The following is a 144179-nucleotide window of genomic DNA, read 5'->3' on the forward strand; positions in this document are numbered from 1 at the left end:
ATGGGGGCTCTCGAGAGACTGAGTGAGTGTCTGGGCTTGTGAGGATCCTGGATAAAAACCAAGATCCAGGCCTTTAATGACCTCTTGGGCACGGCCATCAGCAGTGTGTCTGTCTGCGGAGAGAGTGTCGACCTTGTCGAGAGGTTTACTTACCTTGGCAGTGACATTCACATCTCTGGTGACTCTTCCTATGAAGTCAGTAGATGGATTGGGAGAGCACGGGGGGGTCATGAGGTCGCTGGAAAGGGGTGTGTGACGCTCCAAGTATCTCTACAAAAGGACGAAGGTCCAAGTCTTTAGAGTCCTGGTGCTTCCTGTCTTGCTTTATGGTTGGGAAACATGGATGCCATCCAGTGACCTGAGACGAAGACTGGACTCCTTCATGTGTGTCTCTTCCTTTGGGTGCCGCTGGTCTGACTTTGTGTTGCTCATGGAGTCCCGAATGAGGCACATGACCTGCATTGTGAAGGAGTGTCAGTTACGGCACTGTGACCATGTGGCGCGATTTCCCAAGGGTGATGCGGCTTGTAAGATCCTCATTGTTGAGGATCTGAGTGGCTGGACCAGGCCAAGGGGATGCCCACGTTACACTTGCCTGCAGCAGATACAGGGTCATTTCCAGAGGGTGGGACTGGACCGTGTGTCTGCCTGGGGGGGGTTGCCATCCAGGATCCCGAACTGTTTCGTCGCTGTACAAGTGTGTGCTCCCCATCCTGACCTGACCTGATCCCTGCTGCAGCCAGGAGATGGACAGGAATGGATATGCTGGCATCCCAGAGGGATTTGATTAAGGATCCATAACCATCCGGGACCCCAGTACAACGGAAGGACAGGGGAAGACAACTTACTCAGGCTATTTACTCTCCTGAAATGTTAGGTGGCAGCGTCCCTGGGTTACAGTACCTCAACAGATACCCACAGGGCATGCTGGGAACTGTAGTCCAATGGAGAAGCCCTAATGGGTTCTGTGGGTGTCACCAGGGGGCGGTGAAAGAATTAACGGTCCTTTACTTAATGGTACTTCCGTCTAACCCAGATGTCCTTCCAAGGGACAGGATTGGGACACCAGAAGCCCTCCTGGGTCCTGGATAAAGGCAGCGGCTCTGCTTCAGTAGAGGCGAGTCGGAGTTGGCAGAGGAGTTGGACAAGGAAGGGAGAAAAGGAAGAATTGTGCTGTGCTTGTGCTTATGAATGACCTGGGAAGGTATTTACACAATAAATCGTTTGTTTAAACATGAGACTTGTGTTTGTGAGATTGTGTTATGGGTTTGGGGTCCATCAACGCCCCCTACTGGTCACACTAGGTGAATGGTTTTCCAGCATGTTAATGTAAGCCGAGGTTTGGGGATTGAGTTGTCCCATTTCTGAGTTTCAAGCAAATTACGTGAGCACCAGCTCACTTCACACACTGGTTTTCGAGTGTGTTAACATACAACGACTGACATCCAATCCACCGCTGACGTCACCTCCCTCGTTGTCCGCCCTTTCCTGCCCAGTCACCACATAAACCCAGCACCGGCTATCTTGCGCCAGTTCAATTCTGCGCTCCTGTCTGAAAACACAAACACAGGTCTTCCTCTCCACCGCACTTCCCTCCTCCAGTCGAGTGTTGCCTCTCTACCTCCCAGCTCCAACTCGCCTGGATAAGGGAGTACTGCCCCTTTTATTAGACCTGGGAGTACTTCCGGTGCCAGGGCGATTGCCCGATGAAAGCACTTCTGGGTCGCATAGAAGTCCATTACAAAAGGGAGCTTATCTCCCTGCAGCGCCCTCTCGTGGCACCCAGTGACCTCAGCTGGGCTGCTCTGCCGGACTACATCTTCCGGCTTGCCCTGCTGGTTTCCTACTGTGCATCGACATCCGTGGCTGCTGCCATCTAGCGTGCTGGGGGAATAACAAACCTCCAGCGACAGCTTTCTTTTCCAATGGGCTGTCCGTCCATCCCTTTTGGTTTTTCCTTCTGGGTCTGATCCCTTCTTCCTCCCCGGACAGGATGCTCATATGCCTGTTGGGAGCCTCCTGTCCAGGTAAGGAACCATCCCCTCTTCTAGCCGGGATGCCCATCCAGCCCATGTGGCATCTACACTATCTAATTCGAAATGGAAATAATAATAAACCATAAAATTCAAATTTTATTTTTTGAAATTAAACAAAACTTACAGTAAGATGGAAAATAGTTTGTTTTACGCCATATGGTCCGTTGGTAGATCCGGCAATGGAAACTTTCTGTGGTGCCCCCCAGGGCTGTCTTAACAGCATTATAGGCCCTGGGGCAAAGCAGTGTCACAGCATACAAAGATTAGGTGGGCCAGTATGCTCATGGGGCCCCCGGGGAATTGCCCAGTCGTTAAGACGGTCCTGGTGCCCCCCTTCCCTTGATCCCCTAACCATGTGTTTATTTTGCTTAATGGTTAATCCAGCTCTGTAATCTCTCCTTGTGATCGATTCGTAGCAATAACGTGAAGGGGGGGAGGTCCCCCCAATCACACCTCACTTGGCACCACCTCTTTGCACGTCAAATAATTTGCATAAAGGTTTCAACTTGTGTTGTTTGGTGGCCCAGAGTTAACATCGTACTGGAACTCAGTGGTTCTGGAAAAACAAAGTTCCTGCGGTGGGATGTTCAATGTTTGATATCTGAACCCCTACATACTCGGCCGCCGCCCCCGTCTCCAACTTTCAATGTATGGCTCTGGCAGTGAGGAGTCCATTCACAACTTCACCTAGGGCAGCAAACAAATGCCATGAGTCGACTCTGCCAGCCATGACAACGCATAAAAAGGGTGCCCAAAAGAACGATTTATTGAAAAGCTTCACTTTAAAGAAATGATTAAGTGAAAGCGGTCAATTCCGATTTATTAAAAGGTTCCTCTTATTGGCTAACTAGAAAGATTACAATATGCAAGCTTTCGAGGCAACTCAGGCCCCTTCTTCAGGCTTGCATATTGTAATCTTTCTAGTTAGCCAATAAAAGGTGTCATTTTGCTTGGCTTTTCTCTACATTCATAATGGCTAACACGGTACAACACCCTAGTACTAAAGGTTCCTCTTAAAGTGCGGCACGGTGGCGCAGTGGGTAGCGCTGCTGCCTCGCTGATAGGAGACCCGGGTTTGCTTCCCGGGTTCTCCCTGCATGGAGTTTGCATGTTCTCCCCGCTTCTGCGTGGGTTGGCACAGGTGGCGCAGTGGTAGTGCTGCTGCTTTGCAGTAAGGAGACTGTGGAAGATTGTGGGTTTGCTTCCCAGTTCCTCCCTGTGTGGATAGTGCTTTGAGTACTGAGAAAAGCGCTATATAAATGTAATCTATTATTATTATTATTATTGGCGATTCTAAATTGGCCCTAGTGTGTGTGTGTGTGCCCTACGGTGGGCTGGCGCCCTGCCTGGGGTTTGTTACCTGCCATGCGCCCTGTGGTGGCTGGGATTGGCTCCAGCAGACCTCCATGACGCTGTAGTTAGGATATAGCGGGTTGAATAATGGATGGATGGTTCCTCTTAAAGTAAAATTTCAAAGAAAGCCGGCAATTCCCATATAACGAGTGATCGGCTCTATATGAAGTAAAGCTTGACAGAAAGATGCCATCCAGAATAAAAATCAAAATGATCTGTAAAGAATGTCATTTACAAAACAATGGGCTTTTTCAGAGCCAAGGTCGCCCAAGCCACCCCGGTCTTCCCAAACTGGTTTCTTCAGGTCGAGTCCGCGCCCGTAGCGCAGGCTGCGCTTATTTATCTGTCAGAAGGCGCGCAAAGCGCACGTGGAGAAACCGCGACGGCTACGCCAGCAAAAAGTAAAGAGCTCGGCGTTGTGAAAGCGCTTCACGGCTACCTCTGTCGGCTCCTCCTCGCAATCACGGTAGCTGGGTGTGTGGAGGTGTGCGCTGGAAAACAAGCCCGTCCCCCCTCGACGAAGATATCCCGGAAAGAAGAGCGCAGGGGTGTGGTGTGGAAGGTGGCGTGTCATCGAGGAGAGCGGGGCAGGGCGACAGAGGTTGTACGCCCGGGCTGGGAAAGCAGGAAACATCGAGGCATTCGAGGGAAAAGTGCGGAGAGGAGAACGCGTCCGGATTATACAGTTTCAAAAAAACCAAAAAGGAATCGAACAGGCTTTTGTCTGCTGCGGACTCGAATTGCAAGCGGGTGCCCCGTTGTGCCGGACGCCAGGCAGCCAGCGAGTCAAAGAAGAAACGGCCGCCACTCAGGTGAGTTTCGCTAGGCCCCTCGGTGGGGTGGTAAGCGAGTCTGGAAGTGGGTTGGGCGGGCAGGCGAATGAGTTCAGTCCCGCCAGCCGTGGGCAGAGATGAAGGCGTCCGGTGTTGGTGTGAACGAGGAGAGCTGGTGGGGTCGGTGCTGGGGAGGTCGGCGTCTCATCTTGCAGGCTGAGCAGAGACGGGAGCGCAGATAGATAGACCGGTGGATGCCCGGTTGCGTGAGAGCGAGCAGCTGTCTCGGTTAATGTTTAACTCAACGGTTTAAGGGGGGGGGGGGGGGGGTGTTGGGGGGGGCAGCACTTGATTGACTGACTGAGTCGGTCGGCCTGCCAGCCCGCAGATGTTGTCGCTTTTTACGATGTGGAGCGCCGGTGGGCGCAGAGCGGAAGTGCCCGGATGTGCGCCAGGTGCCGCCCGCCTAGTACAGGTGCAGCGAAAGAGGGCGGCGGCGACGACGACGATCAACGACGACTCGCGCACTGCAGCTTGGGTGACCTTCGGCCGGAGTGGACGCGGGCATCCCTGCCTTTCGATGTGGGGCTCTGTCAATCATCAGCCACGGGGCAGGACGAAAAGTGAAGCATCTGACGAAACTCGAGACCCCGCGGTGGCAAAACCGGGGGACCCTGGAGGGTCGCAGTGTGCTGCAGTTTTTTTTTTTTTTTTTTTTTTTACTCCAACCCGCTTTAGAAGCTAAACAACGCTTATATAATTTCAATGTGCGAGGCTTTCATTCTGCCACTTCAGGACATTTTTATATTTAAGCTTTTTCCATTTGGGGACATGAGCCTAATGATTTTGTGGCCTGGGGCAGGCTAGTGAATCCTTCTCTTGGTTTTCCCTCTTCGATTAGATTAGATTAGATATACTTTATCTGTCCTCCAAGGGGAAATTAGAAACTTTTTACAGAAGCATGAGAGTAGAAAAACGTGTATGTGTTTATATATGTGCATCTATACACTTACTCTTCCAAAGTTTTAGAACACCTCGGGTTTTCTTCAAATTTAAATCCGTTGAAATGAAAAGGTAAGCAGTAAACTGCTAAGAGGTTTAGGTTAGTAGTACTAGAGTGTTGTGCTGTGTTAGCCATTATGGACGTGGTGAGAAGTTAAGCAAAATGACCCCTTTATTGGCTAACTTCTTCAGGCCAGATGGAATCCTGAGCTGCCTCGAAAGCCTGCATATTGTAATCTTTTTTGAGTTAGGACACCTTTTATTGACTGTGAATGTGAATTTCCCCTTGGGATTAATAAAGTATCTCTCTATCTATCTATTGCTTAAGTTTAGGTTAGCAAACTGTCCACTCTGCAGTAGTCCACAGCCGGTATTTCAAGGCCCTGTTTTGTCCTTTAAGGAATGGCTTTGTTCCTGCCACCCGCCCCGTCAAACCTACAGCACATACTGCCACTTGCTTTAGTCGACCTGCTCTGTGAAGGTGTTGTTCTGTGAGGCGCCTATGATCACGCAAGCTGGTGACCCTCAGAAACTCGTCTTCTGATTGGCTTGTGACTTTTTGCTCTGCCAGATTTCCTCCTATCAGAGTTTCTTCCCGTGTCCAATTTAATTTAGATTGTGTAGAACAGGGGGTCGTCAACTCCGGTCCTGGAGGACCACCTTGGCTGCAGGTTTTCATTCTAACCCCTTTTTTTTAATGAGTGCCCTGTTTGTGCTGCTAATTAACTTCTTGTGAATTCATTTTAATTGAATTTCTTTTTTTAAGATTTATTCCCCTGAATTGCTTCATTTCTTTCCTTAAATGGCACCCAAAACAGAAATGAAATGTGAAGTGAGGGAGCCAAGAGAAGACCACCTAAATCAGGGCCTCAAACTCCAACCAGCTGCCTAATGAGGTGCCGATTCTTGTCGTTAATTAAACCCGTTGTTTAATTCCATGGCTTGTTGCTGCTCTGGTGGTGCATTAGCAGACATTTCTAAAATCGTTGATTTTTCTCTTTTCTAAGAGCACTAGTCAAAAATGTTTTGTGGACCTGAGCAGATCAACATTCCTGAGACCTTCATCTTTCTTTATTTTCAGATATTGTGTGATGGACACCAGTTGTTTTGGCCCATTTTGTATCTCATTGTTTGGCTGCTAATTAAGGAAAAAGAAACCATCAAGGGGTCTGAGTCTTCAAGAACAAGTCAATTAAAATTAGTTCAAAAGAAGTTAATTAGCAGCAAAAACAGGTCACTCATTAAGAAAAGGGTTAGAATGAAAACCTGCAGCCATGGTGGTCCTCCAGTACCAGACTTGGCGACTCCTGGTATAGAACGGGTGAGCAATGTCGGTCCTGGAGAAGCCACAGTGGCTACAGGTTTTCATTTCAATCCATTTGCTTAATTAGAAACCAGTCCTTGTTAATCTCAGGCATTATTTCATTTTATGGCTTGCTGCTCTGCAATGGGGCGGCACGGTGGTGCAGTGGGTAGCGCTGCTGCCTCGCAGTTGGGAGACCGGGGGACCTGGATTCGCTTCCCGGGTCCTCCCTGCGTGAAGTTTGCATGTTCTCCCCGTGTCTGCGTGGGTTTCCTCCGGGCGCTCCGGTTTCCTCCCACAGTCCAAAGACATGCAGGTTAGGTGGATTGGCGATTCTAAATTGGCCCTAGTGTGTGCTTGGTGTGTTTGTGTGTGTCCTGTTGTGGGTTGGCACCCTGCCCGGGATTGGTTCTTGCCTTGTGCCCTGTGTTGGCTGGGATTGGCTCCAGCAGCCCCCCGTGACCCTGTGTTCGGATTCAGCGGGTTGGATAATGGAAGGTTGGATGCTCTGCAATGTAAGGTCTTCTATTGTAGGATATCATCCAAATAATTTGAAGCCTAAAAGGATAATTTTCAGTCTCACATTTTCTATTAAGTGTTTTATTAAATCAAACAGCGTATGATGAACACACACAGAGAAGTAAATGGAAACAAGCTAAATGGAGAACTGCTGGCTGCTTTGTCATTTAAATCTTATTGTTAATAAGGAGCCATTAAAACACTGAATTCAGCTGTTTAAGATTAAAATAAGCAATTAAGGGTGAGGAACCTTAACAAGCGAGACCACTAAAATGAAGCCTCAAAATGTCACTTAAGCAATAAGGGCGTCCTCAGCAATAATTGACATCGCATTAAGGATCTGTGCTGGTATCCAGAAGAATCCCTGTCACTGCCAAAAGAGATCCTACTCTGCTGGGCCCTTGAGCAAGACCCTTAACCTGTAATTGCTCCAGGGGCGCTCGCTGTACAATGGCTGACCCTGCGCTCTGACCCCAAGGGGTATGCGAAAACTAACAAATTCTTAATACAAGAAATTGTATAAGGTGAAATAAAGAACAAAAAAAAAAAAAAAACAACAACCTGCAGCCACTGTGGCTCTCTCTCCAGGACTGGAGTTGGTGACCCCTGGTATAGAACATCACTGGAATCGGACATTCGTTTTTTTTTTTTTTATATATTGCATTTTCTCTAAAAGAAAGGCCCACACTTCTAAGGGTAATATTGCACTGACTCATTTGTTAGTTGCCGTTGTTTTGCTGTTATCGCTGGAATATTGTCCAAGCAGGACTTAAGAAGGTGTAGTAACACAGTCTGTTCCAACTCTGCTTGAAGACAGATTGAGGGTTTTGAAGTAATCGACAGAAGTTGGGACACCTGTGCAAATTGTTTGCTTCATTTACTTGCTCCGTAACATCTGTCGGTTGTAACCTATTAGTTATTCACTGACGAAGGCCCGTTTGTAATATTCTGAAGTGTCCTTTTTTTTTTTTTTTTGTTTTTGCTGCGCTAAACTTTAAATTTTAAACCTCCGCATTGCATTTCAGCTCATTAAATGTGAAGATAAACGGAGGTGTTCTAAAACGTTTGACTGGCAGTGTATGTCTGCATGTATGTGCTCCCATATGTGTGTGTGTATGCGTATATATTATAAAATAAGCCTTTTCTCTCTGTAGATGATTTTCAAAAATTAATTTGTGCTTTTGTCTCTTCTCGGCTTGGCTATTGCAACTTGCTCTACACCAGAGTTAACCAGTAGTGTGTTGTCCGTCGTCTTCAAGTCCAGAATGCTGCTCCTAACAGGCACACGGAAACGGAATCCCATCACACGGACTTTAGCTTCTCTTCATCGGCTTCCTGTTTCACTGTAGGGCTGAGTTTAACATTTTACTGTTTGTTTTTTAAGTCTTTGAGTAGTTATCTTGCTGACCTCTTACACCCATACTTTTCCTCGTGATCACTTAGGACCTCTGACCAGAATTTATCAAGGTATACAGTTAAGCTCAGAGGGGACAGTTTGTAGTATCTGCCCTACTAGGGTGTTGTACCGTGTTAGCCATTATGAATGTAGAGAAAAGCCAAGCAAAATGACACCTTTTATTGGCTAACTAGAAAGATTACAATATGCAAGCTTTCGAGGCAACTCAGGCCCCTTCAGGCCTGAAGAAGGGGCCTGAGTTGCCTTGAAAGCTTGCATATTGTAATCTTTTTAGTTAGCCAATAAAAGGTGTCATTTTGCTTGGCTTTTCTCTAGTATCTGCCCCTAAGCGTTGGTGTAGTCTGCTATTTTATATTGGGGCAGCACCAACTTTGGTCACTTTTAAAATCCAGTCTGAAAGTCAATCTTTTTGCCTTAACCTTTTAAACTTTCACAAGAGTGCTTTTTTATTTATAAGTTTTTGGCATATTTTATTTGTGTATTTGTGGAAACTGTACGGAAGTTTGGGCAACTGCAGTTGTTTTAAATGTGCTCTGTAAATTAAATTGACTAATTAGACATAAGTATATAAACAAAAGACGTGTGTGTGGAGTAGTCTGCTCTGCTCACACTCAACCACAGCCACTATGTGGCGCATGCCAGCACTTTTACATTTTTTCGCTGTTTGCTACGAAAGACCTGCGTGCAGCAAACGCCGCCGCTGTTGTTGTGCTAACGACACTGATGAAGAGAGACAATGTTGAAAGAAAGAAATCGCCATGGCTCAACAACGTGCAGGTGAAACACATCAGCAACAGGGGGCAAGGCTTGAAGTTTTTACTTAAACACATTGTCTTTCTGGAGGTATTTTCTCGAGACTAAGATTAATAGGACTCGGATGCCAGCGATCCAGCTAAGATGTGGTATCACCAGTGGGTTCTAATGAAAGCCAGTTGGGGAGCGAACACAGGTGGGTCCACTGCACTGGCTAATTCTTAAGAGTTAGGTGACGCCTCTCCAAGTTCACCAATACAATAAAACTGCTAGGGAGTCTGCGGGTTGTTTTTTTTTTTTTTTTTTTTAGTCCCGAAGATCACACTCGGCGAGTGTTATAATAAACAAACACACATGAGAACTTCTGGCTTGGAGAAAGAAGAGCTGGTGCTGTGAATAACTGGCATTTAGGTGGCAGTAAGCTGGTGAGCCCTGTCCAGATGTACTACAGGTTTACATTTAAAGGCATTAATGTTTGAATACAGCGGGTCCAGCTTGCTGTGTCCATAAAAGGAGCCCGCCGTTAGAAGTTTGTTCCATCCAACCTTGCCTGGCTGAAGATGCCAGCGTTCAGAATGACTCATCTTTAGAGTGCTCACAATGGAGTGAATCATTTCTGTTGCAGAGTTTTAAAAATAAGCACCTACAAGTATTCTGTTACTTTGCTAATATTTTATTAGAACTAATACTTGTGTGTGTCCTGCGGTGGGTTGGCGACCTGCCTGGGATTGGTTCCTGCCTTGTGCCCTGTGTTTGCTTGGATTGACTCCAGCAGATCCCCGTGACCCTGTGTTCGGATTCAGCGGGTTGGAAAATGGATGGATAATATTTCACAATAAACACACACGGGTATAAGTGGGGCTGGGTTAAATGGTGAGTGCCTGGTTGTCATTTGTATGTCGTCATGGACTAGCAGGCGGAGTGGTGGCACTGAGGTTAGGGATCTGCACTGGCAATCGGAAGGTTGCCAGTTCGAATCCCGTAAAATGCCAATAGGGACTCTGCTGTGTTGGGCCCTTAAGCAAGGAAGGCCCTTAACCTGCAATTGCTGAGCGCTTTGAGTAGAAAGAAGAAATTATTATTATTATAGCAGTGCCCTGTCCAGGTGGTGTTTCTGCCTTGTGCCCAATGATTGTAAGAGTAGGCTCCAGCTTCCCTGTGACTCTGCCGTATAATTGGGCTAAGAAAATGGCGGCAGTGTGGTGTAGTGTCCCCAACTAGCAGGACAATGCAGTCAGTTATGCCGGGGCTCTCTGGGAATGTACACTTTTGGAGTTGTAGCTCATATTTGGACCCCACATAACCTTTCACAGTAACCGTAATGGAAATATTAAGACGAGAGAAACTTGGTGAAAAGAGAGTATATATTTAACTTGCTTTAAAATGCAGGTTTTACTACTAGCATACATTGCATTATCTACTAGGTCTTAAAATGTTCAGCTGTGTGTGTGTTCAGTTCCTTCAAGCAATCTGATTGGTCAGTTTGGCTTTGTTGACACGATTGAAAGTGGAAGCGTGATTTTTGAGAGTGACACACATGAGGAGGAGGAGTAAAGGCATAGGAGTAATGGCGAGCATTGCCTTCAAAGCTGGGAAGTTTAAAAGCGGATGGGAGTTGAACAAGGCGCCTCAATGTGCCAGAGTCTGAGAAGCGGGCTTTATGGGAAGAGGCTCAGGAGAGTGAGTGATGGGCAGTAGCGGTTCAGACGCACGAGGATATCAAGGAAAGGCCTTTTAAGGTATGCGTAGGGTAACGGGTAACATGGCTAGTACCTGTATAAACAAAGTCAAGAATGTCTGTCTTTATGTATGGGCATCACTTGAACAGCTCAACCAATTTAAATGAAATTTGGTGTGTACAGTACATCTATATGGGGTAAGTAACTTATAAAAAATATATGTATCATTATTGGGTGGAGTTTTCCTTTGAGGTTAAGGGTACAGATGAGGTATTTCTTTCTCAGACAGTAAAAATAAAAAAAAAATCATGTCACAGGAAGTAGTTAACATGAACAATTTGCTATACTAGAGGCGATCATTCAGTCCATTAGGTTCTTTGTCACTACTAGCTCAGCTGTCCCCATATCTCATCCAGATCCTTCCTGAAGGTTGTCAGGGTTTCTGCTTCAACTCCATGTCTCAGTAGTTTGTTCCCACAAATCTTTGCATCAAGAAGTGCTTCCTGGCTTCGGTCCTAAATGCACTTCCCTTTAATTTTCACCGGTATCTTTGAGTAACAGCTGAAATAATTTCCAATTAGCAATACCTCCAAGGATTTGGAAGACCTGGGTTGGGTCCCCACGCAGTCTGCCAAGCTTGAGATTAACCGGTCCGCCGGAGAAGGAAACGTTCCATGATGCACTTGATTGTTCTCCTCTATGCGGCTTCAAGTGCTGCTTTGTCTTTCTTGTAGTGTGGTGACCAGATGTGGTCTCACTAGTGCATTATATAGTCGGAGCATAACATCCCTTGATTTATATTCAACAATTTTTGCAATATAACCTACCATTTTATCATTTTCAGTGCTTCTGTACATTTCTTAGTTAGTGAAAATGTTGTCAATGTGAACCCCAAAAATCCTTTTCTGAGGTTGCTTCCTGTAGCTCAGTGTCTCATTTTTATTTATAGTTGACATTCCTTTTGGCCATGTGTAGCACTTCTTGACCTTAAACTGTATTCTCGAAGTGTTCATCCAGTTCTGAAGCTTGTCCAAGCCTTTGTGGCTTTTTAATTTTCTCTACAAGTCTATTTTGGAAAGTCTTTTGATGTTCGCCGGTGCTATATGGTGAAGTCTTATGAAGCAACTAAGGAGAGTCATGCACACTGCTTCCTAAAATTACAGGGTGCCAAGGTCCTGTGTGGGTTTTCAAGACTGAAAGCCTTAAAGACCTAATCAGCAGCCCTCCTTTCCTCCGTCCATTGTCTTTTGTGTATGTCTTGGGTGTTTAGGACTCTGGTTTTCATAACGGTGCTAATCTGCAAGCTGTGGGTGGGATTCACAGAGACATTTGCACAAACTTCGCGTATCTCTTGTTAAACAGGCGGTTCTGTGGTTTGCCGAGGAGCAGTTATTCCTGTTGTGTTTGTTGGATGTTTGTATTAGAAGTGAGCTCAACCAGGAAGATTTGGTGGGAGCTCAGCACAGGATGATTTATTGTCTGGGGGCAGCACATTGATAAACTGGATACCAGTTGTTTCTGTCCAATGTATGTATGGCCAATTAGTGTGACAGTCCCCCCCTTCAACAGCTTGATGGCTGTGTGGTCAGCATATTTCAAGTAAGGGTGTGTCAATGCGTTACTGACTGTGTGACCGGTTGTGGGTGGTGGGTCGCCTTTCAGCAGTTTTAAAAATGTAAATGTAAAGCAGAAAGATGAGAAATGTTAAGGGGGCAAGATGGATGGCTGTGGCAGAGCATCCATAAGCAAAATGTTACAAATTATATTACTTTTTTTTTTTTTTTTTTTTCTATTAATTTTCCTTTTAAAAATGGACACCCTTTGTCTATCCATCCATTTTCCAAACCCACTTATTCTTAGCGGGGTCTCAGAAAGCTGCAGCGTATACCAGCCAGCCTTAAGCGTCAGTCAGGAACCATCCCTGGACAGGGCGCCAGTCCTTCACAGGGTATACACACTCCTACTAGAGCAGGTTTGCCAACAGCAATTCACCTAAAGCCAATGTCACATTAGGTGACTTGTAGTCATAGGATATGCCAGCTGCTGATCTTGTCACCGGAACAAATGACTGATAATACAAAACTGTGTGACGTCTTTCCCGCACAGTTGTGCTCGCTCCTTTTTTTTGTGGCATTGAGTAGAGTACTACCTGATGGTGCCAGTGCTGTATGAAGGGTTAACTGGTATGGCGGGTTTAGCTGTAATCTCAGCCCCTTTATTTATTTTTTTTCCTCTGTTCTGTTGTGGCATTTAAAACCTGAGACATCAGACATAGGGGCTGTTTGTGTTCCAAAATGCCAAGTTCCTTATTCCCTGTCACTGCTTTACATGTATTGTACTCCCAGATGAGCATTCATTGGTTATCGACTCCCATGCACACAGAGCCCACCCCAACAACTGAAGGGGGGGGGGGGGGTCTTAGACTAGCTGGAGTGAATCACTGGGTATATCACACGAAGAGTGCAATGCTGTCCGCCTCCGACTTGCTAAGATGATGTGCAGCACTAGCACCTGTGCCACTGAGCGAGATATTTATTGCTATTGCCATCTTTTTAACCCACTTGTTCAGGGCAGGGCCACAGAGCAGCTGGGTCCTATCCCTGCAGCCATTGCTTGCAAGGCAGGGAAGGACACCTGGACAGGGCGGCAGCCCATTGCAGTATTGATTTATCAACAAATGCAAAGCTCTCCAGTGTTTGAATTTTGTACTTTCGATGAGCTTCACTAAATTGATTGCTATGAAGTGGGTACTCCAATAGTATATTCAGGGGGATTTACAGCATAGGGATGAAGTGGGCAGCATGACCTCCTCCAAGTGCCTTTGGCATGCCATACCTGAAGCATTTTCATTTAAAAACAACAAGTGCACAGGTGTCTATCTTTAATAAGTACATTTTATACTGTTTGTATAATTCATAATTAAAAAAAAAAAAAAAATCTAAACTTTGCGTGTTGCACAACAAGCTTAACACCCGTGACAGTTCAGATAATAATAGAGTACTGGCACACAGATGTGTGGAATTGTCATGTGCTGTCTGGCATAATGAAGAAGCACATGCTCTGCTAGTTGATTCCAGAATGAAAGCCTGGCACTCGGAGGGCACAGCTCAGTATTTAACCTCGATGACCTCTGTGGTATATACTCTTCTTCTTGCCCTTCAACGTGAGATGCATCCTCTGTGTGTTCTTCCTGCAGACTGCCTGCAAAGGATGCCATAAACTGCCAGTCTGAACACAATGACAGATAATACAGTAGATTGTCCAGTTGGTTGCCTTTTTGATGCACGGTATTCAGAGTTTGATTTATTACTGACTACTTCAAAGTTGGCATGGCAGCATTGCCCCATCACAGTATACCATCCCTAGGGTCTCGGTAAATACATGAATGTGTATTGTTTTGTTGGGATTTAATGTGTCTGAAAACTTAAAAGTAGTAACATTTTTAAAAGGGACATTAACATTTTGGAGGTTGAATGCTTGGATAGATTAAGGAAAACATTTGTGCTTAGACTAATGTTCACATTACCAGGTTGAAGTGACTCAAATTGATTTTTGACACAACTCTGATGTTTTCAGGGCTGTGTCGACCCAGATATTCAATCTTTTCAAATCAGATTTGAGTCACTCTCATATCTGGTTCTAAATTGGATACATGTGACTCGCGGTTATGTGACATGAATGAGAACAGTAACATTGGAATTCATCCTTTTTTTTTTTTTTTTTTTGCCTATATGCATAGGCTGAGCACTGATGTGCCAGCTTTTGCTACACTGCTGGTGCTGACTGGATGACAAGGAGAGCTATAGCTGTGAGAACAGGCATTGCCTCGCCATTGCTGGCTCCTTTCTCGTACCCACACGTCTTTTGGTGCAACAGTGACGGTAATAGCTGTGAAATCGGCAAAAGCAAGCCGTGTGGCTTTTTTCTCGCCATTTTGACCTAATCACTTATAACTGGGTGACACTGGTCACCATCGTCCAGAGCAAAACGCAGCACATATTCTAGCTACTCGCACATCCAATTTGGTGTCTCACAAATATGACATTTTTTTACTGCTGGTGATGCAACTGACTTGTGCACAAAGATATCATTGTGTGCGTACGTGCCATTTCAGAGGACAGGTGTGCTCATTTACAGTTGATACAGCAGGTCACTTGTGCTTATGAATGTGATCCATCAAGAGAAGCAAATCTAATCTGAGCCAAAAATCAGAATTGAGCAATAAGACTTGCAATCTGAACGCAGCGTTGAGGTTCTAATGAATGGCATAAAGCCATCCATAAATCCTTAAATCTTTTGACAGGAACACTAAACTGTGAGTTATCATCCAGACCTGCATTTTTCCAAGTGTTATTAGCTCAGCTTTGAGATTTGTAACTTGACATCTTCAGACCCACTTAGGCACAAGTCAGAAAACAGCCTTGGACTTGGCAGCCATTCCATTACAGGGCCTGCTGGACGCTTGTACACTCACACAGGGCTAGTTTAGAATTGGCAGGCCATCTGTGGCACATATTATTGAGCTATGGATTAAAAACTGGAGAAATGGCCACATGGTCAATGGGATGAATTTGCTGCCTGCACGGTGACATAGAGGCTTGATGTGAAGTTGAAACCTTTACATTTTATCAACTTACATAAAAGTTCTAAATTACTTCTAAAGGCAACATGTACATTTCTCTCTCTCTCTCTCTCTGTGTATATATGTATGTGTATATGAATTATTTAGGACTGCGTTGTGTGGAAGGTGGAGCCTATCCCATTGGGTGCAGAACAGGAACAATCAATCCCTGGACAGGTCAGCAGTCCAACACAGGATGAACGAACACACACACACACACTGCATTAATGTATAACAACAATAACCTCTACTGGTGAAAATTGGGGACCAATGGTGCTAAAATAAAATGCCACAAAGGCTAAATACAAACTGCAGTATACACTCTGGCCATTGTTTACAAACATAATAACTTGATTATAAGTTCTGTACACACATGCACCATGTCCTGGGGGATTATCAGTAGATATACTTGCAGGGACCATGCTTTAATTACAATAAACTTTTCTGCCCACCAGGCTGCTTCTATATATATATATATATATATATATATATATAAATACGTACTAGACATTAAGCCCGATACAATAACGGGCGCTAGAATAGTAGTGCATAAACATTAGTAGGAACAGTCTATATTAAATGGCAAAGGACCGTCTATTTTCTGTTACAATAATACTGGCTTGTATGTGGCTGTAATATGCGTCACTGTATTGTGTGCCTTTAATTTTCTCTCACAGTAATACGTCTCTCCAGCAAGTATTTTAATCTGTGCTGGCGTGCAGCTGATTATTGTATGTATGGCGTCTCCCCAGCAACGGATTTTATGTGCGCAAAAATAAATCTACTTTTAAAAGTCATCCTATTATAATATCACTAGGGGGCTCTGCCCCCTGCTCGCTTCGCTCGCCAATCCCTGGCGTTGGGACATGACAAAGAGTGAGATGTATGAATTAGATATAGAATAGTGTGCAGCGGCTCCTCAGCCGACTCTCGCGGACTCTTTTTGCGCCTGCGCAGTACGTCTTTTTGCAGCTACGGCCCATTGCCGGATGTGCCTGCGTCCATCATCCGGTTTAGCATTCTCGGTTAGTAATATGGATATATAATATAATATCTACAGTATATATAGATAAAATTATATCTCAGTAACAGCACACTGCATGATAATGTGCAGTGAATACACTTGACTTGAGCATTCATGGTATTCATCTTCTTTCTCTGTACGTTTATCATTCGTTTGTTCAGAGGTTGATGTGCTTGGTGCTTCCTGAGCAGCTCTTATTTTCTCCACAGTAGCGGCCCGCTGCTTCTCTCTTCGCATTAAAACTGATTAATTAGTTTTGTGTTGCAATTACTTAGTACGTTTTCTTTAATTTTTCACTTAATCTGGCACTTAAGTCTTCAATCTGCCTCAAGAATGATTAGCAAAGGTGGTAGAGAATGAGAACGGCGCCCGTACGCATGCGTTGCACGGCCGCCCTGCTGCGCGCTGCCAAGAGTTGATTCTACAATAAAAATAAAAAGAGTAATAAAATCATCACCATGAAAGCGGATAGTAGATGTCACGTAGTATCTGTGTACCAAATTTCAAGTCAATAGGTGAAACGGTTTGCGAGCTACAGGTGATTTAAAATCCTGGACAGACAAACGAACAGCCACGGTAGCGTATTATAGAAGAAGAAAAAATATATATATATATATATATATATATATATATATAATGGGGAGCAGTAGAGTGTGTACACCTGATGAGCCCAAATGAGGGAGAAACACGTGTCACATACTCTTTGCATTATTTGACAGTAAACTATGCAACATTCCATGATCTGCTTCTCGCAACTGAAAGAGGGCACCGTGGCGGATGTTTGCAGAATGGCAGACCAACCACAAGCGTTACCTGGTAGGTAACCACCCACACAATTCAGGTCGTCGAGACTACGAATATATAATTATATATATGAGGCAAAGCCCCTTTATGTTGCGCCACGGCGTGTGGTTCGTTTATTTGACAGCCTGGAGATCGGAGTAAATACATTCATAGCATTCGTAGTCTGAACGTATGTGGTTGGTCTGCAAGTCAGCAAACATCCGCCACGGTGGCCCCCTCAGTTGCGAGAAGCAGATCATAGAATGTTACATAGTTAACTGTCAAATAATGCAAAGAGCGGCTAAACGACTTTATCTTTCTTCTGAGGTTTCGTTTTGCTGACGTGCTGGCCTTGCTTGTGTTATTAGTGGCTAAGTGAATTTTCTGTTTCCTCAGAGGCGGAGCCTTTACCCTGACTCCACCTCTCACTTCCAGGCCGGACAGACACACCCACTTCCACGCGTAGATGTGTGTGTGTATGTATGTAATATATAACACATTAGGTTGTATATTTTGTTCTCCTTTGTTTGACTGAGTTTTATTGTAATGTTTTGTTTCCAAATTTAAGGAAAGAAATGAGTTCAGAGTGAATTCACACAACCTGGTGAGCTATGAGTAAGGTTTCAGCATTAAAATTCACTTTTACACGTGCAATATTTGACTTTGTTATTCATTATATTTGTTTCCTTCTGTGCTGCCGTCTTTCTGAAGTTAATCATTAATTTCTCAGGCTTAATTGACCTGTTTTATAGAAGAGTGAGTCATAAAAGTAAGCAGAATGAATCAACTGGGTGGCCATCAGTGCTGCAGGTTCTCTCCCTTCTCTGTGATCATAAGGGAGTTGGCCTTTCTGTTGTTCTGAATCCCTGGTCAGATTCCAGGTCTGGTACCACAGATCATTGCCACCACCATTTCAAAGCATATGACTTGGTGATTGTTGTGGTCTGTTTGAAACATGGGGGACACGCATGAAACCTGCCAGCAAATCCATTTAAAAATGTTATTGGGCTGGCCAAGGCCTCCTCCATTTAAAAATGTTATTGGGCTGGCCAAGGCCTCCTTTTCCAACTGCCCAGAAGATGCCACCTGGCTACCCTCACTCTGAGCGAAACTGTGGGGTCCTGACACTCTAAATGTTCAATAGAAAATACAAATATTTTTGCTTCCTTTAGTTCTAGAAAGTGTTAACTTGTAGAAAGTGGACATTTTTAGCAGCCAACTTTGAAAACTCGTGATTAATTGTTTTAATCCATTAGAATTTCTAGGTAATGAAATACTCAAAATTAATGCTGTTTCTTTGTGCAGAGTTTTTGTAAATTTGTTAAAGCTGGTAGGTTACATATTTCTTTTAAGACCAACATTACATCATACTTCTCAAAGCCCGAGTTGCTTTTGTTACTTTTTCCTTTGTATTATTGATGAATAAGCTTGTACTTGGAGGTCCTCCAGAGCTGTAAATCTTTTATGACTAAGATTGTAATCTGCATTTTATTTGACTCTAGCTTGGAATTTTCTTGTTGAATTTTATTCCCATTTTTTTCTAGCCTTACTTTAAATAAAATAAAAAAAAGTCGTCAAACATCCGCCACATCCTCTGAGTTGCGAGAAGCAGATCACAGATATGTGACACAGTACCTTCCAAATAATACAAAGAGTACATGATGCGCGTTTCACCCTAACTGGGGCCTATCAGGTGTACGCACCTTTGATTACGGGGATCGAACCTCGGACATCGGTGCCTGAGGTGAAGCCTCTGACGTTATACCACGGCGGCTGGTTCACTTACTTGACAGGGTGAAGATTGGAGGTCCGATTCCTGTAAGGGTAAATGAAGTTATTTATACCCAAGAGCCCCAGTTAGGGTGAAACACGTGTGGTGTACTCTCTTTATTATTTGGCAGGTTCTCTATCACATAATATCTTGTTTGACAACTAGTTCAGTTATGCAATTTTAGAATCAAATCATTAAATTGACTGAAAGGGTTGGGGCGGATGACCCAGGAGCCTCTGTGACATTTCGTATTGAAATTTTCTCACCCTGACTCTACAAGCTGCTTTCTTGAATGAGGGCATTTGCTGCAAGTTTTTGTTCAAGTCAGGTTCTTAGCTGGAGCCATTAATTAAAGATTGACAGATTGACTGACATTCTCCATGTATTAAAATGCATCACAGTAGCCATGAAAATGGATGTGTAGGATCAGCAGTTAAGCCTACCCTTGGGTTCTGGGAAGAAAAGCATGGCGTCCAGAGAAAAATTCAACGGACTCCTTACAGACAGGGATTTCAACTGGGGACGCTGAATCTGCGAGCCTGTAGTGCGTTTATTTATGAATGGATGGCAGTACGGTGAGAAGACGAGCAAAGAATGCATGCGTATTGAGCAACTCGAGACTGAATGTTGTTGTTTGATCTTTTATAAGAGGGAAGGTTGGCAGTTTATTAAAAGATTAAACTCTTACTTGGAAGTAAATTATTAAATTTGACTGGCATAAAAATCGATAACCTGTATGAACTGCATTATTTTTATCGTTTATGCATTTTTGTTTTTTTTTTGTTTTTTTTAAACCCCTAATTCCCAATTGTGCTTTACTCACTCAGAATATGGAACCAACTTAGAAAGCATTTTAAGATGGAAAATCTTTTATCTGTGGCACCTCTGCAAGAGAACCACCTCTTTCAACCCTCACAAACATATCCAGTTTTTAATACCTGGAAAAGTTTTGGGATTAAAATGCTCAGAGATCTTTATATAGACAACATATTTGCATCTTTTGAACAATTACGTTCAAAATTCAACCTCCCAGCTACACATTTCTTTCACTATCTTCAAATTAGAAATTTTGTTAAACAGAAATTGCCCGATTTCCCCCACCTCGCACCCTCCACGATGCCGGAAAAAATACTGCTCAATTTCGAGGAATTAAACACCATTTCCGCATTATATAAAATCCTATTAGAGTCCCTACCTTTCAAAGATCCAAGAGGACATTGGGAAGAAGATCTCTTAATATATCAGAAAAGGAGTGGAAGGTAGCAAAGCAGAGAATTCACTCGAGCTCCATATGCGCAAAGCATAGAATTATTCAACTAAAAATTATATATCGCGCTCATTTTGTTTCGCTTAAAACTGTCCAAAGTGTTTCCAAGGCAAGATCCAACCTGCGAACGCTGCAATCAAGCTCCTGCCTCACTGGGTCACATGTTTCTGGGACTGCACCAAACTAACATCATTTTGGAACAAAATTTTTAAGTGCCTTTAAGACAGTCTTGGGGACTACAATCCCTCCTAACCCATTAACAGCTGTGTTCGGTGTTCTTCCAGACGGACTTGAATTGGAGAAGGACAAACAAACGATGATTGCATTCACTACACTCTTGGCACTCAGACTTATTCTGTTAAATTGGAAGAATCCTAATTCTCTTCTGATAAGTCAGTGGGAAACCGATGTTTTATATTATTTGAAATTGGAAAAAATCAAATTCTCAGAGGATCTGTACAAAATATTTTCAAAACCTGGCAGGATCTAATCAATATTATTTTAGAATAAGAGAAATAACTTACCGCATTTACTTCCCTTCTCCATCTCTTATTTACCTATATATTTATTTCTCCCTTTCTTTTATTTATTGTTGCCTTATTAAAAAGCCCTAAGCAATTCTCCTTTGGCTAAGCTCTCCTTCTCAGGGGTGGGGTTTGATTTGTCTTCAATTTTGTTTGGTTATAAATTGATCTATTTGTATGGAATGATTACAATAAAAATTAATAAACAGAAAAAAAAAAAAAAAAACCCTAATTCCAATACAAGGCTCTGACATCTCACGGCGTATCGGACACAAGGTTAGGACTCTGGCATGGATGAGAGACCAGCCCATTACTGGGTACACTCGCCAACACCCTCCATGCAGTGTCACTCTATAGTCCGCGTTTAGCCTAATTACTCTCCCAAGATATGCGGCTCCAGATGTGGACCCTGAGCCCCCTCAGGTTTCATACCTTGTTGTCATGTGACTGCTAAGATTCTTTATATCTTTGGGAAGTGGCAGGAACCCAATGTACCTGAAGAAAAGGTGGGCTGATGGAGGGGGGTGTGGGGGCGGGAGAGATGCTGTCCTTCACAAGGGCAGCAGGGCGGCTGGGATTTCAAACCACAACACAGCAACAATGGCCTGCCTTTTGTAATCGGATGCCATTTATTTTATATAGATGGTGTTATCATGTGGTGCGTTTTACAACCAAATTCAATTGTAAATTTATAATATTACAAGTTTAGGTGAAAGGTAAGTGAAAAAAGATACATTGATTAAACCAAGCAGATGCAACCCACATAATCCGTACTTGTGAGGCATTTTTCAAGTGTTAAGTTATTTCTTCTCAGACGTGATTTATATGCATTTTCCACACACGACTCTGTTCCAGAGTCCAGCATTTTTTTATATATTGTTAAGGATATTTTGGCTGCACTGGCATTTTACATTGAAGTTAACTGGGCACGGGTGAAGCCGGAAAACAAAAAGCGTTAAAACTTACCATAATACTTTGAAAAATAAACTTTTTGGTGGGGACATTTTTTCTATTCCAGTGGTTCTCAGACTCGATCCTGTGGACCCCCTGTGGCTGCAGGTTTTTGTTGCAACCTGATTCATAATCGGTGATAATAATTGAAAGCAACTGATCTCATTTAATTAGCTGCTCTTTTTTACTCTTATTCTGCATTCAGAAAAGCACAACAGTATGTTTTTTACATTTATAAAGACATTTAGAAATCTATTCTAAAGCTATAAATGCTTAACTTTCTTTTGTTGTTTTTCCTGTTATTTTCCCTCCCCTTTTCCTGTGTAGTTTGCTCCCTTCATTTAACCCTAATAGTGACAATTAACAACCAGCACAGCAGACACCCGGGATGATGAAAGCAGCGACGACTTCAGTGTCAGACCCGCTAATTTAGTAAATAATCAAATAACCAGAACACCTGGAAAAGCAGAAGGACAATTAGGTTGAAAACACTGTGAACGACTTAAACGACATATTCCCCATATAACAGCTAATTACATTTGAATAAAAACCTGCCAAACTTGCATCGACTCCAAAACACAGAAACTGGGAAGTAACGACTCGCTTAATTAGGCTGAGAGTCCAATGAAAAATGGAAGTTGATTGGAACAAAAACCTGCAGCCACAGGGGGTCCCCAGGACCGAGTTTGGGAACCGCTGTTGTGTTCTATTTCATCTAAAGCAGAAGATTAGTCTCCTAGCTTGTGACTTTTGTTAGCCGTACCTTTCACTTTATTTTATCATTTTGTAAACTCCCATTTTTCTTTTTTTGTAATTCTACCTCTGGAAAACCTGTGCAAATGAAGAATGGAAATTGTGACTGAGTGACTTGTGCCCGTTGGTCATGTAGTTGTAACTTCCTTTTACGTGATATTTTTAGGCCCTAATGCCATTCCTTCTTCAAAAACATTTCTCTGTGTGTTCTACTGGACGTAAATTGAGGCAAACACACACACACATAGACCACGGCATTGAGGATGACACAGTTTTACTGTTCAGGTTTGAAGCTGGACTGTTATGTTCAAGGGGTCATTTCTGAATTTGTTTTTTTCCTGTATTTTCATGTTTCTGGATGCATCAGGTTTGTACAATCTGCCAGTGTCTGTGTGTCTGTCTTTGTATTCATCCAGTTGCCATGTCTCTGTCATTCCAACAGTTGGCAAATCCCAAACATTTGTTGTAATAAAATGCATTGCATTTATCATTCCAACAGATGGCGCATCACAAACCTTAACACTCCTTTTACGAATCCCATACCAAATGGCATATAAAGGAGACGCATGCATTGCAATCTGCACTGCAGACATTAAAGCTTCTCTGTTGTGGCCGCTGAGCCCCAGACGCAATGGCATAGACAAGTCCCAGGTTCACAAAGTGTCTCTCCAGGGGCTTCTTTTCCAATTGCTCAGCACAAACAAATTCTTTCCTTTTTCTTTGTTCTCCTTAAACTCTTTACTCCTCCCAGATGTGTGTTGGCCATCTCTGCCCCCTGACTCCAATTCACCGAGACAAGTGGCAGACACTTTTTATCTCCCCACCTGGTGCTCAGTCTGTTGCGTCTGGGAGGCACTTCTGGATTAGGCAGGACCACCCTGGACTCTAAGTAATTAATTTGTGATAGTTCCCCTTTGTGGCCACCACAGAACCTGACATGGCAGCCGTATGGGACCACAACGTCCATGCTGCCCTGTGCACTGTCATACCCGGGCCTGCCAGCTGGGATGCTGCTATGCAGCATATAGGAGAACAATCTGCCCAGACCAGGCATTCTCCTACTATCCCATATTTCTGGCTGCCCGACTGAGAAAGAGCCTGCCAACCACTTGGGCTAAGTTGCTCCACCAGCCAATATGCCCATCTGCGCCTGCTAGGACACCAGCTGTGGTGTACCTGCTGCTGTTCGTCCCTCCACTTTCACTTCCTAGGCACAGAGAAGGAAGATTGCTGCTCCCTTCATGACCATCCCTTGTTTTGACTCTAAGGCCAGGTAAGGGAGCAGGGTCCGGTCTTTCCATCACCCCGTTATTTGCCTCGGTACTGGTGCTGTGGTCTGAAAGCTGGTATTGACACCAAAGTCAAACATTTAGTACTGATCCAGCACACACACACAGACAGACATGGAAGCATACAAGTTATTTAGCCCTTTCCTCATCCTCCTTTTGTGCAAACAGCTGTAAAGCACTGTGCCCCTCCCCCCCCCACCCCTCGTCCAATATGACGGCTTTCTTTGCACCGATGAGAGGCCGTTCTGTTACAGCTTGTCTTTATTATGCGCTCCATAAGCATGAACTATTTGATTTGTCCGCGTTTATAATGTCACAGTTGAAGTAAATCGGCAGAAGGCAGAACAATCAAACTCCATGGCACCCTTCATTATACTAAATGAAGTCGTGTTGTATGTTTGCTTGCCACATTTTTCTCTTTTTTTTGGTTTCATAGATTAATATCTGGGCTACTAACTTGTGTGTGTGTGTGTGTGTATTAATTGGAAAGAATTCGAATCGCATTCAGAGGACATTTTCTGCTACAGTAAAATGAGTTGGCACATCCATAGAATTCTCACATTTGCTTCTGACATTTTTCTGTGATGAGCATTCGTCATTAAAGCCATCTTCAGAACTGAGGACAAAAAGCCTGATGAGCAGTTGTGTGTGTGTGTGTGTGTGTGTGTGCTGTTAATATTTAACATGTCAGGTTTTATGTTTACTTTGTAACTGTAAGACATTTTGAGTAACTGTTATGCATTGTACACAAAGACATTCTAATAACGGGTTTTAAATATTGCTGTGGGCTATAAGAGGAGTGAGGATGCACTCTGTAATGTCGGGTAGTTTTGAGAGAAAATAATCAAAAACGTTCCCACTGCTAATGGCAGCACTCTGTAAACATTAGGGTTTATATTAACGGTGAATAAGATCACATCTGCAACAGTCTGATGTTTATAGCGCCCATAAAAAGAATTCACACTTTTTTTTTTTTGTTCTTGTTATGCGTCTTTTGAAATCCAGTGAATCTAATTGGATGTTTTGGACGCTGAGCCACAGATAAGGACCCTTTAATGTCAAAAGTGAAAACAGATATTTGTAAAATGGTCTAAATTCATTTTAAAACACAATTTCTGGACCTCCTTCAATTCCGAATCTAGAAGATGACAGCCTCGGGTCTGCGTGCTCAGGTCTCCCTCCATCGCCGCTGCCCTTCTTCTTCCTCCTTCTTCTTCTTTGCCCCACTGCTCGAGCTCTGCCAGGTGTCCTGGTCTTTGTCAGTGAGCAGCCTTTGTCAAGTCCAACCACACATTCTCTCTTGTCCTGAGATCTGGACTCTCTGCTTTTGAGAGTTTCATCAAGTGGGTTTACTCAGCTGAGTAGCTGCACACAAGCCTAAGATCCCCATTTGCAATGCCAAGCATCGGCACCGCCACTGGAGTGATGAATCGCACTTCACTATATGGCAGTTTGGTGGATGGCAGGCTGACTGATACCTTCCTGGTTGTAAAGTCTGGCAGAGTTTGGGTTAGGCCCCTGTTAATGCTACAGCAGACAATTGTGGCTTACAGTCACATGACAACAGTTTGTGGAGGTCCTTCTGTGTTCCCTGTGGTCCATAAAGAACGGAGGAGCTCAAGTGGCCTGCACAGAGCCCTGACCTCAAGCCTGTTGAACACCTTTGGGATGAATTGGAGCGCCGATTGCCAGCCAGGTCTTCTCCTCCAATGTCATCACCTGACCTCACAAATGATTTTTTGGGTGACTGGGGCACAAATTCCCACTCCAAAAACCTTCTGGAATGAAGAGTGGTGGCTAGGGGCAACTTCTTATTAGTCAATACGATGCCCAACAAGCTCATACACTCTACGGCCAAACGCTGGTCTACACCTGTATCGGACCATTTCATTTGTGCCGACTCTGGGACACTGACTGCATTAAGTGTGCTTTGGTAATCTTGAATCCCCCACAACAACAAACAGAAGGGGTGCCCTGTGGCCAAAGCGGCCTAAGTGCTTATCTTTGTTTTAGAGGTGGGCCTGGTTTTCTTAGCAGGTATTGTATACAAACACAACTAAATGTGTGTGGCATTGTCACCTGTTTACTGTAGCGTGACCCACTTTTACACTTTTTATGTTGTTCCTTTGACTGTTTTAAGTTTCAGTAGTGGCGATTGAATTACTTAACAGGAGGAAATCTTTTAAAAGTATACGACGTTAATCACGTTGTGTGTGTTACGTGCAAACCTGGCATTAGACGAATGGATTGGATTAAGGAGAGGAGGAAATGGAGGAGCAGGAAAACCTTTAGAAGTTCAGCTGTGTTTTGATAGACCAGAAATCCTCATAATAATTCATTACGTTTATATAACGCTTTTCTCGCTACTCAAAGCGCTCTCCACACAGGGAGGACCTGGGAAGCGAACCCACAATCTCCTTATTGCAAAGCAGCAGCACTACCACTGCACCACCTGTGAGGATAAATGGGCCTGGGCGTGAACCACAATGCAAGTCGTCTTGAAAGTTTCTTAAATTTTGATCCTTAATTTACAGAGCTGACATTATATTAATCCCAGTTTGAATGTTAAGCTTCTAGAAGTTCTTGATGACAGGAAGGTGACCCACCCACCATTCATAATACTAATTTTTTTTTTTTAATATACATAAAGTCTACACCAGCATTTCCCAACCTGTGGGCCGTGGCTGACCCCGGATAAAACCCTGCATCCTCCTCACCGCTCCGATGATCGCAGCAGCGTCACAGGTGATCCGCAGTGGACCCCACCGTGACGATCGTACTCCACTCACCGAGGAGGAAAAGCATCCTTGATGGAGGGCAATTCATCTAACACTCTGAGGCCCCTGTGACTGCACCGGTCCAAACCCCTGCTTTGATGTCTGAAACGGACAATCCCACTCCCTACTCTCGAACGGTTGTGATAAATTCACGGAAGGGGGGACAGTGTGGTTCAGGAACACAGTGGGATGTGAAAAACTGGGTCACAACGCCACAAATGTTGGGAAACACTGATCTGCACTTTATCAGGTTGTTTATTGTGCTATATGTCAACCCTAGACCTGGGGACCTGGGTTTGCTTCCCGGGTCCTCCCTGCGTGGAGTTTGCATGTTCTCCCCGTGTCTGCGTGGGTTTCCTCCGGGCGCTCCGGTTTCCTCCCACAGTCCAAAGACATGCAGGTTAGGTGGATTGGCGATTCTAAAATTGGCCTTAGTGTGTGCTTGGTGTGTTTGTGTGTGTCCTGCGGTGGGTTGGCACCCTGCCCGGGATTGGTTCCTGCCTTGGGCCCTGTGTTGGCTGGGATTGGCTCCAGCAGACCCCTGTGACCCTGTGTTCGGATTCAGCGGGTTGGAAAATGGATGGATGGATGTCAACCCTATATGTTAATGGGTGGCACAATGGTAGAGCTGTTGGGGCGCAGTAGGGAGACCTGGGTTCTCCATGCATGGAGTTTGCATGTCCTCCCCTGTCCATTTCCTCCCATTGTCCAGCGTTCTGCAGGTTAGGTGTTTGATGACACTAAATTGTCCCATGTGTGGTCACCCTGCCCTGTAGTAGACTGGCGCCATGTTTCTGCCTAGTGCCCTATGCTAGCTATCTCCCTACCCCACCGTGACCCCGGTCTGGAGTAAGTGGGTTAGTAAATGGCTTGACCTCCTTATTTTATCTAATATGGGATTATTGTTGTCCTGTTAGTTTTAATTTTCCAAACGGTGCGGTTAAATGTCATTCAGAGGAATGAAAAAAAGAAAAACGCATGCAAAGATGAAACCAGTCCTTCCAGTTTCTAAAGTTGCTTTTGTTTATTTAGGCTCAGCATTTTAATGCTTTGGCAGGAGTGTTTTATTCATGCGGTTAGCTGTTGGTATTTATGTAAAAACACATTTTATTTTGTCAACAGAACTCTTAAAATGCATAGCAGTAGAAGTTGTAAATACATTTTAAGTATCCTTTTTCTTAGGATTCCCAATGATCCTCCCCACATGCTGTAGAGTGGGGGCAATCCAATGAAATGGGTGACAAACACGGTGGTGAAATGAATGAACGCTCACATGTGTCCCGTCTCCTCAGTTTTCTTGTAGGAGGCTGGTGGGGGTGAAATGAAGAGATTTCGCCGTCAAGGGCAGGAATCCTTGAAAGATCGGCATAAGCAGGACCTCTTTCAGTTTAACAAGGTAAGCTGCTCTTGACTGTGTCCTCTACTGAATGTTTCACACTTGAGTTTGCTCGCACATTTGTGTTGCGTTGGCATCAAATCTCAATCCAGACCTTTAGTCTGGATTTACGGTAAGGGCCGTGTTGTACTTAATGCTCAGAACACTCACATGCATGCATCATGGCTGCCACGCGTTCCCAGGGCTTTTTTTGACATGTCATCTTAAATTAATGTGACATGTGAGCAAGTTGCAGTACCAGGAAAACTCTTGGGCGGTGTGTGTTCAAATTTTGGTACGTGACATCCACATTGTTTACTATCGGCATCTCCATAGTGACACACATGCCTGTCAGAATAGCTGGCACTAAATCGCCAGTTCTTTGGGCGTGGATGTGGAAACACAGGCAAGAGGGAATGGAAGCAAATTCGAGGCAGATATGTCCATGCAAAGCAGAAAACATCCGAAATGAGAATTGGGGATTAACACAGTGTGATGACAAGCCGCACTGCAGCTCCAATAGGATCAATGATGGTGCTGCGATATTTGATGAATGGTTCAATGCCGTGAAGCCAATCTTCAGTGCTGAAGGTTTTCATGGTGGTTTTCTTCATGCACTTCTCGCATATTCCCCATCGTAATGACGCGGTACATTTAAAGGTCTCACATCTCACCTTTTGTGCTGCTGTTGTCTTTAGCAAATTCACAACCGCATATCACACTGCCACCTGCTGGCATCCTCCACATTTACGTAGAGTACGTACACATGTATAGTCGGTACAATACTTGTGTAGCAACAACATCTGCAAGCGTACGTGTCGTATAGCGTCAAGTATATCCGGCCCTAACAAGAACAACTTTTGAGTTTAGCACCTTTGCACACTGCACGCTGCCCCAGAGCTGTGGATGAGCAGCAGACTAAGACTGAGACTAAATGCCATTGCAGTGGGCTTCTGGAGTTGGAGTAGTGGAACAAAGTTGCATACTAACTTAGACCACCTCGTGGCGGGACATTACAAAATGAATTCCACGTGCATCAGACACACTGCTATGGACATGAGAGAGCACAAATATGCCATTTGAATATATGGAAACCGTATTTTATGTTTGGACTGATGTATAGCGTAATACTGAATCAAATATATTTAACTCTGTGCCACAGAAAAAGACCAAGTGATGCACTGAAATATTAGAACAATAGGGACGAACATCTATTTAACCATTAAGCTTCATCCAAAAAAAAAAAAAAAGCATTAAGTCTTTGTGTCCCTAATTAAGAAATCCCCTTGGCTGCCAGTTTCATTCCTTTGGGAATGCCATGGAAGTCTCTGGATTATATAGGACTGTTTCTTATGTGGATGTAAGCAACACTGGAGCACCACAGGGGGCAGTCCGGCCTCCTTTTGTCTTCACTCTGTACTTCACCGTCCAGAAATATAACAGCAGGTCGTGTCACTTGCAGAAATTCTCAGATGATTCTGCACTTTAGGGGGGTATTGATAAGGGGGATGAGACAGAGGAGAGGAGTCGGGGGGAGAACTTTTGAGAATTGTCTGCGACTTATCATCGGCAAAACCAAGGAACTGCTTATTGACTTTCATCACACCAAACAGCCTCCATGTCTGGTCACTAATCAGCGAGTGGATGTAGAGGCGGTGTGTTGTAATCCTCGTTATAATGTGCATGTGACTACAGGGCTTAGTGGCTTCCACTGTTCCAGTGACACGAACGTTGACAGTTGCTGCATTGTGAGCACTGCTTAGGGGGCTAACATCTTGCTTGTCCTTGCACTTGATCACAATAATGTTGTCAGGCCATTACTGTTGGACCACAGTGAAGCTTTAAGTGTCTGAATTTGCTTGGCATATCTCGATGGTTCTGTCCTACTGTGCCGTATGCGTCACTTTCACTTTTCGTGTCAACGTCTGGTGACCAGTTCACATCGTCATCACCGTCTCTCTATTCAAGCACTTGTTCTGTTTTGATTTATCCGAAAACTGCCTTTACGCTTTTTTTGTTGGATGCTCCGCCCTACTCATTAATATTTATGAGTTACCTTAGACTAGCAAAAACACATAAATATGCATTTTTGTTTGCAGCAAGTTATTTCATCCACTTGATGGCTACAGAACACTGTCTCGAGAGTTCTTCAGGCTTATCGCTACCATTATACGTCACCCCGAGTCTGACTCGGGTTTAACCAAAATTAGATAGAATTCCCAGCCCGAGTTACGCTCGTAGTTAACACCAAGATGGTTAAAAAGTGTGTCTGCAGAGATGCATGATCCTCTTTTTCTGATTAATGGATATTCGTTTTAATCTACAGGCTCCACAAGGTATCAGCTTTGTTTGTTTGTTCAGTTTTAAATTTGTATTTTGTTTTTGTCTGTTTTAAGACAGTGGAACATGGATTCCCTCACCAGCCTAGTGCCCTTGGATTCAGCCCCAGACTCGGACTTCTGGCCATTGGGACCCGCTCTGGAGCAATCAAACTGTATCCTTAAAAGTGACTGCCACTAGAATGCCTTGTAGAGAGGAAATGTGGCCTTATGGGTAAAGGCTTTGCAACATAGAGTTTAACCCAATTCCCACTTCTTACTCGCTATGTAACCCAATTCTCTTAACCAGCTGGACTCTACCTCTATGCTTATAAAATACAATGGGAATGGCGTTGACACAATGTAAAGGCGTTGCAAAAGAAAGATAGGCCAGCCATGCAGCGCAAATATTGATATACAATTCTGATACTTTCGATGGTTTTATTTGAGATCCTGTTATCTGTCACCAAATACAAGCTCCATGGCTGCCCTTCTGACCCCTCTAATCCAGTTCATGCTTGTGTTTTGTTCAATGGGCTGTACAGAAGTAACAAATCTTTAAAATGTCAATAATTGCTTTTCTTTTTCCTTAACACACTTTGTATTTTAGCTACGGCACACCAGGAGTTGAGTTTATGGGTCTACATGAAGCAAATGCTGCAGTCCTGCAGATACACTTCCTAGCAGAACAGGTACTTTGTTCCTAAGTAAACTAATTATGGCCTGTAACTAAAGCTTAAACTGTCAGCGGCGTTCGTCACAGATTTATAACAGCCGTCGCCCTACAAACTGTCTCTTTGTTTCTGATGCTTTAAGTTTTCATTCAAGAAACAGAAATCTTTAGTTGCCATTGTACTTGGTATGCCATCTCCCGTTAAAGCGGCAAGTTCATGGAGTATTCAGAATACAAGGAATGATTAACTTAAAGAAATGCATCACCCCAAAAATTCTAGATTTTTTTTTTTTTTTATGTACCTACCCCATGTAGGAGAAAAATGTTTGCTTGCTTTTGTAAAGCTTTGGTCACTATTGGTTGCTGTAATATCAATGTGAAAAACGGAACAAAGGAAAAAAAAAATCTCATGTTACTCACGTTACATAATTCACGTCTGTTATCCAGTTGTATGTTCAAAATGTGTAAAATGCATGCTTTTTTGTTAAAATATTGCTAAGTAATTACGGAATAAACGGAACAGAATAAATTGAACACCACACTGGCTACTCCTGGAAATGTTCTATGAGTCCATAGTAGCCAGTGTGCTGTTCTATGCTGTGGTCCCCTCAGGAACCTGATCTCAGAAAGAAGCCCAATGCCTGAATAAGCTTATCCGGAAAGCCTGCTCCATCACCGGCCGAACCCTGGACACACTGGAAGCTGTTGTAGTAAAGAGGATGTTGGCAAAATTGGATTCCATCATGAAAAATCTCCTCCAGGGGGTGCTCTCTCTTAGAGCACTGTTAGCCACAGGTTCATTCCTCCACCGCGCTGTGCTAAGAAGTGCCTCTGGGGGTCTTTTCTGCCCACTGCTATCAGGCAAATCAATGCTTCTTCCTGGGGCATTCGTTAAGTTTATTTTGAAAATATCATTTAGAAATATCTTAACAATATTTATTAATTTATATTATTTTTATTCATATATTGACTGATTGGCTGTATTATTTGTCCTGTCATTCTGTCACGCTGCTGTATGCGTGATGAATTTCCCCTTGAGATTAATAAAATTTTGTCTAATCATAAACAGGAAAGTAAAGTCTTACAGGGATGACTGTTTGAATTGAAGACCCGCCTCTCCTCCTCATCCATTGGTCAAGAGTCCTGTCTTCAATTCAATATGACTGTGGCTTAACTCGCAGTACCATGTAAAGCCATTGCATGGGCACAGACTCCAACAGGTGGCATGGTATTGGCTGTCAGAAAAAAGGAGGGGCTTGCAATGCTTTGGAAATATATATATAATTTGACACATCCTGGGATGTCTAGTCATATAATAATATGACATGCTCAGCAGCTCCAGTCATCAGGTATGACTTCCCCGAATAGAGCTCGTGTAATGTGACATCAGCTTTAGGTTTAGTGGATTCATGTGCTTTAAACGTTTCTCGTAGTTCATCCCCTAGATATCAGGGTGTCCCAACCGCTGTTTGAGCCTGTAGTATATATCTTTGCCGGTCTATGAAAATCCTGAAATCCCCAGGTCCTGTTGGTTTTTTTTAGCTGATGTTAACACTTTTCAGATAACATTTCAAACTAAAAATGACATCATGTTCTAAATGGACACTTGGAACTCCAAGGGGAGGGTATCTGCGATCAAATCGTGACATATCTGGACACTTGAAACTCCAAGGGGGACTCCAAGGCCTCCGATCTAATGGTTGTAAATCTTGGCATTCAAAACTCTAAGAGGAACACCTCTGGATCTTAGAATGGCATCGTGTTAAGCATTGCTGGATTGATTTTTTTATTTCATACATCTGCATTTTGACAAATGTGTCTCTAGTAGCAATCCAGTAAATGTTCAGAACCCAGGGTTGTTTTTTTTTTTTTATTTCTTAAATTGGCATTAAGTAACGGTGGAGCATTTTTGTTCTTTATTTTGTTAAGGTCACCCCATCAACTCGAACTTTTAAGACCCTGATGTTATCGTATAAAACCATTTAAATATTCCTTTACCCTTGTAAACACAAGGGGGCGCCACTTTTCCCCAAACCTCAGAGACCATAATGCCCAACACACTTTTAGCTTTAAATAAAATAAATTTATCAAACCACAGCACCTCCCGAAATAAACGCCCATACAAAGATCAATCGCAGTGCCAATAGAGCAGCCTGTCTCCCTCCTTCCTTCCTTCCTTTCTCCAATTGAGTGTTTCCTCCAGACTCTGATTCTCTAATGTGAGTTGGCAGGCTTCTTTTCAAGCTGGACCCGTGCGTGCTTCCTGTGCCACACTGTGTCTTCCCGGAAGCATTTCCAGGTCATATAGAAAGTAGGGAGCTCCTCCCCAGACAGCGCCCTCTATCAGCACCCAAGGACCCTGACAGGGTTGCACTTCTGGACTCCAACTCCCAAGCTCTCCTGCGGATGTCCCAACTGGGCTGCCAAAAGGGCACCTCTGCCATACGAGAGGTTGAAACCGTTCCCCGCTTCCAGCTCCTGCTGGTCCAAACATTATTGTATTCTGGCCGGGCGCAAAGTCGTTTCTTTATCCAGCCGGCCAACTCGTCTGTCCTGTCGTTCTTTTATGTTTGACCTGATGTATCTCTCCTGGGTCTAGCTTGAAAAGAAAGCCTGCCAATTCACATCGGAGAGTCAGAGTCCGGAGGCAACTGTTCTGTTCTGGCCTCCCGTCTGGGTAAGAAACTGACCTCCTTCCTGACTGGGATGCTGTTCTCCTTCTACACTGTTCATATGCAAGTTCTCCAGCCTCACTTGAGCTACGAGAGTTGGTCTCTAACCTGTAAAGATTTTCCAAAATGTTTTATTGAGTACCACCTGATTGGTAGTTGATCTTATTTTTCTGAATTTATCATTTGAAATGTCATGTTGAATTATTCTGCCTTTGTATACTTGTAGAGTATCCAGTAAGCCACTGCTAGATGGCAACGCCGACACTAAATGATAGCCATGCTGTCCCTTTTGGGGGGCCCTAATGCTTGTGCTGTGTTCCTTTTTAGGGCAAACTTGTCACACTTCTCGAGGACAACAGCCTTCACCTGTGGAAGCTGCAAGCTCGTAATGACGTGTCCGAGTTGGCAGAGAAGACAAGTTTCACGTTACAAGGGAAGCCAGGGTGCGACTCGTTTTCATTTCGATTGATAAATGCCAATGTAGAATTTCATCTCAGCTAGTAAAGTAAATGTTGCTTGTTAGTGTCTGCTCTGTGCAGCCTTTTCATTTTTCTAAATCGATGGTAAAATGCTGCGCCTTAAGAAAGTCTTCAGATTTATTTATTTATTTTCACATCATCTTCTGTTGCAGTCACTTAATTTTGTTTTTTTTACCTCCTCACGCAACCCTCAACACCCCCAGAATGACAAAGCACAAATGGGGTTTTAGGAATTTTTGCATATTATATTAAAAAGAAAAAACAGAAATATCAGCTTGACCCAAATATTCAGACCCTTCACTCAGGGCTTTGTTGGGGGGTGCAGTGCCAGCCTGGAGTCGTCTTGGCTCTGACATGTCAAACAAACTTCACACACCTGGGTGTGGGGGTTCTCTGCAGATCCTCTCAAGCTTAGGTGGCATGGAGCTCGCCGGTTGATCGTCTCCAGAGGTGAGCCGGGCCTCGGTTGGGCCACTCAAGAACGTTTCCGGAGTTGACCTTAAGTCCCTCCTGTGTGGTCTTTGTTTTGTCCTATTGGAACATCGACTGCCACTCTACCCAGTATCCCTTAACTTTCACAAACTCTGGCACCTCTGCTTTATATCTTGCTTCCTGTATTTAGTGTCTAGGGTGGCCTCAAAAGTCCATGTTCTCGGGTCTGTCGTCGCATTGATTCATTCTTTTACCTTGAAAAAATAAGTGGCACAGATGCAGACAAACCCGTACAAAGACCCACACATATAGGGCACCCTGTTTTAATGTGGGTATATTTTACTGCCCAGTGTAGTTTTATTTACACCCTGCTCACCCTGCTTCAGTCCATTCTGAGCTCCAGGTTTTCATTATGGATTTCACTGTAGTTTGTTCCACTCAGTGTTCCCTCAGCCCAGTCTAGTCTCCCAGTCCACTGTTCTGCCGCCATCGTTCCTCACCATTGGACTGGTGTTATGCATGTGATGAGAGGTGCCTGGTTTCTTCCAGAGTTCTATCTTGGCTTCATCAGACCAGAGAATCTCGTTTCTCATAGTCTGAAAGTCCTTGTGGTGCCTTCCGGCAAATTCCAAGCAGGCTTTGCTGCTGACATAAAGCCCAGATTAGTGGAGTGTTGCAGTGGTGGTTGTCCTTCTGGAAGTTTCTCTCATCTCTACACAGGTTCTCCAGGGTGATGGCCAGACTGACCGTCTGTTTCTTGGTCACCTTTCTTACTTCCATCCTTCTCTCCTGATTGCTCACTGTGTCCGAGAGGCCAGCTCTAGGAAAAGTTGTGGTTGTTCCAAACGTCTTGTATTTGATTTAAGTATTGTGGAGACCACTGTGCTCTGGAGATCCTTCAATGCAGCAGAATTATGGTAGTTTCTGGTCTTCCTCAGATCTGTGCCTTCGACCCAATCCTGTCTCTTAAGTCATTCCTAGAGAGAACTGTGTGCCAGTCAGTTGAATTGACCAAACATGTCAATGGTGGGCAATACAATGGGATGCTCCGAGCCAAATGTCAGATTACTTGTCAATGCAATTTTTTAGCTTTTTGTGTAATAAACTTCCAAAAACGTCTAAAATCTTGGCTTTGATTTGTCATGCTGGGGTATTGAGTGTTCTGAGAGTTTAACTGCCCGGACCCAATTTTAGCATAAGGCTGCAACATAACAAAATGTGTAAAAGTAAAGGGGTCTGAGGACTTTGTGAAGGTGATGTATGTACAGCATTGTATACCCCAGTACTGGTGTGGGGTCCTACTTGGTGTTGGTTTCTGCCTCGAGTCTAATATTGCTGGTGTAAGTGCTGACCACTCCACAACTCTCAGTTGGCTTAAGAAAATAAAAATCATTGAGATGACACCAGTGCTGAGTCAACTGCAGTTCGAGCTGGCAGAGGGTCATAACTGTGATGACAGTGGCTTGGCACTGCTTGAAGTATTTCAACGCCTTGCAGACATAATGCAGCAGTAATAATAAATCTGGATACTAACACCCACGCATCCCCCCCATGCCCCCTTTGCCTTTCAGAGCCCTGCCCAGTACTACGCACGTAACAGCCGTGCTGGCCCACTCCTCCCGAGATCTCTTGTATCTGGGCACAGAGGGAGGCCATGTGTTTGTTGTTAAGACACCTGACTTTGAAGAGCTGGAGGAGCACTACATCAGTGTTGAAAATGTTCAGCAGAGGTAAGCCATTGTTCAGAAGCGCATTACATTTTAGATCTCATTTCTTAATCTGTTTTGTCCCCTCCAATATGCTGCTGTTCTTTTACAGTAAATATTTGTAAAGATCATTCCTTATTATTTGTCATATGCCTTACATGGACTCCACACTCCTGCATTCTTTGCTGCTCTCTGTTTAAATTCTCATTTGGCAGGAAATTCTTTGCTTGTCTTCTCTGTTGCTGCCTTTATATTTACACAGGTAGGAGCAAAGATATTTTATTAACATTATGTGTGCATATCCAGATTTGATCTTGTAAACTGTTTTATCAGTTAAAACTCCACTGTTATGGCATGAATAACAGACAGGTAAAAAGTCCCAAGTGTGAATGCAGAAAATGACTCTTTAGTGACGTGTTGCACTTTAACCAAAATTGAAAAGTAACTACCTGATAATTGTGATTTGTGACACAGGGGCACTTCTTTCAGGCAGGGAACCTCGAGTGATAAAAGCAGGCCTGACCCGTGAGTGATCAGAGCAGGTGTACTGTGTGCAGGTCGGGAAAGAGGTGCCATATCGGGGACTCAGGGAGCCCAGTCACATGTGGTATTGATCACAAAGAGCTGACTGAATGTGCAAAATATGTGGAGGTTTATGACATGTCAGGGAACGTCAAGCCAGAAGCCAAAAGAACGAATACATATTTTATGTATATATATATATATATATATATATATATAATCTTCATTTGGATCTTGATCTTTGTTTGTCCACGAATTCATGTTCCCCTGACACTGCCTTGGTTGTTACTTTTGTTTACAAACACTGTCGATACCACTCTTTGTGTTTAGATCTGGCGTCGAGACTGTGGTTTTTTGTGTTTCTATCGACTGTCGTTGGCAGCACTTCGTCCAAATCGAATGTTCACCCACTTCTTGGAGTCGGCAGTCAGAGTATATAAGTTGGACACACTTCTGTGATTTTCCATCAGTCGGCGTTTGGAGTTCAAGAAAGAAGCATTGGTTCTTCCTTACTCTTTGGATTGCCAGAAAGCAACCTGCGAGATTGGAGAAAGGTTGAGAAGAGATCGTGAGAGGAAACAACAGCGTCATGAAAACGAGACGGACTGTGAACAGAGAGAAGCAGAAATGCTCCTCCACCACCACATAATTACTATTCGGACAGTGATTCTGAGTAGGTCGTTCCTATCAAATCAATGTCCAAGGGTTTTGTTTTGTAATTTTGTTTCCTTTATAAAAAATCATAATGCTGTGCGATGAAGGGCCCAGTTCACAACTGGCAGCCGCGTTTAAACAGGGAGTCCTTCACAGACAACTTTAACACGCGCAAGGTAGTTGGGCGTGCATTGCTAGTATAGTATAATATAATATATTAGTGTGAGTGTGTGGGTGTCCTTTTGTCTCAACATTTCCGCCATGGTTACTGAAAGGATGCATGTGTAAGTGTATGTTGACCCCATATAACCGGATTTGCAAAAAGCAAGGAAGATGGATAATAAATGCGGAGCAGTCTTTTCAGACTGGAGTTCTGGATAGGAAGTGAAACAAGATGGCCGGTTTTCTGGGTCAGGAGTTCAAGTGGCAGGAAGGGGCGGGTCCAGTCAGACAAACAGGAAGTGACATCAGTGACAGAGTGACTGTTGATGTTCTGTTCTGCAGAGGGAGTAGAAGAGAAGGCATTAGTACACTGTGCCCACCCCTGGACTGGCAGGTAATTGCCATCACTAAAGCCCCTAAGCGGTCCCCCATGCACATGTCCGTGACACTATATACTTATAAGAGGAAATCACAAAAATAGGCAATTGCAATAAAATCATACACAATAGTCAAATTTAAAGGTGACATTTGTGAATATCAGGCCAAATTCCATAAGATGCACCCAAAAGTGTTCTGTAAGCAAAATCTTGTTGTTCAGGGATTTTTTAAAATTATTTTCATATGTCAACTGTAATTGTGCTCACCAAGTGTGTATGAAAGGTTTCTGATTTCCAAGCACCTGCTACCATTAGCTTGGCTTCTGAACCAATTTGAACTCACTTTAGGATTCCAGGTGAATATGCAGGAAGGCGGAACCTTGACTACGTTGAGACTTTGACCGAGAATCCTCAAAATCCAAATCAAATCCTTATCGGCTATAGCCGAGGACTCATGGTACAGTGGGATGTTAAGAGCAAGAAAGCTACTCACTACTTCCTTGGAAACAAGGTATGTTCTTGTTTTTCACCATCGAGTGGTCTTGTCTTAGCTGCAGCACACCTGAACAGAGTCCGAGTTCTGCAGGCTGCTTTAGCCATTCCTGCGTATTTATTCTTTACATAACAAGAATCAGCTTTTTAAGGTGCTTAGTTGGTTACTGACATTGCATTACAGCAATATAAAATACATTTCTTACAGTGCGAGTTCTTTAAGATTACTGTAACACACAGCTGCTATTTTTGTGGATTTTTAACTAAACTGGACATAGAATATAAAGCTGACAGGGTGCAAATATGTGGTAACATGAAATGATTCTGAACGTCTGTTTAAATGAAAAAATAAGTGATTGCCTTTCAGGGACATGGAACTTTGGTACTAATGTTCTGCTGCATCTGTTTTCCATTTCAGAAGCTAGAAAGTGTATGGTGGTGTCACGATGGAGACCAAGTCATCAGCTCCCACAGCGATGGCACATACTGTCACTGGTCCGTTTCCAAAGGCCACTCTCAGACAGCACCCGTCAAAAATGAAATGCCTTACGGTAGGACACGGGAGAAATTTGTTCTGTGATTTTTAACATTAAACGTCTGATGCCATTAATTTGAGATGTTCTGCTTTATATGACCATCTACAATGAAGGACCCGTGTTAAACGATGGTCAATCCAAGTGATTATATTTGATCAAAACTTTTATTGTGTTCTTTTTTTTTTTTTAGAAGAGTTACAATGTCCATTTATGAACTGCTTCTTGCACTTAAGCTCATGTGTGCAGGCCAGTGTAGACGTCTTAAAAGATGCACACTCCATATTAGTGCTTTGCTTTACTTTAAGTGTTCAGATGTTTTTATAATTGTGTTCATCTAAAAGTATGCTGGAAAAATAAAACAGTGACAGTTTTTAATTACAATATCTGAAATACAGTTTACTGTATGTGTTGGGTCAAACATTTATGTATTCCAGCAAAATCCATCGATATTTACAACTTTAGTCTTCCATGGAAGTGAAATCTTTCCTAGCCAGATGTGAAGGTTTCAGGTCCGAGGTGCACCATATAAATATTTTTAGTTCGCTTCATTGGCAGCACCCTTACTCTTATGAGGGGCAGTCAAAAATCTCCCAGAATTGTGATATAGCGGGAGAGATCAGATTACGCACACATCGTTGTGGAGGGGGGTGCAGCATGTCTGCAGGGCCGCTAGCGTATCCGAAGCTGACTTCCCCAATTTGCACGTGAACTTGATGTTAGTACGTTGTCTGAACTGCGACATTGCGCTGAATGACTATGCACACATCTAACTCAAACGGTAATTAAAACAAGACTACATGCCGAAACCAATCCAGACCTGTTGTAACTGGTCAGCAGTCGTGCTGCGCTCCCCTCCACAGCGACGTGTGTGTAATCTGATCTCTCGCTCTCCCGCTAGATCACAATTCTGGGAACTTTTTGACTGCCCCTCGTATATTGCATACAGTATGTATAGAGTTAGAAAGGAAAGAGAAATAAGTTAGAACTTTTAATAAAAGAGGAGTTAGTGTTGTATGATAGGGTTATTTATTATTAATATTCATTTAGCCCAGTTCTACTAATAGGCGGGGTGAAAACAAGTGTGCTTCAGATTATGTAAAAACCTTAAATGCACTTATTATAGTAGACTGAGTGAGTCCATGTCTCCTTCATATATGACTTGTCTAAAACATTCAGCTATCATTGAAACACTTCAGAACAATTATGAATGTAAGTAAGAGCAAGGAAGGTTTACTTGTTTTAATTTCCATCCATTTTCAGTATGCTTCTTGTAGTATAAGTTTGTGGATTCCATCACTAATTTTGACAGCATTGGCAGTGCCAACCTGGAACCCCGGTCCTTCACAAGTCTTATCCACACACACACACACACAGAGTCATATCATACTAAACCAGCTTCCAGTCCTCTGTCAGCCCAGCTGCATCGTCTCTGGGCTGTTTAAGGAAATGGAGTGACTGGAACTGGATAGACGCCCATTGGGGCCCCAATCAGAGTGAGGCAGCAGTTCTCTCTGCTGTGCTACTCGGTCACTTACTTTAGGTTTTAAAGTATAATTCATCTGCACTACAGCATGTCTAGCTGTTCACATCATTTTGTTTTATAGTCTTGTTAAAAATGATGAACTATACCCGTATTTTCTTTCCCGTAGGTTCTTTTCCCTGTAAAGCGATTTCTAAAATTGTAACGCTTACCACAAAGAAGGGGTAAGTATCTCAACGTCACAATTCGCATCATGTGTGTGTTCGTGTGTATGTGAGAAAGACGTTCTTGTTAAACAAGCCTAGGGATGAAGCAGACCAGTCTATAAGCGACTCGGAGTCTCGCCCTATCCAGCCTTCTTCCAGTTCTTATGGCCTGTTTCAAAGTTTCATACCGATGCTAAAACGCTTTACTAAATGGTGAGTCTGTAGGCCGACATCCTTCAGTTTGTCACTCAATTCTCCCCACCAAGTACCACTTGAGTAGTTTCACAAGAAAGAGCAGAATACAGCATTTTCATCTAGTGTAGCTTATAACACAAGATGCATGAAGAACCATGGCGCTCAAACAGAATTCCACAAAATGCTAAATTATGTGAACGTCAGATTGGACTTTATTTGTCCCCAGGTGGAAATTTATATTTGTACATAAGCTTAATTAATAAATAAATGTGCACAACACTATGTGCTCCAGAATGACTAAAAAGAGAAAACGTCTGACTTGGCAGTCCCAGTGAGGTGCTATACAGGCGTGTGGTGCTGTCGGTATAAGGAGCCCCCATAGTGTTTAATGACACACTCCTGCTGAATAATCCTTTGGCTGAAAGTCCCCAATGTGTCACAGAGTGGATGTGTGGCATTGTTCATTCTCTCTCCTCCAGTTCTACCTCCAGGGGGTCCAGAGGGCATCCCATAACTGAGCCTGTCCTTTCAATTAGTTTGTTGTGGTGGGCCTCTCATGAAGTGATGTTACATGTTCAGCACACCATAACACAGAAAACTGAATTGGCTATCACAGAGTTGTAGAAGATGTGAAGGATGTTAAAGGACTGCAGTCTCTTAAGGAAACAGTCTGCTCTGCCCATTCTGATACAATTCCAAGACCAGTCCAACCTGTCACTAATGTGGACCCCCAAGTACTTGCTGCAGCGCACCACCCTTACATCCTATCCCTGAACAGTGACTGGACATAGAGGCTGTTTGGTTCCACCATCACAGAGTTGTAGAAGACATGAACAACATCACTTCACACATTCAAGGGACACACAATAAGGAGCCTGCTCTGCCCTGTCTTTTCTAGTTCATCTGTATTATGAGACTGTCATTGATGAGGACCCCCAAGTCCCCAAGCCTCCAAGTCCGTTGGAGTGCACCACCTCTACATCCACCCCCTAACACCAACTGGACATAGAGGCTGTTTGGTGCGCTGGAGGTCAATAAGCAGTTTCTTGCTTTTGCTGATGTTCCGTTACAGACAACTCTTCTCCACCCGAGTCCTCTCCTCTGTCTCATAAATAAAGATAAAGTCGAGTTGGCCATCGAGTCAGCTCTGATTTTTACTAGCATTTTGTAACATTGGGGGCTGCCAATGTCCCCCTTTTCAAATGGCATGGTTTAGTCCAGGGCAGGGGGACCTGCTAGCTCAAGGGTCTCTGAGCAGCCTGCAGCAGTGTCTCCTTATCACTGGATAATCTCGAAGAGAACATCACAGCTACAGCTTTTATTTACAAAGCAGATGAAGTAGCTTAGGAAAAGCCTCCTAGGTCTCTATGTGCAAGTGGTCCTTACTTTCTTAAAATCGCACAAACACACTGTACTGTATTATGTTCCATTTTCCATATGTCACAAAATAAATGGGGTGGCTGTCTCAGCATTTCATTCTTCGAATGGCCGAGCTGGTAATGGTGAAAATTCTGTTTTGTGGTAGGCAGGATGGGGCGGCAGCCCTGAAAAGCCCAAACCCCTGTAAATTCCTCCGAGTCGCTGCCTTCTTGGCTCTGAAGGTTATGACTTCAGTGTCATTTCTCTGTCCCTTCAGTCTCGTCTCCTGGGGTACCCTGGCCCGGGTATTGAGGTGCTGCAATAGTTCAGTTTAATGTTGAATGCACCAAACCATACACGCACATTAAATCGTGTCAATTTTCTTTCTTGAACATCTTGCAGCTCATCCTTTGTCATCTTCAGTGGTGGAATGCCACGGGCAAGCTATGGAGACCGGCACTGCATCTCGGTAATTCATGGCAAAAACCACGTAGCTTTTGACTTCACATCAAGAATCATTGACTTTGCTGTCATTTGTGGAGAAAATTCAGAATCCCGTAAGTGTTGGAGTATTGGTGGGGTTCTTCATTCATAATGTCCAAGTCCAGACTGAATGCTGCCGTTGGAGTCTTCGTTTTGGGCACTGCTAGGCTTATGTGTGGCTCTGAATATGTAGAATTCAATTTAATGAGGTGCTTTATGGCCAAATACTCAAGATGCTGAAAAGTGCAAGGTTTTGTTTAAAGTAGAGAAATGCAGCAACCAGGGTGACAGTGCATGAATATTTATTTATTTTTTAGAACATAATGACCCAGTTGCCTTACTGGTACTGGCAGAAGAAGAACTGGTGGCGATTGACTTGAAGTCGGAAAGCTGGCCAGTAATTCAGACGCCCTATCTGGCCCCCCTACACTGTTCGGCCATCACCTGCTCCCACCACGTTTCAAACATCCCCCTCAAGCTCTGGGAACGCATCCGAAGTGCAGGGGAGAAGCAGAACATGCACTACTCGGACATGGTAAAGCTTTGTTATTTTGTTCATTTAATTTATACTATGCCTGTAAATACAGTAGGTACTCAATGTGCCATAACAGAACTCCTGACTGTATCTATATTTTATTTTTGATACTTATAATAATATGGTCATCAATGATTAAACCTTTTGAATTGGGGGAACTGCTCTTTATGTGCAGTGGTCTACTGAAGTGCCCGGTGGAGAACTGGCTACTTTGAACTTCCAGTTTGCCAACAAGGTTCACTTCAGTTCACTCCTTTACCATTTTCTTTCTCTCTCACACACACACACACACACACACCTGGGATGTATTTCCTGGTTTCCTCCAAAACCTAAATGTAGTGACTTTCTTAAATTAAATGACAAACATAACACAAGGCAACCCGCAATTTGTATAAAAGACAGTATTCTGTTTTCTTATTTGGTTGGCGCCTTTTTATTTTTCTATTTTCCCTCCAAAGGCTTTCACAAATGTCTTTGTTTATGTGCCTGGATTGTCTGTATGCTGACAAATTTACTTTACTGGTAAACGTCCTCGGGTTAACTTGCTTTAGCTGATCATTTTTGTCATAGCATCATGCAGCTCTTTAACCTGCCATTGTTTCTGTCTGCAGCAGTGGCCTGTGAACGGGGGGCTGAATGTTGCGCCTGATCCGCCTCAGAGAGATTTGCTGCTAACAGGGTGAGTCTGCGAGTCCTTTTGAAATGGAACATAACCTACTTAATGGGGATTCGATCAGTCAGACCACCAAGACACCGACTTGCCCAAGAGTCCAGGCATTTGTTTGGTTATTGGGTGATTCAAAGCTGAGCGGGTCCAATGCACAGAAAAGTTCTGCCAGTGGGAGATCCAGCAACACTGCTACACAATCCCAGCTCCGTCTTTCTACTGCACATCACTTACATTTCCTCGGGAGATGCAGAGAATCACCGCACATCTCAAACCTGCGGAAATGAGTTCTGTGGTAGCTTGGCTTTTATGGTTAAGACCATTTTTTTTAATTTCCTTTTTACGTCTTTATAATAAAAATAAATACAGCAAATATAGCAGAAATGTCCATTCTGACTCCACAATCTCAAAGGGCCCCCACACACACATACACACAAATAAATGTACGATTTCTGAAACCAATTTATCAATGCTGTCCCTGTGACTTGATTGAATTGGCATCCTAAATGTCCTCTTTGTGTTTTATACAAATAACAGACATGAAGATGGCACTGTCCGATTCTGGGATGCTTCCGGCGTGTGTCTCTATCCTATCTACAAGCTGTCCTCCGCAGGGGTGTTCCTCACGGACTCCGACCCCAATGACAACATGAACTCTGCTGGTGAAGGAGAATGGCCGCCGTTTCGAAAGGTAAACTTTATGGGGGGGGTGTTGTAATTTTTCAAAAAAAAAAACAAAAACTTTTTCATTAATTTAATACGACATTTTCAAAGAATCAGTTAGCTCCTGCTTATCATAAGTAACAGATGACTACCTGATTCTTCTCAAAATGTTATTTCTTTTCTCGGTTGACATTTTGTAGGATGGTAGCAGACAGCTTATCTCTTGCCAAGTTCAAACAGGGCTTTACTTGGAAGCTGGGTTGTCTGTACCCTTAAACAAAAGCGGACAGAAATAATCTTCACAGTATAACAGGAGTCTCTAACGTCCAAGGTTTGCCTGTTAAGAATTGCACCCTTGCTGGTAGCTGCTTATGAGCCCCTTCTAGATTTGCATTTAGCAACTCCCTGGGGGGGGGGGAAGCCGCTCCGTTTGCATTGCGGCGTTTATGGTGGTCCTCTGTTTGCATTTCCTAGTGCAGTGCCGTGACCAGAATTGCAAATAACTCCAAGTGTGGTCCCCTTTTGTACTTTAGAGAGTGAACTCGCCATACAATAAGCTGTAAAACAAAAATGTGTCATTTGCATTACAGCCTTCAGTTAGACTCGTTGTGTTGAAGAGACGTTTATGCCTACCCTGCTTCTTTTATTCAGGTTGGCTGCTTTGACCCCTACAGTGATGATCCACGGCTTGGCATCCAGAAGATCCACTTGTGTAAATATAGTGGCTACCTGGCAATAGCTGGGACGGCAGGGCAGGTCAGATATCTCTCTGTAATAAATCTGTGAGAGTTGTAACTGTTGATATAAAAATGAAACTTGTCTTTTTTTAATGATATCATATTCTTATTTATAAGTTTTAAGAACTTAATTTATCTGTATATTTAAAAATCAAAACTCTAATTTGTCAGATACAAACTTTATGTATGGTACAATATGCAGGGAAATTCTGAGTTTCCGACTCAATGAGACAATAACAATACATACCTTTTATAAATTAAAAAATAGAAGTATGAATGTATAATAATAATAATGTGTTGTATACCAAGACAGAATTATAAAAAAAACCTGGTACCTGTTAACCCTTCGTGCAGCACGCTATTGGCTATCAGATTAAGGAGCCAGTCGACACGCAGTCGTGTAATTTGACTTGCACTGTGATTTTCACTTGTTTTAATCGCATGGTCCGGTGACAAACCCGATGACTAGATGTCACATAATGTAAGATCATGTATTCTGAGCAGATCATGTGTGCCTGTGAATGGGAGTGCACTGTGCACAAAGGAATTGAATTCCAAGGAGCTCTACCAATTGTTGGAAAAAATCATGCTTGTCATTTTTATTTGCACTGTATTTCCAGTGCTGTCCTTTAGACACATCGTGCAGGTACAGTTTTTAACACAATTAATAATAAAATTATTGCAGCATTATGCCAGTACAAATTCATCATTACAATAATGAAAAGTAATGCTTGGCAACTGTTGGACTTGTGTATTCTTGACCTCAAGGTGTTGGTGATGGAGCTCAATGATGAAGATGCCCAGCACACTGTCGACAGCACACTGGCAGATCTGCTCCAGGATCAGGAAGGGTTCAAGTGGAAGGGACATGCCCAGCTGAGCAGGCGTGAAGAGCCGGTACACTTTTCCCAAGGATTTCAGCCCTTTGCCCTTGTGCAGTGTCAGCCACCGGCTGTCATCACCTCTCTCATTCTTCATTCGGAGTGGAAGCTTGTCGCCTTTGGGACCAGCCATGGCTTTGGTCTCTATGACTACTACCAAAAGCGCATTGTCCTTGTCAGGTCTGGTAATGTCTTTTTTTTTTCATTTTTATTAGTAATGCCTTAGTCGTTTATAATAATCCGTGTCTCAAGTAAATTGGATTCATTTTAAAACTCCCAAGAAACCGTGTCATTGCTTGTCAGGAATTAGGCCTTTAAATTGGAATCCATAAACTCTTGTTTCATGAAAAGGCACACAGAAATGATGAACTTCTGCATTTTGTGTAGGTAGCCCAGTATTCTCCTTGTCTCTCTACATTAATGAGCCAAACCATTCTGACCTCTCACATATGAAGCGAATCACGCCATCTATCTCGTAACAACGGCGCATGCCAAGGTCAGGGATGTGTACATTAGGTACTCGACATCGGTAGGTGAGTGACTTGGATAAGGGCCAAATCGTTATGGTCGAAGCATTTATTAAACGGTATTCACTGGGGTGAGTACCTCTCGACAGTGGTCCGAGGAGGGAAAAGCAACACACCACCAACAGTGTGTTGGGTGGCCAGGACTCATTAATGCGAGAGCTCACTGAGGGCTATCCTGTGTGGTACCAACCAACGGAAGGGCTGCGGTGGCACATATTGCAGGTAATTTTAATGATGGCTACAGGAGTACTGTGTCGTGACACGTGCCACTGTGTATGGGACTGCCTAGCCTCATGCCAGTCAAGAGTGCCACTGCTCATACTTGCCGAACATCCAAAGCACCTACAGTAGGCCTGCAAGTGTCAGAATTGGACCTTGAATCAATGGAAGAAGGTTGCCAGCAAAGTATTAGGTGGCCATCTTGTGTGGTATAAACAAAAAGAATGGTAACTATGGACTAAATTACAGATAATTTTAATGATGGTTATGGTAGCTGGTGGTACTGTGTATGGGACCGCGTAGCCGAACGACAGTTAGAATGCCACTGCTCATATCTGTGCCTTGTCAAAAGCACCCTACAGTTGGCATGCTAGCGTTGGAACTGGACCTCGGATCAACGGAAGAAGGTAGCCTGGTCACATGAGTCCCGTTTCTTGTTGCATTATGTGGGTGGCCAGGTCCGTGTGGGTTGTGTACCTGGGGAACAGATGGCACCACAGTGCACCACGGCGAGAGGACAAGCAGATCAAGGGAGTGTTTTGTTTCGGGTAATGTTCTTCTGGGAAACCCTGGGGCCGTGCATTCACGTAGAGGTGAATTTATTGCATACCACTTACTGAAGTGTCACTGATGAAGAGTCATTGGGGTTTTCCTGGCCTTCATATTCTCCAGAAGTCAATCCAGGTCAGCATCTGTGGGATGTGCTGGAACAAAAAGTCAAATCCACGACGACTCCACCTCATAACTTACAGGAGTCGGAGGGTCTGCTGCCAGACAGCACAGTGCACCTCGGCAGACAGAGGGACAAACGGCATATTGGGCAGGTGGTCATAATGTTTTGGCTCATTTGTGTTTATTGATAAAGCAAATAATACACAGTGGTTATTAAAAGCTATAGATTCATTTAAAGAGCTTCTGTAAACAGTCAAAATATATCCATGAGGATAAATAAAATTCTTTCTATCCATTATATAGTGCCTTTTCTAGCTAATATGCTGTCTAAAATCTAAAAGGATGGGTATGGCCATGCACATGGAAGTCTTTCGAAATACAGGAAACTTTTACTATATTGTGTTACGCATTGAAGCTGGCGTGAGCTTAAATTTTAAACTATGCAGGTTATGGTTTGCAGAATAAACCTGAAGACACCTACCTGAGCAGCTTTATTTACTTCAGAGTGCTATGTTCTCTATTTTTTTTTATGTTTGTAGTTAATTGCAGTAGACGGTTAATTCTATGTGAACAGACATCTGCATTACTGATTTGAGTTTGGCTTCAAATTAGAAAATCATATACTTTACGTTTGGTTCAATCAGATGTACCCTGAACCCTTGTGACCAGCTCGCTTTGGAAGGGCCGCTGTCCAGGGTGAAGTCTATTAAAAAGTCTCTGAGGCAGTCGTTCAGGCGATTCCGTCGCAGTCAGGTCTCCGGACGGAAAAGGCCAGTGGGGAATGCAGCAAAGGTAGGATTCGTGTTAACATCTGATGTCCACGTCTTGAGCCTTTTTTTTTTTTTTTAATATTAGCTTTTAGGCATAAAGTTATATGTGAGCTCTCTCTTTCCTTTATTTTTGTGTTTATTATAATCGTCCAAAAATTTAATGTCGAAATTTTGATGAAGGGCAGCACAGTGGCACAGTAGTAGCGCTGCTGCCTCGCAGTTAGGAGACCTGAGGTTCGCTTCCCGGGTCCTCCCTGCGTGAAGTTTGCATGTTCTCCCCGTGTCTGCGTGTGTTTCCTCCCACAGTCCAAAGACATGCAGGTTAGGTGGATTGGCGATTCTAAATTGGCCCTAGTGTGTGCTTGGTGTGTTTGTGTGTGTCCTGCTGTGGGTTGGCACCCTGCCTGGGATTGGTTCCTGCCTTGTGCCCTGTGTTGGCTGGGATTGGCTCCAGCAGACCCCCATGACCCTGTGTTCGGATTCAGCGGGTTGGAAAATGGATGGATGGAATTTTGATGAATCTCGATGTGTGAAAACATGATAACTTCAGTACGCTTTCACTTCGGCCAACTATATTTGCATACAAGCATTTGGCACAAAATGTTGATTTCTTTCAACTTTTGGGCTATTTCTGCTAACAGGAAGTGGTACTTTACCTTTTATTCATGCAGCTGTGGAGTCCGATTTATTCAACTTTACACCTCTCTAATATAATAAAAAAAAAATCCTGGGACGAGACGTGACTTTCTCAGAGAGACACTTTAATGTCCCGTGAGACGAGACCCACGACTGGGGCTGGAAGTAAAAGACAGAGTAGATGACAAAGTAGAACGTTGTAAAGAATTCAAAAACATTGGCACGGTACACATGCAGAACAAGTTAGAGATAATGGAAGTACGAAAATTCAAAAGTCTCACAAAAATGATAGTAAAGATCGCACAAACAAATGGAAATTATTACTCAGTGAAATAATACAACAGCAAAAAGAGACTGAAGATATTGTTTGGATTTAAACTTTAAGTCGGGGACTTGTAGATCGTCTAATTTGTGTTGCCAGTAGTGTTTCTTCCCAATGAAGAGGCGTATCTGCAAGAATTAAGTTTTGTTGTTTGAAAGTGAAATCCATGTACGTGAGCGGCAGAGACGCGAAGTGGCTGGTGTGTAGCGCAGGGAGCGAAGCCCCTTAATTTATAATAATTGTTCAATATATTATTAATTTGATTTGTTGTTGATGGTTCTTTAATGTACATAATATAAAAATATAATCCTTGTCTTGCGCTTTACTCCTCAAATATCCATCCCCATATTTCCCCCCCCTCCTTTTTTTTTTTTTTTTTTTTTTTTTTTTTAAGGTAAACTTGCTCAGTTATTTAACTGGTACTGTTTTTGTTGTTTTTTTTTTTACAATTCAGTTATTGTGAGTTTTGCTGTCTTTTCTGGTGAGAAGTATTTTTGCTGCTTTTATGTATGTTTATGTCTTTTTTAACTTGTTCTTTAAAAAAAATTAAACTGTCTCCTAGTTATCTTTGTCCTCTGCCCATTTCCAATTTCCACCAACCCCCCCCTTAATATCCGTAGCATCCCTGACCGCCCTGCCCGCACCTCTACCTGATCCTTCCCTTTCTGCTCTGTCTGTGGCAGATCCAAGAGCTGAATGCAAGGCTCGAGCAGGAGGCGCTCCAAGAGATGGAGTTGGCGCCTGTGCAACGGAAAATTGAGGCCCGCTCTTCTGATGACTCCTTCACCGGACTTATACGGACGCTGAACTTTGCAGATTCCTTTATTCGGGATGGTAAGCCCTTTCATTCCTTCATTAATATGCTGGCTATTATAAAGGTGTTTCTTATGAAAACTATGTTTGAATAGGAAAACAAACTTGTTTTAGCGTGTTGGTACAAAAAAAACTTTAGGTTTGTTTATAAAATAAGAAAACCTAATAAGGAACAGAAAAAAACAACATATTACCAGCATTGGCGTTATAGACAACTGGGGAGAAAAAAATTGAGACGGTCTGTAATTGGCTGTTTCTCTCACCCCGTAACCACCTAATAGCTGTTGTATGGCGAGTGTACTGACACAAAATGGCTGCCATCACATCATCCATTGGAGCAGCCCCCTCCCTCTCTACGTAAAGTGTGTTGAGTAGTGAGAAAAAACACCATATAAATGTAAAGAATTGTTATTTATTATTGGAGTACTGCAGAGGAGAGAGAGGTGCTAAGGATAGAGCTGCCAGGTAAGAGGAGAAGAGGAAGGCCTAAGAGAAGGTTTATGGATGCAGATGATATGGGGATGACGGAGCAAGTTGACGAGGATAGGAAGATACTGAACAAGATGACCCGCTGTGGCAACCCCTAACACGGGCAGCTGAAAGAAGAATTATTATTATTGGAGTACTGCAGCATTTTTTATTGTTAACACATCATTGATGTACTGAAGATGTACAGTGCAGTGACTGGTTGTTTTTCCTAGGAATTTTTTCTTTTTCTTTTCAAAAGCTCACATAAATATACAGTCGTCCCTCATTTTCCATGGGGGATTGGCTCCTGAAGCACCCATGGATACCAACATTTGCACATGCTCAAGCCTCTTATATAAAATGGCATAGTATTTGCATATAAACAGTGCACATCCTCCTGTATACTTTAAATCATCTCTAGATTACTTTTGAGAACACTAGCAGCACTGACACTTCCATGAATTTCAGCATTTTTTCCGCTTTAGGTGGCTATGCTACCCGACTAAGACAGGGTAAGATCCAAGTAATCAACAAAAGGCCTCAGCACTAATGTTTACAGTGCCCTCACATCTCTGTTCTCTGTCATTTGCTATGGGATTTGTAAAAGCAGTGGTAATGTTTGTGATGCGCCCACTGTTGTAATGACAAAGGCTGTGCATTTGTGGTGTGATTGAGACGTAGCAACCAGACAGACCCACAGAGCCTTATCCTTTTATTAAGGTGGGTAAATTTGCCAACATTTCGTCATTCTGAGGTATTGAGTGTTGCTTGATGTGGGGAAAAATGAACTGAAATAATTTTAGGCTGCAGTATAACAAAATCTTATGTGAAGAGGTCTGAAGACTTTGTGAAGGCGCTGTATGTAAACGTTTTATTGGATATTGAGTGATTCTTTCTTTGTCGCGTGAAGCCGGATGCAGCAGTGTCTATTGCAAGGATCTCCACTACTAATACTACTACATGGATTAGCAAAGCATTTTATTTGTTGTCAGTATTGTTCATTTTATATTTTTTTAACTCACTTATTTCTGTTGCTTTGTGTAGGCTCACATCATACTCCTTCTCTTTGGGCTGGTACAAATGGTGGCTCTGTCTTTGCTTATTCACTTCGAGTGCCACCTGCAGAAAAAAGGACAGACAATTTAGTTATGGCCGAGCCAGGTGAGTGTCCCTCCCATGATAATGAGAAAATGGCAAGAAAAATAAAACTCACTGTCACTAAAACATATTTGCTGCATTCTGATAACCAGACAAAAAAATGTATTGTATGAAGAGCCAGCGTACTCTTATTAGATTGCATAGAAAAGTTTGGAAAAATAAGGAAAACCTAGCAAGGCACAGACCAGTAAGCCCACACAAACTCCATCAGGTGTGTCTCGTACATGCAGCAAGAATTGAGCCATTTGTAAAGGCCCATCTGATAGGAGCACTTTCTGAAATTAAAAATGACTTATGAGGGGTGTGTAGTGGCGACACTAAGCAGACATCACCAGTAAGCGCTCCGCTCGCAGTGTTGAGAGACGCGCTCTGGGCAGCTGACTAATGGAAGACCCCCCGTTAACTCACACACAAGGAGCTCAATTCTCAGCCAGCCGGGTGACCCAAGATGCTTTGTGGTGAGTCCACAGCAGTACTCATGGTGATTTATATATTTTTATTAAAAAAAAAAAAAAAAAAAAGAATATCCATTTCTATGTTACATTTGATTTAATGTGTGTACTGTACAGTACACCACTGCTACCACATTTGTGAACCTCCATAGTAGTTTAAGTCTGAAATTATGTTGACGTCATCCATCCACTTTCTGAACCCACTTTATCCTGAGCAGCGTTGCAGGGAAGCAGGATCCCAGCATGCGTAGGGCACAAGCCTGGAACAATCCCAGGACAGGGCACCAGTCCATTGCAGGCTGAATACACACACTTGGTCCAATTTAGCATCGCCAGTCCACCTAAACTGCCTGTCTTTGAACTGTGGGAGGAAACTGGAGCCCCCGGAGGAAACCCACATGAACACTTAGACATTGTTGTTTAGTCAGTCCTAGCCCTACCCATATACTGTTGGAATGTTTATAGAAAGCAATACATGTGAAAGAAAATGAAATAATTTGGGCAAAAGTAACCGTGAACCCCAAAAAAAGTCCTCACTAAACCATGAGATTAGCTTAGATTACTCATCTTTATATTTTGATGAATAATTTGGTTTTTATTGTATAGATAACCCACCATGGCAGGTTCTACATGGCTTCCTTATATCGGCAAGAGAAAGCTGTTGGTGCTTATGTGTCTTGGGGGGTTGAGTCTGATAAGTTCACATCATAATTGATTATACACCAGTGGAGGAAATCCACAAGCAGGCCAACCTGACAAACTGGGCTTGCACTCTTATCTGAACCAATATGTCTAAAGATCCGACCAGAAGCTCTACATTAACTTCAATGATATAAATGGCACATCTTTTCATAGTGGAGTTCAAGGTGCTGAACTTAACCTCAAATGAATCATTTTCTTTCTGTCTGTGATTTGATAAGCCCTCCAGCGCACTTGAGCTAGTGGTGTGTGACTGAGCAGGTCCTTCCCAACTCACCTTGGGTTATGAGTGGAGACACAGCAGTGCCCCCGATTTCTCGTCGCTCTCTCAACAGATTATAGCAGAAATTCTATCTGTTCTGGTTATAACAGTTTCTGTTGCCAAGTTCTGCGTGGCTGTGGCCTGCATCATCTGATAACGATCTTAAATTGGCACTCTATTACAATCTTAAAATGCTTGCATTCTATTCTTTTGATTTTAACACTAGAAGTGAATCGCCTTTTTGAAAGAAGAGATACACGTGGTGACAGCGCCCCCTCCTACTCAGCAATGGTGTTGTTTGGTTTACCAGAGCCCTTAGAAATGCTTGACATCTACAGCTAAGAATCTCATTGTACACAACACAAGGTCAACTTTTCTTGGTACCCAAAGGCCCGCCCTGTGAAAATTGTTTTAACATAAGTGGCTGGAAATATAAAAATTTTTAAATTTATTATTTCAGAAACATTTTTGAGCAAAGAAAGAAATCCTCAAATCTCCTATGAATCTTTTTCTTTGCTCACTGTGTGATACCCCAGTTTAGTCTCCTTCACTCAATGGAAGTTTTATGCCACAGTTTATTTTGTCACATCAGCATTGTATCTTTTTTCTTGTTGTCTGTTTATAATTGTGGGCAGAGTGGCGTTAATGTGCCCCCAATGAAAATGAGCAGGGCAGGAACAACAATGTGCACTCACTGGGTCAGATTTCAGTTATTTCTGGTATAGCCTGTAACATTAATGCCATAACAGAGCTGCAAAAATGACATTTTGGAATTGCAATCAAATTCTGATGAGCTGCTGTACTCTCCTCTCTAGCAAAAGAGATCCAGTTGATGCACCGAGCGCCTGTGGTTGGAATTGTAATCTTGGATGGACATGGCGTGCCCCTTCCTGAACCACTTGAAGTAGCCCACGATCTTTCTCGCAGTCCGGACATGCACGGCTCACACCAGCTGCTGGTTATCTCAGAAGAACAGTTCAAGGTAACAGACCCGTTCAAACGAAGCTTAAAAATCATTTTGGAATTAAACACCCGTGGGGTTCACAGTGGAAAGATTTGACATTAAACTGATAATAGTAGTTTATATAATAGAGGAAAAGTAAAATAAGTGTGTATGAAATTGAGTTCTGTTTGGTAGAACCCCAATTATCCGTGCCCTGATTTGCCGAGGTTCTGTATTATCTGAGGCACACTACCTTTCTTATTACTTCATAAAAGCTTTGCCATGGATACTGTACCAACTGTGTCAGTACTACACTTTTCTCCTTGACTGTACGGAGCGAGTGGCCAAAGAGCTGGTGACTCTGGGCATGTGGGCATGACTCACTCACCCTACCCCGACTGCACCCCTTCACTACCGTCAGTGTGATGCCAGCATTGACGGTCTGCACGTGCTCTTCTGTTTCTACACTGTGGTGAGCTACAGGTGGGACCTGCAATCCTGCCTTCTTTGAATGAGAGCCCGAGCCCCCCCCCCCCCCCCCCCCCCCCCCCAAATCCCCATCTGTGAGCAGCACAGAGCCAGTCTTTTTACACATAGCGAATGGTGCGCTTCCCTGGTGACGTCCACTGATCTCTCTCTCTGCGCAGTGTCGCCAATATAGCGGCCATCCGCTTTTTTCAGAGTTTTCAGCTATCGGAGGTTTTAATTCCGGATAATCGCCGTTATGAAAAAATCGTTGTGATTAGACCTCAATTACACTGGACAACACTTTTTTTTTTTTTCTCTCAAAAGTTTTATTTCCTGAAACATTTTTTGCTTCATGCTGGACTCAAATATAATTTCAGATTGACGGCATCACAGAAAGTTGGAGAAACATGAAAACGAATTTAGTGTGTTTAATCACTTAATAATGCTGACAAATTGCATCAGTTCAGTTGAGCTAAAAATGCTTTGTCTTGTGTTCCTCGTTTCGGAGTCCAATAGTCGGCTGACATTTACAGTAAGCCTTCCACAGGCCCTGACCCTCCTTTTCCATCCTTGCAGTGTCCTGTTGAAATCTTTCACCTTAATTGTTGCTGACTATAAGGGATTTATTTATGTGCCGTGGAACCAAGTGCTTATGAACTGGCGAGTTCTTTTTAATGTCTCGAGGCTCCTTAGCCAGGGCTGTTCCATTTGTATACGGGATATTTGAGCTGCGGTGCTTCTACTTGCAGATGACCATAGCTGTTTAAGTTGAAGTTCTTGTACTGTGTATGTCGAGACTGGTGGACAGGATGGCAAGATGCCCGGAAGAATAGCTGGGGCACCAGCCAGGCTACACTGTTTTGGTGTTGTGTCGAAACAAAGCACTTTGGTAGACTTGGGCCAAGGATCCGGCACATTGAGCCAAAAAAGTAATCGAGAAACATAAATGCTTGTTAACAGGAGCTTCGTCTCCATTGCCTGTCTGCCCTGGATTGAGCCTTCATCCTCCGTGGACTGACCTTTATGTATCCCAAAAGAAAGGGGTGGAGCCTGCTGAGGGATGAAGGCGGGGCTTGGCTTCTCCCTTGGACTGCCTCTCAGAACCGCAGGTGATCGAGAACACACTGTTAGCGACAGCTCCCTCTTTTGTCCCAGGGTGGTACTGCTTACCTCGAAGGAGCCAGGGAGGCGATTTTCCCAGCCAAACATGCGTGACAACATATAATTTTAATGTGAGACAAAAATCACAAAAGTGGGTGACTGCAATTTGATGGTACGCGATAGGGAGATCTGAAGGTCTACCCAAATGTGTCCAGGAAGCAAAATCTTCATTTTCCAGTGTTATTGGTTTACTGCCTGAAGGATTGTGGTTTGTGTCTTAATAAAGATTTTGTTTTCTTAGGGATGATTGATTCCTTAAATGGTTTTACTGTCTCTAAAGAGGATGGTAAAGTAAATCTCCCTTCATTCTTTTCTTTACCTGAACAGATGTTTACTTTACCCAAAGTGAGTGCAAAAATGAAGCTAAAACTGACGGCAACAGAGGGCTCCCGTGTTCGTAAAGTCTCCGTAGCCACCTTCGTTAACAGCAAGACGCCCGACCACAGTGAGACTGGCCTGGCTGTACTCACCAACCAGGGGGATATACATGTCATCTCACTGCCAGGCATCAAACCCCAGGTCCACTACAGCTGCATTCGCAAGGAGGACGTCAGTGGAATCGCGTCTTGTGTATTCACTAAATACGGACAAGGTGAGTGCTTCACCAAAAATGGAGGCTGTGAGTAGCGGTGACCGAGAGATGGCAAAGAAAGAAAGAAAGAAAGAAGTGGATGTTGTTAGCAGTAAAATTACAATATTCACAACTGCTGTTGTCTTAATAAGGCATAACGGATCTGAAGAGACAGCCCTTTAAGCCCAGTGTAATTTGACATTTTCATTTGCTATTGTTCCCAAAGTGTCTTCGATTTACTAGCTATAGGGCTCCAGTGTGCTCATTTCCATTACACTATTTGTAAAGTTTTTAGATTTACCTGCACGCAAGAAATATTTGGTAACATTTGTGCAAACGTTTCCTGTGACCAGCATGTTAGCTGGTGTACCCTACTTAGTTTGCTCCAAATCTTAAACACTTGTAACACGTCAGTTTTCTTATGCTGCAGAAGATTCAGCCCATCAGTCTTTACTGAGAATTCACATTTTGCAGCCCTGAAATAAGTCTGGTCGGCTGACGTGCGGTGATCAGAACTGCACTCGGGAGAGTTCATGTGGCCTCAAGTGCAAACTGCAGCTTTACACTGGACACGTATGCCACATGACGTGAAGCGTAGGCCACCATCTTGTTAAACTCACTAAGCACTTCTGTGCACTGCCTTCCTGAGGCCCGTAAGTGAGCACCTTGTCCAGCTTACTTGTATATCACAAATACATCATCTAAATTTATAGAACAGATGAAGACATGAAAATAAAGATATAATGTGTCCGGAGGGTAAACCTAGAGTTCACTTTTCAATATATTTACAGTAATCCCTCCTCCATCGAGGGGGTTGCATTCCAGAACCCCCCCGAGAAAGGTGAAAATCCGCGAAGTAGAAACCATATGTTTGTATGGTTATTTTTATATTATCATGCTTGGGTCACAGATTTGCACAGAAATACAGGAGGTTGTACAGAGACAGGAACGTTATTCAAACACTGCAAACAAACATTTGTCTCTTTTTCAAAAGTTTAAACTGTGCTCCATGACAAGACAGAGATGACAGTTCCGTCTCACAATTAAAAGAATGCAAACATATCTTCCTCTTCAAAGGAGTGCGCATCAGAGAGAAAGAGAGAGAAAAAAGCAAACAGTCAAAAATCAATAGGGCTGTTTGGCTTTTAAGTATGCGAAGCACCTTGGCACAAAGCAGTTGAAGGCGGCAGCTCACACCCCCTCCGTCAGGAGCAGACAAAGAGAGAGAGATAAAAACAATCAAAAATCAATACGTGCCCTTCGAGCTTTTTAAGTATGTGAAGCACCGTGCAGCATGTCGCTTCACAAAGCAGCTGCACAGAAGGGAGCAAACGTGAAAGCATTTTTAGACTAGCGCCCCTATCGTCTAGGTGTGCGAACAGCCCCCCTGCTCACACCCCCTCAGAGAATGTCAGAGCGAGAAAGCAAACAATCAAAAATCAATACGTGCTGTTTGATCTTTAAAGTATGCGAAGCACAGTGCAGGAAGCATATCGCTTGACAAATCAGCCATATGCAAGCCCAGCAAGAAAGAGAGCAATGTGAAGGTAATCTTTCAGCGTTTATTTAGGAGCTGCCATATTCTCTAGGGGTGCGAACAGCCCCCGTGCTTACAATATATTTGAGGAGTTTTATTTAATACGTAATACACGCTCTGGTTGGGTAGCTTCTCAGCCATCTGCCAATAGCGTCCCTTGTATGAAATCAACTGGGCAAACCAACTGAGGAAGCATGTACCAGAAATTAAAAGACCCATTGTCCGCAGAAATCCGCGAACCAGCAAAAAATCTGCGATATATATTTAAATATGCTTACATATAAAATCCGCGATAGAGTGAAGCCGCGAAAGGCGAAGCGCGATATAGCGAGGGATTACTGTATAGGGCCTGTAAAAAGTGTTCACCACCCCGTTTTATTGTTGCACAGCATTGAATCACAGCGGATTTAATTTGGCCTTTTGTGACACTGAGCAACAGAAAAAGACTCTTTAATGCCAAAGTGAAACCTGATCTCTGCATAGTGGACTAAATTAATTACGAATATAAAACCTAAAATAACTACATACGTGTTCACCCCCTTCAAGTCAGTATGGAGTAGACACAGCCTTGAGTCTGTGTGCTCAGAGTCTCCCATCAACTCTGCCATTTTGTGAATTTCCCCTTGGGATTAATAAAGTATCTATCTATTTGTCCCCGTGCTTTAGTGTCGTGGAGATCCTGAGTGAACAGCCTGTGTCAAGTCCAATCGCAGATTCTCAGTTGGATTGAGATCTGCACTCTGACTCGGCCACTCCAGCACATTGACATTGTTGTTTTGAAGCCATTCCGCTGTATCTTGGGCTTCTTGTCGTCTCCCAAGGTGCCGATTTCTTGCAGACCCCTTCAGATTCTCCTCTAGGATTTCTTCATATTTTGCTGCATTCATTTTCTCCTCACATGCCCCTTCCAGGGCCTGCTGCAGAGACGCATCGCCACAGCCTGATGATGCCACCATCATGCTCCACGGTGGGGATGGTGTGTTTACCATAAAGTGCAGCATAAGGTGACCTGCAGTCTGACAGCGAAAAGGCCCACTTTTGGTCTCATGAGTCCACAGAACCTTCTTGCAGCTGACGTCGGAGCCTCCCGTGTGCCAAGATGTCCTGTGTGTTGTTTTTTCTCTTTGCTGCTCTCCCATAAAGCTGGGACTGCTGGAGCACCCGGCCACCGTAGCCCCACTGTAGCTTGTGACTCCTTTAGAGTTCGCTGAGGCCTTCCTTACTTGTCGTCTTTTTAAGTTTTTGTGGATGGCCTACTGTAGCTGATTTACAACTGTTGTCACACTCATCTCATTTCTTCATGATTGATTTAACTGGATGTTCACTCACTCAGAGATTTTCTTGTCTCCGTCCACTGACTTTATGGTGTTGCTTGCAATGAAGGATCAACTGATACCCCCAGACAAGTGATCTCCATTGAACAGATGGGCTGCACTGGTGAGGATTTGGGTGGGCATAGTGAAGGGAGAGAATTCTTAATAATGTGATCAATTCTTTGTGTTCTATATTTGTAATCAATTTAGACCACTTTGCAGAGATGTTAACATTAGAGTCATTTTTTATTCCCTGTTTGGAGTCAAAAAAGCCAAATTCAATCCACTGTCAGTCGGACGTTTTCACATTTTACTGCTGTACAACACTAAGGGGGCGACTCCTTTGTAAAGGCACTGCGTAGGCACCTGCCTGTCACATTTCTCTTTTACATTACGACTGGCTCTTTAAGTGTACATCTTCTTCTGTGCTCGTTGTACCCCCTACTGGTTATCTCCATCTTTAGGTTTCTAGTTTTGCTTACATTCATTCATTTGTATTAACTACGTGAACTTGGCCTGCCTTAAGCTCTTTGCAACCCCTGCAGGCCTCCTTGATGAAAGCTTATGTGAATTTAGTGAAGAGAGAAAGCCACAATCCTAAAAACCAACTCTGCAGTGGCACGTTAATAACAGACTTGAAATGCTTCAGTAACTTCTGTATTACACAAACTAAAAATAATGGCTCTATCAAAGCCACTGCGTCTCATATTGTTTTTTCTTCTCTAGTCTAAAAAGTTGAATCTCCGTTCTCTTTGCTACCACAACTAATTCATTCACTCCTTTTAAGTACTTGTTGGAGTTAACAGTCAAAGTTGTAAAACATTAAGGTTTATAAAAGCACAATATGGGGTGGAGACGTTGGCACAAGATAGCAGCTGGTGTAGAGCATCATTTAATAAGTCATCACAAAAAGATTTTACTACATGATGGGACAAAACAAAATCTTTCCAGTCAATACTGCGTCTGATGCAGCTTTAAGAATTTATGGAGCTCTTCAGTGTTGGAGTTCAAAGCTAAATATCGATTAGAAGTGAAAGTGAATAATTGTTATCTTTGTAGGGTTTTACCTGATCTCCCCCTCGGAGTTTGAGCGTTTCTCCTTGTCAGCCCGATGGTTGGTGGAGCCGCGTTGCTTAGTGGAAATTCCTCGTTCTGCTGCAAAAAGGTCTTTGAGGAGAAGAACTGCTGCTGAAGAATCTCCTGATGACACAAGGTAATTGTGAAGACCTGACGAGTGGCACTCGGTGCAATATACGCTGTGTAATCTCTCCAGCTGGACACTCACATTAATTCTACTACTGAATTTAATGGCAAAATTATGAAAAAGTCATTTCCAGCAGTTCAGAACAAGTCCGCCACCTGAAGCTAAGCTTTGTCAGGCCTGACCAGTGTTTGGATGGGAGACCATCTTGGAAAAGCTTAGGTTGCTACTGGAAGAGGGGTTGGCGAGGCCAGCAGGGGGCGCTTACCCTGTGATCTGCATGTGGATCCCAATGCAGTGACGGTGACACAGTGCTGAAACAGTTGAGGTTCTGACTCTCCCTGGGCATCCTTTTGTAAAGAGTAGGGGGTATCCCGATGTCCAGGCTAAATTGCCCACCACGGCTTAGTCATGCCAGACCCCCAATCATCCCCTGTCCCTAAATGGCTAACTTTCTTTCTCTCAGCACTTCACCATCTAAAAGCCAATGGGTGTTGAGTGTTTTAGTGTAATAATGGCTGCCATTAGTGGTGGTCAAAGTGGCTCCCAACTCACTGTGTAAAGCTGTCTACAGCTTGGAGTAGTGAGAAAAGGTGCTATATAAAATGTAAAGAAGAAGAATAATTATTACTGTATATATTCGCAAAGCAGTCAGTAATGATTGTAATGTTTCTTTCAGGGAATCCAGACTCCACAGTAACAGAACTACAGAGGACGGTAGGTTTTCAGTTTTGTTCCCCAGGCTTGTGTATTTGAAGGCACTCTGTACAATATGATGTGTGTGTGATGTGAAGCCAGTCAACAACATACAGTTAAACACAAAGTAAATTCGGCTAACTAGTAGTTTGGGGGGGGGGAGAAGGCACATAACCCAAGTGATCTTTCGATTCTGCCGCTGGTTTAATCTCCTCGTGGACGACCACAAGCAGCAGCGCTCTAAAGACCCCGAAACACGGAGCCGAGTCTTGTCCAAGAATGACCAGATTCCTCCATGCTGTTAGGCTCGGTGCTTGTAAACTTATTTTTAATTTCAGTTACCCAGCACACACTTGCCTTCCTACTATCCAGAAATTTCCAAAACATTCCACCTACCTGGCCTTCAAGATGAAGGTTAAGGCAATTTTGCACTCATGTAAAGGTTTTAATAGGCACATTTTAAATATGGAGCAACATAAAGTGGGATATAAATTGTATGCACAGCTGTATTTTAGCCGAGTTGATAAAGTACAGGCCATCCCCGGGTTGAGGACAACTCATACTTATGAACAGACTGCCATAAAGCTCATCGTGTCTAAAGTTTGAAGACACTCGGCATGACGGTCGCACACAGACGACGCTCACGCTGCTGCGTTTTGTTGTTCAAGCGTTCAGCGCGTGTCACTGCACGGTTGCAGAATCCCCCCTAAAGTTTTTCCTTCGCCTTTACATGTCAGTCTTACAGAGATTTCCAGTTGTGCCTGCACAGAGTCCGGGCCATTTCTTGCTATGAATTTATGCACATTTGGTTATTGCAGGACTGTGCAGGTGTGGGTAGCGCATGCTTTTAATACACAGAACCTCGCACTTACAAACCTCTGGAGGTGTGCGATTTCTGACACGAGGGTCCACGTGCGCCATAGCGTACTGTCACGGCGATGCATAACAACAAACGCATGAAAACATTGAGCAGCCTCATTGGTTTGTCTTCTCGTAGAAGGAGCCATTATAGTTCAGATTGCGTGGATGTTAATACTGGGAGTGTGTGTGCACAGAAAGGTAAAATATCATAAACAGACAAACATCTGACCGCATGACGTTAAATGAGATCAGGGCAAGGGATGAAACTATTTCTAAAGCTTTGAGTGCACAGTAGGCTCAAGAATTGTGAAATGGAAGACATCTGAAAGCACCAGGCCTCTTCCTAGAGTTGGCTGTCCAGCCATACTGAGTAGCCCAGTAAGTAAAAATTTATAAAGCGCCTTTCACAGTCGTGACATCACAATGCTCTCTACAACAAAAAACACATACAAGCTCCATCCAAAAATAACAAAACAAGAGAAATAAAAAGAAAAAAAAATCTAAAAATAAATAACTCCGCTGTGTTCAGAAGCCTGCGTAAACAAAAATGGCTTCAGTTGCTTACTAAAAGAATCAACTGACTCGGCTGTGCGCAGCGCTAACTGAAGGCCATTCCAAAGCCTTGGAGCAGCGGACTGAAACGCACAGTGCCCATGTAGCTTAAGCTGGGTATGAGGGATGACTAAGGGGCATTGCTGCTCACACCCAAGTGCCCGACGGGCTGTATGGCACTAAGATACTAGTGCTTTGTCTGCAGAGAGCTCTATAGGTAAGCTTCAAAATTTTTTAATTCTGTAATAAACCGGAAGCCAGCATACAAAATGGGGAATAACGTGTGCCCTCTGGCTTGATTAAGTTAAAAGCCTAGCAGCTGCATTTTGGTGAGAAGGACCAGGGAGGCAACCAAGAGCCCAGTGGTCACTCTAACAGAGCTTTAGAAGATGGCAAAACCTGTCAGAAGAACAACCATGGTGGCAGCATTCCACCAATCAGGCGTTTATGATAAACTGGCGGGGGGGAACCACCTTTGAGTAAAAGATGTATGACAGCCCAGCTGGAGTCTGAGAGCACAGTGTAACAAGACAAAAATTGTTCACGTTGTGAAGAAGCGCTATGACTGGCGAAGACCAGGCACTGCTCATCACCTGCATAATCCCATCCTTACAGTGAAGCATGATGCCATGGGGGTGCTGGGCCAGGGACACTGGTCACAACTGAGGGTAGGATTTTGAATTAATCAGCGCTACAGACTGCATGCCACCTCAGACTGGAGCGGACATTTCAATGACCTGCAGCATACCGCCAAGGTGACACTGGAGTGGTTTCTGGACAAGCCTCTGAGCGTCCTTGAGTGGGTCAGACTTAAACCCAACAGAACATCTGTGGAGAGACGTGAAGAATGCAGTTTACAGACTCTCACCATCCAATCTATTATAAAAAGAAGTCCTGGGACGAGACTTTCTTGGAGATAATTTGCCAAGAGTTTTGACAAGTCCCTCTCAAACATTGACAACCACGCCCACGGTCCACTCACTTCTCATTCGTGTGAATGCTAGTGTCAGACAGTTCCTGCGCTCTCAGCTGCAAGCGGGGTCGGAAATAAAAGACAAAGAGTAGAACATCGTAAAGAGATTGAAAAACGTTGGCGCGATACACATGCAGAGCAGGTTAGAGATTATGAAAGTACTAAAATTCGAAAGTCTCAAAAAACTGATAGTAAAGATCACATTAACGCTAACAAACGGAAATTACTCGGTGAAATAACGGAACAGCAAAAAGAGAATAGAATATAATATATGGACATACAGTTGTGCTTGAAAGTTTGTGAACCCTTTAGAATTTTCTGTATTTCTGCATAAATACGACCTAAAACATCATCAGATTTTCACTCAAGTCCTAAAATTAGATAAAGAGAAACCAGTTAAACAAATGAGACAAAATATTCTACTTGCTCATTTATTTATTAAGTGAATGACAAAGCAGTCACGTTGATGACCAGTTGGTCAAATGAATTCTGTTGTCTATTAGTCTTAGTTTAATATGCTCACACTTAAGAAGCTGCTATTTCTATGTACATCTGCTAACTTGACATGTATATTTTTCTCTCTCCATATGAAATGATATGTGCTTCATTTTTAAACTTGCTCAATCTAATAGTTGGTGTGGTGCTATGGCCTTTTTAAGGATACCACATCATATTGAGGGTTTTTACATTTTTTTTCCCCCCTGCAGCAGAGACGTCTCCCGCTGTGATGGAGCACGCCTTACTCAATAATGAAAGTAAGTAACGCACGCGCCTGCTGCGCTACAAGCTCACCTCGCGTCTGTAGACCCTGCTGAGGCTCCCGTTATCCCTGTAGAGTTGTCCTTGGGTCTTGGCTTTGAGCAGGGTGAACTCGTTTGTTTTGCAGTTTTTTAGTTTGAGCCACACATTTCTAAATCCCAATCAAAAGCTGGATGTGCTAAAGGTAGAGCTACAGTATAATTAATTCCTTTCTCAAAAAGTGCGGTACGGCGTTACTCTGCAGGCGCTTTCCCACCACAGGGACTTTCAGTAACCACAGACTTTTTAGAAAGTCGTGAACTTTTGTCGCATTCCCAGTGTAGAAACTCGGGCCATTTGCTGTTCCTGGTAATTTTTTAGCTCCTACTCCAGGGTGTGTGCTTGTTGTTCAACCAGTTACTATCCTAGCTGGGGCAAAGGGGATGAACTGTGCCGATTGGTTGACCACAAGCACTGGCACCATTTTACAAATTTGTTACTAGTTTGGCCTTTGGAGAGTCATCGGTAAAGATGGCGGGCCATGTCACACTCTGTAGCCTCCTCCTTGGTGCTCTGTGCCATCCACCACATTGAAGCCACAATTTCCCCACGTGAGGATGGGATCACTTTGGAGCAATGAGGTGCAGGGGTCCCCTGTAAACTCCTAATCGTGCCACATTTCGCACCACATCACTCTTCATAGCCACTTCCCTGGTGCCACAACATACACAGGGAGTGGGGACCACCTGCCAATCATTCTCCCAACCCCCCTAAACCCCCCCCCCTCCACCCTATTTATTGCTTTGGGCATGGCGCATTAGGGAGGAAGCTGTAAAGAGTGATGCGGTGTGAAGCGAGCCATGTTTGGGAGTTGAGGACCCCCCTCCCACTTACTGCTTTGATGTCAACATGCCCTCACCTCACCTCTTCTTTGCGTGTTGCATCAGTTTTGCATTAAGGTCCCAGTGCCTATTGGGATGCAATGGGAAAGCAACACACAGAATTGGCCTGAGACCACAAGCAGGCCAGGGGCCTACAACGTCCAGGAACTCATTGGTTACTGAAAATAAAGTTCCTGCTGTGGGGAAACACCTCATGACAGATGGGGAGGCACCGGAGATGCCCTCCAAATCTGACCAGCTGGCATAAAGCAAAGGCGGGTTAGCATTACCATTGCCGTGTGCTCTGTAGTTTTCAGGAGGACTTCATGAAGTTAATCTTTTGTGTATTACAGAAGTACTGATGGAAATCCAGACGTCTTTGGAGGGGGACCGAAGGTGAGTATCGCTTTTTAGAATTTCAAAAATTTAAATGCACATACAGTACGAGTCTGAGCCCTGTAGGTAGAAGAGAACCAGCCATAAAAATAAGAGACCCCCGTTTATATGCACAGACTGCCCTCAGAAGGACCTCCGACCCCTTCACTTTGATCACACTTTCATGTTGCAGCCTTCAGCCAAAATCATATAAAATGTTTTTTTTTTCCCCAAATCAATCAACACTCAATACCCCAGAGTGGTGTAGGAATTTTTGCAAATTTATTAAAAAAATAAAAAGCTACAAATCTCACACAAGTGTCCAAACCCTTTACTCCAGACTTCGTCAAAGCCACTCCAGGCTCGGGTCGTCTTGGGTCTGACGTGATAAGCTTGACCCATCTGGATTTGGGGGGGCTTTCTGCTGTGTCTCACTGCAGATCCTGTGATGGAGATCCTCAGTGGACGATTATTTTCAGGTCTCTTCACAGATGTTCAGTTGGGGTCAAGTCTGTGCAGCTCAAGGACATTTACAGAGTGGTCCCAAAGTCTTTGTTTTGTCCTATTTGAAGGTGACAGTTGGAGGCCCAGAGCGCACCGAGGAGGTTTTCTCTGTTCAGCTCCCCCTTGACCCCGACTAGTCCCTCATTCCCTGATGCACGCACCACCATACTTCACTGTTGGACTGGAGTTGTTCAGTCTGGCTTCCTCCAGACATGACGCTAATCCTGGTTTCATCAGACCAGAGACTCTTGCTTCAATGTCAGAAGATCTTTCAGGTGACATTTTGCAAACTCTGTGGGGAGAGGCTTCAGACTGGCCACTGTGTCATCAAGTCCAGAGTGTTAACGGTGATGGCTGTCCTTCTGGAAGTTTCTCACATCTCCACCGAGAGTTTCTCCAGAGCTCAGCCAGAGTGCTCATTGGATTCTCGGTCACCTCTCTTACCAAGACCCTTCTCTCCTCATAACTAGTCAATTTGGACAGCTTGAGGACAAGTCGTGGTTGTTCCAAACTTACTCCATTTAAGAAATATGGAGGCCACTGTGCACTTGTGAACCTTCAATGCTGTAGAAATATTTTGTTGCCTTCCCAAGATCTGCACCTTGACACCATCCTGTCTCTAAGCTCTGCTGACAATTCCTCTGACCACATGGCTTTGGAACCCCTATAGATAGTGGTGTGCCCATCTGAATGCTGTCCTATTGATGGAGTTGACCACAGGTGGACCCCAAGTTCTAAACACATCTCAAGGACCACTGCAGCAAACAGGAGGCACCTGACTACAATATGAAGGGCCACAGCAGAAGAGATTTCAGTTATTGATTTCTAATGTTAAGTCGCAGGCCTTTCTGGTCACATGTTCTCTCTTTGTTATTATAGGATATTGAGTGTAGATTGATGGGCAAAAATGGCTACTTTATCAATTCATTTAAAATTAAACCTACAACACAAAGAAGGTGAAGGGGTCTGAATGTGCACCGAGTCCACTGTACGTGAAGGCGACTCGACTCAGTAGAATGGCCTCTTAGAGCCTCTCGCGTCTGTAAATCTCCTTGTAGAGACCCCGAGCAGGGCTGACGAGCTTCGTTTCTTTTCTTTTTGGAAACAGGAGTCAAACTGAAAAGAACACAACAAGAACGTCTGGAAATGTGAAAATGATGGCCAATGGAGGTGAGGCAAAACCTGCCAAGTGTGAGAAGAATAGATAGATAGATAGATAGATACTTTATTAATCCCAATGGGAAATTCACAAGAACGCGTGAAGTGTGCCGGGACTTTGATAGGAGCCGAGAATTAAAAGGCACAGCGCGTCTTTTTTACTTTCTCGTGTGTGTGTGTGTGTGTGTGTGTGTGTATATATGTATATAGTAATCGTCCAAAAAATTTGATGTCGACATCTTGATGCATCTTGACATTTCAGACACCCCCAACTTTCTCGTATACAAAATATAGGGCAAGTATTGGAATCCTCCAAAAATTCCATTTTAACATTATGATGAATCTCGATGTTTTAGACCTCTGAGTCCGAAAATACCATTTTTGGAATTCTGTCTGTGTCTGCCTGTGTGTGTGTGTGTGTGTGTGTGTGTGTGTAAACATGATTACTGGAGTATGCGTTCACGTTGGTCAACCAAATTTTGCATACAAGTATTAGGGACAAAATGTACATTTCTATCAACTTTTGGGCTATTTCTGCTAACCAGAAGGTGTACTTTACCTTTTATTGATGCAGCTGCAGAGTCTGATTTATTTAACTTTACTTTTATAATAATTGTTCAATATATTATTAAAATTTGTTGTTGATGGTTCTTTAATGTACGCAATATAAAAATGTAATCGTCTTGCAGTTTACTCCTTAAATATCCATCCTCATATCTGAGTATACGAGAAAGTCGAGGGGAGAGCACTCCTGATTTTTTTTTTTTTTTTGTTTAAATTAAGAGGGGAGAGCAGAGCCCAAATGCTTTTCTGCCTGACGGACTCAAACGTTCCCCGAGTACCTGAGGCTTTGTCTCTGCACGGAGCAGAGCTGGGTTGAGTTTTATTTATTTGTGAGATGTTTATGAAGTCGCTTACTTGGTGTTTGACTTTTCAATTTTTCTTTTTTGTTTTTCTCTCTCCCTTGCACAGAGTAACCGACGTCTTGGCTGCCAGCTTTCTGATGCCATAACACTACTGAATGCTGCCCTGAAGGAGGCCCTTTGCTTACTCTGATCCCACACAGCAAGAGCCCCTCAGAGCGACCCCCACGCCAGCCTCAGTGCCTCACCAAACGTCCGCGATACCCCGACGTCGCCTCCTACCCTCATACCTGACCCCCATGGTTGCATAAAAAAAAAAAAGTATATTTTGCACAATTTCTCTTGAATTGCGAAAGAGGACTTTAACAAAACAAGACTGCATGTGGCCTGCCAGCGCAGAGCCCATCGTCTGTCCGGGGAGTCACGTACTTTCGTCCTCAAAGTCTTTTACTTTACCGGTTTTGAATTGGGTGTGATCAGTTTGTTTTTTTCACAATGGAAATGCAATTTAGGAATGTATCTTTTTAATAAGAGCGTTTTTAGATAATTTTTTTAATATATGTAAACAAATTGATTTCATTTTTACTTGGGCTTTCGGGTGGCTGCTATACCCTTTTAGTACTCCAACAAGGACATATTTTGGTACTCTGTATAAAATGTGGGTATTTTAGTGTCACATAGATTCTATTTTTTTTAGTAAACATGACAAAAAAAAATAATTTCACACTACAGCCTACTGATTAAAAAAAAATAATAAATGTTTTAACAGAATACTTGGATGCGAGTTATTTTGATGTTGGTGGTTATTCAGTTAAATAATATGAGCAGCGTAAAGATTTGAATGTAGAAATGTCCAAGCAGATACCATAAAGAAAGAGAGCTGGTCAGGGATTACTGCAGGTACCTGGAACAAAATTCTAAATTCTCTATTATAAATAAATAAATCTTGGAAGGAGACAAGATGTCGTGACAAGAGATTTAACCACAAAGAGTAGATGACAGAGTAGAATGTCGTAAAGAGTTAAAAAATGTTGCCGCGGTACACATGCAGAACAGGTTAGAGATAATGGAAGTGTGAAAATTTGAACGTCTCAAAAAAATTATAGTAAAGATTGCAATAGCACAAACAACCGAAAATTACTTGGTAAAATAACTGAACAGTGAAAAGAGATCGAATATATTGTTCAGATGTAAAGTCGGAGACTTGTAGATCGTTTAATGTGTGTTTGCCATCAGGGAAAAGTAGTGTTTCTTCCCAATGAAGAGGCGTATCTATGATAATGAAAAGATAAATTGTTTGGTGAAAGTGAAATCCCACGAGAGAAAATTTCAAGCCCCGCAAGACAAGACTTGATGCAAAGAAATTTGGAAAAGTTTCGCCCACATAACCACGCCCACGGTTCAATCATTTCTCATTTGTGTGAATGCTATTGTCAGACACAGTTCGTGTAGAGAGAAAGAAACGAAATTCACTCGTGGCAGTTCTACGTTGCGTTGTCACGATGGAATTCCAAACACGTGATCAAAATTCAATGCAATATTAATGAAAAGGTAAAAGCGAAAAGAGATCGAATATATGGACATAGGCGATACGACAGAAGTATGGATTTAAACTTTAAGTCGGAGACTTGTAGATTGTCTAATTCGTGTTTCTTCCCAATGAAGAGGCCTATACGCGAGAAATAAATTTGTTGTTTGGTGAAATTAAAATCCACATACGTGAGCGACAGACGTGAATTTGCTGCTGCGAAGGGTGGGGCGGGGGGTGAATTGGCAAGCGAAGCGAGCAGGATGAAGACCCCTGGTAATAATAAAAACAAAAAAACATTGTATCGGGCAACACAGGAACCACATTTAATGCAGACTGTTAGGGGACACTAAGGCCATGTCACTTTACACGACTTTTCCAGCATTTGCCGGCTGCACATTTCATTTATGTAACCTTAGGGAGTCGGAAGTGGTCAGAGGCGCGCAGTCCTACAAACCTGACGACTCACTATGATGCAGTCCACTGGGTTTGTGTTTACCTTAAGTCGTAGTGGTGGCTGTGTGTGTGTGTGTGTGTGTGCGCAAGAGATGACAACCAGTGAAATACAATAAATAATGGAGATCACAAGGAAGGAGGGACAAACTGAAGAGAGCGCCGTCTGTCTGATGTCCCACAGCAGAAAGTGAAAAGTGGCAGAGATTGCAGCTGATGATGGCAGATGTCAACAGCGTTCAAGTTTGGGGACATGAGACCGGATGGGTCTTTTTTCTTAAACTTGCATTTTGGGTTTTGTCCTGTAAAAACAAAAAAGCTGGTCGGTGTATCATCAGTGTCACTGGGCTCCAGTATGATAATGGTATGCAGATCTAGTTTAAACATAAAAACTAAGCTGTAGTTAGGAAGAGGCCCAATTTAAAAAGTGTGTCTTTAGGAGTTTTTTTTTTTTACAGTTCTAACCTGACATATCGTGAAGGGTAACAGCTGATGGCCACCTGGCCACTACTGTTAAGCTTGGCTTTAAGGGAAGATCATTTGAAGATTGGAGGTTACGACTTGCAGTGTAGGGTGGCGCAGTGGTAGTGCTGCTCTGCAGTAGGGAGACTGTGGAAGATTGTGGGTTCGCTTCCCGGTTCCTCCCTGTGTGGATAGCGCTTTGAGTACTGAGAAAAGCGCTATATAAATGTAATGAATGATGAATTAGGGGTACAAGCCTTCCAAAATATAGGAAGGAGCCGATTATTGAAGGCTTTACACACCATTAGTAATTTTTTTTTAAAGTTGATTCTAAAAGACACGTGTAACCAGTGCAACGACGCTATCATTGGTGTGATGTGCTCAGACTTTGTTTCTAGTTGAGATTCTGCACTAACTGTCCTCCTTAGGTAAAAACAAAACTGAGCATCTTGCATTGTTTTAACCCTGGGGTCCCCAACTCGGGTCCTGGAGGGCCACAGTGGCTGCAGGTTTTCATTCTAACCTTTTTCTTAACGAGTGACCTGTTCTTGCTGCTGATTAACTTTTTTAATTTTAATTGACTTAAGATTTTGTTCCTCTGAGTTGCTTCATTTCTTTCCTTAAATGACACCCACACAGAAATGAAATGTGAAGTGAGGGAGCCGACAGAAGACCACCTAAGTCAGGGTTTCAAACTCCAACCAGTTGCTTAATTAAGCACAGAGTCTCCTTGTTAACTAAACCCGTTCTTTAATTTCATGGCTTGTTGCTGCTCTCATTGTGCAACAGCAGACATTTCTGACATTTTCTCTTTTCTAACCGCAGCACTGTTAAAATGTTTTGTGCTCCTGACCTTCATCTTTCTTTATTTTCAGATATTGGATGATGGTCACCGTTCGTTTTGGCTCATTTTGCATCTTATTATTTGTCTGGCTGCTAATCAAGGAAGAGGAAACAATTAAGGGGTCCGGGTCTTCAAGAGCAGGTCAATTACAATGAATTCAAAAGCAGTTAATTAGCAGCAAGAACAGGTCACTAATTAAGAAAATGGTTGGAATGAAAACCTGCAGCCACTGTGGCCCCCCAGGACCAGAGTTTGGGACCCCCGTTTTAACCTTTGCAGTGTTCCTTAAATGGAAGGACACAGCACCAGTAAAATGGTGAATATCAGATTTACAGTTGAGGTCCGAGTCCATGATGATCCCTCAATGCTTTACCTCGGCCTTGACTGTTAATGCGGAGGGCTCAAGTTTAATTCTAATACCCTCATTATTTAGTTTTACTAACCGCTAAAATTTCAGTTTTTTTCCTTATTTAACTCGAGGGAATTACTACTCATGCAGTCTGAAATATAAGACAGCCACTGCATCAGAGGGTCCCCTTATTTTTTTCAGATTTTTTGGCCCAATGGAAGCACAGAGACTGAAGAAAGCTGCAGACTCGGACTAGAATCTCGTGGTCCACTGTATAGAGTGTCCTGGGCCTCCAAAGTACAATCACCACAACTAATGGAATAAATGAAATAGGACTGAACCTAATGTAACGCTGCTGGAGCGGCCCACCCGTTGACTAAGGTGATTTACGAGAACATGGTGGTCTGTGGTGTCAAATGCTGCGCGAGGACAACAACAACAACAACAGCAGCTCCATGGCGTGAGTCTCCATTGAGCCACAAGTCGTCGGCTGCTTTAACCAGAGCAGCTTCAGTGCTGGGATTCGTCCAAAGACCTGACTGAAACTTTTAAGAGCAGAATGTGAGTCGAAGATGGAGGGGCTACGCTTTCTAGATTTGTACCTTACGGTGGGTTAGAACTCTGTCTAAAGCTGGCAAGTACAGAGGAGCCAAGATGATTTTTCCTGAGTGGGGGGGTTTAACGAGTGCAGTCTTTAGTGAATCTGGGAGTACCCCCCCATATGTCGGGAAGAGTCCAGCGGGCCATCAGGGAGGACCGTGGGACCACTCAGAAGGGGACACGTGCAAAGTTTAGGTGGAGGACATTCTCTGGAGTTCATGTAAACCTCCCGCAGCGAGAGAAGAGCGTATTGAGGTTCAAGAGGACTCGTTCTGGGAGGGCCGTATTTTATTATTTCTAATAATTTATTTTGTGTCAATGTGGCAAAAGCCTCACAAAGTTTTGCTACAGGTTTCCAGGAGCCATTCCAATAACTGAGTTGGGTTATCATTGAGAACAAAGGGATTTCTAACCAACATTTATAATTTTAGATAAATATGACGGCCTCTCAAGATGGATGGCTTTGTTATGCTCAGCTATATGTGCCTTTAGTATTTCACAGTAGACTGTTAAGTTTAATTTTCCTCCGTTTCTACTCAGTCTTCCACCAATTTCTCTTGAGCAATATTGATGAAGCTGCCAGAATCTGAAAATGGACGCCTCTCTACGCAAATTCAGGTAGGCAACCTCATTAAAATGGTAGCTACACCAAGAATAACCAAAACCTGCTTTGTGGCACAAACCCCACAGCGGCGAGTGGCGGAGTACAATAGCTGTGCGATCAAATAAATGATAAACCAAACCGTTTTGCATTTTATCCGGTTCTGAGATTTGTGCTGCCCTAGGAGAAGCTGTAAATGGAGCCCACTCTGTGCCAGACCTGCACATGAGGGAAGTTAGTATTTGATCCCCTGCTGAATTTGTAAGTTTGCTCACTTACAGAGAAATGAACAGTCTCCAATGTTTATGGTAGTTTCATTTTAATGGAGAGACAGAATATCAACCAAAAATCCAGAAAACACACATAAGTAAAGTTATAAACTGATTTGGATGTCATTGAGAGAAAAAAAGGATTTGATCCCCTACAACCCCACAGAGCTGTCAAAGGACATCAGGGGACAAAGCTGGAATGGGGTACAAGACCACCAGCAAGAAGCTTGGTGAGAACTGTTGCTGCGATTCTTCGGAAATGGACGAAATATAAAATGACCAATCAATCAGCCTCGGCCTGGATCTCCATGCAAGATCTTGGCTCATGGTGTGAGGATGATGATGAGAAAGAGGAGGGATCAGCCCAGATCTACACAGGAGGAGCTTGCTAATGATCTGAAGGCAGTTGGGCCCACCACAGACACCAAGAACAACATTGGTAACAAACTACGCCGTCATGGATTGACATCTCGCAGCGCCCGGTCAGGTACAGACCCGGATGTTCACTGGCACACCTGTGCCTGTGGCTTTGTGGGCGCTGCAAGATTTCAGTCTCTGAAAAATTCGCTCGAGGGGCGCCATTAGTATTACAATCAGGATGGACCGACTCGACAGGATCGAAGGCATATACAGGCTGTTTTATTAGAACTACTAAAGGTAATAGAATGCATTTATCCCATCAAGAATTCGAATGCCTGTGCTTTCAGAGAAAAAAAAATATGCCAAGACGGGACGGGGTTTTGGGGGGAATTAATCTCTGACTTCCAGTATGCTAACTTCAAACCTCCAGATCCCATTTTAGCTTGAAAAAATTCGCGCAGTAAATGGAAAAAAAATATGAAAACGCGTACACCAAAATAAATGTTGTGTATTTCCACACACCCACAAAAACTAAACGAATTCTATTCAGAGAATGGAGGGGCGGATAAAATAAAAATGGTGGCGAACAGCAGCCTTTTTACCCGGTCTTATTTTCTTTTAAAGCACGTAAACGTATTCAAGTTTTCATTGTAGTCATTACTGAAATGGATGTAGGAAACCTCCATCCTGTAGGTGGAGCCGGAGGCCCGCCGCGTGATATTATTGCCTCAGTCGGCTACGCGCATTTAAAACGCGTCAGCGCCCGTTGCTTTCTGGGAAGATGGCGGTGCCCTTGGTGTGTGGAGTGGCGAAGAAGGTGATGCCGATATTGGGGTCTCAATGGGGACTCCTAGGGATCAGCACGTCAGGTACAGAGTTGACCGGATGATCGGGTGGAGGTTTGGGGGTGAAGAGAGAAGACGTCTGGCTTAGGTTGTCGCCTCTCTCTCTTTGGGACACCGTAAATGAGCGGAGAGAATGCAACTTGTTTTTTTTTCTACTTATTAAAATCATTCTTTTTATTGTATTAGTATTAAAATGCTTAGTACTACAATGTATTCTTTAATATTTGCAGACTATGTCAATGGATAAAGAATAATTTGCATACCCCAGCATGAAAGAGGGATCGGGCCATTAACGTTACGAGCGGAGGAGACTTTTCTCCTTTTTATTGGGTTTGTGTTTTTTGCGTTTTTTCTTAAAGCTCTTTATAAGCGTGAGTGGAGTTTGACATTTAGATTAACTAACAAACACAACGCATTTTCTAGAATCACAGCCGCAACAATTAAAAGCGCCCGCTAATGTCGTGCCGCTCCCCACTAGCAGTCACCACAGCTTATCATCCTGTTCCATCCTCTTGCTCTGTCACATCCATCACCTGCATGTCCTCTCTGACCACATCCATAAACCACCTTAGGCCTTCCTCTCTATCCTAGCTCTATCCTTAGCACCCTTATCCCAATATACCCAGCATCTCTCCTCTGTCAATGCAATCTCGCTTCTCTGACTTTGTCTCCCAACCGTCCAAACCTGAGCTGACCCTCTAATGTCCTCATTTCTAATCCTGTCCATTCTCATCACACCCAATGCAAATCTTAGCATCTTTAACTCTGCCACTTCCAGCTCCGTCTCCACCTCATAACACAGCTGGTCTCACTACCGTCCTGTAGACCTTCTCCGTCACTCTCGCTGATACTCGTCTGTCACAAATCACTCCCGACACTCTTCTCCACCCTGTCTGCAGTCTCTTCTTCACCTTTCTTCCACACTCCCCCACTACTATTTATAGGCCCTAAAAGAACTTTTGTTTGGAGTGGTGGTGCTCTGGCGAAAGGATCTGTGCAAGTTGTGGGTTCGAATCTTGGCGGTCCCAGAAACATCGCTGAAGCAAGGCCCTCGACCTGAGCAGTACAAATAGCTGACCCTGTGCGGAGACACCCCATACCCCCCAAGCATCTCTCTGGAAAGTAACTTGAGCTATTAGGCAAATTCCTACTGCAAGGAGTTGTATGTGGTAATAAAGAGAACTATTAAAAAATTCTGTTCACAAGTAGTAGAACCGGGTAGGTTAGTAAATCTACAGTAAGCCCTCCAGAATGCTTAGGATAAAGATTCCCCCCCAATTTCAGGGGACAATTGGCAATGTCACAGGTGATCTCTCAGGTGGGTTTCATGTAATCTGGCAAATCACGGTATGGGCTCCCAGCTGCTCACCTCGGTTGATTTGTGTGGCCAGGCTGAACGTGTGCAGATACATGGGGGGTCCTGCCAGTCACTCTATGTATGACCTTTGCTGGATGGCATCTTCCAAAAGGGCAATGCCACAGTCACAAGGGGAAGGTGTGCCCCATCAAAGCGGTTTTCAATGTCTGCCCGTGTTCCTACAATGGTCTTCTCTTGACGGAATTAAAAGTATGGAGCATCTTGGGATGTTTGTCCACAGTCCACGCCGCATCCTCAACAACAACAACCACCTCCACCTTTGCCCGTTCTTCGGTGTTAGTGGAGGCCATGATGATCAGGTAGTGCGACGAGAAAAAAGCCCAGAAGCTCCTCCATTATATTCACTTTGATTGTCCAAAATAACATTCGGTAAAGATTTTTTTTTCTTTTTCTCTGCCATGATTGCGTATGTTACAAACTGCAAGTTCAGCCCAAAGCCAGGAAGTTGTTCATTTTGGATTCAGCTCTTATCTGTGGATTTCTTTCATAAAATTGGAGCCCCGCTTAGCAAGCAGCAGTTTCTTTTTGGGCAGAAGGCAAAAGTGGGCTTTACTCCGTGCCTAATAAAGGGTCCAGTGAACGTATATGTGCCCTCACTTGCCTCTGAAATGGACTAGGTGGGCTTGTGTGATAGTTGGGCCCACGTGAGCTGCGCTATCATTTTTTTTCTCTGCCTTTGAAATGAAATCTGCTTCCATTAATCCAAAGTGTGTTTCTAATTTTCCAGCCGCTTGTTGTGTAAAGGGAGTCCCTTTAGGGAAGATGCCCAATGAGGACATTGATGCGAGTAACCTGGACTCCCTAGAGAAGTACCGCAGTTACCACCGATACCTGAAGGCAGTCGAAGAGGAGAGCGGGAGGCCTCACTGGTGGAAAACGTACCGGGACTACATCACTCAGGGAAAAGGTCAGTCGGTCGGTCATTTTCTAAAGTGCTTAGTCCTGAACAGGGTCACGGGGGCTAGCACAGGGCCAACACACACACGGGGTGGGGGGGACAATCTACAAATCGACAGTCCCCATCTTAATTGCATGTCTTTGGATTGTGGGAGGAAACCTACAGTGACATGGGAAGAACATGCAAACTCCACACAGGGAGGGCCTGGCATGTGATCCCTGACCTCCATACCGTGAGGCAGCAGCAGTGGGTATAGAAAAGAATCCATCTCCCCCCCACACCCACACTTTGAAATATTCCATTTTTTTTTTTTTTTTTGCTTTACAGCCTTAAATGAAAACACAAACTTAATATTTTTTTTCCAGGTTTACTTACTCAGTGCAATCTCTAACATTCAAGTGAAAGATATCACAGCTACAGTTCAGAAGAATTTTAAAAAATAAGAAATCCTGAGATTAATAAAGGACCCCCCCCAAACTCAATCAGGTGTAAGTGCCCACCATCTCCATTGCGGTTACTGGCTTCCTTCCACCTGTGCTCAGTTGTAACGAGTGTAATTACTGAAGCTGTTCCTGGTCCATTCATTCCCTTCCTTGGTAGTGCAACTGACAGCAAACAACTGACTGTGGGGGGGCAGGCCACGTTTAAAAGATCTCGGGGATAGAGTTGTGGAGGAGATGGAGACAAAAAAATCTCAAAGGCTTTATCAGCCCCAAGGAGCTCAGTAAAGTCCATAATACAGAAATGGCGAGTGTTTGGTACTACTAGGACCCTCCCTGGATCCGGCCGTCCCTTCAAACTGGATGGAAGATCAAGGAGGAAACTGGTGAGTGAGGCAACTGAGAGGCCAGTGGCCACTTTGAAGGAGTTACAGGATTGAGTGGTCATTGTGTGCATGTGACAACAATTTCACAAGCACTCCTCCACAAGTGTGGCTTGTTCGGGAGGGTCGCAAGGAAAAAGCCACTTCTCAAGAAAGGCCACATTAAGGCTCGTTTGAGCTTTGTCAGAATGCATCTTGAAGATTTTGATGCCAAGTGGAAAAAGGGTCTTTTTTTTTTTTTTTAATTTTTTTATTTCGCCTTATACAATTTCTTGTATTAGGAATTTACAGGTACTCGTCGACATACGACCTATGCAAGTTACGACTGTTCAACTTTACGACGCGTTTGACTGTTTCCCCCGCCAGCTGTTGGCAGCGCCAGTTTCCCGCACTCTCGAGTCTCGCTACGCAGCAGTAAAAATATACGCAGCAGTGTTGCCCCACGTGTGTTTGCGTCTTGTTGTTTTGGCAATTTTCGATAATAATATAACCCTAACATATAACCCTATAATATTAACACTAATAGCAGCTTTCTACTCAAAACGGCAAACTTGAGAAGCTGCCAGCATCAAACCCAGAAGCTCTTGATTGGGCAGTTCTTAGGATTGCACTACGCAAGCAGTCGCATCAACTGCTTACCGCAACCTGCTTTCTTTTTTCTTCTTGAATAAAAGCGCATTTGTTCTGTTATACTTGTACTTGTGAAAGTGTTTATGTGATATTTGGACTTCAGGCTTCACACCAGTCATTCTCAGTCACACACACCACTCACATCCACATCCACAGTTATCCCAGTCTCGTTCGTGCACAAGTTTTATATACAATCATCACATTCAAATGTTAACAGTTCCCACACACAACTGCTGACTCCCAATCAAGAGCTTCTGGGTTCGATGCTAGCAGCTTCTCGAGTTTACCGCTTTGAGTAGAGAGCTGCTGTTATTGTTAATATTATACAATAAAAACATACATTTGATTTACGTCTGTAACAACCGCTGTAAATTTATAGTGCTTGTCAAAGTTAGCGTTCACACTCGCCCCGATATGACACTGCTCTTTTCAAATAAAGACGCGCTATAACAGAGGTGAACTCAGATCAGAGAAAACAGAAGCCCTCCCCGCAAGAAATGTCGACTCGCAGTGTATGAATGGCGTATGGAAGAAGTGTGTTAAGCGTTATGTAAATACTTTTGCTGGATTTAACAGTGAACAAGAACTTGATGAGATTCGTGAAGAAATAGTGAAACTGTCAAAAGACCTTTCATTGGAATGTGAAATGGAAGATGTCGAGGAGTTGCTAGACCGGGAATCAGGTGAACTTATGAATGAAGAGCTGATAGAATTGGAAGAAGAAAGAGTGGCGGAAGAAGAAAAAAGAGAATTGGAGTAAGACGAAGAGGAGGAGGTGCCACAAAGAATGTTCACCACAAAGGGATTGTCAGAAGATTTATCTCTACTGAATAAACTCCTCGCTCATTTTGAAAAAATGGACCCAAATATTGAACGATTTGCGAGGATTGAACGGATGGCACGCAACACATTTCGTCCTTATTGCGAAATTTATGAAGAGAAAAAAAAACAAACAATTCAGACGAAGCTCACTATGTTTATGAAAAGAGCAACTCCTCCCATCACCCCGTCCGCAGCCTCGCCTGATCTGATGAAGGCGATATCGACAACCCGCAGCCAAGCACCAGTGGTGCCAGGAATTAAATGTACAGTACAGTATTTCTTGTTTTGTACGTTTTCCACATATTAAACAAATTGTACTGTAGTATGCTGTGTTTGTCTTAGAAAGTAAGAAAATGTTGATAAAATATTACTTTACGATGATTACAATATTATTACCCAGTCTAATATTCTTACCTTAAATTAAAATAGGCCGACTTACGTCCAGATCAACTTGCAACCAGTCAGTCGGAACCAATCGCGGTCGTAAGTCGACAAGTACCTGTATTAGTTTTCGCATACCCCTTGGGGTCAGAGTGCAGGGTCAGCCATTGTACAGCGCCCCCTGGAGCAATTACAGGTTAAGGGCCTTGCTCAAGGGCAAGGCAGAGTAGGATCTCTTTTGGCAGTGACAGGGGTTCGAACTGGCAACCTTCGGGATACCAGCGCATATCCTTAGCCTCAGAGCCACCACTCCGCCCCATCAAACTATTTGGCCTCAACACCAAACGGTACACCAATGCAGCTCACCACCCACAACACACCATACTGACAGTAAAGCATGCAGGGGGCAGCATCCTGTTGTGGGGGGCTCTCTTTAGGGTAGAAGGAAAAATAGAGGGGGCAAAATACCATCAAATTCTGGAGGAAAACCTGTTACCCTCTGCCAGAAAGTTGGAGCTGGGCAGAATGTTCACCTTTCAACACAACGACGACATGAAGCACACAGCAGAATTGACCACACAGGGCTGAAGGAGAAAAAAGTGAATGTCCTGGTGTGGCCAGTCAGAGCCCAGACCCGAAATCACACTGAAAATCTGTGGAAAGATCTGAAGATAGCAGACCACCAACACTCACCATCCAATGTGACCGAACTTGAACAGTTAAACTGTAAAGAAGAGTGGGGGGCAAATATTACTCAATCTAGGTGTGCAAAGCTGATAGAGAAGAATACCACCAGACTCAAGGCTGTCATTAAAGCAAAAGGGGGGGGTCAACAAAATGACACTGACATGGGGGGGGGGGTGTGATCCTTTATTAATCTCAGTAGGTCTTGTTTTTGATTTTTTCTGAACTGTAGCTGTGATATCTTTCACTTGGATGTTAGAGGTGGCATTGAGTAAGTAAAGCTGAGAAGAAATATTAGTTTGTGTGTTTTCATTTAAGGCTGTAAAGCAAAACAAATGGGAATATTTCAAAGTGGGGGTGGGGGGGGGGGATTCTTTTCCATACCCACTGACTACCACTGTGCTGTCCAGGCAAGAGGGCTGAATAAACAAAAACAATCCATCTATTATCCAACCTGCTATATCCTAACTACAGGGTCATAGGGGTCTGCTGGAGCCAATCCCAGCCAACACAGGGTGCAAGGCAGGAAACAAACCCTGGGCAGGGTGCCAGCCCACCGCAGACAAAGAACTTAATTTCCTAATCCAGCACGCTGCATTCATGCACCACTCGCAGCTAATTTAACACAAACTGTAAAATGCATAAGGTGTGAGACTTGTGGCACATGCAAGACTTAACAAGGTTTGGTGTCAGTGGAGGGGAGGAGAACAAAAACTGCGCCCTTCCAAAACCCAACTAGGATGAAGAGATGGATGATGGGAGAATCAGCCCCGTAGCAGAGGTAACTGGCACTAACTTGTGAATTCTTCTTCTATTGCTCGTGTTTGACGCAGGGCACACAGACGTCGTGGACATCAGCTTGCCCTTTTCTCGTGGTGCACGGGGCCGAGAGGTAAAGGAGAGGAGGAAAGTCCTGAAGGAGAACCACAGGAGCAGCGAGATGGAGAGGGCAGCACGTCGGCGTACATGTACGTATCTGACTGCATCAAGTCATTTCTTCAACTGACATTGTGAATTCTTGTCACGTGTAGGTGACTGGGCTGCTAATGGGTCATTTTTGCAATGGTTGCCTAGTTTCTGTGCAGTTAACCGTGAGATGTGCAGTTGGTGGTTTTTTGTGTTTAATAAGCCACTGGCTCTGGTGTTTGTTTTAAGTGTGACCAGTGTGGCAGGAGTTTGTAACGAGTCCCATTGTGTTTCAGTGCACGTTCCCCTGCCTGACATGAAAGCGGAATGGGAGAAAACAAACGGCCGCTATCACATTCGAAGAATAGCCGAACACTACGGCATATATAAAGACCTGCTCCAGGGTGCCCATTTTCTGCCCCACGTGCCAATAGAGATAGAGTACAGTAGTGGGAAGGCGGCGGGCCGGGTGCCCGTGCATCATGGGAATGTTGTCACTCCCACTGAGGTAAGTTCATCGCAGAAGAGGAAAGCTCGATTTCCCAAACTGCTCTGGCTCGCTCTTGATTTCTCTCTGCAGTGATGAGTGAGGGCAGCATGGTGGTCCGTGCTGCTGCTTTGCAGATCCAGTGCCCTGGTGTTGAATCCCAGGCCTGGCTGTCATCTGTGTGGAGTTTGCATGTTCATCTTGTGCATCTGTGGGTTTTCCTCCCATAACCCCAAAGAGTTGAGGGTTAAGGTGACCTGGCAACCCCAGATGAACTCTGTGTGAGAGTGTGCATCCTTGGCAGGGCTGTGGAGTCACAAGACGTGACTGGGTTGATAAAAACGTACCGACTCTTGACTGGAACTAAATTTTAATCTGGGGTTAGGAACATGTACTGATTACAGCACGTTGCTGCACCCACCACACGGTGAACGACCCTGATTGTGAACCAAGTGGAGCGGGCGACGCCTCGGCACCACACTTTTTTGGCTGGAGCGTCAGTCCTGTCACGAGCCCCAGGTTTTCACTGCTAGTTGGAGGACCAACTAATGTGTTAATTTCCAATTTCACTTATACAAGTTTTTTTTCCTTCTAGCCTTTCGCTAAAAATATAGCTTTTTAAAAATTTTCTAAGCATTATTTAATATAAAAGCGCCACAGCAGCATTGCAACAGCCTTTAAACCGGTGCTGAAAAGTAGTCTGCTGATTCACTTTGGCAGTGATGGAAATACCAGGGCGGACTGAAAAAAGTACCAGATCTTTTATTTTTATTATTAAGAATCCAACGACCCCACAAGTTTATCTTAATTTATCAAAGTCGCTTCCTTCAAGTTCAACGTGGGCATAGCGAGCCTTCTGTCTCCCCACAGCAGTTCATTATCCCCAGCATTGTTGACGTGTATAACCGCGGTGGACGACCTCCCTGAACGCGCACTCCATCCTTCACCAACCTTAAGGTGCGTCCACCCCCAAAACGCAGCAGCATGGTCGATTGTTTAAATCGCCATACGTTTGCCATAACATTCCAAGTATTTCATAACCGCTCTCCCCAAGCTTAACGCAAAATTGAATCGCGCACCTGTGCCGTACTCTCACAGGAGCGTCTTCTGCATCTGCCATGATGACTTGCACAGGATGCTGAAAAATACACACACACCCCTAGAGATACTGCGTTCGTAAACGCCTGCACAGCATTCCCGTGTATACCTCCATGACAGAGACACGGGGGACACTCTTGTCACTTTTCAGCGCGCCCTCAAACGCCTTGTATCTTGTGTGCCTTCAACCAGCACAGTAGTTGAAGTACAAAGAGGGAAGTCGGTGGTTTGATTAAACCAGGGGTCGTCAATCCCAGTCCTGGGGGGCCGCAGCGGCTGCAGGTTTTTGTTCTAACCCGGTTACTTAATTAGAAAGCAATTCTTGCCAATAATTTCATTTCATGGCTTGTTTGTGCTTTAACTCTGCTATGTCAGCTCATTCTCATATCCTCGATTTTCTTCCCCTTTCTAAGGATATCATCCAACTGATATGAAGGCTAAAATGGAGGAGTAATTCTCAGTCCTTCACTTTTTCCTCTTCACTTTCCTTCCAAGTATTTAATTAAACCCAATAGTGCCTGATAAACACACACAGGTGTAAATGGTAACCAGCTAAATGGAGAAATGCTGGTCTCTTTTGTAGGTTTTTGCTAATTAGGAGCAAATTAAAAACCAAGAATACAGCCGTTTATGACTAAGCAATAAGGGTTCAAAATCTTAACAAGCGAGACCACTAAAGTGAAGCAGGGGTGTAACTTGAGCAATAAGGGCTTTTTATTAAGCAATGGGGTTGGAGCAAAAACCTGCAGCCCTCCAGGACCGTGATTGAGGACCCCCTGGATTAAACTGAGGCCTTCGAGTCGAAGGCTTTGTGTCTACTGCCTCCACAGCCTTGGTGAGTGGGCCTTGGCTCTCGCCTGCTCCTAGTGCTTACAGGTTAGGTTTGGCTTCATCTCCATGTAAACACAAATTAGGTAACTGGATCGGAGATGGTTCTCTTGCCAAATTGTATGCAAATTCTTTCATATTAGTATCTTTATTTCAGCTGGTACTAAATCCACGACTGGCGTACTGCATAAGCTATGCTCTACTGGCTTCATACTGCACCTTTTAGTTTCAGAGCAATCTGGCAAAGTTGGTTTAAAAATGGGTCATCTTCCCCCAAAAAGTAATTGATACCTCATTCAGTGACTGTAAACTCAACCAAAGTCACAGTTATTGACTTATTTTATTTTTGTTATTGACTTATTTTATTTTTGTATTTTTTTTTTTTATGTCTATATCAAATGTTTAGGCAGGTTCTCCTCCACGTGTGAATTTTGAAGCAGAAGAAGGATCGCTGTGGACGTTACTGTTGACTAATCCCGGTAAGTGCTTTTTGTTTCTGCTGTGAAAACCTCCATCTTCCCTTTTACAAAACCCAGTATTTAACCATATTAGGAAATGGGTGGGGCCATCACAGGGTACAACCTGTAATCAATTTAGAGTCCCCAGTTAACCAGGCCTGCTTTTGGGAAGGAAGAGGAAATGACATTCTGAACAGTGTGACCACTGCGAGTCTGCGACAATGTGGCTTCTGCTCCATGCTCCCATCCGCTGTTAGGGAGCCCTTGAACCCAACACCGTCGATAGTTATGACAGATGAGCTAAGCAATGAGGCCGCATTGAAAGGGGATGATGTACAAGTGCAAAAGTGCTTTTATTTTACAAAACAAAGTGTCCGCAAAGTGCAGTGCTTTATCAAAAAAAAAAAAAAAAAATCCATAAAAGAACTGGAAGTTTAAAACAGTACAAAAACAATCCTTTAAAACGAGGTTAAAACGTTGCTGGAAGCAGTCTTAAAACAATGACAAGCCCAGTGCTTCTCTTACAGTACAGTAGCGTCTCACCTGCTTCTCCCATTTGGGCCCTGCAGCAGGCGAAACGCGCGCTCTGCAGCCGTCCTTCATTCTTTCAACACAGGTCTGGAGGCCTCCCGATCCTGGCTACGGTCTGGCACTCATCCCAGGCCCGAGACTTGGAATCCTTGATAACCAGGATGCTCACACCAAGCCTCCCTGGCCTTATGCGGCCAGTCGCCCTTCACTGGTCACCCCCGCTACTCGTTCACTCGGCGGGAGCGACCACTACTACGACTCCCAGGTGTCGGCCTAACACCCAGGCTTCCACACAGCTGCCTGCGAGCACTCGCGCGCTCATCCACACCGGCTCTCTCTCTCTCTCTCTCTCTCTTTCTGCTTTTTCCAGCCACCTCCATCTGTCTTTCTTTTCCTTGTTCTCTTTTTAGCCGACTCACGCTTCTCTATACTGAGAGGTCATAGCACATTAGCAGCCCCAGGAACAATCACGGATGTGGGCAGTCCCTCACCTGTGCACTTAGGTGAGAAACGCCCATACCGCAGATCGCCCCGAGAACCGCTACAGCCACCAGGCCCCCTCTCTAAGCCGCGAGTGCGGCGATTATTTAAAAAAAAACAAACAAAAAAAAAAAACTGGCCTTTGCTGAGAGAGCGGTGGATTTATGCATACTTATGCATACATCCAGAGTCACACAGTGCCAAGTTAGAATCACCGTTTGCGTCTCTGGGGATGTCGGAGGAAACCCCTCTACCAGGGTGTAAGCAACAGCTGTTCAGTTTCAAAGAGTGGGGAGGGTCGTGGGCATCCAAAACTAGAAAGAGTGGGGTGGTGGGGGGGGGTCAGAGTCTCTCGGGTGGGTTTGTCGTGTTTTCTCCTCACACTGAAATTCTTAACTTGCATGTCTCATCAGAACAGTCGCATTAACGTAATACCAACATGCCGTCATTCTGTTAGTGTGTGAATTACATTTCATTGGCCTGAACTGACTGCTTCTGCTCTCCTATTTTAAATAGATGGCCATCTGCAAGATAATGAATCTGAATATCTTCACTGGCTTGTGTAAGTAAACAGTTGAAATGTTATAAACTGAAGCTTTTATGTCCTGCTGTAGAGGGTTCCTTGGACCCTTCAAATTCAGAGTTTTTTTTTTCTTTAAAAACAATACAATTTAAACTTTTTGTATAGCGCTCTTCATTGTATACAGACACTGAGCATAACACCAAACTGTAGATTTTTTTTTTTTTTCTGGGAGAACTATAAGAATGTGAATTAGCTTTTTCATGTCTTTCACTCTGCCTGTGTGGCAGTATGGGTTACCCTCCTTGGCGAGGACCCAGAGTGTGTCTCAGGCTCAGAATTCTGGTGTAAACACCATTAGTCCCAAGTAGGACTCTCAGTAAGCCATTTTGAGGAGATTCAGCCCAAATAATGTGCAGGACAGTATACTGTGGCCATCTGAAGAATGAAAAACATCACATTGCAAAAAAATTATTTAAAATTTTTCTGTGTGCTGCCACTCAACACACTGGTCAACAAGCATTTTGCTACTGCGATTCTTTTATCTGTACTTTTAACAAATTTCACTTGCCGACTCCAAATCTGAAAACCGTTTTCGTCCAGCAGCACGTCCCATTTTTTAGTTATGATGTTCCAGGTCTTGGACCACTAGGGTGACTGGACAGTAAAGGCGATGCGTTTTAGCATTTAAAGAAATAAGTTTGGTCTTGAGAAAAGTGAAGCCAAAATTAAGGAAGGTGTTTTTGTTGGCATTGAAATCCGTGAACTGATGCTTGACCAGGAGTTCAAAAGGAAACAAACCCACCGAATCGGCACCCTCATTTGTGCAGGTTGTCCAGAATTTTCTTGACAGTCACAGAGAATTATACTGAGCTTGTGGAGAACCTGCTGAAAGTATATCAGCTTACGGGAGCCTGAATGTCACTGAAGACACTTCTTTTTTTTTTTACATTCTCATCTTGACTTTTTACCACCAAATCTAAGCGATGTCAGAGATGAGCACATGGGGAAAGATTTCATCAAGATACAAAGGTGATGGAAAACCGATAATCGGGGAAAAATTCACTCCGAGCATGATGGGTAACGACTGTTGGTTCATGCAAGGAGAGGCGGATGTGCAGTACAAGTGCAAAAGCGAGGGCCTCCACCATTTTTTTGGCACACTGACCTCACTTTTTTATATTGAGGTAAATTGACATAAATATGCTTTAACGTGTCTCTGGTATCGTCTTCTGGTTTGTTGTTTTCAGAATAAACACATCAAAACAATTTTGGTGGGACAGAGTCTAAACTCCAGATGTCGTGTTGATATTCAAAAGTGTCAAAACGTCAATGGCGTGTATTTCAAAAACCTGACGTGCTAGCTTCATTCCGATTTCATATATGAAAATCAGTGTAAAAAAACTGCTCTGATGTTTCCAGAAGCAAGCAAAAAATAAATTTTGTAGACCATGTTAATGAAAACTAAACGGCCATGATGAAAGACACAAACTACGTCTGACTGCCGCTGAGGAGTACAAGTTGCTGACCTCAAGTCCTGCCGACTGCGCTACAAGAGACGGTGAAAGCCATTGGTAAACGAACATCTGACCTTAACGTCTATGATTTGCCGCAGTGTCAGAAATTGGTTACGTTATTGGGTGATGTGTGGACGAGTTTGCGAGTAAAATGTTTTTAGTGACAAAGAATTAATGTAATAGAATATTATGCCACAGTGCCTGTATGAGATTTAAAACAACCACATTGAAAATTCCTTTTTTTTTTTTTCTTGACGCATCCTTTGTTTTAGTGGAAATATTCCTGGGAATGCAGTGAAGTCTGGGGAAGAAATATGTCACTACATCCCACCATTCCCTGCTAAAGGAACAGGGTACCATCGGTTTATCTTCATCCTCTTCAAGCAGGACAACCGTATCGACTTTAACGAGGACAGCAGGCCTTCACCGTGGTAAGGATCAAAGATTTTAACAACAAAAATTGTGTAAATTAAAAGTCTTTTTTTTGTGCATGTAGGCTTATTCATACGATAAACTAATGTAGAATTCAAATAAGATCTACAAATTGAATATTTTAAATACATTTTCCCAGATTTGTTTTACTTGCAATGGAAAAAACAGCACACTTACTTTAAACATGAAATATGATCTAAAAGATGGCGCTGTGCAGTTGAAGTGCTAGTTTAGCCCGGTTAAGGGTCCGGCCCAGTTCCTGTTCCCGTTTATTACAGGTATTCTGTTTCTTTCTGCCTTCTTAAGACACACAATTTAGGCCAGGGGTGTCGAACTCCAGGCCTGGAGGGCCACAGTCGCTGCAGGTTTTTATGCGAACCCTTTTCCTAATCGGTGACCCAGTTTCAATACTAATTAAACGTCTTTTCCCTTCATTTTAATAGCCTTGTTTTTAAGGATTCAGGGCTCTGAATTGATTTTTTTTTACTTCATTAAATGACAGCCAAACAGAAATGAGACGTGAAACGAGCCAACAGATAACCAGCTAAATTGGGGCTTCCAACTCCAACCAATTTCTTAATGAGAAGCGGATTCTTGCTGTTAAACTCATTATTTAATTCCATGGCTTGTTGCTACTCTCATGCTGCCACAGCAGGCATTTCCAAAACTGTTGATTTTCAGTTTTTTCTAGGAATACTGTCAAAATGTTTTGGTGACCTGAGAGATCAACCTCACAGAGACCTTCACCTTTCTTTATTTATTTTCAGATATGGTGAGCTGGTCATGTGGTGGCTTGTTTTGTGTCTCATTATTTAGCTGCTAATTAAGGAAAAAGAAATAACTTGACTCGGGGGGGCCTTTAATTAAAACAAAGGCAAAAGAAGTAAAATTAGCAGCAAAAACTGGTCACTAATCAAGAAGATGGTTAGAATGAAAACGTGCAGCCACTGCAGCCCTCCAGGACCGGAGTTCGACACCCGTGATTTAGGCGGATTGGCAACTCGGTTGGCGTAGTGGGTACCCAGTACTGCTGGGACTGGCACTGTGGTGCAATGTGGGAGTTTAAGTAAATGGAGGTGGAGAGGACTGAAGAAGGGGGGGAGGCAATTAAAATCTGTTTTACGGCTTGCTAGCAGGAACCATTTGTTTCCTAAATGTTTTTCCTATGTAGTCATTTTTTGAAAATAAAGACCGAGAGTGAGGTCCATGGGCAGGTGAAGTTGGGTTCATTGCTGTGTGTATGTGGTACAGTGAGATTCTTTGTTGTGCATCTCCTCCAAACAGTGACAAAAATACAAAAAATAGTACACACTGTGCAAAGCACCTGCACAATTATATCATACTAGCTGTCCCCCCGCATCTCTGCCCACGTCGTAGTGAAACGGGACGAACTTTTAAGATCAATAAAAAAAAATTCTGGGCAAGCGGAAGGCAGGTACACTCGGACATCAAAAACGTTGGCACTGTATGTGATCGTGTTCAACTGTAACGGGAGAGCGTCCGCCCCAATGGGGAGAAAAGCACATGCCCATGAAATCTCTGCCAATAAGCAGATCTGCTGCTCTAAAACATACGTAGCTCCGACCTCTTTCTCTCAAAGATGTCAAACGTTACTCTAGATGAGAATGTCTGCTGAACAAATAGGCATTGCTAGCTAAGCGGAGGCGAGGTGCGCTCCAACACGTGGAGAGAGGTAGAGCGACTCGAACAGAGGCTGGCATGTGAGTCAAGACCCCTTCCACTCAGCCCGCAGCCTCTCCCTTGGATTCACGTGAATAAATCGCTGCTGCAAGCAACCTGATACTTAGTGCGATGACAGAAGTTACAAAATCAACCGGAATGTTCAGATTATAGAAAAAAAAAAAAAACCCAATCTAAATCCGTTAATTTGTTCTCTCGTGAAAAGCAGACAGACAGACGTTGGATTTTATATACCATATCAATGTATTTGTGCAGTTCTAACACTCACGCTATCTGCTTGTGCTTTCTTCCCTCATCTGAAAAAAATGAGGAGTTCCCTGTGCTTGTTCTAGTGAAGTTAACGGCCATCTTCTCCTTGTCTGTCAGTCACAGCCTTGAGACGCGCACATTCCAGACCCTGGACTTCTACCGGCGACACCAGGACGCCATGACGCCAGCGGGACTCGCATTTTTCCAGTGTCTGTGGGATGACTCAGTGACCAACACGTTTCATCAGATACTCCGTAAGTAGGCCAAGTCTTTGTAAATAAAAACGCACGTCCTGTTGTTGCACTGTATAGAGGGGTGTGTTTAATAGCAAACCCACAGGCTCAGTTTCCTGCATTAGTGATAGGGAGCATCAGATTCTGCCTTTTGGCCTGCAGATGATGGAATCTGTCTTTATGAACGTCTGCTTTGTTTCATCATACAGACAGAGTGTTACGGGCCTTCATTCCTATTCAGAATAAGAGGAGTAGGAGGCAGTGTGGTGGAGCGGACCCTCAAGACACTGGACGTTCAACCACAGTGCTCCTCTCATTTTCTATTAAACCTTTGGGATGCTCTCAATTTCTCTCTCTGGGAAACTGTAAAAGAAAAAGTAAATGCATGTAGTGCTCTGTGGTCTTGGATAAAAGCATCAGCTGAACACGTACAGTATGTACTGTTTAATAATAAAACACCACTTCAAGCAATCTGATCAGTCTGGCTTTGGTCTGACAGAGGAAAGGCCGGGCAAGAGAGGCCGAGATGGAGGAGGAAGGGTAAAGGTGTAGGAGGCATGCTGGGAGTCTCCTTCAAATACTGGAAGTATACACAAGAATATAAATGATGATCTCAAAAAGCAGACAGGAGGTGCCTTGAAATGAGTGAGAAAGCAGGCTTTACGGGAACGAACGAGGGTGGGAGTGCCAGGCAAGAGCAGCTCAGATACACAAGGATATCGAGGAAAGGCCTAGGAGCAATGGCGAAGGTACACGTAGGGCAAGACATGAAATATTTTCATTGACAGGTAGCATGGATAGTACATTAATAATGCCTTTGCTCTTACATGGTTTGAAGTAAGAGAAAAATAAAAAGTATTCCATCTGAAAGGGACAAAGGATAACGCCATCTCTCGTTCTTACGGGTGACGGTCTGGGAAAGCAGTAAATGCCCACAACTCCACTGAGCTAAAAGCTGAATTCTGAACCACAGCTGGTATAGAAAAGGTCAGTTGGACTGAATGTGCACATCTTACGGTGGCCCGGACATTTCACTGTTAACAGAGGACTTAAAGAACAGGACCAGCTACTAATGGCACAACATATAATTGACTTGAAGAAAGTAAAGTTGTGTAAAACTAAAGGTGCTACTGGCAGAGAGAATTGTTTAAAGAAATTGCTATGATAGCACTGATTCCATCTTGCCCGAAGAAGGGGCCAGAGTTGCCTCAGAAGCGTGCATTTCGTAATCTTTATACTTAGCCAATAAAAGGTGTCTTTTGCTTGACTTCTCACTACATTCATAATGGCGAACACGGTACAGCACCCTAGTACTACAGCAGCACTTCATAAAGACACGCATTCCAACTTGTTTAGTGTCAAATACACACATCCAATTACATACACTAAAGCTACAGTGGAATGGCAGACCTACATGAGACGCACGCCAAGACCTCAGGTCGGCCATTCATGGCTGCTTTGTAACATCAAGATGATGCGATTCAGGACTTCAGCCTCTGGCTAGAAACTAGTCACCTTTATTGGGCTAACACGAGGATTTGTTAAAAGACTCTGTTGTCACAGACTAGGCCCTGCGCCCTACTGCTGCCCCGGGAGTCTGACTAAACTGCATGGAGTACCGCTAAGGTACCAGCAGCAATTCTTAATAAAATCTCACTTCGCTCATCCCACCTCTGCCCCATCCCACCCAACCCCCCCCGGGGCACGCTACATGCCAGACATTTCGTGTCTCTGCCACTTGCGTTGTGAGGGGGGGGCTGAATGCACATGAAGGAGATGTGGTCGGATCAGCTGCTGGCGAGCTGTGTGTTCTGCTTGTCACGCTGCACGTCTATCATTTAAAAGCCTGTACAGCAGCTGTCCTGTTGTCTCACAGGACATTAAAGTGTCTCTGAGAAAATCGCGTATCATCGCCGTCCAATATTTTATTTATTTTTTTTTTATAATTGAGAGATATGCTTTGTGGTTCAGTGACCATCGCTCCTGCTTGTTTAAGCCACTTGCCACAAATCTTAGACCAGCACTCTGAATAGCACTATGTATGTATATGTAAATAAATAAAAATCCATTTTGTCTGTAAAGTTGTAAATATACAACACAAGCCTCCTAAGCTAGAAATGCACCAATTGGGATGTGTGATACAATTGCCATTATTAACCCATTTTGCCCAACCATAAGTCTGCCTTTATAGTTCTTGCAGTTCAGTAAGAAGGTTAATGGAAGGACTCTCCAGCAAGGTGATGCAAATAAAAATGTGCTGTCCTACCAGGAAAAGTAGTTGGGTGCTCCAGAGAAAATACAAACAAATGAATGTAAGGGTTAGTTTTCTGATAAGACACCCGGACAGAAATCCAACTTAAAGTCGGTGGCTTCAGTTTTTGGATTTCCTGCGCTTGTGTGCCGTCGCTCCTTGCTTCCCTCTCCAGTGGTCTCTCCACACGTTTCTGGTTTAAATACCCTCCTTTAGACAAAGCTGTCCTGTCTGTGCAACGTCTCCTCTTTAAAAGGTGCAAAACAATAAGAGGCAAACTGCATCAAGCTAGTTTTCCCAGGTATACATTTAAGGTCAGGACAGGACACACTAACAGGTGACACGGTCTACTTGTGACCTATGGTGTGTGTCACAGGGTTTTAATAAGGGGTGTTATTCTGGTATTGTTTTATTGTAATCCTTCTATTGCTTAAAACACTCAAATTTGTATCTTTAATCAAATGCCGACTTGAACCGTTAGCAAACATTTTTATGTTATTGTCTCTCTCATTCTTCTAACAGACATGAAGGAGCCCGTGTTTGAGTACCACCGGCCGCCAGTGTACCACCCTCCACAGAAGAAATTCCCTCAGGGTCAGCCACTGAGGTATCTGGACAGATACAGGAACAGCACCGAACCCACCCACACCATCTACTGAAGCAGAACTTTCTCATTCTATGCGGCATGTCATGACGATCCTGTGGATCTGGATCAGAGGCAGAACTTCCATTTTGAATGTTTTTACATTCATATTTAATAAAATGGCAACATGAAAGAAACTGGACCGGCTCATTTAATGAATTTATTTATTTTTTTTTTTTAACCACCACTAATTTCAACAGGATGATTTGTGCAAGGCAAGACCTGTTCCAATAAAGCCACCATCCATCACCTTATTTTTCCATTAAAGGAGCCAGCACCAGACCACATGCCCCTAGCACTCTGGGTTATTTTATTAAAATCGAATAACATTCCATATAAGCAAGTCAAGTTTAACAAAACTATGTTCGAAACAAATCAACCCCCACCCATGACACTGGGTTATTGTAAGGGTGCCAGTTATTCTGTCTTTAGGATGTGGCAAAAACTCGTGTGGATAGACAGACATTAAAACGTGCAAAGAACAAGCAAGCCGTGTGTCTAAGCTGGGAATACAACCAAAGGGCCCTGGACCTGTGAGGCCGAGCAACGACAACACATGCAGAAAACGTCGGAGCTAAATCGACATTAGCGTTACCGATAAAGGTGAACTATTACAACACTTTAGCGATCTGCGAAACCAACTCGTGTGCAGGCAAGTATCCACACTTTGGCGATGTGCTTTTTGGTGATGTGGCTTTCTTCCCCCTGCTGTAGTAAAGCTTCAGCTTGCTCAGCCAGTTTCTCGCGTCCCCCCCCCCCCCCCTTAGAATGGAAAGCTGGCAGTTGAAGTTCTCTCGTTGGCACTGCCACATAATCATCCCAAAAACACGCCTGGTCATTTGTACCTCCCCCCGAGCCGGCACGATAACACGCACTGCCATCCTAGAGCGGTAGCAAAGGGGAAAAAAAAAGGGAAAAAAAAAATAACGAAATGATCGGTGCAGTGAGTGACCACCACAAGTACAGAAGCAAAGTTGAGTTACTGCTATCCAGTAAAATAAGGAATTGGACACAACAAACAAATCCCCTGTATACACACTACAGCCCTTCAACCTCCCACACGAATCGCAAAACAAAAACCAAGTCAACAACATACACGGGTGCATCTCTGTAAATTAGAATATCATCGAAAAGTTAATTTCCATAATTCAATTCAAAAAGGGAAACTCATAAGTTATATAAATTCATTACACACAGTGATATTTCAAGCGTTTTATTTCTTTTCATTTTACCTTATAGGTAATGAAACGCCAAAATTCAAAATCTCGGAAAATTAGAATATTGTGAAAAAGTTCAATATTGTAGACTGCTGGTGTCCCATTCCATAATATGGAGACGGCCTTACCACCACAGCGGACTGTTCATGAATGGGACTGAGAAGTGCAAACACGTCCAGTAACAGTCAGTAACCGCGATTCTACTGAACCAATGAGGATTTCGGCCCACAAAGAGGTCGGACCGCTCTTCTTTGGTACAAACAGTGAGCAGAGAGGCCATGGAGACTCCTAGAAAACAACAAGAGACGCTGACTGATGGAGGTCTAAACTTTGCCATTGTGACCACATGCGCACAGGGAATGCCATACAGCCAATCTAAAGAGGAGGACGACAGAAGTGCGGAGGACTATTAGCTTCTCCTTGCATCTTAAATATAAAATTACTCTTGCATGTTACTGAAAGCCCCGTTTCTCTGTAATAATTGACATCCCCACACCTGTAAAACGGCAGTAAGACAAGCGCAGCTCCAATCCCGACATTCCTGGAGCTAACCTGTGACATTTTCACTCATTTCTACATCATCCTAAATCTCACTGGTTGGCTCCCGTACAGTGTACAGTGGCGACTTGGCTCAATTGTACACAGGAGTCAAAAAAATACCTTGAAGCACCCACAACCCACAGGGGCACAAAACGGTCACAAATCCCACACTGCTCTTTAGAGTCAGCGCTGCATTAAAAGTGGGCCATGTAAAAGGCGCTATAGTGTGAAGTACCCCACGGGGCAACAGCAGGCCAGGCTGGTGGAGTCTGAACAAGTGAAGGTACAGGACTCTAAGCAAAGGGCCATCGGTGCCAGTGCAGCCTCCCAGCCCATTCGATGACCTCCATTAAACATTTAACTCTACTTATAAAGTCACCAGAGAAAAGGCTGGTTTTATAGTTCTATAAATTTATAGAATATTATTAGGTATGGCATTAAATGGTGGCTATCGCACCATTTTCTAAGCCCACTTAACCCTGAGCAGGGTCAAGTGGGGCTGGAGGCCATCCCAGCAAGCATAAGGGTGCAAGGCAGGAACAAACTCCAGGCAGGGCACCAGTCCATTGTAGGAGAACACAAACACACCAGCAACACCAAAGCCAGACATTGGAAAGTGGGGGGTCCTTGGTGGGCAAGCTAAAAAAAACATTTGTAAATTCTAAAACTTTTTGTGCACCAGAGAGGAGTTCCCTGGCCTTGAAGTTTAGAGTGACTGGATTCATTGCCAATCAATTTAAGGTCCAATGGTTCCCCCTTGAAGTTTTACACAACTCGTTTCATCTGGGGGTTGACATCACATTTGGGCCCCCTTGGAGGTGAGCAGCTCAAAATGATCGACAATTAACAGAAATCGCCTCCTGATCTGTTAACTAGGACCATTTAGTTTGAATGTTCCAGAAGCAGCACACCTTTCACTTTTAAATTAAAACAAAAATGATTTGATAATACTTTGCATTGTGTAAAGCTTTACCAATGTTGAATGCTGTAGATCAGGGGTATCCAACTCCGATCTTGGGGGCCATAGTTCCTGCAGGTTTTCATTCAGAACCTTTTCCTAATCAGTGAGCAGTTTTCACTACTAAATTAACTCCTTTCCCTTCATTTTCATAGCCCTGTTTTTAAGGATTGTCCTGCAGTGGGTTGGCACCCTGCCCAGAATTGGTTCCTGCCTTGTGCCCTGTGTTGGCTGGGATTGGCTCCAGCAGACCCCCGTGACCCTGTATTCGGATTCAGCAGGTTGGAAAATGGACGGATGGATGGATGTTTTTAAGGATTCAGTCCACTGAATTGATTCTTTTCTTCATTAAATGGCAGCCAAACAGAAATGAGATGTGAAACGAGCCAACAGATGACCAGTTAAATTGGAATGTCAAACTCCAACCAATTTCTTAATGAGAAGCCATTACTGAGTATCAGGACTTGTTGCTGCTCTCATTCTGCCATAGCAGCTGTTTTTTTTTTTTTTTTTTTTTTATCAGCCGACAAGATGTTTTGGTGACCTGAGCAGACCAACATGACTGAGGCCTTCACATTCTTCATTTTCAGGTTTAGGTCATGTGGCGGCTTGTTTTGTGTCTCATTATTGTTTGGATGCTCAATTAAGGAAAAAAACTAAGAGTTCCAAGTCACCTCAATTAAAACAAATTCATCAGCAGCAAAAACAGCTCACTAATTCAAAAGATGGTTGGAATGAAAACCTGTAGCCACTGCGGCCCACCAGGACCGGAGTCGGACACCCCTGCTGTAGATCGAGAGAGAGCGGTTGGGAGCATGTGCGGTTTTACAGCACGTTGTCGTACCCACCACAAGACGGACCACCCGGATTGAGATCGGGTGACACCTCAGCACCACACTGAAGAGCGTGAGGTTTTTTTCACAGTGGCTGAAGTGCCAATCTTGTCACCGGGTTAGGGTTTTTTTTTTTTTTTGCGCTCCTAGTCAAACTGGACAAAAGGAGGCACCAAAATGTAATTTGTTGTACAAGTTCGACTTGAACGTATGCAATGTTATTTTCTTGAATATTAAAAAAGAAAGACTTTACAAAATGAGCACAATCTCTTCGTACGGTGAAGGTGGTGGTGTCCAGTGTTGTGCTAGTTCACACCTCACAAGAACTCGCTCAAAGTTCAGTTCACTCAGATTAAAAAGAATAAATTCACATTCATAGTTCACCATTTCAATTTTGAACTAGTTTATGTGCAGTTTATTTTGTTTTTAAAGGAGTGACAATAAATGACCCATGAGTTTACTTTTTCCAATTTTGCAGGACTTGTATTAGGCTATTACAGTGTTCTTGAATAAAATTATGAAGACTTTATTTAAATACACTGAGTTATACCCAGCAACAAACACGTATACTATGTTAATATCCTCCCGGTCAACAAAGAAATTAAATAGTGGCTCTGAGGCTAGGGATCTGCACTGGCAATCGGTTCGAATCCCGTAAATGCCAAAAGGGACTCTGCTTAATTGGGCCCTTGAGTAAGACCCTTAAACCTGCAACCGCTAAGCGCTTTGAGTATTAAGAAAAGCGCTATATAAATGCAAAGAATTACATTATTATTAAGTATACAGTATATAAATTACCACTGTTTCCAACTGTGTGACAAATGGCGAATGTGGAGGCAGCATGCAGGTGAACCAACTGTTACGCTGTCGGTCGGTCAAAATTCGCGTCACGTATTGCATGTCTAACGGGGAAAAAATACAAAGTGGCCTCGCGATGTCCAACGTTTTTCTAAAAGCGAAAGCGGAGCTTCACCGTGTGCTCGTGACAGCGAGGGTGCAGCTTAAGCACAAGCAGGCAGACACAGACAGCAATCATTTGATTTATTTTTTCCGAATACAAATAAATGACAAAAAATTCGTACGAAATAAATATTTGCAAAAATCCACGATTTGTGTTTATCCGAATATCGTATTCGAATTCGGCTCCACCCCTACATTACAGGGTAAGGCAAAACGTTTAATGTGGACCAAAACCAGATCCAGACTATCATAAAAAAAAAAAAAAACTGAACTCGCGGACGTTCAAGTTCTTCACTTGCAAACACGTTACGTTAAGTTCGCCTTTCTTAGGAAAACGAGCTTGTTCAATGACGGCACTCTTTTGAACTAGTTCATGCACGACACTGGTGGTGTCACCCGTGCAATACGAGCGCCCTGCTCCTTTAATTGCGGCTGACGCGCATTCAGTGCGTAACCAAACAGGAAAAGCAGCGATAGCTTCTCATCGGCCAACTTTCTTCTGTCATTATGAGGTAGGGCTGTTCCAATGTCACTTTATCCGTTTTTAATGCGTCATTTACGAAGCACACTATCCGGATTTATAATGCACGCCACAGTCCGGGTGTCAAAACGAGTGTCGTCAGGAATGTGCGACTGCGGTTATGAACGGGCGGCTCGGTCACGAGCTCGGAGATCACGCCACAAAGTCGACGGGCGGTGGAATGGAAACGATCAGAACGACGCGTCGGTGGTGAAGCAGGTGTGTGCAGCCCTCGTAAAGAAGCGAATAAAAAGAAGGAACAGAATCGGGGGGCGCGCCTGCCAGCCTGCTTTAAAGTCGTTTGTGTACAGTAGGGATGGGCATTTCCAATTCATTCTGTATATCAACTCATTTACAACAGACTGGCAAACGTACCCAGTGTGGAAACTATGGAGGGGTAAAGATGATGTCCCACACAGTGAAGGATTTGCGAAAGGATTCTAGAGAGAAGGCTTAAGAGACAGATCGGCGCAGGGGAGGAGCAGACTTTGGCTTTATGCCAGAGAGAGGAACGACGAATGCAGTCTTTGCGCTGAGACAGCTGATAGGGAAGCATCGAGAAAAAGTTTGCATTTGGTGGTGTGCGATTTGGAGAAGGTGCAAGAAAGAGATGAGAAAGGAGGATCAGAGAAGTAGGCGAGGACTGACCAGGATGGATATGAGGGAGGGCTCGGTTTTATAATAAATAAATAAAAACAAACTGATAAGACCCCCGGTTCGAGGAGGTCTGCACCAGGGATCTACTGGAAATGCTTACCTCCAGTATGGTTATGGGCGTGTCGACTCGACTCGTGGGATGAAAGACCAATCCCCTTGGTGTAGGCTTTTTCTTGATGACAGGGATTTGGAAGAATGGAGAAGGGCTTAGGAAGACAGAGGGTTGAAGAGAAATAGGAAGACAACAAAACATGAAGACCAGGGGGGTATTTTTCGTACGTGGATTAGTCGTTTAGCCGGATGTAATTGTTGACGATTTGGCCTGATCCTGGATCTGTCGGTTTTTCGAAACTCTTGCTGGGTGTTGTCATAGCAACACATCCAAATGTTCTACGTAAACAAGGATTAGTTTACACACGTGATCAGTGACGGTGCGTGGAAGTCATCCAGTCATGGCTTCACCGTTCACGAATGAGCGACCAATTGATATCGGTGCGCAAATTATAAGAAGAGAATTTCATTTGGAGAGGGTTTTGCGCAATCGGCAAGATCCTTTATTGCTCCCGGAGGAAATTCTTTTCGAAAGATACCGCTTTAGCCGAGGGGGAATATTGTACCTCAAAGATTTATTAGCACCTTATATTCGAAGTCAAACTCGGCGAAGTCGGGCTCTCACAACCACACAGACAGTAGGCATTGCTTTGAGGTTTTTTTTTTTTTTTTTTTACAGGCGGCACTTTTTTTATATACTGTAGGCGATGCGGAAAATCTTAACTAAAAGTGCAGTTTGCCAGGCAATTCGTAAAGTCTGTTTGGCTCTGAAATATTTCCTTTGGGTTTTCATAGTGTTTCCTGGACACCTGCGTGTGCAGACAATAAAAGAGGCGTTTCATGCCATTGCAGGTAGGTAATACACAGGCTAAAACACCCACAGTTCCATAAAGAATCTCACAATCAGCCTAACATTCTCATTACCAGGATTTCCAAATGTGATTGGGGCACATGGGACTGATCAGAGTGGAGTTTGATCAAACATTATTTGGAAAATGTACCTCTCCTCCTGATGAATAATCAGACACACTGTCTTCATGAAATATTTGACCTTCGTCAATATCTCGTTGGTCAAACACAGGTTCAAGGGATATGACATTCCCTGCAACTGACCCAACATAAAAAAAGAGGGCTATATGGAACATACCTATGGCACACATGGAGGACAAATATATGCAATGACCATCCTTTACCTGAAATGAAGTGACCACTGCATCCTGCCACTGGTTCTGAGGAGGAGCTTCCCCCTGGAATGCCCTCAGAAACAGGGCAATGGACTTTTTGCTGGAGAGCCAACTCTTCTGCAGGGGTTAGGTCTGGACCGCGTGGACCTCCACCTGTTTTTTGCTTGTCTGCCTCCTTATTAGCTTTAAAATTAATGTTTTTTTATATTCTATATGATTATTTATGTCAACAATTCTTTAAATAGTTATATACCAATATTTACCAGTTTGAAGTATATTCTTGTACTTCACTTTAACCAGTTCCCGTGTTCTCCTTGTGTTCACGTTTGATCTGGAATTATGACATATTAAATAATAATTAATCTGACACATAGGAAATGAAACGCTGCATTCAGTAAGTACAATGCACAGTACTTAGCGTTTAATTTGTCGGACACTTTTTGCCAGCCGTCTTTTCTGGTCTGGACTGCTTTTGCAGTGTTACCCCTTGTGCATATTACATCTTGAAATTCTTCCTGTCCTTCGAATAAAAGGTCTTGCGTGTGAAAAAAAATGCGCCCGTTCTTTCGTCATTTTGTTACAGCCTATCAAAGACTCGCTGATCATGTTTTCTAGACTCAATATATATGGGCTTTTCACTCAGCGCGGGCGCGCGCATTCATCTCGTATGATTAGATCCAGCTCGACTAATCTAATACACTGCTGCGTTTGAAAAAACGACCTATCCCGGATGAGTGTCACCGGCATTAACTTATCCAAGATGAGGCATCTGATCTCGGATGATTTAAGCGACGTACGAAAAATACCCCCCAGGGGTTATTTTCCGTACGTCGCTTAGATGCCTGATCTCGGATGAGTTAATGCCGGTGAAACTCATCCGGGATAAGTCGGTTTTTCAAACGCAGCCGTGTAGTAGATTAGTCGAGCTGGATATAATCATCCGAGATGAATGCGCGCGCCCATGTTGATTGAAAAGTCCATATATATTGAGTCTAGAAAACATGATCACCAAGTCTTTGATAGGCTGCAACAAAATGACGAAAGAACGGGCGCATTTTTATTTCCACACAAGCTGTGTGTGTTAGTTAGTTAGTCGAAGGATTTCAAGATTTAATATGCACAAGGGGTAACACTGCAAAAGCAGCCGAAACCAGAAAAGACGGCTGACAAAAAGTGGCTGATAAATTAAACGCGTGTGTATTGTACTTACTGAAAGCAGCGTTTCATTTCCTGTGTGTCAGATTATTTATTATTTAATATGTCATAATTCCAGATCAAACGTGACCACAAGGAGAACACGGGGACAGGTTAAAGTGAAGTACAAGACTATACTTCAAACTGGTAAATATTGGTATATAACTACTTAAAGAATTGTTGACATAAAGAATAATATAATGTGAAGAACATTAATTTTAAAGCTAATAAGGCAGCAGACAAGCAAAAAACAGGTGGGAGGTCCACGCGGTCCAGACCTAACCCCTGCTGAACAGTTGGCTATCCAGCAAAATGCCCATCGCCCTGTTTCTGAGGGCATTCCAGGGGGAAGCACCTCCTCAGAACCAGTGGCAGGATGCAGTGGTCACTTCAGGTAAAGGATGGTCATTGTATATATTTGTCCTCAATGTGTGCCATATGTATGTTCCATATAGCCCTCTTTTTTGTTGGGTCAGTTGCAGGGAATGTCATATTCCTAGAACCTGTGTCTGACCAACGAGATATTGACAAAGGTCAAATGTTTGATGAAGACAGTGTCTGATTATTCATCAGGAGGAGAGGTACATTTTCCAAATAATGTTTGATCAAACTCCACTCTGATCAGTCCCATGTGCCACAATCACATTTGGAAATCCTGGTAATGAGAACGTTAGGCTAATTGTGAGATTCTTTATGGAACTGTGGGTGTTTTTGCCTGTGTATTACCTACCTGCAATGGCACGAAACACCTCTTGTCTGCACACGCAGGTGTCCAGGAAACACTATGAAAACCCGAAGGAAATATTTCAGAGCCAAACAGACTTTACGAATTGCCTGGCAAACTGCACTTTTAGATAGATTTTCTGCATTGCCTACAGTATGTAAAAAAAAGTGCTGCTTGCAAAAAACCTCAAAGCAATGCATACTGTGTGTGGTTGTGAGAGCCCGACTTCGCCGAGTTTGACTTCGAATATAAGGTATTAATAAATTTTTGAGGTACAATATTCCCCCTCGGCTAAAGCGGTATCTTTCAAAAAGAATTTCCTCTGGGAGCAATAAAGGATTTTGCCGATCGCGCAAAACCCTCTCCAAATGAAATTCTCTTCTTATAATTTGCGCACCGATATCAATTGGTCGCTCATTCGTGAACGGTGAAGCCATGACTGAATGAATTCCATGCACAGACACTGATTATGTGTGTGAGCTAATCCTGGTTTACATCTTGGATGTGTTGCTATGACAACACATCCAGCAAGAGTTTCGAAAAACCGACAGATCCAGGATCAGGCCAAATTGTTAATTAAATCCAGCTAAACGAGTAATCCACGTACAAAAAATTCAGATGTCAGCCTGCAGGGGAGGGCTACTGAAAAGTGTGGATAAATTTAAATACCGAGGATCAGTGGTGGACCAGGATGGAGAATTGTCCTCTGAGATAACCCACGGAGTGCAGTGTGGATGGAACAATTGGAAGAAAGTATCAGGAGTATTGTGTTGAAGATGGTGGCAAGACCTGCAGTGATGTATAGAGCCAAGACATGGGCAAGTAAAGGGAGGCTAACAGCAGGAGAAGTTAGATGTGGCAGAAATGAGAACGTAAAGTTGGATGCGAGGAGTTACAATAAAAAAAGGACAGAATAAGAAAGGAGACTATCAGAGGTACAACAAAAGTAGGAGACACATCTAAAAGTGTTGGAAAGGAGGTTGAAGTGGAGACAAGGAATATGTGGGCAAAAGAGTGATGGGAATGGAAGTCCAGGGGGAGGCCAAAGCAGAGGTGGATGGATAAGGTAAAGGGTCTGACTGGGGAGGAGCTGCAGGGCTGAGCTGTAGGTTGATCAGGCATGACAACACATGTAGAAGTAGGAAAAGATGAAAAGGAAAAAATAAGCATTTCAATTCACTTTACTAAATCAATTATTTTGCAGTGAATTGATTCATTCCTAGGGGTAGAGTATACTGCTATTCCATGGGTAGGCATTGATCATGGGTCCCCTTTGATCAGCTCACAGATATTTATTTAAATAATGAATACATTATGATGACTTGTGTCATTGTCCCGTTTCCATACACTAAGCTTGAGAACACATTTAAGACGCATAATTAAAAAGACGTTTTCGATAGAGTCAAAAGTGATTTTGAGAATTGCGTAACTTGTGATGATTCATTCACAAATCAAACGAGTCAAGAGTTGCATGTCTGGCGGTTCTTGCCCATGCCCTTAACATGTCTACCTGGGGCAGCAAAAGGAAAGACAATGGCAGCCTGACACAGGAAGGGGAGGTGGCAGTTTACAGCACAGCAAAAGTGAGCAAGCATAGTGACAAGACTCAAGGTGCCCATCCTGCAAGGTCTCTGCCAAGCAGACGGGCGTCACCAGAAGTGCCGTCCAAACCATCCTACAGAAGCACAAACAAAAACGGGCAAAGCCGAGGAGCGGAAACACCGTGGTCAGCCACAGAAGCAGAGTGCAGCAAATAAGAAATGCATAAAGCTTCCTCTGCATGACAAACTGGAAAACGTTCAGCTGCACGGCTATTAGCCAAGAACTGGCAGAAACTACTGGGACTTTGGCACACTTGACTACAGTCCAGAGAAGACATTTTTTTTCCAGAGGTGGAAATAATGCTGAAACACAAAAACAAGGATTTGGGAGACAAAAAATGTAACATTTTTGATTAACAGAACGTGGATGGATACCTGCAGGCAACAGTGAAGCACAGTGGAGAGACTCTGCAGGTTTGGGGCTGCATTTCTGCAAATGGAGTTGGTCATTTGTTCCAAATGGATGGTCCCTTCAGTGCCAAGAACTACAGGCAGACTCCACCACAAAGCTCAAGGTCAAATCGAGCCTGAGATTACAAGGAAGACGGTCAAAATCTGCAGTGAACAAGACGCAGCAGAGGGCCCTGCTGAAACTGCAATCATTAAAAGGGTGAAAACTCCAAATGCCTAGATCAATGATGTTGCTTTCTGTTTGCTACACTTTCTACAAAGTTTTTAGATGAATTAAAATTTTTCATGGAATGATTTTTAAAAGAGCATTCCTGCTCGATAGCATGTTTTACCAAGTGCTTAGGGCTTTTGCCTAGTTCTGTGTATATGATGTGTAGAGTGTGGCGGACTGCTGGGGCCCTTACCCACTTCAATAGTGGAAGGATCCGGAGAGAGAGAGAGAGAGTTTATTCAGGACATTATCTCCCTCAGAACGCTAGAGGGCAGCGGGGCCACGGGTTTGGAGCATGGAAGCATCAAACCTGATGATGCCCGTAGCCTCTGCAAGGGGACGCCAGGACATTTCCTAAGCCCTATTTAGCAGTACTTCCGCCACACCCGGAAGTGCTGCTGGAAGGAGCTCGTTGGGCACCTGGAGTCCTTCCAGGTGTCCTATAAAAGACCGCCAACTACTTGGGGAGCCAGTCGGCAGGAGGTGGATGAAGTGGAGTGAGTGGTGGGGTGCAGAGAAAAACAGAAGAAAACGACTGGGTTTTGGTGCGGTTTATTTGTGTTGTGCTGCTGTGGGGGAGCAAAGAAAAGCACTTCCCACCTGAATAAATGTGTGTTGGGTGGCAAACTTGTCTCTGCCAGTCTGGGTTGGGGTTGGTGCGGCTGGAGTGCTCCTGGGCTTCACAACAGTAGATAAAATATAGGATGTGCATGTGTACACACATTCAGCTGGAGTGAATCTGCCGCCAGCGACATCACCGATGCCTATTTGTGCCCATGTAGCAATGGCAGCACTTCTAGAACGGCAGTATGGATTCGTCACAAGTTTTCTAACAGACTGCTCTTTTCCTGTTTAGGCAGCAGTAGCCGGCTGAAGAGATGAATCGAATGCTCGAGAACCTGAGGTGCCCCATATGTTTGGATCTGTTTCAAACCGCAGTGACCATCCCCTGCGGGCATAACTTTTGCCAATCATGCATCGACCTACACTGGCAGGGTGAGGAACCAAAGAAATACGAATGCCCAAAGTGCCGAAAGGAATTTGACGAAAAGCCCTTTCTCAATAGGAATGGCGAACTTTCTGAAATGGCGGAAATGATAAGGGCCGGAGATGCCAGTGTGCCCTCATCTCCCACTGGGTTACCGAGCCAAAGCACCAGACTGTGTGAACGGCATCACAAAGTGCTGGACCTGTACTGCAAGACCCACCGAATCTGCATCTGCAGCATATGCAGCATCCAGCAGTGTGAAGAGGACAAGAAAGTGACGGTCGAAGAAGCAAGGAAAATAATGGAGGTGAGATGGAGGCCTTGTTGTAATGAGGTGAGGGGTGGGGTGGGGGGAAATCAAAAAACAAACCCAAGGCTGAGCACAGCAAGTAGGCCCATCAGAAGCAGAAAAAGCTTGCTGCCATTCAGCCAATTTTGCAACCACTTTTATATAAACACGCAAGGACTGGTCACTTTGTTGTACTTTATGCATGTTTAATCAAGTTCAATGTCCACTGAGCAAGAACTACTGTACATTAGATTTTAAAATAGGATGTCGTTTTCATAAAACATGTGGAGAAGAGATTCTTTAAAGTTGTGACCTGCAACCCTGTCCCTAAGCAAAGGCTACATGTAAAGGAGAGGTTTACACACGCAAGAACTTGCACTTGATTGGGAATTCTGAGCAGGTCCTCAATGATCTTCTTGATTGTCACCCTGCATTTCTCCATCTCTTTCATTCCTGCATTTTGTATCTCATCTCATACTTGATGCTCAGCCAATGTCGCCATTGCTCTCCTCCTTCCTAGTGTTGTTCGTCACGCAAGTGGACTCTGCAATTTGCGCCATGCTCAGCAGATGTCCCCACTGTTTGTCCTTCCACCATGTCACTCGGTTTAGCGCACACTTTGCCATAATACACCCACGAGGACTGGCACCTCTGCAGAGGTGGTCGCTACCAAAAACATTTTGAATTTCCAGAACCTAATCGGGTCATAAGCTTTTAATGAAGACCAAGAGCAAGGTTCTAGTCATAGCTGTTTGCAAGTAATCGCGTGATAGACAGTCACACTTTAGTACTTTATTATACATTAGTTGTGCTACCCACCCACCCCAAGACAGGTTGAAATTTAAGTAATCAATGTAGACCTTCGCATATTCAGCTTTAACATTTGCAGCACACCATGCATGTAGTCAGTGTTGTTCATGAACTAGTTCAGAAGAGTACACTAATTGAACAAGATCATTTTTCTAAGAACGGTGAACTTAACAGAACGTATTTGCAAGTGAAGAACTTGAACATGAGCGAGTTCAGTTTTATGCGACAGTCTGGATCCGATTTAGGTCCACATTAAATGTTTTGCTTTACCCTGTAATGTAGGGGTGGAGCTGAATCTGAATACAGTATTCAGATAAGCACAAATAGTGGATTTTTACAAATATTGATTTGTATTCTGGGAAAAAAATAATAACGTAAAATCAATTTGGCACGGTCTGTGTCTGCCTGCTTGTGCTTAAGCTGCAACCCCTGCTGACATGAGCATGTGGTGAAGCTCCACTTTTAGGAAAACATTGGACTTCGTGAGGCCACTTTATATATTTTTCCCCGTTGGACATGCAATATGTGAAGCAAACTTTGACCGGCAGAGTAACAGGTTAGTTCACCTACACACTGGTTCCACAGTCACCATTTGTGTCATGCGGTTGGAAACAGAGCGGTAATTTATATGTATACTTGCACCTATTTAATTTCTGTTTTCACTGGGAGGATATTAGCATATATGGCTATACGTGTTTGTTGTTGGGTATAACTCAGTGTATTTAAATAAAAACAGTCTTCATAATTATTGTAATTTTATGCAAGAACACTAATAGCCTAATTTAAGGCATGCAAAATTGAAAAAAAAAAAACTCCTGGGTCATTTATTCTCACTCCTTAAAAACTACAAAATGAACTGAACATAAACTACTTCAAAATTGAAATGGTGAACTCTGAGCGTGAATGTATTCATTTTAATCTGTGTGAACTGAACTTTGAGCGAGTTCTTGGGATGTGTGAACTTGCACAACACTGCATGTACTGTAGTAGGGAATCCATTCCTGAATGGGTATATCCATTCCCGGGAATATGGGAATCCCGGGGATGACACAGTGCACAGGCATCTCACATGTGAACGGTTTTAGAACGACCGACACTTATTTTTAATAAAACTACTGCAATATGTTGACACAAATAAAAGACTAACCTTATCTACAAGCAGTTCATGCTGTCATATAAGTACATGCATCTTTAGTTGCGGTATTAAGAGAGTAGAAAGCACAATGTGTCCAACGTGCGGTCATCCAGGCGAGAGCACACTTTCGTGCAGAGTATGCCAGCCTCTGAGAAAGCACGCTCTGCCTCCACTGAAGTAGGCAGCACAGTGATCAGATACCAATACACTTGTTCTAAACAATGCCCGCACTTGCCGTTGCTCTGAAACACCACCATATCAGCTTTTACTGATGCTTCCAGTTTCTTATCATTCTGTGATGGCAAGTTTCTTGGCACAGAATGCGGATGCAACAGACTGACGCATTGCAATTTTCTAGTTCCTGTTCAAATCTACAGCACAGACGTCAATGAACTCTGCCCCGTCCCGGCATTTGTGAACTGCACTTTTACACACTATGTATGTGAGCTTGGCCGTTCCCGTTTTCCAGGGAATGGATTCCCTATACTGCAGTAATAAAATGCATTGCACTTTTCATTCCAACAAATGGCGCATCACTAACATTTGTAATAATAAAATGCATTACTAAAAAGGTTTGTGATGGGCCATCTGTTGGAATGTCACATACAATGTATATATGTCTCATATACTTTTTTTATACCATCAAGCATTATGGCCGAATGTAAAGGGTGGCGCATGAAAAAACCGAACCGCTGGCTCAAGTTATTATACAGGCGGGGGCTGTCGTGGAGCTTCGTTGTCGCGACGGGGCCAGCAGATCCAACTGTGCATTAGTAAGGAAGATGTGAGCCAGTGGGTACAGACATGCGTGAAAGAGATTTGGAAGATGTATTCTCTGCAACAGAGGATTGGAATAGTGGAGGCGTACGTGTCTACCGGTTCTTTTAAGGAAATTCGGGACATTTTAGCACAGAAGTTTCCTGGTGTAAATCTACCAGCAAAGAGCAGTATTTATGAGTTGGTGAAGAAGTGGTGCAAGACTGGGTCAGTTGCAAACTGCAAAAAGAATCGGGCCCGTTGCTCGTTTCGTGTACAGGCAAAGAAACGTACATCAACGGAATCGGAGATGGTTCGGTTTTTCGTGCGCCAACCTGTACCATCATACAGGACTTCACATCTCAACTTGATCTTCGGTAGTTTCCTTGCGAATATGGAACAGGCTATATGAGGGACACCATCCGTTTCCCTTAAGCTTCCCTTAATTTTTTAGGGAACACGCAGAGAGTGAGAGAGAGAGAGAGAGAAAGTGTAATGGGTGAACTACAGCCCGCTTAATCCAGTTATAGATTACCACGTTCAACTTAACATTTTTCCATTACAGAAAAAACTCATGAAGCAAAGCAAAGAAGTGGACAATCAGAAACAGCTGACGGAACAGAAAATTACAGAGCTCCAGAGCAACATGGACAAAAGAAGGGTTGGTCTTAACACTTATAAAGTTGGTTAACTTTTAGCCAGTCACCTCATCATTTCCTTCTGGCATAAAGGCCAATAGATGAGGCAAGTGGGGGTTTAATACATAAGCCTACTTTCCAAGTCCTTTTTAATTTACATTTGTATTCCTGCTGTCCTAGAATTTGACAGAACAGAAAACAAAATGGATTTTGGACAAATTTAACCATCTGCTACAGAGCTTAGAGAAAAGCCGGCAAAGTACAGAAAAGTTTATCGAGGGTGAGGGCCAACGCCTGTTCACCCAGGAGCAGATGCAGCTGCAGCAGCTGGAGGACCACGCTGAGGCACTGAGGGCTTACCATGTCAAGACGAACACTCTGTTCCAAAGCCAAGATGATGTTCATTTTGTTCAGGTAGGTTGCAAGCACATTCTGTTTAGGTGGTCAGCTACCTTTTCCTTTATCACAACATTGTTCAGCTGGACCAGCAATTCAGGATTTCAATATTTTTATAGGGAACAGAGGGATTTTGCAGAAAGCCAGACATGAGGAGTACACGAATGTATGTATTGCCCAACATTCCTTAATGGCTTTGAAAGCATTTCATGCTTTGGGAGCATTTAAAAAAATTCTAACACTGAATCGCATTCAAAAATAACAGCAGTAATACAATCTAATTACATGCGTTACTGAGATAAATAAAACGTGTTTTTAATACCTTTTCACAGTATCATGTGGTTGGAAAGAAAAGTCCACATTGGCTTGTGGTGGCTTTTATAAACCGCCGAATCCAAATCAAGTGATAAAAGAAAAAGTCCAATTTATTTGTCTGCGGTGGATCTACAGCCAATTTTCCAAGAAATATGAAATCCAAGCTTTTTCAAAGTACCACTAAATAAAGATTTAAAATCTGTGCTGAAGTCTCGAGCTAAAATTGTCAGTGATGGCTGTATGATAATTGGGGGGGGGGGGGGGGGGGGGTTGAAATCATCATTTCCCTGGTGCACATTAGCTCCCCTGAGGCCCATTAGACAGCCTCTGAACGGCATTGCAGCAGACCCTTCATAGCTGCAAGTTATTCACACTTGGGTTGGTGGTCTTTCTATTGACACACCCAAAGAAGGGTATCATTCTGGACATGCCAATTCCAAGGCATTTTCCCGGTTTACTAATAAAATGTATTGCATTTTTCATTCTAACAGATGGTATATCGACTGACAGATTAACCTAACATAGAAAATATTAAATAGGGGGGAAAGAGAGAGAAAGAAAGAAAAGTGGCACATAGTGGAAGCACCGATCCCAGTGGAGCCCACCGACTGTCACACTGATATTCGGACTGTGCGGTTCTGAAACTTTTTGTAACTGTTAATGGAATTTGCTGTTTATTTTCACGCTTTATTCCCACACTCATTTAACTACATTAAAGACTGCAGATCATTATAACTTTTAATGGACTTGTGGTGCCCTCGGCCTCCACACAATCAATCCCTTGGGTATCTTGAGTGCTTGGGAGATAATTATACTTGCTGTAAACACTGTTAATCGTGCCAGTCAAAAGTCTTATTAAAATATGTGCAGTTCCTCACTTTAAGCGTCAATGTACGTTTTCTTTATACAACTATTACACGTGTTGACTCACATATAGCAGAAATAAAGCACAGATGCATTAAAAAAACCCAAATCTTCAACTTTGATGAACAGCAGAAATCCTTATCAGCACCTTCCCCTGGTCTACTACACACATCTGCTCCTTCACTGCTATAGGAGGCCTGATCAAGAGCACTTACTCTCTGCTTGAAACCCTTCTCTCTGGTTCTCCCAGTTTTCAATCCCTTCTGCACAGCACTACCAGGTTTGGATTGCATCCCTGATCCCCCTGCATCTGTTCAGCATTCTGCTACCGATCTGAAATGAGCAAGAACAGGTACAAGACACTTCGTGCTCTCCATCTTACCTACCATCATCTGGAAAATATTTGGGGCCTTAATACGCTCCTCAAAACATCTCAAATCTGTGCAACACCCCATAATTAGATGGCCAAGACTAAATTACCCTGCATACGCATCTCATCAGCACATAACTGCACCACATTACCACATGTAGTCTCATGTGAAATCTCAAGCTGCTGGTACCTTCTTGCAAGTCACCTCCACCGTGCGGCCAACGAGTGCCTGGCACATTGCTTCCCCATCTCCAAATGCGCCAATATTCAAAAACCCAACACATCCTGACAGAATCCCAAGTTCTTGTATGTCCCCATGCCACATCACACTGCACCAGCCCCACTCTTAGAGTAGTACATACGCTTAACTACTCACGCCTGCCTTTGCCGGCTTTGTGACGCAACTCATTACAAGACTCAAGCGAGACTGGTACTCCACTATCATTATTTACCACTTTCAGTTTTTCTGCTACCACAGCATATAGAAGAATTAGGGGATTCTCAACAGCAGTGCTAATATATGGGATGCACCATCTGTTGGAATGAAAAATGAATGTGCATTATAAAATACATTCCAACAGAAGGTACAACCCTCACCAAAACAAGCAGGTGGGAAGATAAGAGATTATTAGGATGAGATAACATTAATAAGCAGGTAAATCTTTTTTTTTTTTTTTTTTTAATAAAAATGGAAGTACATGGAATTAATTTCAGAGATGGAAAAATGGGACCCTGTTGCTTTGAACAATCAGAAAAATGTGGTAAGGAAGGAGGAATGGCCTTCGAGGGTGTTGGATGGTTCATCCAAACCTACATCACTTCCACCTCCAGGCACGGACCCCTGAATGACATCACAGTGGACAGTAGATGGAGTAGCCACTAAGGGGTTTGTCACTGAAGATCTGCAGCCAGACCCTTCTCACCTATTGTCCGACACACTTTTGTAATGCTTTCCTCTGCCAATACCAGCAGCACTGGGTGCTGGGAAGGAACCAACTACCACCCTTGTCTTGTACTCCACATTGTGGTCACTATATAACCGTGGGAATTCTGAAGCCTATCCGGGTCCATGTCTGTAAAGATTTAGCTAGTTCTAAATCAACTTCCCATTTGTAAACATCAGAAAAATAATTTACAGCAGTCGCAATTTCACTCTGTGTATCTTACTTTGCACTTCCCATTCCTACTACTCCTAACCTTAGTCATTCAGAGTTTTTCCGCACAAGGTTTCAGGGATTGAGAGCAGAGAAACAGGGGTAAGGTGTACATCAGGTAAGCCAATTTGTGATTTCTACCAAATCATAGGCAGGACAACATTTTAACACATCATAGCATCAGACAGTGGTGATGTGCTGCAAGTTTCTCAGACATGAAAGTAAGAATTTCATTAACCCCTGTACCAGACACTGTATATTTTAGTCATCAGGTAGACAATATGTGGAAATCTGAGGAATGGGAATAAGCTCTCGAGTTAAACGTCCATTTCATGATCCGCTTCAAACCACTTCCGATTTTTGCTCATGGTTTACAGGAGGCCCAGTCCATTGAGCAGCCACACATGGAGAGGTTTCCACGGGATGTTCCATTTGAAATGGATGTGAAGTTGGATGAGGTGACTAATTTAATATCCCGAATATTAGGGTTGACTGGAGCGTTGGAAAAAACAACAAGCTCTGAGGAGATCCAAGAAACAAAAGGTAAGCTATCTATTGCATATTAACTTTTTTTGTGAACAAATTGTCACTGAAGAGAATAAGCAAAATATCAAAAGAAAATGATAATAGATAAATAAAAACACCCCCAACCCTGTGAGGACCAAAAACAAATAACTGGAAGCCTGCATGACTAATCACAAAGGGCAGCAAGTCTACAGCCAAACTGAAAAGAAACAGAAGATGGAGAAGTTCACCATCACTAGCCACCTGATCACCAATAACTCATGAGCTTGGTGACCAAAAGCCATTCCCAAATGTTGGAGCCAGTTACTCCAGTAGCCCTTGATCTTAAAGAAAGATTTCATTGAGACATCCAGAAAAGTTTGGAACAACCTTTGGTAGATTGGGCTTAGGGAGAGTGAAAAGTTTCCAGGAGAAGGAAAACAAATATGAGGAGAGAAAGGAACCTAGACAGAGAGAGAGGGGTGGTTTCAGAAACCTTTAAAGAGCAGAAGTGACAGAAAGGTTAAATGGATAAACCTGAAGCACAATGGGGTAAAATAGCAAGGCAATGGCTGATGGGAGATCATGTTGCCACAAAGAATACAAGGCTTACAAGAGACTTTACACAGTGTAGCAAATGGAGTGGCAACTCTGCTTGAACCTTTTCTAGGATTTACCTATGAATGCCTCCTCCAAAAGGACTGACAGGTTTTTAAAAAAACAAGAAGGATCTTTAGAAATCTCCACATTATCAAATAATCCCTTTTAGGGCAGGATAAAATTAGAATTAATATTACAACATTGCCATCAATGTACTTGGTGACAAAAATGACCTGATAGAACACCACCAGTTTGAAAAATAAACTGCAACTATAGATTATAGGTCCAGGAGGTGGAAGGATGCCTAAAATCGGTTGTCATTTATAGTAACGGTTTGATTTTTACAGATGTGACCGAGGGACCTCCTTCAAGTCATACCACCAGGACCAGTGTGGCGGAGGCTGAAGACTTTAGGTCGTGTAAGTCTTCTCCATCATCTACACTCTTTTCAGCAGGTATCGATTACAGAGTGACAGGGTGGTCTCAGTATAGAAATTCATATGCACCTCACCTGGGATGTGAACCAGCAACCTTCAAGGTTAAAAGGTGCTCTCACATTGCACAGAGAAATAAGAGAATTCCCCGTTCCTCATGGAAGACTGCAGTCCTAGAGTTTCCACGTGTGTGTGGTTTCATAGGGCATCCATGCAACTCCAGGAGGCTGCATTCAAATTCTCGCCTAGCAGCAGTCTGTCGGCGTTTGCACATTCGCCTGTTGCTTGTGCGAGTGTCCCTGCCACATTCTAAAGACTTGCAGTTTACTCCGAGTGAGGACTCCCTATTGGCCCAGGGCTGTTGACTACGGCTGGGAATGCGACGTATACCTTACAAAATGACTAGTGTAGTAGTATAGTCATACATATAAAATAGTGAAATTCATAATTCGACATCTAACAAACGTGAAACACTTCACTAATCCAATGGTGTGATTAACAGTTAGGTGTTGGAACCTGCAAAGGATTTGAGCCTGTTGTACCCTCAGTGGTGCCAAAATACCAGCTGCAGGGTCATTGAGCAGGAGCCAGCCTTTGCCCTTTTAATGCTAGAACATCTCAGGATGGTGGAACAACAATTAGAGACCTCTCCCTGCAACCTCCTTCAGCAGGTTTGGTATCCTAAAGAACTTCCATGCCTTTCTAGTTGGAGTCCCTGATCACTCCTTCATTCCCGCAGCCAGAAACTTCCTCTTTGACTCCATCAGCTTTATTTTTTAAAAGCAGGGAATGAGGTAATCCGACTGTTCCTCAGAAAGCAGCTCATTGAAAAACCAAGGTAGCCAAGACAGCCACCTTCTACTGGGTGTCTCTCCAACACTTGCCACTATACTATTAAAATATAGAACTTCACTTTAAATGAATAGAAAGCACAAATCACCTTATCCATTGCACACTGCATCATAATGAACGATTGTGACTGGTGTTTTTGTTTAGGACTGTCAACACAGGCATCAAGTAGTGGAGCTTAAAAAGGACTGGGCCCACAGCCTACAAGAGCCATTGGCACAATTAGAAGCCCAGTTAGCATGGCTGGCTACGACAGTTGCCTTGGGGTGCAGACCAAAGTTCATGTCCTCACAGCCAAATGCGGGCAGTCATTGATGGGAACACAACCTTTTGGAGGGGGTTAGAGCAGATATTCAGGGTTTGCTACTGCTGTCAAAAATGCTCTGACCACCATGTAAATTTTAGAGACTGATGAAGGAATTTCTTGAAGGGTTCCTCTTACAGTCCTTGCGTGCGCCAGGATAGGAGTTACTTTATTAGCTTCAAAGGGCCTTTCTAATCCAGACAGCCATCACAAGTTCAGGGTTGCCATTACAGTACAAATGGCCAGACTGGGATGGATTGTGGTTCGATGCCACAACACAAAAGACATCCCTTTTCGAATTAAATCAGACCGAGATTACACCCCCTTGATCACAAAATAAAAGATTTGGTCTCACGTATTAGTGGTCCATTAATCTGTTTTGGTAGAGTAGCAGATGTTAAGGGGTTGTTGAATTTTATTAAATATTATAACTGCAAACAGCATTAAGCCTACTTTTACTGTGCAAGTTTAATGCTGGCTAATGCTTACAATGAATACAAGACTCCATTTACAAAAATTCAGTAAAAATGCACATCTGTGGTAAACACATTCGGTTATGACAAGTACCACCCAATAGTGGAGATTTAGGATAAAATGGACACACACACCAGTGCAGCTGCACAGTCCTGTTTATTCGCCCTGTCCCAGTGCAAAGGAGATTACTAGCCAACATAACGCGTGGTTTGCCTAAATTCTTGCTAACGCCTTTTGTAAACTGATCTCGACAAACCAAATCACACCTTAAATCTCCAGTATGGTGGAGGAGAGCAGTTTGTCTAAAAGCATTTAAAGTGAATTTAGGCAAATAGGATGTTGAGGGCAGCACGGTGGTGCATTGGGTGGCACTGCTGCTGCCACGCAGTTAGACCTGGGTTCACTTCCAGGGTGCTCCCTGCATGGGTTTCCTTCAGGTACTCTGGTTTCCTCCTACAGTCCAAAGACATGAAGGTTAGGTTCACTGGCAATTCTAAATTGTCCCTAGTGGGTGGGTGGGCGGGTGTGTGTGCGTGTGTGTGTGTGTGTCCTGCGGTGGGCTGGCGCCCTGCCCGGAGTTTGTTTCCTGCCTTGCACCCTGTGTTGGCTGGGATTGGCTCCAGCAGACACCTGTGACCCTGTAGTCAGGATATAGCGGGTTGGATAATGGATGGATGGTAATGAAGGACCAAAGAAAACAACCAAAACAGAAAAGTTGTGTGTTAAGATTTCATGAAATTGTGGTTAAAATTAAAATTTTCCATAGGCTTTAACAATCACAAAATGCAGAAATGTACCAAAACATTTTTTGGGGTGGAAAGCAGTGAATTTTGCTGCTTAAAGCCTCCTTCATATTCCCATTTCCCTGCATAACCCCAGCTGCACAACAGGTGATCTACAGCCCACCAGTCAAATGAATTGTATTTTATGGTTCTCGTTCACATTACTGCAGCGTGAAGTGCGAGATGCTGCATATCGACCACAGCATTACCACTTTTTTTCCACCACACAAAAACATATTACATAGCAAGCCCACACCTTTCCATTACCTACCAAATGCCCTTTGTAGATTCTCGATTGCCGCAGGGAATAGGTCCACTCCAAGTACCGTTGAGAAATGTACCCAACATCATTTCTTCATCAAGCATATCACAATGAATGTCAGCAAAATCGGCAAAGCAGACATTGTACTACCAGAACAACCACACCACCATTTCTCCAAAAAATTTCTAATCCCCACTGGAAAGAAGTCTGGTGATTTGTGGCCCAGAACTTTACTTTGTGAACACTCAATGACAGGCCACTGCACAAAGGAGGGAAACTTTCCTTGACAGGAACTTCCTTCAAGGATCGTGTGAATTCTACTTGTTGCAAAACACCACATGCTTGGAAATCAAAATTCTAAATTTCACCATAGGGTACAATTTTGTGTAGATTGCTGGCTTTTCATTGCTTGTACATAACATCACCATTTTTAAAAAGGACTCCTGCAAGCTGCTCCCCTGTGGTCTTAAATCCAGGGTCCCCAACTCTGAGCCAGGAAGCCCACAATGGCTATTGGTCTTCATTCTAAACACTTTAAATTAGTGACCATTTTTGCTGCTAATTAACTTCATTAAATTGATTTAAACCCTTTTACATCAGTGCGAACAATGTTGGGAGTGCACACACGTTGATCACCCTTGCCTTAAAGTTCTCTCTCTCTCTTCCCCCCCCCCCCCCTTCCTTCCAGATCACCATCTGCTCTCATTTGATCCCAGAACAGCCCATAAATACATTTGTATTTCCCACAATGATCAGAAGGCAGAACACAAATTAATCCCACCTTCATCAAAAGGGGGTCTTCCTGAGGAGCCCGAGCGCTTTGAGCACTGCTGGCAGGTGCTCTGTAAAGAGGAGCTGGAGGCTGGCCTGCACTACTGGGAGGCAGACTTCTCTTTACCCTGGATTTACATTGGAGTTGCCTACAAGAGCATCGAGAGAAAGGCAATGACGGACATGAAGCTGGGTATGGATGCAGTCTCCTGGTGTCTAGAAGTTGAGGACGACAGATATTCTGCCTGGCACAATGGTGAGCAGAAGAGAGTATCCCATCGAGAGAAATTTAAGAAAATTGGGATCTTCCTGAATTACCACGATGGCTCTCTGGCCTTCTTTGGCGATGGGAGGAGAGATAAGCATCTTCACACTTTCCATCATGCCTTCAGTGAGCCTCTGTATCCTGCTTTCTGGATTGGAGATGATGTGAGTGTCACTCTAAAATGAAATGCACTCAATTACAAGGGCTGATCGAGAATTAATGAAGCAGGTTTATTTTATTTATTTATTTATTTAAATTAGAATCCGACGATCCCAGAAGGATGGTACTTCATAAAAATGTTCACATCTTTCACATTCAATTTGCAAAACATGAGCAACAGTTTGCTAGCCTTGGTAATGTTGACATCTGTGAACCACTGAATGGCCTCCCCAAATGCACTTCACCATTTACTCACACATTACCAACCTTCGTGCTTCTACCACCAAAATACAGCAGCATGGCTAATTGTTTCAGTGTATGCTTGCAGTAACATTAAACAGTTTCATTACTGCTCTTACCAAGTTCAATATGAGATTCAATCACACACCTCTGCGGTAGTCTCACAGGAATGTCTTCATCCACCATGACAACACCTGAGGTGCTTCCACTCGCTGTGGAACATTGGCGGTCCAACTGCAGGTTAACATATGCCATTCAAACACCTCCACGACATTCCCAGGTCTTCCTCCCCGACAGACAAACAGAACAGTCATCACTTCTCAGTCAGCCCTTGCAAGTAGTACTTTGACTTGCAGTTTAAAATCAAGACAAAGCAAGCCACAAGCTATGTAACAAGTCAGCCTTTTGTGAAATATATTCCAATACAGTCCTTACTAATAAAGTCTAAAACACTGTGCGTTACTGTCTCTGCTCCTGAAATTGGGGTCTTTAAAACATTTAAAAATTTCACTTGAATGTGTGTGTTGCAATAGTGGACCTCAAAATGAAAAACAGAATGCTCAAACTATAAAAACAAAAACTATTGAGTTTTTCTGCCATAACAATGGAGGTGGACAATTTGTAGGGAAAGGAGTCTGGAGATAATTCTCAGTCCAGGGTTCTTTACCAGTAGATGTAAACTGCAGCAGTAATTTGTTATTTATTAATAAAGTGGCCAGAATAAAACCTGCAGCTGTGGTGGTCCACCAGAATCCAAGTATGATAATGGTGGACATTCCAACCATTACATACAGGTCAAAGGAGGTTATGGTGAATTTTTAAACACAAAGTAGTGAGGCCTCACCTGGAGTACTGTGTTCAGTTTTGGCCTCCATATTACAAAAAGAAATAGCACTACAGAAAGTCCAGAGGAGATCAACAAGGCTAATATTGGGATGAAGAGGTGCAAGATATGAGGAGAGATTGATAAACAGATATGGGACAAGATTGATAGGTTTAAAAATTATGAATGGAATTAGCCTGGATCCACTGTACTATCACTTTAAAAGTATGGTGGGGGCAAACAAAAACACCACAGAGCACATTTGGAAGGGGGTTGAAGGTAAAATTGCACACAACTTAAGAGTTTGTCACAGAGAACCACAGACACACATGGCAAAAGTGACCAAGTAGTGTGTAGACAGTAGGACTTGAGGGACCTGCAAAACTCGACTTGGATATTTTGGAGAAATTAGGTGGCTTGAACTGTCGAACTCTGTTGGGCTGAAGGGCCTATTCCCATCAGGTTTTTCTAATGTTCTAACTACCAACATCTCAAATATCAGACTGACAACGAAAGTGCTATGCATCAAAACTCACCAACAATAAATGGTTGGTACAATTAAATCATCCATAACACAATTATAACTGAAAGGTTTTTAATATTAAAATAAAGTCCAATAATTTAGTAGAATCACATGGTGTCTGGCACCTTGTAGAAAGTGTCTTCTCCAATCCTGCAAAGATGGAGAGGCAGAAGTTATTGGAGATCTGGCCTGGACTGAAATCCACATGAAGACAGGAACATTAAAAGAAAACCCACACTCAATATTCATTTGAGTCTTTTTGTAATGCAGATTACCAAAAAGAGACTAACACCAGACCCACCCAGTTGAAAGCAGTTGTGCCTAGATTCGCCTACCATTTTCTTCTACCTTGAACCTGGAAACCCAGTGCAGGTGAGTCACATACAGGTCCTCATTAAAAAAAAAAAAAAAAAAACTGGCAAATTTTGGACAAAATGCCCATTAATACCCTCACCCCAAATCCTATGCCTGCAGTCGAACTCTACCTTTTTCCAGGCTGCATGGTCAGTCTGAGCAAGGCAGCACAAGCCTTAAACTGCTGATGGGGGAAATATTCATTTTATTGTTGCCAAAATGCTCATATGTTTACAGTTAACATGAGGTGTCTTCTGCAAAACTTTCTATGAAACCACACAAAATGACTTTGCTGCTGCATGAGGCAGGCAGCAAAATTGACAAGTCACTTTCTGGACTTTCCATACTTGGGTCTTGCTTTAATGCATGTATACCCAGGACTTTTAGATAACTGCCTCATGAACGCATGCGGTTGTGGCCTGCCAAAATCCACAGAGGAGAGAGATGTTCACCTTGTGCCCCAACAATTTTTTTTATTTTTTTTTTTTTTAAATATATAAAAAGCAAGCAGAAGTGTGAATGTTTAGGACCTGATGGCCCATGCCATGAAGCCATGCGCAGCAGCAATGCAAACAGCCACCTGAACACAGACACATTAGGCAGGCTTGCCAGCAACGTCTAAGATAGGTGATAACCGTCCAGTTGTATGGTGCGATTGTCACACTATTTGCTTACCTTCAAGCATATCAAGAAAGTCTATAGTGAAGGAGTAGAATGTTAGGGCTACAAATCAGAACAGGCTCATCCTAGACACCTAGGATCTAAAACTGTCCCCAGTAAGGGAAATTTGGCTTTTTACAAAAGCTCGTTAAAAATACACACAGAATGACTAAAAAAAAAAAAAAGGAATAAAGAAGAACATCTGACTTGGTAGTACAAGTGAGGTGCTATACAGGCACATTACTGTTAGCACAGAGGATCCACAGTTGAGTTTACAGAAACACTTCTGCCCAATTTGTTGCCTGAAAGTCCTCCGTGTTCGTGTTTTAGAGAGGATGCGCAGCATTGTTCATAATGGCACTCAGATTTGTTTTCATTCGCTCCTTCACACTCTCTCTCTCTCTGGGGGGGTCAAGACGGCATCCCCTAACTAAACCTGCCCTTTAAATTAGCTTGTTGATTAAGTGGGCATCTCTTGAAGTGATTGTTACCTTTGGTATGGCAAAAAAATGAAAAATGTCAACCGGTTCCTTGGCTTAAGGGAAGTTAATTTCTGGCAGCAATCAATTCTGGGTGACTTTGGACTGTAGTCCCTGCTGCAAGTGCATTGCAGCTGCTCTGCCTTCCCAGACAGCTGGGTGTAGGGATATCAAAGACAAGTGTGGGTCTACATAAGGAATGAACACATCTATTATAGGATAGGGTTACCTGAAAACCCTTCCACAGTGAAACGACTGAAGAATCTGCAAAGGCCAACATGGTCATTTCAGGGTTAGGGAGAACAGCTTAAAAGGGATGTGTAATGGCAATGCTAGTCTGACTTGGGCTGGTCCACAAGAGTAAGACATCAATGGTACAACAAGGATGGAGTGTGCATGGAGGAGAAGAACAATCCAAATGCTAAAAACAGAGGGTTATGGATTGGTCAGAACCACCCCAAGTCAAGCACCTTCATAAAGCACAATGAAGCTGTGGCTACCATCTGTTCATTCTTTTATGCCCATTTTATTCTGATAAAGAGGCACCCAGGATAAGGTCCAGCTCAAGGAGTAAATCTTGCATGGAGCACCAGAACTAAAAGAGAATGAGCCTACCTTGGAAGTCTGGCTTGTTAAAGGAAACTGAAGTACTTAATGGGGAGAGGGGGGAAAAAAAAAAAAAAAAACCTACAAATGAACAAAGTAATGAGGTACAGTGGCATCTGTCCCATTTTAAATCTTCCACTTTCACCAACTTCACCGTTGGTTTTAAAGGAAACATCAAGGCCATTTACAGCTACCATAGACCAAAAAAAGTTGACAAGCTTAGTTAAAAAAAGTAGCCTACCTGGTGCTCTGCCAGATGTCTTCTGACGCTTCAGCCGGTGATCTGAGCAGCCACAGGGTCTTCAGCATCTGATGACCTGGATGACCATCCATAAGTGGGAAGCACTGACCCACCCAGGAAGTTGTTGAGCCTGCACACAAACGGGTTAGTGGAAGACTAGAAACCCTCAAGTCTGTACAGTCACTATTTATATAAAACCATTGTGTATTTTTGTAATAATCTACTCAGCCTGGCTTCCCAGGTGTCCAGTATTCACTGGTTTGCCACATTTTAAGTAGGAGCACAGTGATTAGCACAAGGACACACTCTTCCAATGAACTGGGTTCAGATTCCAGCTGAGGAACTATAAATTCTTTACACTCCTAAATTTTCTGTGTACTCCGTTCCTCCCACATACCAAGAATAAAACTTGTTAAATGGACTCTGTTATGAAGGAGCATGGATGTGCTTGCACCTCAGGGTGCCCTGCATCAGATGGGATTCAATCTACTGTCACCCTCTGGAACACGCCAGGGCTTCCAACTCAGATTCTGGAGGAGGACAGCAGTGGCTACAGGTTTTCATTCCAACCCTTTTTCTTAAACAGTTTCCAGTTTTCACTGCTAATTAACTTTGGTTGCCTTCATTTTTATTGACTTGCTATAAGACTCAATCAATTTTCCTGAATCATCATCAACAATAAGAAACGAGCTAACATATGATCAGATCACCCGTGTCCATCATATAATATCTGAAAATAAAAGGTGAAGGACACTGACGTTGATATGCTCAGGTCCACAAAACACAGACAGTGTGTGTTTGGGGATCTTAAAAAAGGAAATGCAGTTTTGGAAATGTCTGCTGTGGCAGAATTGGAGGACAAACAAGTCATGGAATTAAATAATGGGTTTAACAGGAATCGCAAAAAGCAAATAAATGAACTGAATTAGGAGCAGAAACTGGTCACTGATGACTAAAGTGGCAGGAAAAAAAAAGCCTGTAGCCACTGTGGCCCTCCGGGACAGGAGTTGAACGAGCAGGTTTACAGAATTAAATGTCTACATAAAGTATTAGTACACATCCTCAGTAACAGGGGAGGCAAAATTTAAATTTAAGGCAATGCACAGCGATTGCTAAATGTTCTCCCGATGGGTTTGTGCATTTTACCCATAATGTGCTGGCATCCTACTCGGGTGCTGCTCCTGCCTTGCACCCTGTAATTTCTGGGATGTCTCCATCTGCCTTGTAACCCTGCTCTTGATGAGCAGGCTAGGAAGACGTGTGGCTACCATACGGAGTAGCTCATCCAGTTCAGGCAAACATCACGCCAGTAAGCAGCTCACCTTTCTCCCAGGAGACAGAAAAGCCAAAGGTGGGCAGCGGTCCTGAACTCATGACACCCGACACCCTTCCTTTCAGGGGGCTTCCAGGTCCTCGCTCTCCGAGTTTTACCACACTAGTGAAGGAACCTTGAATGTCGGTGGTGCTTGAAGGGTAAATCTGCAATGCTGAGCCGAGATCATTCAGCCACATGCCAGTCAGGTTACAGAGCTGACCCTGGGAGCAAAAAAAGGGTGAAGAACTGAAGTCACTTAAATGCCAACTGCCCCCTTTCATTTGCTAGATGATAAATGTGTGCCCACAACTAGGGTTGCATTCAGCCCCTCTGTTAAGTCCCTTGCTTTTGGGGCTGTCCGATCTTCAATTCTACCAGTCTGTATTCCTGGTTTTAAATAGCAACTGGTATCCAACACTCAAAAAAGATTCAGAGGGATGAAATTCAATTATGTAAATGAAAAGGAATTCAAACAAGTCACTCTACCCACTGTGGAAGAAACAAAGAGTATAACTTAGGAGTTAAACAGACTTAATGTTAAGATAAAATGTTTTGTAAAACTTAAGGCATCCACACCACCATTCCTTGTTCCACCTTCCCCCAATGTAAAATTACCCACTCCACTACTTTTGTTTGTCTAAATATTATACTATGGCCCTAGGAAATGTAAATTCATTCCACTGTTTAGTGTACCAAGGAATATGTATACATGGTATGACAAAGCCACTTGACAGGGGATGAATTTTTCCACCAACATCACCCAAAAGTGCACAAATCTTCTAGAAAACATCCACAAAAATAGCACTGTCCAATCTACTCCTAAACTGGAGAACAAGTCACCTCGGGCTTCATTTATAAAACTGGATTTGATCATGAAAATATGCATATGCAAAAAAAAGAGAAAAGTCCTATAAAACCTGGCATATCTGCCTTGACGCCTCACTGAAACATCCACATATGGACCATGCTAATCATGAAATCATGATACCGCAGAACTTCACTGGCTGGTAGAGCAGCCTTCTCCCAGCTGACACATCGAGATTTTGCCCCTTGCATTCAACAGCATCTGGCTGGGTTCTGCAACGGAGGGCACAGTCTCTTGTGCGGCATTATAGCGCCTCTCCTCTGCGTTGTAGGGAAAAGGAAGTCTCAGCAGGCAGCTGCTATCACCTGGCACATGTACAGGCGTGACTGCTATTGCAATGAATATCATGGGCCACATGAAACACTGAGGGCTCAGCCAGTTACCTTACCAACGAGCCATTAACCACGTGCAGCACCGTCACATCTGTCAAAGTTACCCTGCCTCAAGATGGAGGAATCACGATTTGACCCTGGCAATGGAGACACGGAGTTTGTCAGCTTCCATTATAAAAGCACCAGTGAGGACAAGCAATTAACTTTAGAGCATTTCATATGGAAAATGCATATGCATACACTAGGGCTGCAATGATTTGTCAACTACAAAAAAAATCGATGTGGATTTTTTTTTTTTTTTTTAAATTGTCAACGCGTCAAACAGAACCTTCAATAGAGGCTCCAGTCACAAAGAACCACATTGGTTTTTGTAACTACAATGCGCTACATGAATGTCTGGGGGCAGTATTATTTGTCAAGATTGCACACAGTCCTACCAACGAAGAAAGAACGTCTGAGGAGAAGAACATAGAGGAAAATAAACGTGGTTGCAATGGCGAGTCGGATACAGGAGGGGGAAGGAGATGGGGAAAAAACTCAGACAGAAACTTTCTAAAGTGGGGGAGCACTTCACCGAAAAAGAAACAAAGTTGAATGCAGATTATGCAAAGCGGAGCACTCTTCACTGCAGCACCACCGCGATGCAGGAGTATCAGAAACGCAAGCATCCTGGAGCTGTGATGCGGCCGTCTCTCCAGAATTTCTCTCGTGGCCTGGAACCCCTACAGATTTTATTTTTTTCTCCAGCCTTCTGGAGTTATTTTTTTTTTTTTTTTGTTTTTTCTGTCCACCTTGGCCATCGGACCTTACTCCTTTTCTATGTTAACTAATGTTGTCTTATTTTAATTTTGTATTTTGTCTGTTATTTTTCTTTTCTTCATTATGTAAAGCACTTTGAGCTACTTTTTGTATGAAAATGAGCTATATAAATAAATATTGTTGTTTATACTGACACGGTTAGTTGGTTACTTAGGGTCAGATCAGGAGGGGAGGGACAGTGTGAACAAGACTGAGAAAATAAAAAACTTTTACAAGTAACATAGTTACACCCGATCTGTTCATTTTTTCAAATATTGCATTAGTGCGATGATGTTTTCCCGATTGGTACTATTCAGGTCACACAATGATTTCTCCAAAATGTGACATATTTGTCCCTTTCTTCCCCAAGGGTGCTGCACGCCGACATCAGAAGGTGTAGTCTTATTCAGTGCTAGCAGGAGCACACAAGTGGCCGGTTGCTTGTGCTAAAATGAGCTTGACCTGCTGGCAATTAAGGCACATGTACAGGGTCCACTGAGAAAAGACAAGCGTTCATGGCTCACCATGCAGAGGAACATTCTTTCCTCTGCATGTCCTGGAGTCCTGTGCAGACTGGGCAAGGTCGGGGGGTGAGAAACAAAAAGAAACACGCAGTCACAACCACAAGAAGGTACGCAAATGAATAATGCTGCATCCGTGCCACAATGTTTTCCGAAATGTACTATAAAAAGGTCATAAAATGAATAATTCCAAATATCCTATATACCCATGTCTGTTTTTTGTCAGTGAGGCTTTAACATCACGGGCCAAAAGGTGCATACTAATTCAGCGTAAGCAGGAACACTCAAAATTGGAATAAATAAAAAAAAAAATCAAGTGACAATGAGACACGAACAAGGCAGACTTGCCAGCGTTTGTGTGTCAGCTTTTATCCATCAAGATCAGAGAATTTCCAGTTCGATTGTCTCAAAACACCACTCACATCTACAGTTATTCCAAGTTTCAGATAAAAAGTAACCATCAGATCCCTGGGAGGGCGGTAGTATGTACCGTGACAGAATAAAAGAAAGGTAACTTTTACAAGTACTATACATTTACAGTGGCTGTTAGACAAATCACATGTATGTGTTTATTGTATAACAATAAGAGCAACTCACTATTCAAAACTGTAAATATACAAGGCAGTCAGGATCGAACCGGGGGACTCTCGATTACAAGTCAGCAATTCCTACTGCTGCGCCACGGAAGCTATTGTATCATCCTTGAACCTTTTGTGAAAGTGTTTATTTGATCTTTGCACATTATATAGTTTGTCTACATTTGGTCATTTATTACTAAAATATGAAAAACGTTTGTTTTAACAATGTATTTTTTGGTTAAGCTAAATGCACTTTTTTTGTTTAAAGACTATGCACTTCAGTTTGTATTGTTTAATGTATTTTTTATTGTGATGGTCACACTAATAAAAACCATCTTGATTATTTTCAAATTCATATGTTTCACTGGTTATTTTAATTTGATTATTAAATTTTAATCTTGTCAACGCAGAGACATCAGGGTGACATTCACAGGTGGACAGACGTGAGCAGATGAGGCAAGACATACACTGGAGCCCAGAACAGGATGTGCAACCACAGGTCGCAGGCTTTAAAATAGTCAGGCACGAAATTATCATGACTAATCGAAAAAAAAAAAAAATTGAACGATTAGTCGACTACCAAAATAATCAGTTGCAGCCCTAGCATACACATACATACTGTACATACATATACTTAAATAACAGACTCAAAATACTGAAATCATTCTCTAATGTGACACCCAAGAAATTAAAGACAATTGTACTGGAAATGTGCACAGAAAGTGTTTTTGAATAAAGTCAATTTAAAGAGTCATTTTAAATTAGCAGACTATAGCATTGTAACCGGCATATTTTTAAATACATGCCAGTTAAGAACTTTTCATCTGATGTTACCAAGCTCTTTGCTGTAATGAAATGGAAGAATGGGGAAAGTAAAATGAGTTAGACTCAATCCACCTATTTTCTGTACTTTCTTAATGCAAACTGAGGGTAAACACGCTTTTAAAAATTAAACAGCACTTTACTGGGTTGTGTGGTTCATCATAGAACCACTTCATTCTGGGAAGGCACCTTTGCCTATAGAATTGGTTCTTTAAGCTTTAGGGGGGGGGGGGGGGGGAGAAATAGACAGACTCCTAATTTATGGAAAACACAGAAGGGCTACTCAGCAGGATGATTACTTGACTTATGGATCGAACCAAAAGGTTCTTTATGGATCCTTTTTGAACTAAAAAAAAAATGGTTCCTCTATGACAGGGGTAAGCAACATCGATCCCAGGGGGCCACAGTGGTTGCAAGTTCATTCTAACCCAGTTAATTAAAAAACAAATCCTCACCAATTTCAGACCTTAATTTTAAGGCTCGTTAGTCTGCAACATTAGATTTGTATATTGTACATTTCCTTTCCAAAGATATCTAAACAGTTTGAAGTCTAAAACAATTTTTAGTCTGTCAGATTTCTGTTGTGTTTATTAAACCAACTAGTGCATGATGAATCTACAGAGGTAAAAATGGAAACAAGTCAGAACACTGCTGGCTTCTTTGTTAGTTGCATCTTATTACTAAGAAGGAGCCATTCCAAAACAGCTGTTCAAGACTGAAACAAACAGTTAAGGGTGGGGAACCTTAACAAGCAAGACCACGAAAATGATGAAGCCCTTATTGTTAGTGACATTTTGATGCATCAGCAACAATTGACTTCTCATTAAGAACCTGTGCTGGTACAAAACCCTGCAGCCCTCCGGGACTGATACTGCCTACCCCTGCTCTAGGACATCACTCGGAAGAACCTCTCTGACACTTATTTTTAAGGGTGCAGGAGTCAGAGACTCTGACAGCATGGACAGCAAGGCAAAACAACATGGTGCTGGGGCACCATAAGGCACACTGGTCCACAAAACCTCGAAAGAACTTTTAAGAGGCACCAGATCTAAACGGCCAGCCAACTCAGACATGGGGAAGATATACAAATCCACAAGTGGGCGACAGTTCCAATACCCCAAGCCTTAGGCTGCTGTGCCAATCCATATTACTAAACGAGAACAGTAAACCGGAAGGCACGGACGCAGGTACACGGCAATGGACGCAGGAGACAGTGCGCAGGTGCCTACAGCGCGCGTCTCATAAACCACAAGTGAAGTCTGATCCACCACGAACAAAGGAGTCACGGCTCAAAAACAAAAGAGCTCAACTAATGCCACACAGAAAAGAGGATTCTGCACTGCACCCCAGAGTCAAACGGAAGACAAGGTCCACAAAGATAGTACGGAAGGCGCAAGAAAGTACGAAAGGCGCAGGCGCCTACAACACGCTTCTGAATTAAACGTCCACACTACACAGCATGGTCCGGGTAATAAGAATAAACGAACTCTCCGTATTAAACGTTCGGCACCCTCACATGTCCAAACCATATAGCATATGTGAATCACATTATAGTGATGCATTATTAACAGTACAACCACAGAAAACGCTCCGCATGAACAGTAAGTGCAATTATCCATATTACCAACGGTAGACAATGGATAACTAATGGAGTCACGGTCACGTCTCCAAAACGATCCAGCTCAACTAACGGAGTTACAAAAACGAGCCCGCATGGATAAAATCATTAAACGTGGGCGCCTACAACGCGCGTCTGAAACCGCGGAAGCAAAACTGTCTCGGCTCCAAAACCAAACGGCTCGACTAACGGAGCTACAAAAACGAGCCTGCATGGACAAATACAATGAATGTAGACGCCTACAACGTGCGTCTGAAACTGCGGAAGCAAAGCAGGCACGGGTTCAAAACGAAAGACCACAACTGATGGAGATAAACAAGCCCGCCTGGATAAAATCAATGAACGCAGGTGCCTACAACACGCGTCTGAAATGCCGCAAGCAAAGCAGGCACGGCTCCATGACGGACATACAGAAACGAGCCCGCCTGAATACAATTAATGAACGCAGGCGCCTACAACGCGCCTCTCAAACAGCAGAGGCAATAGATAAACGGCAAAGAAAGGAACGACAAACAGCCGCTAAACAATTCCGCCAATTAGTTGACAACGCATTCTGTAATGAGTCCACTATTAATGAACATTCATTAGGATTAATGAATATCATTTGCTGTCATTGTCATTTACTTAACTTCCCTGAACAAACAACTGGCAATACAACTAATGAGTTTACACGTTGTTGTCAAAAGGGTCAGGTTAGACTGCTTCCTTTAGATGACTTTTCTGAATATCTACGGAAGCTTCTAACAAACAATGTACCCGAAAGGAAACGCTTTATGGACTGCATTAGATCCTACAATAGTTCATTTGCTTTTGCATCTACCGGGGTGAATATCAAGCCACCAGCTGGCAATGGCCCATACTGCTTTCGCGTATGTGGACAAATATTACATCGGATTGGAACAGTGCACCCTGAACCAAATCACGAATGCAAATATGCACAAATCTACGTGTTAGATCCAGATGTCACAATCTATCAACGAATGACCCTTCCTGAAAACAAGCAATACACAGAGCTGATAATGAGAAATGTCGCTGAAGTCATAAACAGTCACCCATTAGCTTAGTCTACAAAAGTACTTACAGGATCAAATTCTAACAATACTGTTTTGATTCCTAGAGTTGACCTTACAAGTTCTGACCTGAAATTACTTTTTACACTTTAACGATGCCAATTTCCCATTAAACCTGCATTTGCGATGACAATCAACAAATCCCAAGGACAAGAGTTGCCATATACCTCTCTGAGCCCGTACCTGGACAACTTTATGTAGCCTTCTCAAGAGTTTGGCATTCATCTGACATTAAAGTTGTAGATACTCCATACCAAGGAAAACTCATTCAAGGACAACACACCATCTTTACTACAAATGTGTATAAAGAAATATTCCAATAAATCTTTCTAATGTGCCATGCTATGGGTTCTGTACTTCCTTTGCTCGTCGTCTACACCTTTACACTCCAATATATCTCATACATACATTAATGCATTTCAGGTTACCCAACACCAGGGGTTGTCGAGCAAAGCGAGCAGGGGGCGGAGCCCCCTAGTGCAGTTATCTAAACTGGTCACAGAGCTTTGCTACCTCAACGCTAACAGTTGAGATGCAAGGGCCATCAAGTACTAACAAGGAAACAAGATTTTTTTTTTTTTTTTTTTTTTTAATAAGGAAAACAAAATTATGTAATATTTCACAAATGTATATCATCATGCAACACACAGACCCAATAAAGACCAATCCCAACCCCCAATAAAAGTGCCAAAGCAGCCCTCCTGAAACACCATAGAGGGGACCATTTTTGGGGCTCAGTTGAGCCATCCTGGTGAAGACTCGACTTATTAATGCTGCGCTCTTTAGCTCGGAGGGCGGAGCTAGGAATTACGTCACACTCGAGTCAGCGCGCCGCGTTCCAATAAAAAACATTCAGAAAAAGATGGACGCCTCCAGGAAAAGTTTGTTGTGCTTGCTCTGTTGGAGCAAACAGCAATTGAGAACAAGGACTTGTGCCGTTTCTTGCGTATGCTGGCACCGTAACAACATTTTCATGGATAAAAACCAGACAGAAGTGGTAACAAAGTATAAATACGATAGCTTTCACTGAAGTACGCGGTGCACGTCTCCATTTTGTTTTGACGTCATCACCTGAAGTCGAAGAAACTTCGAATTGACAGACTAGGCCCGCCTTTACAAGCTGGAAATGCGATTTAAGGCGGCGTTCCTGTAGAGATTTCGGAAAGTCTGAATTTGCACGTTCAGACTGGAACGCAGCTTTAGACCTTTAACAAGTTTCACAAATTGGGAATTCCACAAATCCGTTCACAATGGCTTCCTACTTTTAAAAGGCCTCTCGCTGCATACAATCATACGGGCCAAATTCATGATTTCTTGGTCTCTCGGTATCCTGTTAGGCAGCCTACTAAACATTAAAAAAGTACGTCTCTCTCTCTACATATAATGAATGTTTCCGGAGACACAATTTCATATGCAAAAGGACCTTGCGGAGAATGAAAGAGCTCTTTGACGAACCACACAACCCTGTAAGGCGCCATTAAAAGACTCGTTAAGAGTGAATGCTGCACTTTCAAACGCGATAAAACGAATAAAACCGTTTTGCACAGCGATTAGTAATCAGCGGAATATTTCATAGACATTTATACATTTTACCCCCCCCAAAAAAAAAATCAATACACAATTGATTAATCTTTGGAGCTGCACGAATTAACTCATAAAACGTAATAAGAAAAAACGATTAAAATGTACATTGACTTACCGCGGAGGCTGGAATCCAACAGAGCAGCAACGAAATGGTGATACCCCGGAACATGGTAACAAGAAACACTTTAGTTTATTCAAAAAACAAAAAAAACTTCCTTTTAATAACTATAAACGTTAGGTACGTACACCTTCGCTGAAAAGCACATGAAATAACATATGAGTGTTAATGGAACGAAAGCTGGCGCGCAGCACCCTTATTAGCTCTAAATCAGGAGACTACGTTTCAAAGTCATCACGTGATAAAAGCGCGCGCGCGGGCAGCTTTATCAGCTAATTAAATGAAATCAGGAGACGGCGTATCAAGTCGTCACGTGATAACAGCACGCGCAAGCGGATTCAGACCGCGCCAAGCAATACCTTTTCTGTAACATCACAATAGTTATTGAAAAATAACGGACGCAATTTGGTTTTTTTTTGAGTGGCTCGAATAATCCGCGGACTTTTCACGGGAACCCTAAACGACGCTTGTCATTTCTTTTTTGAGGCACACACTCGGATGCCGTGACCGTTGATCTATCTACTGTACAACTTAATTAAACAGGTCCACGTCACGCAGCATCAGCAGTGGTGGATTCCAAACTGGTATGGGCAACGCGGACGTCCTGTCAGGGTGAGGGAAATCGGAGCGGTGATTACATTCCTGAAATGGTCAATCAATTAGGGGCTCCGTTTATGAAAGTTAAGGGGCGCGCACTTCAGATGATCAGTGGAGACAGCGGCCGCTTATGGTCCTGCCTTGCGTCAAAATGCACACCAGCAAGAAAATAAGTTGAACTCCATGACGTCAAGTAAGCGTCATCGTAGCAGGACAGTCCTTCAGCCAAAAAACTGCATTGGAGGGCCCAGAGACCGACTGCGATTTGTGGGTTTACAGATTACGGTCCACCTTGGGTTCATGTATTTCACCAGATGCCGTCAATGGAGATTCGGGTCTGCGACGTTCCGATCAGGAATAGCCGGTTATCCAAATGAATGGATGAATGCCACATTAGGAGTGCGGTGAATGTGCGGGAGGATTGTTTTTATTTGTCGTTTTGCCGGGGGGGTTCGCGGTAGTCTGCTTAGGTCAGTGTTTCTCAACGTGGGGTCTATGATACATTGCAAGGGGCTCCGCAAAATAACTTAAAATTATTATTAATAGTAGTGGTAATAGTAGATGATGTATTTCATATGATTATTATTAGAAGTAGTTAGTCTATTTTATATGATGATAGTAGTTGATGCTCTGTGCAAGAAAGGACAGAGCCGGTTATACTTCCTTAGAAGGCTGGCGTCCTTCAACATCTGCAATAAGATGGTGCAGATGTTCTATCAGACAGTTGTGGCGAGCGCCCTCTTCTACGCGGTGGTGTGCTGAGGAGGCAGCATTAAGAAGAAAGACGCCTCACGCCTGGACAAACTGGTGAGGAAGGCAGGCTCTATTGTAGGCATGGAGCTGGACAGTTTGACATCTGTGGCAGAGCGACGGGCGCTCAGCAGGCTCCTATCAATTATGGAGAATCCACTGCATCCACTAAACAGGATCATCTCAAGAGAGAAGAGCAGCTTCAGCGACAGACTGCTGTCAATGTCCTGCTCCACTGACAGACTGAGGAGATCGCTCCTCCCCCAAACTATGTGACTCTTCAGTTCCACCGGGGGGGGGGGGGGGGGGGGGGGGGTTTAAACGTTAACATTATATAAAGTTATTGTCTGATTTTTACCTGCATTATTATCAATCTTTAATTTAATATTGTTTATTGTATGAGTATGCTGTTGCTGGAGAATGTGAATTTCCCCTTGGGATTAATAAAGTATCTATCTATCTAGTTGTATTCTACATTATTATTCGAATTAGCAGTAATAGTTGTTGTATCTTATATGATTATTATCATTAGTAGTAGTTGTATTTTTTGATTGTTAGTAGTAGTAATGGGCGGCACGGTGGCGCAGTGGGTAGCGCTGCTGCCTCGCAGTTAGGAGACCTGGGTTCGCTTCCCGGGTCCTCCCTGTGTGGAGTTTGCATGTTCTCCCCATGTCTGCGTGGGTTTCCTCCGGGTGCTCCGGTTTCCTCCCACAGTCCAAAGACATGCAGGTTAGGTGGATTGGCGATTCTAAATTGGCCCTAGTGTGTGCTGGGTGTGTTTGTGTGTGTGTCCTGCGGTGGGTTGGCACCCTACCCGGGATTGGTTCCTGCTTTGTGTCCTGTGTTGGCTGGGATTGGCTCCAGCAGACCCCCGTGACCCTGTGCTCGGATTCAGCGGGTTGGAAAATGGATGGTTGGATAGTAGTAATAGTAGATGTATTTTATACATGATGCAGTAGTAGGTAGTTGTATGTATTTTATATGATGATGAGTAGTAGTAGTTCTATTAAAATGGTTGTTTTTTATGTCACAAGTGATACTGTTTGCTATATGAAGTAAAAAAGATATTACTATTACTAATTTGGCCTTCATTTATAAGGAAACAAATAACCTTATCATTGCCATTAAATACCATTAAAGTCCAAATCTATGGATTGCCCACCAGGTTGCAGCAATTCAACACCCCCCCCCCCCCCCCCCCCCCCCCCCCCCCCCCCCCCCCCCCCCAAACCCTGTTACAGTTGCATCTGCTGGGTGAAAGTTTTCAAAACCTGAGCTCATCACGACATACTTGATGTCACCCTTGGCACTAGAACACAGAAGCAGCTTGGCCGTCATCAGTGTCCACTCGGACCCCCCCGTTTTTTTTTTTTTTTTTTTGGACAGTAAAACGTTATAGTTAAGTTTGTGATGTGTGCTTCTGTGTTTATTTATATATGTATTGTTCAAATTAAAGTTGTTATGAGAGATACTAATGTAGTTGATTCGGGGAGGAGCAGTTTGGAGTGTTTGGGGGTGCGATGGTCCTCAAGAAGAAGGTTCTGCTTTGGGCCACAGTTTGTAATGCTCACTTATTCAACAATGTTGCTTCTTTATCTAAGCCACTAAAGACCACCACCACACACACACACACACACACCCATCCCCCCCACTGTATTTCCAGTATGTGGACGCCCACTCTTATCAAAGGCACGTTCTTGCAGGCAAAGGCGTCAATATTTAAACATTTCATCATCTTGGCTCTTGGCAAACACGGGGCAGAATAAAGTGCAAGTCCTCACAACAGAAAGCCCCCCCTGTGGACTTTTTGCTTTCAGTGGCTTCGAGGGCAGCACATGCAGAGGAATCACCCCACACTTCTGTGAAAAGGGACTGAATTTACAAGATGCTCCATTCAGAAGGCACAGCTGTGTTTTTAGTCATTTTTGTTCATCTACTTGCCGCTGAAAATTCCTGTCCTGGTAAGTACAGTATGACCACCGAGCTTAAATATTATTAACAATTAATTACATTTACATAGCCATTTTCTCGCTACTTAAAGTGCTTTACATAGACAGAGGGGAACCTTTTCAACCAGCAGTAATGTGTGGCGCCCACCTGGATGATGCGATGGCAGCCATTATTGTGCCAGTACGCTCACCGCACATTAGCTGTTAACTGGTGAGAGAGAGAGAGTGCCAGTTAGATACAGGGGATGATTAGGGGGGTCAGAATGACTAGGCTGGGGTGGGCAATTTAGCCTGGACAACAGGGTCCATCCTGCTCTTTTTCAAAAGATGCTCTGGAATCTTTTATGACCACAGATAGTCCGGACCCCCCATCAAATCACCCACACAATGCTGTGGAGAAGAGAAGTAAGCGAGCACATCAGTTACGCCTTCCTTGTCTTCTGATTTTAAAAATACAAACCTTTCTGTATTTCTGCATTGTGAATTTGGACATTTGGAGTGATTTAAGTCAGGGTCACACTGGGGGTCCATTTTCAGTGCCGACCCATGCGACTTTATTTCACATGTTTTTTCCATAATAAGCACCAGCCAAAGGTGTTTTAGAGCTGCCACATCGTTGCTTCGTTATTCCTACCATATGGAGGGGGACCTGTTGAGCAAGCCATTCAGAACTATACACGCAGTGCAGGGTGCATGTTGGTCATTCCCATGTTCTCCAGCGTCGCTCCATAGTGAACGTCCCCACAAGCACTTTAGCAGGTAGCAGTATAGTTAATTAAATATTCCTAAAAATGTGTTCAGTAGGAGATAAAGTAACTCAGGTGGGGTGGGGGGGCCACACAACGAATCGGCAAGAAGGATCGGACCACCAGCCCAGGTCTCCTACTCGTTTCCTGCTTTTTCTTCTTGTATCTTAATGGTCTTTTTTTTTTATCTCGTTGCAGATCTGAAAGTATTTGGTCTCAACGATAAGGACAAAGTTGCCATCTTGCAAGGCTGTCCTGGTCATCCTGGAGTCCAAGGAAGTAAAGGAGAGCCAGGTGCCCCCGGGATCCCAGGTACGGCAGCTCAGTGGGGCTTCAGGGTGGTCCAGTGGTCAGCACTGCTGTTTGACAGCTCTGGGCAGTGTGTTTGGGTGGGGGAGTGTTTTTTGGCACGGTGTGGTTCATGTTCTGCCTGGTCTCTTTGTGTGTGTGTGTGAAGTGTGCTTGTTCTCCCCGTGTCTAAGTAACTCACAGGCACTCCAGCGTCCTCACAGATACTTTTGGGTTACACTCAGATTGTCCTTTTAAGAGTAAATTTGTTAGTGTGCATCCCAACTGCCATGGCTCACAAAGGTTTATATAATTATTTTCTATGTTTTTGTTCTGCCATCACAGTCTTTTTGCTTTCGCCATGTGTGCCGCTGTGTTAGGTTTTCATTGCCATGATGAGTGGCATGCTTGTCAAGGAAAGAGACCCAGAACTCACCGGAGTCTTGTGATGCCACCAGCTGAAGTCGACATTCTATCAAGTCATCCTGCTTTGTTGAATTAGACTACCAAAGCACAAGCCAATAGTTATGTCTGTCGGCCAGTGGTATTCAATCAAGAAATCCCACCGCAAGAAGCTTCTGGAACTTTAATAGCTAAAAGAAATAGAGAGAGGTTAAGAGCACATGCAGGTATAGCACATTGCCGCACCCACCATATGACAGACCACCTTAGGATCCCAGATTAGGACCCGAGTGCAGCCGTGGAACAGTGGGAGGTTTATTATGGTGGCTGGAGTGCCACGGACCCCCAAGTTTTCCCTGCAAGTTGGAGGGTCTCCTTGCAGGTTAACGTCATACCCAGGATGGAGCAATTTAAGGGCCTCGCTTAGGTTAAGGGCCTCGCTCAGGGGCCCAATGGAGTAGAGTCACTTCTGGCATTTACAGGATTTGAACCAGCAGCCTTCCGATTGCCAGTGCCGATCCCTCACCTCAGAGCCACCACTCCTCCCAAGACATAGATGGCCATTTTTATTTTATAGGAAAATGCTTCTAAATCTCTCTCTTATATATGTGTATATGTATGTACTGTATATGTATATACAGAGCCTCAAGAAAGTATTCCCAGCGCTTCATCACTTTTTCCACATTTTGTTATGTTACAGCCTTATTCCAAAATGGATCAAATTCATTTTTTTCCTCAGAATTCTATACACAACACCCCATAATGACAACGTGAAAAAGTTTACTTGAGGTTTTTGCAAATTTTTTAAAAATAACAAAACTGAGAAATCCCATGTCCATAAGTATTCACAGCCTTTGCTCAATACTTTGTCGATGCCCCTTTGGCAGCAATTACAGCCTCAAGTCTTTTTGAATATGATGCCACAAGCTTGGCACACCTATCCTTGGCCAGTTTCGCCCATTCCTCTTTGCAGCACCTCTCAAGCTCCATCAGGTTGGATGGGAAGCGTCGGTGCACAGCCATTTTAAGATCTCTCCAGAGATGTTCAATCGGATTCAAGTCTGGGCTCTGGCTGGGCCACTCAAGGACATTCACAGAGTTGTCCTGAAGCCACTCCTTTGATATCTTGGCTGTGTGCTTAGGGTCGTTGTCCTGCTGAAAGATGAACCGTCGCCCCAGTCTGAGGTCAAGAGCGCTCTGGAGCAGGTTTTCATCCAGGATGTCTCTGTACATTGCTGCTGTCATCTTTCCCTTTATCCTGACTAGTCTCCCAGTTCCTGCCGCTGAAAAACATCCCCACAGCATGATGCTGCCACCACCATGCTTCACTGTAGGGATGGTATTGGCCTGGTGATGAGCGGTGCCTGGTTTCCTCTAAACGTGACGCCTGGCATTCACACCAAAGAGTTCAATCTTTGTCTCATCAGACCAGAGAATTTTCTTTCTCATGGTCTGAGAGTCCTTCAGGTGCCTTTTGGCACTCCAGGCGGACTGCCACGTGCCTTTTACTAAGGAATGGCTTCCTTCTGGCCACTGTACCATACAGGCCTGATTGGTGGATTGCTGCAGAGATGGTTATCCTTCTGTAAGGTTCTCCTCTCTCCACAGAGGACCTCTGGAGCTCTGACAGAGTGACCATCGGGTTCTTGGTCACCTCCCTGACTAAGGCCCTTCTCCCCCGATCGCTCAGTATAGATGGCCGGCCAGCTCTAGGAAGAGTCCCGGTGGTTTTGAACTTCTTCCACTTATGGATGATGGAGGCCACTGTGCTCATTGGGATCTTCAAAGCAGCAGAAATTTTTCTGTAACCTTCCCCAGATTTGTGCCTCGAGACAATCCTGTCTCAGAGGTCTACAGACAATTCCTTTGACTTCATGCTTGGTTTGTGCTCTGACATGAACTGTCAACTGTGGGACGTTATATAGACAGGTGTGTGCCTTTCCAAATCATGTCCAGTCAACTGAATTTACCACAGGTGGACTCCAATGAAGCTGCAGAAACATCTCAAGGATGATCAGGGGAAACAGGATGCACCTGAGCTCAATTTTGAGCTTCATGGCAAAGGCTGTGAATACTTATGTACATGTGCTTTCTCAATGTTTTTATTTTTAATAAATTTGCAAAAACATCAAGTAAACTTTTTTCACGTTGTCATTATGGGGTGTTGTGTGTAGAATTCTGAGGAAAAAAATGAATTTGATCCATTTTGGAATAAGGCTGTAACATAACAAAATGTGGAAAAAGTGATGAAGCGCTGGGAATACTTTCCGGATGCACTGTAAATGCCACTCATTGGGTGACTGAAGCAATGACAAAAAATTAAACAGCAGGCAGACGTTTCCCTTTTCTTTTGTATTAAATCCTTTTCTTCTTGCTTTTAGGTGTAAAAGGAGACCATGGACCAATTGGAAAGGCTGGACCTCAAGGTGACGGAGTTTAGTTTATTTTTCTCTTTTGGTGTTCTGCAAACCCTGTGTGTGTGTGTGTGTGTAAAAAGTCGAGGTGTCATTTTGGGAATTTTTCCTGCACATTTGTCGCATGATATTTTTTGTGATATGAAATAGAAAATGGCAGATGTTGTGGATGAGCGACAAAGGGGAGTGAGTATCAAAGTAGGTTAGGGTACCAACCAAACCACCCTGTTTAAGGCAGGCAAAAAAAAATGAAAGCAAATAAACAAACAGATGCACATTTACGTTACAAATTTAAAGGACGGGCAATCGCCGGTGTATTGAACCCTTGGCTGCTCGGGTCCAAAATGTAACACCTCCTTCCGGGGATGCCTAACTTTTTATACTGTTTCGACTGGAAGGGGCGGAGCTACCCTGTGTCCGTCATTTTCATTGGCCAAATGCTGTTATCAACAGCGCTCCCTCTTGTCCCAGAGTGGCATTACATCCGTCAAGTGATACCTGGAAGGTGATCCTCCGATGGCCATGCCTGACACTGCGATGTAAGCTAACAGAATACTCCACCCAACAATGAAGCTAAAGTTCACAAAGGGCAAGTTACAGAAGGAGGTTAGAAAACATGGAGGTCAAAATTAGCAGATGGGAATTCAAACTCCAAAAGGCACAGGGAGAGCTCCGGGCAGTCGGAAGAAAGCAAATCCTTGAGCGAAATCACAATCCCGCTTCTCTGTCACATGACTACTGCACAACACGCGTTGCTATGCGACAGACCTGAGTGGGAGGAGCCATTTGTCACAAGGCGGGTCAGAAGAAGGTCTGGGTGTGAATTGCTGCCAGATCCCCGGAGTTCCTGTGTGGTTCTTTATGAAAGACTCTTCCATCCTTTTTTTCAGGTGCTAAAGGAGAGCCAGGAGTTGCAGGACCAGCAGGACCCCAAGGACTAAAAGGTTTGTATGTCTGGTGTGGACGCCAGGGGGTGCTCCACCTCTCCAAACACCCAACACAAGCAGACTCGGACACAAAAGTTAAAAAGAGTCTTATATTGTGGGAAATGTCTTCGGACAAGCGTTTCCCACCACCACGGCCACAAGTACAATAAAGCACTGTATAGCACAAGTCTTCTTTCTCTCACTGGTCGCTGCCTCCTCCTCTCCTCCTCACAAGTGTTGCCCACCTTCCTCCCGATTCTGGCTCATCTGTGTGAGACAAGGAGTGCTTCAGGGTGACTTCTGGGTGAGGTTGGAGCCCAATGGTGTAGGGACCCCCAAATCCTGCAGCTCCCTCTGGTGGCTCCCACAGGAACCCAGCAAGGCTACAACAGTGTTGTGCAAGTTCACACCTCCCAAGAACTCGCTCAAAGTTCAGTTCACACAGATTCAAATGAATACATTCACGTTTCTAGTTCACCATTTCAATTATGAACTCGTGCCTGTTCAGTTCATTTTGTATTTTTTAAGGAGTAAGTATAAATGACCCATGAGTTTACTTTTTTCAATTTTGCAGGCCTTATATTAGGCCATTACAGTGTTCTTAAGTAAAATACAGTAATTATGAAGACCTTTTTTTATTTAAATACACTTTATTGAGTTATACCCGGCAACAAATGCGTATAACCATATATGGAACTATCCTCCCGGTCAAAAAAGAAATTAAATCGATGCAAGTATACATATAAATTACCGCTCTGTTTCCAACCGTGTGACACAAATGGTGACTGTTGCGGCAGCGTGTAGGTGAACTAACCGATTACACTGCCCGTCAAAATTCACGTCACGTATTGCATGTCCAACGGGGAAAAATATAAAGTGGCCTCGTGAAGTACAACGTTTTCCTAAAAGCGAAAGCGGAGTTTCACCGCGTGCTCGTGTCCAGCATAAGCTGGCACACACAGACAGGGCCTATTTAATTTGACGTTATTTTTTTCCGAATACAAATAAATGGCAAAAAATTTGTACAAAATAAATATTCGTAAAAATCCACCATTTGTGCTTATCCGAATACTGTATTCAGATTCGGCTCCACCCCTACATTACAGGGTACGGCAAAATGTTCTAAAGTGGACCTAAACCAGATCCAGACTGTCACATAAAACTGAACTCACTGACGTTCAAGTCCTTCACTTGCAAATACGTTACGTTAAGCTTGTTCAATGAAGGCGCTCTTTTGAACGAGTTCATGCACAACACTGGACTACAATACCCAGCATGCCTTGTGAGGGCCCATGTGGGGATCCTATCCTCGGCTTGCTGCCATCTAGCGTCCTGGGTGAGACCAAGCCCTGCGTGAGCGGTCTCTAATCCTTCCACCTCAAGGGTAAGGATGTGGGCCGTCCCTCACGTTGATTATCACGTATCCACCGTCTTTATGTTAAATGCCTTTGCACGGGTGCAGTGCTAAGTCTGTCATACGTATACTTTTGTCTGTTTTGTGAGTTTTTAAGCATAAAGATTTAATTGCTGTCATTAGTGTTATGTTGGACTGTTGTTTGTTTTTTGGATTTGCACAACACCATCTTGAATCTCCTGATCGTGATATCACGGGATGTGACGACATTATAAACGTGCTGGCCATCGCCCACTGCCCTATCCCTTCCAAAATTTTCCAAGTACGCTCCAGCGATGGGATTCTGTGTTTTGGTAAACGACCTCCTTCTCTCTTTTGGTGTTCAATTTTCCTCTTGAACTTTCACTTCTGGTCACTTGGTTGTGTTTTGATCTTTTGATATTTTGCCCCTCTGTCACATCTTCTTCTTTCGGCTTCTCCCGTTAGGGGTTGCCACAGCGGATCATCATCTTCCATATCTTTCTGTCCTCTGCATCTTGCTCTGTTACACCCATCACCTGCATGTCCTGCTTGCTGCTTAATCCCGTCCTGGTTTATGATCATTTTCGGACTCTTCTGTGCACTCAGTTAATTAGTCTTTATGAAGTAAATTTTATAACAACATTTTTTACAACACATTTTAGTAAGCAAATAAAAATTCGCCAGCTACACCTGACCGTGTTCGATTTGCTCTTTCGGAAGGCGAGTGTCGTGATTAGGGCTGAAATTTGAGGCCTTGCAGCCTTTTCCCGTTACAGAAGCCATTGTTGTGTACCATTTGTAGGGGCGTGGTCTCCAGGGTCATGACCTCACATTTAATCGGCAGACGGGATTAAAGGTCAGCCTTTTGCTCTGAGCCGTATCTGATCTGCACATAAAACCTTTGAATTCTCTTGTCATTATTTTTCGACTTCTGGCCTGATTTTATTGACTCTGATTTTTTTCAACTCTCATCTGCCTTTTATTTTTATTTTTGTTTGTTTTGCCTTTTGCAAACATCTCCTGGTTTAATTCAAGAAACTAGTTCTCTGTATTCCTGTCGAGTCAGGGCAGTGAGGAGCACAGGCAATGTCGTGACCTGAGAGTCTCCAAGCACATTGTGTAAATCTCCATATGTTCCAAAAGCACTTCCAAAAAATGGCCACTAGAGGGGGACGTATTGTCAGAACCCCACCTATTTATGAGCACAAGCACAGGGTCTTTATAAAAATTTTTTTTTTTCTGTGCACTACTGCCATGTGGCGCGTTTCCCCAAGGGTGATACCACTCGTAAGATCCTCATTGTTGGGGACCCGAGTGGCTGGACCAGGCAAGGGGTTGCCCACGTAACACCTGACTGCTGTAGATAGAGGGTCATTTCTGGAGGGTAGGACTGGACCGCGTGTCTGCTTGAGGGGTTGCCAACCGGGATCCCGAGTTGTTTCATCGTGTAGTGGGTGCAGCAATGCATTGTACCAGTGTGTGCTCCCCAACTTGCCATAGAGCAAAAAAGGCAATCCAAGTGAAGAAATTCCCAAAACGGAATCTAAGGACTGTGAACGGGTGAAAGAACACGGGGTGAGTCCCAAAAAGTGTTGGGGTGCCAGCCGAGTCCCACCATTTTTAATCCCAAATGATTGTAAATCAAAATAGGCACATGGGGGTACAAAACAGAAATAAGCATAGCACAGCCTCCTTGGCTTCTTAAGTTTGGTGGTTCTGAAGAGCGTGTCTTTAAAGGGGGGTGGGGGGGAGGTGGTCTCCGTCCTTCATAGTCCAAATGAGACACCGACATTTGGAGGCATCAGATTTTTATAGCCCTCCTACTGAATGCGGCGGGGTCAGTTGTTGTTGGAGGGGTCGGGGGGAGATGACACTGTTAGTGCCAGCGCCCCCCTCAGGCCCCAGCTAGGTATTACATACCTGTGATGAGCCCTTGAGATGGTCCTCTGCCGCACTTATAGTACATGATGAGATGTAATCAAAGATGGAGCAATAGGTCAGAAAAAATCCAGTAATAACAATAAGCAAAGCAGGAACACACACACTCAGGCGGCACGGTGGCCCAGTGGGTAGCACTGCTGCCTCGCAGTTAGGAGACCCGGGTTTGCTTCCCAGGTCCTCCCTGCATGGAGGTTTGCCTGTTCTCCCCATGTCTGCAGGTTAGGTGCATTGGCGATTCTAAATTGTCCTTAGTGTGTGTGCTTGGGGTGTGTGTGTGTGTGTGCGCCCTGCCCAGGGTTTGTTTCCTGTCTTGTGCCCTGTGTTGGCTGGGATTGGCTCCAGCAGACCCCCGTGACCCTGTAGTTAGGATATAGCAGGTTAGATAATAGACGGATGGATGGGACACGCACTCTCCAGAACTCCCAAGCGCATTCTAAATGACCCCCCAGAGCGTGACGTGCCTACAGATGGTTCCTGCTTTGCTCCCAGTGCTGTTCAGGTACACTTTGACACTTATGTCTCTTTTATTTATGTTAATTTATGGGCATCAGTCTTCATTTTTGATTTCCTTTACGTATGTAAGCTGCCTGTGTTATGTTCCATGTGTGCCCCCCCCCAAGAGGAGTGGCCACCTGCACCCTATAAATCCAGAGGGTCTCCACAATTCCTGGTGGCTCATTGTGAAGTCAGCTTCTGTCATTTATTGGATTTCTAGATGTTTGCAGCCCCCCCGCTCAGTTTTTTGATGTGTGGGTTGGGTTTGCTTTGGATTCCCTTTGGTGTTTCAGGCGTCTCCTTTTTGCCTTATGTGCTCCTATGCTGCTCCATTCTCGTTACAAGCAGCTTTGTGAAGAATAAACCTCTGACTCTTGTGTTTGCCCTGATTACTGGCCGGGGTTTGATGGCGACATCCCCCTCTAGTGAACATTTTCTGAAGTGTTTTTGAGACTACGTGTGCTTTGGGGCTCCTGGTTTCACAACACCCTCCACAGAGTCAGCATCTTAATGTGGCGGAGTGGTTTGTGTGGTTCAGTGATCCCCTTGAGCGATGCCGTCGGGAGTCTTGTACTCCTTTGTAGGGCCACCCATGGTGTCAAGATCAGAGGTGAGGTCCTGACCAAGACTAACTCGGGCACCTACACCCTGTCCCATCAAAGAGGTGCAACTTCCTGCCTAATCTCGTCGTCTTGCACTTAGCTTGCCACGTGGATTCCCGACAGGAAGTGAAGTGGTGTGGTTGAGGAGTGCGCACCCTCACTAGCGCCGACACCAACAAGTCATTTGCGCAGGCTCTGTGTCATCGTCGGATCGATGGACAGCCATGATGGTTTGTGACACTATGTAATTGGGGAAAAAAATATAGTTTTTAAAAAATGGATGGCTATGTGATTAATGCAAGGTGCCCACCCCTAGGATGGAAAAGACCTCCAGGACTCAAAAATCCACCGGGATGCCATACGCAATCAGAACTCCTGCCGCCCTCTGTTGTCCCCGACGTGACAGTGAACGACTGTTTGCTGTCACCTGGTGGGTTTTGGGAGGAGGAGGACTGTGAGGGCTTTAGGGTGGGTGACGTTACAGGGGCACTATGGGAGGATTTAGAATTTGCAGAATTGATCAGATTCTGTTTTTATTTCTGGTCATTTTTTTATTTTCTCTTCTTTGAAAATAACAACAAAATGAAAATTTGTCCACAAGAAAAAATTTAACATCCATTTATTTTTTTATTTTTTTTTCATAAACAGGAGAAAAAGGTGATTCGGGTGGTCAGCCGCTGACAGGTGAGTGCGTAACAAGTGGCCGGTGTCGTTGGCGGGTTGTGCATTCTTCATCATTGCATGAGGACAAAAACTGAACAGGTGTTAGAAATCTAAGGACCACCTGACTCGGCGGGCCAATAGGATCTAACCGGGGAGGGGCTGACCGTACAAAAAGGGCGGCGGTGCAGTGGCCGGGAGGAGGGTAGAAAAAAAAAAAAGAAGTCAAGGAACGGCGCCAGAGGAAGAGTGTAAAATTGTAGGGAAAACTACGAGCACTTCAGGAGGAATCGGCCGAACCCGGGTTCAAACCTGGATGGCAAATAGAACATGAAGCGGAAGTGTCCTTTAGGATTATGTGGGAGAGCGCCTGACAAACCTGTATTGAGGAATGGCTCGGTGTAACCCTCGCAATATCGAACATTAAGGGGGGAAAAAAAGAGGTGTAATCCTATGGAGGCTCTGATCGGGGGTCTCGAGAGACTGAGTGAGGGTCCTGATAAACAGCAACATCCAGGCCTTTAATGACCTCATGGGCATGGCCATCAGCAGTGTGTCTGTCTTTAGAAAGAGGGCCAGTCACCCAGCCACTTCTTTCTTAGGTCCACTTATCTGGTTTCATGTGATCATTCATACATTTGGCTATGGAGTCTGTTAGATGCTCCATGCTTTGTTCAGGAATTTTGGAGTTTTTGGTGGGGTCCAGCAGCTGTGGGGCATCGGATGTTGAAGAGAGATTCACTGATCTTGAGTCTGCCGATGATGCTGTGATCTTTACAGAGTCGATGGGGGGCTCTCGAGTGAGGGGTCTGAGTGTCTGGGCTTGTGAGGGTCCTGACAAAAACCAAAGAGCCAGGCCTTTAATGACCTCTTGGGCACGGCCATCAGCAATATGTCTGTCTGCGGAGAGAGTGTCGACCTCATCGAGGGGTTTACTTACCATTCATGTCTCTGGTGACTCTTCCTATGAAGTCAGTCGATGGATTGGTAGGGCATGGGGGGGTCATGGGGTTGCTGGAAAAGGGGTGTGTGGCGCTCCCACTATCTCTGGTAA

The 144179-nt window shown here is 43.6% G+C and overlaps 5 protein-coding genes across 10 annotated transcripts in view; 4 read left to right on the plus strand and 1 right to left on the minus strand.

Annotated features, from left to right (window-relative positions):
• The first annotated feature begins 3748 nt into the window (after positions 1-3748).
• Positions 3749-68763, plus strand: llgl2 (LLGL scribble cell polarity complex component 2). 3 transcript variants are annotated; one of them, XM_051919042.1, is made up of 26 exons: positions 3749-4201; positions 27778-27991; positions 30367-30464; positions 30899-30980; positions 33961-34076; positions 36116-36274; positions 38314-38476; positions 38876-39008; positions 40643-40697; positions 42636-42790; positions 43034-43251; positions 43863-43930; positions 44456-44609; positions 45233-45337; positions 46087-46379; positions 48262-48409; positions 50029-50179; positions 51671-51787; positions 54013-54179; positions 56097-56361; positions 60250-60403; positions 61071-61108; positions 64181-64228; positions 65446-65488; positions 67080-67141; positions 68102-68763. In XM_051919042.1, the coding sequence occupies exons 2-26, from the start codon at positions 27917-27919 to the stop codon at positions 68104-68106; spliced, it is 3072 nt and encodes a 1023-aa protein (XP_051775002.1). In that variant the 5' UTR covers positions 3749-4201; positions 27778-27916; the 3' UTR covers positions 68107-68763. The 3 variants fall into 3 exon arrangements, with proteins under 3 accessions (XP_051775002.1, XP_051775003.1, XP_028675739.1); XM_051919043.1 differs by having other exon boundaries at positions 27888-27991; positions 64184-64228; XM_028819906.2 differs by having other exon boundaries at positions 3750-4201; positions 27888-27991.
• A 5416-nt stretch (positions 68764-74179) lies between these two features.
• mrpl38 (mitochondrial ribosomal protein L38) lies at positions 74180-92390 on the plus strand. The gene is made up of 9 exons (XM_028819175.2): positions 74180-74327; positions 76409-76588; positions 80753-80887; positions 81122-81333; positions 83645-83717; positions 85224-85269; positions 87017-87175; positions 89244-89380; positions 92133-92390. Exons 1-9 carry the CDS (start codon positions 74240-74242, stop codon positions 92267-92269), a joined length of 1167 nt encoding a protein of 388 aa, XP_028675008.1. The 5' UTR covers positions 74180-74239; the 3' UTR covers positions 92270-92390.
• Positions 92391-97192: 4802 nt separating this feature from the next.
• trim65 (tripartite motif containing 65) lies at positions 97193-117130 on the plus strand. Of its 3 annotated transcripts, none has more exons than XM_028820099.2 (7): positions 97193-97273; positions 104171-104609; positions 107858-107953; positions 108111-108344; positions 111407-111572; positions 112481-112552; positions 115927-117130. In XM_028820099.2, exons 2-7 carry the CDS (start codon positions 104193-104195, stop codon positions 116457-116459), a joined length of 1518 nt encoding a protein of 505 aa, XP_028675932.1. In that variant the 5' UTR covers positions 97193-97273; positions 104171-104192; the 3' UTR covers positions 116460-117130. The 3 variants fall into 3 exon arrangements, with proteins under 3 accessions (XP_028675932.1, XP_028675934.1, XP_028675935.1); XM_028820101.2 differs by lacking the exon at positions 97193-97273 and adding an exon at positions 97280-97500; XM_028820102.2 differs by lacking the exon at positions 97193-97273 and adding an exon at positions 103281-103302.
• Positions 117131-118065: 935 nt separating this feature from the next.
• On the minus strand, positions 118066-130338 carry avd (avidin). Its single transcript, XM_028820104.2, has 4 exons — positions 129978-130338; positions 121682-121895; positions 120360-120489; positions 118066-118169 (listed from the first exon to the last, which is right to left on the minus strand). Exons 1-4 carry the CDS (start codon positions 130029-130031, stop codon positions 118127-118129), a joined length of 441 nt encoding a protein of 146 aa, XP_028675937.1. The 5' UTR covers positions 130032-130338; the 3' UTR covers positions 118066-118126.
• A 2748-nt stretch (positions 130339-133086) lies between these two features.
• The window catches only part of LOC114664808 (ficolin-1-B-like), a 16860-nt gene continuing 5767 nt past the window's right edge, over positions 133087-144179 (plus strand). Inside the window, exons 1-5 of one of the 2 annotated variants that reach the window (XM_028819085.2) lie at positions 133087-133288; positions 134221-134334; positions 137094-137138; positions 138017-138070; positions 143114-143149. In XM_028819085.2, the coding sequence (XP_028674918.2) occupies positions 133213-133288; positions 134221-134334; positions 137094-137138; positions 138017-138070; positions 143114-143149 (325 nt within the window). In that variant the 5' untranslated portion in view covers positions 133087-133212. The remainder of the gene's footprint in view (positions 133289-134220; positions 134335-137093; positions 137139-138016; positions 138071-143113; positions 143150-144179) is intronic. The other variant, XM_028819086.2, reaches the window with a different exon arrangement.

This window comes from Erpetoichthys calabaricus, chromosome 14 (assembly GCF_900747795.2).
Source record: "Erpetoichthys calabaricus chromosome 14, fErpCal1.3, whole genome shotgun sequence".
In the NCBI taxonomy this organism is placed as follows: Eukaryota; Metazoa; Chordata; class Cladistia; order Polypteriformes; family Polypteridae; genus Erpetoichthys; species Erpetoichthys calabaricus.

Coding starts and splice junctions, on each gene's coding strand:
- llgl2 (XM_051919042.1), top strand. CDS start 27,917: ATGAAGAGATTTCGCCGTCAAGGGCAGGAATCCTTGAAAGATCGGCAT. Junction 30,465..30,898: donor CGCTCTGGAGCAATCAAACT/GTATCCTTAAAA, acceptor TTTGTATTTTAG/CTACGGCACACCAGGAGTTG. Junction 36,275..38,313: donor GTTGAAAATGTTCAGCAGAG/GTAAGCCATTGT, acceptor AACTCACTTTAG/GATTCCAGGTGAATATGCAG.
- mrpl38 (XM_028819175.2), top strand. CDS start 74,240: ATGGCGGTGCCCTTGGTGTGTGGAGTGGCGAAGAAGGTGATGCCGATA. Junction 74,328..76,408: donor CCTAGGGATCAGCACGTCAG/GTACAGAGTTGA, acceptor CTAATTTTCCAG/CCGCTTGTTGTGTAAAGGGA. Junction 89,381..92,132: donor CACGTTTCATCAGATACTCC/GTAAGTAGGCCA, acceptor TTCTTCTAACAG/ACATGAAGGAGCCCGTGTTT.
- trim65 (XM_028820099.2), top strand. CDS start 104,193: ATGAATCGAATGCTCGAGAACCTGAGGTGCCCCATATGTTTGGATCTG. Junction 104,610..107,857: donor AAGCAAGGAAAATAATGGAG/GTGAGATGGAGG, acceptor TTTCCATTACAG/AAAAAACTCATGAAGCAAAG. Junction 107,954..108,110: donor GCAACATGGACAAAAGAAGG/GTTGGTCTTAAC, acceptor CTGCTGTCCTAG/AATTTGACAGAACAGAAAAC.
- avd (XM_028820104.2), bottom strand. CDS start 130,031: ATGTTCCGGGGTATCACCATTTCGTTGCTGCTCTGTTGGATTCCAGCC. Junction 120,490..121,681: donor TTCTGTCTCCTGGGAGAAAG/GTGAGCTGCTTA, acceptor GTTTGTGTGCAG/GCTCAACAACTTCCTGGGTG. Junction 118,170..120,359: donor GACATCTGGCAGAGCACCAG/GTAGGCTACTTT, acceptor CCATCTTTGCAG/GATTGGAGAAGACACTTTCT.